Genomic DNA, 110,367 nt, shown 5'->3' with positions numbered 1-110,367 from the left:
GAAACCTGTGTCCATCTCTCTGTGCTTGGCTTCCGTCAGTTTCTCCTGTATCAGTATAAGAGGGGCTAGAATTGTTCAGTGCTTTATAGGTATGATCTGCGTGTGGTTGAGAAAGAGAACGGAAAGGTGGGGAGACTTCTTTCCTTAGCTGTTCAATTTTCGGTAAAGTAGTACGGTATATTGGACAATGTATAGATGAGGGGATTATAGACAAAAAGTCGAGGTTACGTATTGAGAAATTTTGTTTATTTAATAACCCTGTGTAACCTCATTAACCCGATGTGTAACCTCATTAATTGGCAAAAAAAAAAATTGTGTTTTTCTGTCCACACTGAATTTTGTTTCTATTAAATAATGTGTTGTCTAGGCATCCTGAAATGAAAAATACATTTAAATATTTAGAGGGCACACAAATGCTGGTGGCTGTAAACCGCTTGGTAGTTAAGTGGTTAATCTAAAATCATAGTACCCTGTGCAGGTAGGATTCCAGTTCTGTATAATTAAACAGAACAATGGTAAATATATAGATACGTAGCATGTTTTTATGTCCCATATTGATTTACAGGGCTCAAAAATTTCCATTTGTCACCAGCCATTGGCAAGTAAACATTTGTCCTGATGATTGGTATGCCATGAGCTTATCCACATTACACTCACACACTGAGATGGATACAAAGATTTTTATCTTAACATTCTTCTAGCAGTTCCACAGTTAATCAAGACACAGGACTCAGCAGAGAACTTTGACCTTTCCGGCCTGGCGTACATAAGAGAAAGGGAGGGATCACTGTTAATTAGCTTATTTTCTTTGGGCAGCATTTTTGAAGTCTCTAGTATGCAGGCATGCAGCGGGAATCCTCACACCCTGGTCAAGGCCTCCCTGTATAAACACATTTCACTGAAGAACAGAAAATGCTGAGACTTTTAAGCAGTGAGGAGCACGAATCGGCCAGAGGGGTAAAAGGTTTTAGTTCACTTACCGTCCTTGGATTCGTCCTGGGTGCATTTGGAGTCCTTCTCCTGGGATTCCTATTAGGTAAATTGGGTAAAATGTCATAAAGGGGGGAACTTTGTGAGGGTTAATTAACTAATTTGAGAATTTGGAAGAATCTAGCAGAACATTGCACATTTTAAGCTATAACTGTCAAGTTGGGGGAAAAAAAAAGTATCAAACCCCAACTAGTTGGCCTAAAACTCTTCTCAGTTCTCTGCAATTCTTGATTTACTGAATAATCCCTTAAAAAGGAAAGATAACACCGTCTTAGCATTGCACGTGTTTTTATTTATTTTGTTTATGAATGTGTTAATATAACTCCCAAGTGTCCCTATTTAGAAGGGACAGTCCCTATTTTGGTAACTATTTCCTCTTTCCTATTCTAATGCCCCTCTTTTCTAGGAGCTTCATATTGTTGGTATGTCCGAGCTTATAACAGAGCTCCACAGCAATAATACTTCCAGTAATATGGCTTTAACCCCTTAAGGACCAAACTTCTGGAATAAAAGGGAATCATGACATGTCACACATGTCATGTGTCCTTAGGGGTTAAACTACAATAAATGTGTTTAGAAATCAGTTTCTGTCAATAAGATACATTGTTCCTGTTCTAAATTACATTATAGTTGAATATATTGTTATTAGTAAGTCACCTAAAAGTTCACAGAACAGGCCACACCACTACTCACATCCCTAGAATAAAGTGTCCCTCTTTGTCCATTTATATTGCTAGTTATAGCTGTAAAAGATGATCACCTGGACTTTTAATTAGGTGAACGGAACTTTGATTTAACCATTTCAGTACCAGACTGTTATGATACATAGAGGTTTATTAATATCACTCTCACCGTAGTGTGTTGAAAACCAAACTGCTAAATTTAGGCAGCATTAGCAGATATAGAAGACAATTAGCTATGGTTAGGGCTTGGGCTTGGATATTGTAGCCTACATTTTGCTATTCACCTTTCAATTAACTCTAAATTGCATTTAGTAAATAAACAAGTTGCGAAGAATTGACGTGTTTATATAAAATAACAGTTAGGACAATAAAATGCAAGGTATCTATTGTTACTAATTGGCATGTGTTTACCCAGATAAGTTACAAGAAAGAGCTGTCATGGTCCTGGTACTCATGTGGACAGAGGGTGGTTGGGTGAACGTTTACCCCAGGAATGGCTTGTTAGTGTGTTACATGCGCAGCTTGCACAGACTCTGTCATTCTTGAGTTCCACAAAAGCTGTTTGCGAGGTCAAGTTTCAAGAAACAGCTGGCTCTGGGAGCCGATTCCCCCTTTCTTTATTCTCATTGTAGTGGTCTGTTGCTCGGATTTAAAGTTCAACTGTCTTTTAACACGAAGCTGAAGTATAGCTATTGATAGGGTCATTAAGGCAGTTTCGAGGGCCGACAGTTAACCCCTTAATGATTGAGGCTTCTCTGAGATTCAATATATTTGTTACTGAAGCATCTTTGGCAGCTTTCCTAATGTGTGCACCCCTATATCGTATGTATTGGTTTTGAAGGACAAAACAGAGGTTTCTTCAAAAATCCCATATGTATGCATATAACAAAATTGCATATTAGTAAAATATTGTTTTTATAAACGGAAAAAAATAAAGTTTTTTTTTTTCAACTAAAAATAACTCAAAGTCAATTTATTTTTTAGTCTTAAAGGATCACTATAGGGTCAGGAACACAAACATGTATTCCTGACCCTATAGTGTTAACACCATCATCTAGCACCCCTGGTCCACTCATGCCTCCATAAATATAGCAGCATCTTACTGTATTCAAGCCTGAAGCTGTAAATCTGCATGCTGTTAGACTCAGAAAAACAAGCAGTCTGCGGACATCATTAGAAGTGGTGGCCTGATCCAATCACAGTGCTTCCCCATAGGATTGGCTGAGACTGACAAAGAGGCAGATCAGGGGCAGAGCCAGCATGATTCAAACACAGCCCTGGCCAATCAGCATCTCCTCATAGAGATTAATTGAATCAATGAATCTCCATGAGGAAAGTTCAGTGTCTGCGTGCAGAGGGAGGAGAAACTGAATGTTTGGATGCATTTTAGGCAGCCATGACCCAGGAAGGATCTCTAACAGCCATCTGAGGATTGGCCAGTGAAGTTATCACTAGGCTGTAATGTAAACACTGCATTTTCTCTGAAAAGACAGTGTTTACAGACAAAACCCCTGAAGTTAATGATTCTGCTCACCAGAACAAATTCAATAAGCTGTAGTTGTTCTGATGACTATAGTGTCCCTTTAATTGCTATAATGTCTCATATGTCTAAGGTATTTAATCTTTTTGGAAGCTGAAAGATAATACTGCAAGCAGTGAATCATGATTTTAATGCTGAACCTTCTCAGCTGAGACTAATATGACCATCTGCTGAGACTATCCATTTAATAGCAGTCACATAACCTTCCAAAATTTCTAATCAAAAGGATATATTCGTAGAAAGCAGACCACCAGAGTATTGAAGTAATTTTGACACTTTTAATCATCTTCCATTCTATAACATTTCTCTGACAAATCTCCTAACTATAATTACATGTTTTGTGCTTTTCATGCACGTTTGTGAAAAAATTCACTAAACGTAAGAATTCGAAGTGACTTTCAAATCTTAAGCCGAAGAAGCCAAACAAGAAACCATAAATGTTTTTCAAATTCAGCTTTTTTCCTTTTGAAACTCCCTTTAAATTCACTTTGAATTCTCACTATAGTAAATAACCCTGTTTGTGTATCCGACTACTGTAAAAATCCCATATATGCATTTTGCGTCTGTCTTTGAGTACAGCATTACTTCATTTGTAGACCATGCCAGATTTTTGAGACGTAGGGTCAAATAACCGACTTGCCAGTTTTCAAATTCTACATTTTCACCAATTTATTTACTGGGCTCACATCCCTTTTGGGACAAAATAGAAGGCAAATATTGCAATTTACCTCCATGATGACATGACACTTGCAGGAGGTGTATATTATTTTATATATTGCATTTTGAGATCTTTCACTTGGTCACTCCATCACCAATTTCTGATTAATTAAGCTTTATCTTTCATTGTGAATTTCAGAATTTTCAGAGACCTTGTGGGTTCTACTAAGAACAGTTCCCCACTTGTATAGCTTCCATTATGACCACTGTCAACCTTTGACTCTTTTTATAGTCTTTTCCAACCCTAACCCTATTTAACCCTAACCCTAGCTAATTGTAACTGCAACCATCACTCACAATCAGTGGCGTACACACAGTCCATGGGGCCCCGGTGCGAAACTGATACGTGCCCCCCCCCCCCCCTTGCCTCCCTCCCCTCTCTCTCCCCTGATCCGTGCTCGCCCCCCCCCCCCGACACATACATACAGACACACTCACATACATACACACAGACAAACAAACACACATACATACAGAGAAACACACAAAAACACATCCAGACAGACAGACGTACATCTCCCCGACAGATGCATACAGATAGACAGACAGACACACACATACATACAGAGATACATACATGCAGACACACATACATACACGCACACATACAGATATACAGATACACAGACACACACACACACATACAGAGACACAGACACATACATATACACAATGTTTCCTGTGTCCTATCTTTTGTGACTTTCCCTGGGGTCCAGTGGGGGCCAAGCCTGATGGGAGTCAGATGGACCCCTTGAAAGAGGAGCACGGTGGTTTGCCGCGCGGGCCGGGGCCGCAAAACGTTGCAGCTTGTACCCGGTCGCAGGGGACCGATGAGCGGCCGGGCCCCCTGGAGTGACAGAGTGACCACTGCTCACAATGTTGAAATGTATGAGTCTTTAAAATCTTATTAAATCAATCTTTCACATCCCCTTATTGCTAGAATTACGGAATATAAAACATTAAGCTTTTACTTTTAACAGTAAAAAAAAAAACAACCAAAAGGAGATTAAAACTACCAAGAATACACAAAATGTGGTCATATATATATATATGTAGTAAATAAAGCCTTGTAATGAAGATACAATAAATGTAAATATTAAATTTGTAAAGGCAAAACTGCACATAGTGTAATAAACTATTACCCAATAAACAAATTTATTTTGCCGTTAGTGTGGTCAAGTGGCTTGTGGTATTTTCTGACAGCAACAAATTGTACTAACCACCTGTCAGTAACAACTACTTGCACTGTGAAGTTACCTCATTGACACCTCAATGAGAAATATGATAGTGGTTCAGGGAACCGAGCGAGCGCATCATCTATTAAATTATTTTAAAAAAATGTACTCAACATTGGCTACAGTGAACGTCTGTCGGTAACCTGGACTGTCTGCATTATTCACCCTGAACACAGTGACTCTTGATCTAAGATTAAACGGCATTTAACGTTCTTAGACAATATGCATTCTTTGAAACCTTTGACTCTACTTACAAATCAAACTTGGAAAAATAAATATTTAATGCCTCTTTAAAATGCACCAAAACACACTCTCGTAGAATGATGGTAAGAATATTTTATTTTCAAGGACTTTTACCTTGTGACTTGTGTGCTAAGAGACATAGCAAGATTGCTACTTAGCATGAATTCTATTTAGTTGTGGGAACAGATGTGACCTTTGGCAGGTTGTTTGTTTTCTTTGACATTAAATGCAGTCAATGATTTGCAAGCTTTTTAAAGGCCCAAGTCATTAATTTATTAAAAGTGGAAATGGTGTAAGATAGACCACAAAGCCAGCAATCCATGCTGAAATCAAATAAAAACCAGACGTGCACATTTTTGTAAATCTGAAAAAAACAAATATCTTATAAAGATACACAAGCAGGGCTGGATTTTCTCAGGAGACTCATATTGAACCCCAACATGATTAAGAGATGAATCTGTCAGGATCCTATCTTGACAACTAAGTTTATGTTTCATTTCTTCTGTTTTACTTTACTACAATACCAGCTCTCCACCACTAGTGGTCTCCCTAACCACAAACTCTGAACTTACCTTGATACATACTCACCTACCTGGACTAATTACTTTCCTACAATAGGCTACTCCCTCCTGACAACAGGGCCTTTACATTGAAGTTGTTGGCTTACCTGAAAGACTTCAGATCCTGGCTCCTGTAATAATACCGATGGACCTCTTTATTACCCTCCTATTAGAAACCTGATCTACATTATCTTCCTTCTGTTACCAACCAGCTCCAAACCAACCTGAAGTAATTAATGGTATATGTGTGAGAAGACATAGGAAAACATACACACTCCCCCCTTTGCACATACAGTCAAGATAAAAAGAAAGTCCCCCCCCCTTAAAACTGCCACAGCTTTGGATTTCAAAGAGGTGGTCACATTTGCTGGTGATTAATTAATCCAATGCATTTGATTAGCAGCACCTGTCTGCTACTTAGCCACTTCAATTCTATGGATGCAGTAAGGGTGTACTTAGTTTTTCACACATGGCTTCTCCATTCTGACGTTTTCTTTTTGTTAAGTAAATTAAGACACACTGTAATGTGTTATATTGTTTTTTACCTGAGGTTGTATGTACCTAATTTTATGACCTGCTAAGAAACAGGTGATAGTTATGTCCTGATATGTAAAACCATAGACTTCAAAAAGGGTGTACTATCTTTTTCCCATGACTGTATACGCACAGTATCCATTTTCCCTGTCAAATACCAGTACATACTGTTAGCTTGACATAAGGTCTTTCCTGCCAGCCGCCAGCCAATCTAGAATTTGCTTCCTGATATTAAGAACATGTCCTCACGATGCAGGGAGCTCACCGTGTTTCATTGCTGCCTTTCATTAACCCACAGAGAATATAGGAAAATGCTTCTACATCTAATAATATTATTTATGCATATGACACTGAAGGAATCTATCCTCACAAGAATTGACATCTTGTTGCACAAACGGGCAGGAACACTTGGCAATCATGATATTATTGGTGTCAGCATGTTAATCCAGCAATGTAGCAGCAATTAAAAGTCTCCCACCTCTTGTGGCTTCATATGGTACTTATCAAGAGATGCCATAATGCGGCCCCTGGATACACCGATGTATTGGAAATGCCAATGAATAGACATCAGAGATATGAACATGCCCTGGACTGACCTGTAATTTCTATTATTTTTTTTATTATTATTATTATTTTAAAGATTCAGAAGACATCATAGTCCAGTTCAGACAAGGCAAAGCCAGGGCAAACATTGCAAAGGAAGAGTTGAAATATAAACATTGTTTTGTTTTTCCTCTTCTCCATATACTCTATACATGATCCAACAGTGCTCTATATCAGCGTTTCCCAAACAAGTTCTCAAGACCCACCAACAGTTCAGGTTTTGTCAGTATCTTCTTTGGAAAAAAAAAAGAGAAATTCATAAATCCTGGATTTTATAACAAGACACAGAGGCTCATATTGCATATCCCTTTCTTTACTGTCCACCAATAGCAGCAAAAAATACAAAACAGTAAGAAAAAATGGTAAACATAGAGCTACACCCATATCAAGTCCCAGTATAATAGTCAGCACCTCCCATAATATTTCCTCTTTCTTTGCTGCTCCACAGTCAGTTAATTATCATCTTTTTGTCTCTGGAGATTTAGTCATTGTGATTTGTGTATTTCCAATTGTATGTTTAATATTTTTGGTTAATCATGGGTTTTATTTTGTAGAACTGTTATGGTACCTGTTTATAAATCGATTAGTTGTTCTGTTCTCAGGGTCCCAGACCAGTAAATGGGTTTTCCTTCTGTTAACCTCTTTGGGGGTGCTAGCCCATACCTTTTTTTATTTTTGCCTCCTTATTCTGTGGGTGGACCTGTCCTTTTGGGGTGTTTTTCCGCTATCTGTTTTTCTTTGCCTGCTGTCCCGGGCCCTGGACCTGTTTCGCGCCCTCTTTGCGGTATTTCGCGCCTCAGTTTGACTCTGTTCGTGTCGATTTGGGGTCAGGCGGTCAGACATTTGTATGCATACGTCTGCCAGTCTATTTTTCCCACTGTGTTCAGTTCGCGAACGTGTCTTTCGCAGGTTGGTTTGTGGCCCGAACGTTTGGTAGTTTGCTATGCCGTTTCGTGTTTTGTCTGCATAGATGCTTTCAGCACGTGAACACGCCTTGGTTCGGGAGACAAATTCAGCTGTTTGGGAGTTTTTTCCTTGCGAATTTGCATTTTTTTCACAGTGATCTCACAGATTTTCTCAGTTCTTCCCCTTCTGGTTTCTCCTGTGCCTGCCCCTTCCTTCCTCGTGTCTCTGGCTGCTGGTCTGGGCCCTGGTGAGCTCCCCTCTGCGCTAATTTGGGTGACTAACCCTCACTGACTGCTCTTTTATCCTCCTTACAGCATTATATTAACCCCTATATTCATTCCCCTGATATTAATGTGTGGGTCCAACTATATTTTGCTACATGCCTAAGCCTAAGGTGCCTGCATGCCCCCTTTCCCCGGGGTCTTGGTGCCCCTGTATCATTGGGTGATGCCACATCTATGGCTGGTTTCCCCTAGCTGTGGCATGGGACCTCGACCCCAGCAAGGTGGAGGCACAGTCCTTGGTGCTCCCGAAGTCTATGACGACACCATAATGGGCTCCATGTCCTCGTCCTTATCCCAAACTATTTCCCAGGCACTTCTGGCTCACACTTCAGGCATGGGATCTACAGAGTCCGCGACTCCTAGTCCGCATCCTGAGTGTCACGGCTTCCTTGCTGGGAGTCCAATATGCAGAGATATGCTCACCCTTGCAGTTAAACACAGGCCAAGGTGGTCAAGGAAGAACTCACCTGGCCTGTGAGTCTGGGTTGGGTACTCTTCTGCATCACGGAACATGGAAACATCCAACAGCACCTTTGACATTTTTCTGGCTGTGTTGCCGGAATAACAGGGTACAGCTGAATAGTACCTACTTGAAGAGGCTTAGGCCGAGTTGGGCGAATAGGGCAGTGGGAGATAAAGTGCCCTCCTTCTCCACAATAGAAACAGAGACAACACGCCCTCCTTCGGTCTCTTTCTCCAGATGGCAGTCTTGTTCTAGTGTGGACGAAGTCAATCTCCATAGGTTCCTCCATGTCCACTGGAGTTTCGCAGCTAGCTTGAGGATAGACAGGGTAACAAGATGGTTCACTTACGGTGGGTTCACGCTGCGACATAAGGGGGACTTGGTAGGAGTCTTTTTCTTTAGGTAACCACGATCTGCGGTTAGACGGAGCAGGTTTGGGAGTAGCTTTCCTGGAGGTAAAGCTCTGAGAGTCCATTGCGGTCATGAATGACTCCCAGCTGTCCAAGACAGTGCTTTTCTCCTGTAGCTTCCGGTATGCCCACTCCTTGATCCATCCGAAAAGTAAGTTGATGGCCGAACGGACCTTGACAAAGTCGCTGTTGTAGGTTTTAGGCTTAAGAGCAAAAAGAAGTTCACAATCCAGTCTGAATGCTGTGTAGGAGGAACGAGAACCATCAAATCTGTTAGGCATCACAACAAACGGCTCTGGAACTGGGCGTACTGTGCCTTTAAGAGATAAAACTTCTTGCTGCAGTTCCAGAACAGTCCGGGTCAGGCTGGACACTTGCTGAGCAAGGGAGGTGAGCATTTTTCTTATCTCTGTGGACTCCATAATGGTCAGTTCATTCTGTCACAGCTTACCTTGCTGGGAGTCCAATATGCAGAGATATGCTCACCCTTGCAGTTAAACACAGGCCAAGGTGGTCAAGGAAGAACTCACCTGGCCTGTGAGTCTGTGCACGGGGGCTGTGCAGGTTAATGCTCGAAGTCGCAGTACAGAAAAGGAATATCCAGGAGAATAGTCGTGGGTAAGCCAGTGGTCAGAGGATGCCAGAAATCAGGAGATACGAGTAGCGAGCCGAGGTCAGGGGATGCCAGAGGTCAGGGTACAAACGAATAGCAATCCAAGGTCAGGAGAACACTGGAACATGGAATAGCAATACTCTAACCAGAGTCAATGAACTGACACTGCCCTTAGGGAGAGGCAGTGTCTTATACCTGGCTAATTGGTGATCAGCCGCAGGTGTGCTAGGATGGTTGAAGCAGCCACAGAATAATGTCCAGCCCCCAGTGCTGGGAATAAGGCAAGATAGACTTCTGGCTATCTCTTGAGCTGATATGGTGGCTCAGAGGTGAGAGAGCAGGTCCAGGACTGCAGAGCACTTAGGTTCAAATCCCTCTTCGGGCACTAAAGGGGCGACCCCGTCTGGCAGTCTGGAGGTCACGGTGAGAACCTTGACACTGAGTTGGATCCCCCTGGGACCACTCCTAAAAAGGCTAATAAAAAATCTAGGCATGTTTCACCATCCGCCTCCAAAAACATTTATGATTGGCATACCTTAGGGCGCCCCTGATAGCGTGTGCAGATCACGCAAAAGAGCCGTTCCGCGTCAGGCAGAGCGGGAGCAGCGATGGAAATGTGTGAGAGAATGAGAGTGACAGAGTGACTCTGACTCAGAAATCAGGTCTAGCGAGGAGAATGGATTGGAGTCCAATAGTGACTCAGAGAATGATGCTGGGAATTTGGGTCCAGATCCCTTTACCTCCGCCACAGCTGAGATGACAAGAGGCAACCCTGGGGCTGCTTCTCCTGCTACTGCGGGGATTGCCCTCAAACAATCCTGATCCCCCAGATCGGTCATATTGAAAAAGGCCGGTTACAACTGACGAAACGCGTTGATGAAACTGGCGGGATTGCTTTTCTGAATTTGCGAAAACCAATGCAGTAGGACTGAATAGCCGATACTCCTGCAACAAGATCGGTCCGGGTGCACAGGACTGACCGACGGAGCAGCATACTATCTTCTATCGGCGAGTACACCGCATTGTACCAATGCTTGTATTGTGAAACTTATAAATAAGCTTTCACCATATTTTCTTGTAAGAGTTTTTATGTAGGGGGGTTTTTATGCTTGGGGAAATAAATTTGTTACTGTTTTACGCTATGTTAGAATCCTTTTCTTAAAGGTTGGATACAAGTAGCCCAGCAGACAAAAAGACACACAGTCAAAGAGGACCCTTTTTTTTCCCCTTTATCAACGTAAAACCTCACACAGCGTGGAAATATCTTTTAACTCAGACTGTTTTTTCTGGATATACCTCTACTCTGACACTTACAGCTTGGACATTGAATAAGTACTATTTATCATCAGACTATAGAGTATTTCAATCTCTGTCCCCATATCTGTAAATTAGGAGTTGGTTTGCTAAGCGCTGATACTATTGTTTTGTGTATTCTATCAAAGTTGGGCTGGAACCCACATAAGGGCCTTGATCCGGCACTCCGATCATGCCAAGAAAAGCACCTTGATATTTTTGGCCCCCTGGCCAAGCTTTTTGATCTGGCAGAGGACGCCAGGGCCAATAACAGGCAGGTCAACCCGAAGGAACTCTGCGGTTGGGTGCAAATAGACATTTGCATTGCTGGCAGTGTCAATGCTTCGCTCATGTCAGGATCGGGTCAGGGATCCAACACGCAGAGTACAAAGAGTAGCAGATACGTATACCGGACCTTAGAATGGCCGGACTTAACGTAATACTACGTATAGAATGGTCAGGGACAAGCCGAGGTCGAGGGAACGAGAAGACAGGTAAGCGAGAGACAAGCCGGGTCAAGGATAACAGAAAGACAGGTAAGTAATAACAAAGCCGGGTCAGAACCAAAAGACAAGAGAATACAAGAGCACTGTGTGACTAGGCTGACTAGAACCACGACAGGGCAATGAGTGAATGGGAGAAACAACGTTAAATACCCTGGATCAGTGAGTAGACCCGCCTCCGACGAGTCCTGACTGGCTTCCAGTCAATTGAGTGACAGGTCGGTCCGGACTGACGTCATGACGTCGAGCACTGTGCGTGACGTTATAAAAGGGGACGGATCCCTCGCGGCCGGCGTGTGAGTGACTAGGAGAGCCGCGAGGGATGGGAGAAGCAGCCCTGCCGGAAGGACAAACTACTAAGTCTCTACCTCTTTCGGAGGTAGAGACCTCAGGTACCCTGACAGTACCCCCCCTCTCAGATACGCCCACCGGGCGGAAGGAACCAGGGCGAGATGGAAAGCGGGAGTGAAACGCCCTGCGAAGGCGAGGAGCATGAACATCCTCTTGTGGTACCCAACTCCTCTCCTCAGGACCATAACCCTTCCAGTCAACCAAATATTGTACTCTCCCCCGGGAGATACGAGATTCAATAATGGAGTTAACCTCATACTCCTCCTGACCCTCCACCTGAACAGAGCGAGGAGGGGCGATCGTGGAGGAGAATCTGTTACAGACTAGAGGTTTCAGCAATGAAACGTGAAAGGAGTTCGGGATGCGTAAAGCAGCTGGGAGAGCTAGACGATACGCCACTGGGTTAATTCGAGTCAAGATCCTGTAGGGACCAATATAACGGGGGGCGAATTTCATGGAAGGAACTTTAAGCCGAATATTCCTAGTACTTAACCAAACTCTATCGCGTGGAACAAAATTCGGAGCCGCCCTTCTACGTTTATCAGCGTGTTTCTTAACCAACATAGAATTGTGTAGAAGAATTTGTCGAGTCTGATCCCACAACTTCCTCAAATTAGCAACATGGACATCAACCGACGGTACTCCTTGGGAAGGCGAAACCGAGGGAAGAATAGATGGATGAAAGCCATAGTTCATGAAGAAGGGGCTTGAATGAGTAGAGTCACAAACGAGATTGTTGTGCGCAAACTCCGCCCAAGGAATCAAACCGACCCAATCGTCCTGGTGTTCGGAAACAAAACAACGTAAATATTGCTCAATCTTTTGGTTGGTACGTTCGGCAGCTCCGTTAGAATGAGGATGATAGGCGGAAGAAAAATTCAATTTGATGCCTAATTGAGAACAGAATGATCTCCAGAAACGTGAAACAAATTGGGAGCCTCTATCAGAGGTGATTTCAGAAGGTATCCCATGCAGGCGAAAAATTTCTTTAGCAAATATCTCCGCCAATTCAGGAGAAGTCGGAAGTTTAGGTAAAGGTACGAAATGTGCCATCTTGGTAAACCTATCAACCACCGTGAGGATAACAGTGTGCCTTTTCGAAACAGGCAAATCCACAATAAAGTCCATCGCCACACAGGACCAAGGTTTCTCTGGAACTTCCAGAGGCTGTAGAAGGCCACAAGGAAGCGAATGCGGTAGTTTAGTCTTAGTACAGACCTCACAGGCTCCGATAAAATCCTTAATATCCCTCCGTAACGAAGGCCACCAGAAATCCTTAGAGATCAAGGAATATGTTTTGCGGACGCCTGGATGGCCAGCCACCTTACTCTCGTGAAGGCACTGTAAGAGCTCCAGTTGGAGTTCAGGAGGAACGAAATGTCTAGACGCAGGAGTCAGTCTAGGTGCCAGATGCTGCAAGCTCCTGATCTGATCAAGCAGCGGAGAGTGGATTTTGAGAGTAGTGTTAGCGATAATGTTACACTTGGGTACTATAGAGCAGTGTTCCCCAACCCCCGGGCCGCGGACCGGTACCGGTCCGTGGATCAAACGGTACCGGGCCGCCCAGGGGTGTGGGGTGTGCGAGCCTGCCGGCTAATGCAGGGCTGGCATTGCCCAAGTGCCAGCCCTGCAATGTGCCTGCGGACCGGAGGGGAGATCAGAGATCTCCCTCCCCGGTCTGCAGGCACTGTGCTGACAGCCGGCAGGGGAGTGAGAGAGGACCCGGGAGCTCTTACCTGCAGCTCCTCCGGGTCCTCCTCTCGCGAGATTTGGAGCGTTGCCGCGGTAACCACGGCAACGCTCCAAATCTCGCGAGAGTGAACTCTAGCCCTGTAACTGGGCTAGAGTTCACCTCACCACCACCGGACCACCAGGGAATCCCCACCGGACCACCAGGGACTAAGAAATGTCCCCCCTCCTCCCAGTAAAGGTAAGAAGGGAGGGGGGACATGAATATCTTAATTTTAATTAAATAAATTTTTAAAAAGCCTCCTTACCCCCCATACACACACTGCCCCATAAACACACTACACACACTGCCCCCACACACACACTACACACATTGCCCCATAAACACACTACACACACTGCCCCACAAACACTGCCCCATACACACTACAAACACTGCCCCATGCACACACTACACACTGCCCCATACACACACTACACACATTGCCCCACAAACACTGCCCCCATGCACACACTGCCCCACAAACACTGCCCCCATGCACACACTGCCCCACAAACACTGCCCCCATGCACACACTGCCCCACAAACACTGCCCCATACACACACTACACACACTGCCCCACAAACACTGTCCCCATACACACACTGCCCCACACACACACTACACACATTGCCCCATACACACACTACAAACACTGCCCCATACACAGACTGCACACACTGCCCCACAAACACTGCCCCATAAACACACTACACACATTGCCCCATACACACACTGCCCCATACACACACTGCCCCATACACACACTGCCCCATACACACACTACCCCATACACACACTGCCCCATACACACACTACCCCATACACACACTACCCCATACACACACTACACACACTGCCCCATACACACACTACACACACTGCCCCACAAACACTGCCCCCATACACACACTGCCCCACAAACATTGCCCCCATACACACACTGCACACACTGCCCCACAAACATTTCCCCCATACACACACAACACACACTGCCCCACAAACACTGCCCCCCACACACACACTGCAACTCTCACACACACTGCCACCCTCACATACACACTGCACCGCTCACACACACATACACACAATTTTGAGTCTATGTCTTTATGTGACTGTGTTTGTGATTTTCTGACTATGTATGTGTCTGCGTGTTTTTTTTTTAATATATGTGACTGTTTGGGTTTTTTTTGTCTTATTAAATCAAAACAAGCGGGCCACGGAAAAATTATCAAACGTTTACCGGTCCGCGGCGATAAAAAGGTTGGGGAGCACTGCTATAGAGGACAAAACCGGCTCAGATATGGCAGAAGGTTCATATTGGCGAGACAAGGCATCAGCTTTAGAATTCTTAGAACCAGGCCTATATGTGAGTATGTAGTTGAAGTGAGTGAGGAATATAGACCAACGAGCCTGTCTCGATGATAATCGTTTAGCCTCCCCAATATAGGATAAGTTTTTATGATCTGTCAAAATAGTAACAGGATGCAAAGTCCCCTCCAATAAATGTCTCCACTCCTTTAAGGCCATGATAACCGCTAGGAGTTCCCTGTCACCAATGTCATATCTGCTCTCAGTACCTGATAATTTTTTGGAAAAGTACCCACATGGATGTAATGGTTTATCCACACCCAACCTTTGGGACAGAACGGCACCTATACCTGTCTCAGAAGCGTCAACTTTGAGTAGGAAAGGCAGTGTAGTATCGGGGTGAACTAAAATTGGTGCGGAAGCAAAAAGCTCCTTGAGTGTCTTAAAAGCCAGAAGTGCTTCAGTAGACCAATTCTTAGTATCAGCCCCTTGTCTGGTCATATTGGTGATGGGAGCAATGATAGAGGAGTATCCCTTAACGAAACGTCTGTAGTAATTAGAGAAACCAATAAATCTCTGAATAGCCTTGAGACCCTTAGGTAAAGGCCAATCTAATATGGATTGGAGCTTCTCCGGATCCATTTCAAACCCCTCTCCAGAAATCACGTAACCAAGAAAGGTAGTTTGGGATTGGTCAAAGCTGCATTTCTCTAATTTGCAGTACAAGCCATGCTGAAGAAGTTTGTGTAAAACCCTTCTGACCTGTCCGTGGTGAGTCTCAATATCCCTGGAATGTATAAGTATATCATCGAGGTATACAATAACACAGTCATGTTGAAACTCCCTAAGAACTTCATTAATTAGATCCTGAAATACCGCCGGGGCATTACAGAGACCAAAAGGCATTACAGTATACTCATAGTGCCCATATCGAGTATTGAACGCAGTCTTCCACTCGTGTCCGTGGTGAATTCTCACCAAGTTATAAGCACCTCTAAGGTCTAACTTAGTGAAAATCTTAGAACCCTATAATCGATCAAAAAGCTCGGTGATCAAGGGAATCGGATAGGCATTTCTAATGGTTATCTTGTTCAGGCCTCGGTAGTCAATGCAGGGTCTTAAAGAACCATCCTTCTTTTTAACAAAAAAAAAATCCAGCCCCAGCAGGAGAGGAGGATCTCCTAATGAACCATTTGTCTATGTTTTTAACGAATATACTCCTCTAAGACTAAGTTCTCATTCGTAGACAAAGGGTATACATGACCCCTGGGAGGCATAGTACCAGAAAGTAAATTAATTTTGCAATCAAAAGGCCTATGTGGTGGTAAGGTATCAGCCTTTCCTTTGTCAAATACCGCCTTTAAATCTAGATACAAGGACGGTATCTGTATTTTAGTAGAGTCGGTAGAGTTATTAAGTGTGTTAACACTACAGAGAGGTGACACTTTCTTTAAACAACTCTCTCGACAATCCTGACCCCACGAAACTATTTCCCCTGATTTCCAATCTATAACGGGGTTATGTCTCTTAAGCCAGGAGTATCCCAGGACTATGGGAACAGAAGGAGATGAAATGAGTAGTAGAGATATCTCCTCCTTGTGTAGAATACCAGTAGTTAAGTTAAGAGGTGTGGTTTCCCGGAAAATCACAGGCTCAACTAAAGGTCTACCATCAATGGCTTCAACAGCCAAGGGTGTCTTCCTTAACTGGGATGGGATAGCGTGTTTGGTGAGAAAAACTTGATCGATAAAGCTCTCAGCAGCTCCGGAGTCTATCAATGCCATAGTCTCTAAGGTACCCCTCTCCCAAGTTAAAGAGACAGGTAATAGGAGTCTATGTTCTTTGTAGTTATGAGTAGAGGACAAAATCGAAACACCCAAGGTCTGTCCTCTAGAGAAACTTAGGTGCGAGCGTTTCCCGGACGACTGGGACAGTTCAAACGTAAATGACCTCTGACTCCACAATACATACACAGTCCCTCCCTTCTCCTGTACTGTCTCTCTTCCTCTGACAGGCGAGTAAGGCCTAACTGCATAGGTTCTGAAAACTGTGGAGTTTTGGTTTCAGGACTTTGAAATGATGGCGCTAGTCTAAAGGAAGATCTACCAGTTCTATCTCGAGTGTTCTGCCTCTCCCTTAGACGTTCGTCAATGCGAGAGATAAAGGAAATTAAGTCCTCCAAGTTCTCGGGAAGCTCTCTTGTCGCTACCTCGTCAAGTATTACATCGGATAATCCATTTAAAAATACGTCTATATAGGCCTGTTCATTCCACTTCACCTCTGCCGCCAAAGACCTGAACTCTAGTGCGTAATCCACAAGTGTTCGGTTGTCTTGTCTAAGGCGCAACAGTAATCTAGCTGCATTGACCTTCCTGCCAGGGGGGTCAAAAGTTCTTTTAAAAGCAGCTACAAAGGCATTATAGTTATAGACTAATGGATTATCATTCTCCCACAACGGATTAGCCCATCTCAGAGCCTTCTCAATGAGTAAGGTGATAATAAATCCCACTTTTGCCCTATCAGTAGGGTAGGAACAGGGCTGTAGCTCGAAATGGATACTGATCTGGTTCAAAAAGCCACGACACCGCTCAGGAGAACCAGCATAACGTACAGGTGGGGTAACTCGGGAAGAAGCACCTACAGTAGCTACCTCTAGCCCTGTACCCACAGGAGGAACAGACGTATTACGCATCTCCTCAGGTGGATTAATAGGACGTGATAGCAGCGCCTGTAGTGCTAGTGCCATCTGATCCATCCTATGCTCCATGGCGTCAAACCTAGGATCAGGAGAACCAAGCTGACAATTTGTACCTGCAGGATCCATGGCCCTGTCGTAATGTCAGGATCGGGTCAGGGATCCAACACGCAGAGTACAAAGAGTAGCAGATACGTATACCGGACCTTAGAATGGCCGGACTTAACGTAATACTACGTATAGAATGGTCAGGGACAAGCCGAGGTCGAGGGAACGAGAAGACAGGTAAGCGAGAGACAAGCCGGGTCAAGGATAACAGAAAGACAGGTAAGTAATAACAAAGCCGGGTCAGAACCAAAAGACAAGAGAATACAAGAGCACTGTGTGACTAGGCTGACTAGAACCACGACAGGGCAATGAGTGAATGGGAGAAACAACGTTAAATACCCTGGATCAGTGAGTAGACCCGCCTCCGACGAGTCCTGACTGGCTTCCAGTCAATTGAGTGACAGGTCGGTCCGGACTGACGTCATGACGTCGAGCACTGTGCGTGACGTTATAAAAGGGGACGGATCCCTCGCGGCCGGCGTGTGATTGACTAGGAGAGCCGCGAGGGATGGGAGAAGCAGCCCTGCCGGAAGGACAAACTACTAAGTCTCTACCTCTTTCGGAGGTAGAGACCTCAGGTACCCTGACAGCTCACTATGGAGTGACGAAAGGTCATCCTATTCAAAATAGAGCTGAAGCAGGCTGTCCTCGCCCTCACAGAGGATGGCAAGGATGCCCAGGGCCTCCTCTTCGGTGACTCCTTTATTAAGGACCTTGGCTGTTATTATGGGGCATTTACTGCCCTAGATAAAGCCCAATCCTCCATGAGGAAGATGTTCCAGGGGCCTTCTGCCCAGCCCCAGCTACTCTTATTCCCATGGTCAGGGGAGAGGCTCCTTCAACCAGTGTTCCAGCTATCAGGAAACAAAGACCCGATCCCCCTTCTTCCCATGCCACAGACGTCCATGGCTGTCAGGGGGATTCAGAGGGAATTCCGGGAACAGACGACCATACGGTAAGCTTACCTCTACCTCATGTTTCTTCTCCTGTTTGTATAGGGGGGAGACTCCATGGTCCTGGACATGGTGAAATGTTTTCACATAGCGTTAGTGGGGTCACATGCCCTCCCCTCGATCAATTTGTTTTTCCCTTCGGGATCACAGGTTGATCGACAGGGAATTGTTGGCCCTTAAGGCCAAGGAGGCTATAGAGTTGGCTCCACCCAACTCGTCAGGGGTCATCGGCAATATCTTCTCTGGTGGAGAAGAAAGGGGGCCAGATGCACCCGGTAATCAACTAACGTCCGCTCAATGCCAGAGTACGTTACTGACACTTCAAGATGGAGGGCTTTCACCTCCTCCGGGACCTCCTCCTGCACGAGGATTGACTAGCGAAACTAAACCTGAAGGACGTGTATCTGATGGTACCGGTGGCCAGGTCCTCAAGGGACCTCCTACGCTTCCAATGGAAGAATGGCATATGGTGCTTCTCCTGTCTTCCATTTGGTCTCTCTTTGGCTCCATGGTGCTTCACCAAGCTGCTACGGCCGGCGATGGCCTGGCTCCTCAGTCGGGGAGTACGCCTTATCTATTTGGATGATATTCTGATCATGGCTCAGGACCACTCAGTCCTCTTACATCTGCGATGGACGGTGGACTTGCTGACCCACCTTGGGTTCCTCATCAACCGAGAAAAGTCCTGTCTGACCCCGTCCAAAAACATGGAATTCTTGGGTTTCCTAACGAACTCAGAAGAGGACTCCTTGAGTCTACTGACTCCCAAGATCTGCACAATCTGCACAGAACTTCGCAGGGCTTTGACATCTCATGCTATGACATTTGGCAAGAATAAATCTGGCTGTTGGCATCGTCAATACAACCGGTAATCCCAGCCCCTCTCGACTACCGTGCTCTCCAACGATTGAAGATTGCACATCTTCGCGAGGGAGCCTCATATGCAGACTTAGTCACCTTGGACAAGGAGACGAAGGACGAGTTGCATTGGTGGATTCACAATCTTTATGCATGGAATGGCAGGGCCATATTCGGATCTCTACCGGAATTCACCATAGACTCGGATGTGAGATTCAACAGCTGGGGTGCCCACTGCGAGGGTATGTCCACAGGGGGATACTGGTCGGAGAGCGAATCCAGGATGCACATCAATTGGAAGTCTTAGCGGAATACTTTGCGATTCAGAATTTTGTGAAAGGGCCAACACCTGCATTCGCCTACGGATGGAAAACATATCAGTGGTTCGATATGTCAACCACATGGGCGGCACCCAGTTGACAGTACTGACCCACTTGGTGATGGACTTCTGGGAGTTTTCTCTGGCACGAAATTTGGTGATCCAGGCAGAATACCTCCCTGGCCTGCACAATACTCATGCGGACTTGAGTTCACGCTACCTCACGGACAGAAGCGGTTGGAGATTAGATGTGGAGGTGTTCTATACTATCTCATCCCTATGGGGTCCCTGTGCCATCGACCTGTTCTCATCACAACTTAACACCCAGCTGCCCCTTTTCTTCTGCTGGTGAGGTGACCAGATCCTGTCGCGGAAGCAGTTGACGCGTTCCTGCAAGACTGGCACGGTCCGCTCCTCTACGCTTTCCCTCCATTTTGCTTTGTTCCCCAGGGTCCTACTGCATGTTCGCCGCCAGGTTGCGGAACGGATCTTTATCACCATGTTCTGGGGGACGCAATCATGGTTCCCTCAACTTCTGGAAATGGAGGTGGATGTTCCCAGGTTATTGCCGAACCGTGCAAACTTTCTTCGGGATCCAGCGGACAATCACCATCGCTCATCATGGAAGGCGCATTGCTCCTGATGACTTGGCGGATTTCAAGGGACCCTGGCATATCGTAGGAGTTTCGGAAGTACTCGACGCCTCTTGGCGTGTGCATGGCTAGGGACATGGATCCTGTTCAAGCCCCTTTAGCAACTATCCTCCAATTCCTCACAGCTCTGTTTAAAGCTGGCAGGGCCTACAGGACTATTAATGTGTATAGGTCTGCCATCTCTTTGACCCATCAGGGTTTCGAGAGCTCTCTTGCGGAGCAACACCCCCTAATATGCCTGCTTCTACGGGGCTCCTGTCTTTTTCACTCGCCTAGACCATGGTACTCTTCTACATGGGACGTCTCCATGGTGTTATCGTTGTTTGAATCAGGGCCATAGAATGCGGATCTCTCTTTTGTTGTTCACACTGTTTTGTGTCCGGTAAGAGGGTATCAGATGGTCATGCCTTGGATTTTGACGCTTGTTACTTCATCCTGGACGGCGTGTGCTTTAATATATCCAGGCATACAAAGACTTTGGTGTAGAGACCTTCAATAAATTCGGCAAATGCAATAAAAATACAGATAATTGCTCACCTTCTGATGAGCCTTTGACTTGGCTCTCAGTATACACGTAGATATATCGATTCAGGGTGATATTAGCTCTTCTTGTCAGCAGTAAACAGAATTCCTCCGAACCAGCTTGCAGTAAAATTAAAACATTTATTTCAATAAAATATACATACATACAAATGATGCTGGTATAGGGAAATCCACCAAAACGCGTTTCGCTGATTCAATTCAGCTTTCTCAATTGGTAATTTGCTTCCTGCTGTGTGTAGTTTAAATATGTCCCGCATTCCCACTATTGGTGGGTCAAGCTGATTACTGGTCCAATCACACGCCGCTGTTACCCCGCCTGTCAGGTGGTGTCGACGGTGCGTAATCTGTCCCCCTTGTGATGTCATCGCGCACCATGCGTCGTGTGGATGACAGCACTTCTGGGACCTCAATCCTGTGTTCTTCCGAATCCGGAACTAGAAAAAACTTCCGGCGCTCACGAGTGGCGTCTCCTCATCAGCTGATCTTCAATATTGTAGGGGAGAGTCCTATGCCCTCTTGTGAATAGTGGCCATCTTGGTTTCTGGCAAAGTCCGTTTTCACCATATTGTGGACTTATACACAATAGCTCATATATGAGTATACAGACAAAGTGAGAATAAAAGTAAATAACATAAAAAAATGGGAGACAGAACAATACAAAATTATAAAAAATTATGATGATACTAATCCATTCTTAATAGTACCTAGAATCAAGTAGCTAATACATATAAAAATAGAGTATATGGATATAATAGTATCGGCCGACGACCTCGTGTTATGAATATCACACAAAGATGTAAAATATAAAATATAAATTAGACTCAATGATGTAAAATATGTTATAAACATCATTACAGTGGGGGTGTTATCCTATTGCCCACCCACTGTTCGATGTTAACAATTACGCAATATATATATTGCATATACATCGATAAAAATCCAAAAAACTCTAAAAATAATGATATATAAAATTATAAAAAATGGCATAACTCGAAGTTGTCATTCAATCCATATGGTTGCATGGTATCTAGATTAAAGATCCATTTCATCTCAGCCCTTCCTATAGTCTTAATTGGATCACCACCCCTCCAGTTTGTATTAACTTTTTGTATACCCAAAAACTCTATATGGCCGGGATCACAGTTATGATGATCTCTAAAGTGGAGGGACACACTATGCTTATCAAAACCTCTTTTTACATTCCGCACATGTTCCTGTATTCTAGTGTTCAGAGCCCTTGTGGTTCTGCCAACATATATTAAATTACAGGGACATCTAATCATATAAATAATCTTAGTGGAATGGCATGTAATCAATTCTTTTATTTTGAACTTCCTTGTGTCGTCTCTAGGATGTTGGAAGTCTCTTATAACACGTTTTTTACTATTTGTGTTTTTACACGCCGTACAGGAACCGCAACCATAAAATCCAGCTGCTTCATTAAAAAATTGTTTCATTTGTGGCTTAGGAGGAATGTGATTGTGAACCAAATTGCTCTTTAAACTCGGGATGCCCCTATATGTGATCATAGGTTTTTCTGGTAGTAGGGGGTAGAGGATGGGGTCATCTCTCAGGATTGACCAGTGTCTCCTAATTATTCGTCGCAACTGTTTATTATCACTATTAAAATCACAAATAAAATTAAAATTAAAATTTTGCATTTCTCTGTTCATGTTTTTCTCTTTGTATTGTATTAAATCCAATCTATTAGTCTGTTCCACCTCTATATAAGCTTTATCTAAAAGGGTCTGTTGGTAACCATTTTGTTTAAAATCATTAATTATTCTGAGTGATTGTTCCTGGAACGTGTTTTCATCCGTACAGTTACGTTTCACCCTTAAAAGTTGTGCCTTGGGGGCGTTGAGCAGCCAAGGGGAAAAGTGGCAACTTGTTTCCCCTATATAACTGTTGACATCAACTTTTTTGAAGAAGGTACAGGTTTTTAACATATTCTTTTCTACATATATTTTGAGGTCAAGAAATTCAACTGAACTCTTACTGTAATTACTGCTCAGCTTGATCCCCCAATCGTTGTTATTGAGATGTGATAAAAAAAGGTTCAAAGTCTGCTCACTCCCCTTCCAAATGAAAAAAAGATCGTCTATGTAACGGCGATAGGTCACGAGGCTCGCACCCCACTCATGGCCTTGGTAAACAAATTCTTGTTCCCATAGTGCCATGAATAAGTTGGCATAGCTGGGCGCGAACCTCGTGCCCATCGCCGTTCCACAGACCTGTAAATAAAACTGCTCACCAAACCAAAAATAATTATGCGTCGGTATGCACCGGATGCCCTCAATGATGAATTCAATCTGTGACTCCAATACTGTGATACTGACGCATAATTATTTTTGGTTTGGTGAGCAGTTTTATTTACAGGTCTGTGGAACGGCGATGGGCACGAGGTTCGCGCCCAGCTATGCCAACGTATTCATGGCACTATGGGAACAAGAATTTGTTTACCAAGACCATGAGTGGGGTGCGAGCCTCGTGACCTATCGCCGTTACATAGACGATATTTTTTTCATTTGGAAGGGGAGTGAGCAGACTTTGAACCTTTTTTTTTATCACATCTCAATAACAACGATTGGGGGATCAAGCTGAGCAGTAATTACAGTAAGAGTTCAGTTGAATTTCTTGACCTCAAAATATATGTAGAAAAGAATGTTAAAAACCTGTACCTTCTTCAAAAAAGTTGATGTCAACAGTTATATAGGGGAAACAAGTTGCCACTTTTCCCCTTGGCTGCTCAACGCCCCCAAGGCACAACTTTTAAGGGTGAAACGTAACTGTACGGATGAAAACACGTTCCAGGAACAATCACTCAGAATAATTAATGATTTTAAACAAAAGGGTTACCAACAGACCCTTTTAGATAAAGCTTATATAGAGGTGGAACAGACTAATAGATTGGATTTAATACAATACAAAGAGAAAAACATGAACAGAGAAATGCAAAATTTTAATTTTAATTTTATTTGTGATTTTAATAGTGATAATAAACAGTTGTGACGAATAATTAGGAGACACTGGTCAATCCTGAGAGATGACCCCATCCTCTACCCCCTACTACCAGAAAATCCTATGATCACATATAGGGGCATCCCGAGTTTAAAGAGCAATTTGGTTCACAATCACATTCCTCCTAAGCCACAAATGAAACAATTTTTTAATGAAGCAGCTGGATTTTATGGTTGCGGTTCCTGTACGGCGTGTAAAAACACAAATAGTAAAAAACGTGTTATAAGAGACTTCCAACATCCTAGAGACGACACAAGGAAGTTCAAAATAAAAGAATTGATTACATGCCATTCCACTAAGATTATTTATATGATTAGATGTCCCTGTAATTTAATATATGTTGGCAGAACCACAAGGGCTCTGAACACTAGAATACAGGAACATGTGCGGAATGTAAAAAGAGGTTTTGATAAGCATAGCGTGTCCCTCCACTTTAGAGATCATCATAACTGTGATCCCGGCCATATAGAGTTTTTGGGTATACAAAAAGTTAATACAAACTGGAGGGGTGGTGATCCAATTAAGACTATAGGAAGGGCTGAGATGAAATGGATCTTTAATCTAGATACCATGCAACCATATGGATTGAATGACGACTTCGAGTTATGCCATTTTTTATAATTTTATATATCATTATTTTTAGAGTTTTTTGGATTTTTATCGATGTATATGCAATATATATATTGCGTAATTGTTAACATCGAACAGTGGGTGGGCAATAGGATAACACCCCCACTGTAATGATGTTTATAACATATTTTACATCATTGAGTCTAATTTATATTTTATATTTTACATCTTTGTGTGATATTCATAACACGAGGTCGTCGGCCGATACTATTATATCCATATACTCTATTTTTATATGTATTAGCTACTTGATTCTAGGTACTATTAAGAATGGATTAGTATCATCATAATTTTTTATAATTTTGTATTGTTCTGTCTCCCATTTTTTTTATTTTATTTACTTTTATTCTCACTTTGTCTGTATACTCATATATGAGCTATTGTGTATAAGTCCACAATATGGTGAAAACGGACTTTGCCAGAAACCAAGATGGCCACTATTCACAAGAGGGCATAGGACTCTCCGCTACAATATTGAAGATCAGCTGATGAGGAGACGCCACTCGTGAGCGCCGGAAGTTTTTTCTAGTTCCGGATTCGGAAGAACACAGGATTGAGGTCCCAGAAGTGCTGTCATCCACACGACGCATGGTGCGCGATGACATCACAAGGGGGACAGATTACGCACCGTCGACACCACCTGACAGGCGGGGTAACAGCGGCGTGTGATTGGACCAGTAATCGGCTTGACCCACCAATAGTGGGAATGCGGGACATATTTAAACTACACACAGCAGGAAGCAAATTACCAATTGAGAAAGCTGAATTGAATCAGCGAAACGCGTTTTGGTGGATTTCCCTATACCAGCATCATTTGTATGTATGTATATTTTATTGAAATAAATGTTTTAATTTTACTGCAAGCTGGTTCGGAGGAATTCTGTTTACTGCTGACAAGAAGGGCTAATATCACCCTGAATCGATATATCTACGTGTATACTGAGAGCCAAGTCATAGGCTCATCAGAAGGTGAGCAATTATCTGTATTTTTATTGCATTTGCCGAATTTATTGAAGGTCTCTACACCAGGGTCGATTCTGCTTCCCTGTTTTCCGTATTCTTTTCGTTTCTGAGGTTATTATCCACGCAAGATAGGTGTGTGTCACCTCAAAGTACACGTCTGCCTTCAAGACCAGAGCCGATCACCCATAGGCTCTGAACCATGTGAGTGCGCTCCTATTAGAGACTTATAAAGTATATTTGCTATACAATATTACCCTATATTTGCACGTTTTGTATACCATTTAGGACTCTATCATTATTGCACACCTCTCCTCAACCCCGAGGGGTAAGTGTATGATTTAAGCGCTCCACCTCTGAGCACCATTTCACCACTGTGTGAGGGATTGGTGTTTGTTCTGTTGGTTGTTATTTTATATTAGGATAAAGGGATCCTATTTTGGTGGTAGCTGCTATCTGATTACACCTGTTTCTATATTATATAAAGTGCCTATTTCACAGATATACATATTTTTTCTATTTGTATATACAAAGACTTTGATTAAGTCAGTTTCTTATCCGGCTTTCCCTTCAGCGCCAACATTGTGCCCAGTGGCTTGTCTTCAAAAATACAAAGTTCGCACTGGACCGCATTGGTCACCTTCTACTCCTCATCTGTTTTTATCCTTTCATCCTCCTTTTACCGCAGGTGACGAGTACTACCATGGCCCGTTGAGTGAAATGGGTTTTACAACAGGCGGGTGTTGACACTTCGGTGTTTGGAGCCCATTCGGTGCGAGGTGCTGCGGCCTCGTGGGCTCGGTTAGAGGACCTGATGAGGACTGCAAACTGGACTCGGGAATCTACCTTCCATGATTTTTTTTTTTCAACCCGTGACTCATGTTTTTTCTGCGGTTGTCAGTCAGCTGTGAATTTGCAATATGAGCCTTCGTGTCTTGTTATAAAATTACATAATTTTTCTATTAAATGACGAAAAGTCATGATTTTATTAAAGACACGGAGGCGAGTATTGTCCCACCCTCGATATGCTTCTGCATTGAGTGTTATCTTTCCACCCTGGTATATTTAGTGGTTCAGGTTGGTATTACGGTAAGTGGGGATGTCGTTGCTTTGGGTTTATGGTTGCTAGATTTAAGATGTCGGGCTGTTCTTGGGTTCAGGAATGTTCTGATAGACGGGTCTGTCTGTACTTGCATGCACAAGTTGCTAATACTGAAATAACTGTGTGGCTCCTGTTCATTTATGTTTTCACAGCCTAAATTCTACTCATTTGCTGGATTCTGGCGGATTGTCGTGCAATGAGTTCCTGTACATTGGCGAGTTCTGGTTCTGTGATGGATTAGTCCCAGTTCGTTGAATGGTTCCTGATTGGATTCCGGGTGGATTTCAAGACAGTCGTTATTATGTGGTTGAACTGATTCATCGGTTCCTGTTTGATGTTTGTTGTTGTGTCGCATCTCTAAAGAAAGAGGAAATATGATGGGAGGTGCTATTATACTGGGACTTGATATGGGTGTGGCTTATCTCTATGTATACCATTTTTTTCCTACTGTTTTGTATTCTTTGCTGCTATTGGTGGACAGTAAATAAAGGGATATGCAATACTCGCCTCCGTGTCTTTAATACAATCATGACTTTTCTTCATGTAATAGCAAAATCATGTAATTATTGATGGGCCACGAGGACTGGTTTGGGAACCACTGCTCAATACGCCAACAACAATTTTTATTCAAACGGTTTAACAAATGATCTCTTACTAACATAACAAATAGTTCTGGTATAGACAGGAACACCACAGCACCGTCAGTATGTCAGTGTGTCATTAAGCATTCCGTAGATGCCCAAAATAAAGACCACCTAATCACAGCGTAAAACTCCAGTCATCCACAACATTAAAAATGAAAAAAAATCAGGTTTCACTATGTTATTGTGAGTGAAATTAATTGGCTAAGATCAGAATCGAGGACATAGTCTTAAATTAGAGGGGCAAAGGTTTAAAAATAATATCAGGAAGTATTACTTTACTGAGAGGGTAGTGGATGCACGGAATAGCCTTCCAGCTGAAGTGGTAGAGGTTAACACAGTAAAGGAGTTTAAGCATGCGTGGGATAGGCAGAAGGCTATCCTAGATATAAGTTAAGGCCAGAGAATAATTAAAGTATTTAGAAAATTGGGCAGACTAGATGGGCCGAATGGTTCTTATCTGCCGTCACATTCTATGTTTCTATGAAATAAAGGTTCTCTGACGTCCTTGACTTTACCTCGGCTGTTTTCCTCGGCGCGTACAGTCTCACTCCCAGCATCTTTGGTTATCCCCGCTTCCTACATCACCATCAAGCTCAACTATGTCATACTGACAAGTTTCACAGTTTACACAGTGTTCTCAGAGAGATGTTTGGTTATGATAGTTATTGGGGTCAAAGAAACACATAGAGGGTTTGCCTCCTTTTGGATCAACTACGGAAACAAGTGAATGAAAGTTTGAACTTGATGGGCTTGAGTCTCTTGTCAGCTTATACTGCTCTATTACTATGAGCAGGGCCGCCATCAAGGGGTGACAACCATGACGGTTGTCACGGGCCCGGCAGCCCTGGGGGGCCCGGACTGCTCTGGCAGTCCCGGGCCCCACTTTCCCTCCCTGCACACATAGCGAATATCGCTATCTATGTGCGCAGCCGCGGGCCCCCGGCTTCCCTGTTACTGCAGAGGGGGCCCAGCACACAGCTTCTCCTCCTCTTCTCGTCTCTGCTAATAACTCTCGCGAGACCCGGTTGTCATGGCAACGCTCCGCGGGTCTCGCGAGAGTTATTGGAGAAGAGAAGAGAAGAGGCAGTGTGCTGAGCCCCCTCTGCGATAACAGGGAACCCAGGGGGCCCCACCATGCCACCGGACCACCAGGGATGGAATCTCCCCCCTCCCTAGACACAGGTAAGCAGGGAGGGGGGAGAAACTATTTAATTAAATGTAATTTACAAAAAAAAAATGTTAAAATGCCCCCCCTCACCCTCACCCCAGATTGCACATTTACACACACACACTACATACACTGACAACACACACACTGCATACACTGACACAACACACACACACACACACTATATACACTGACACAACACACACACACACTACATACACTGACACAACACACACACACACTACATACACTGACACAACACACACACACTACATACACTGCACACACTGACACAACACACACACACACACTACATACACTGACACACTGCATACACTAACACAACACACACTCTGCATACACTGACACAACACACACTCTGCATACACTGACACAACACACTGCATACACTAACACAGCACACACACACTGCATACACTGACACAACACACACTGCATACACTAACACAACACACACTGCATACACTAACACAGCACACACACACTGCATACACTAACACAACACACACTCTGCATACACTAATACAATACACACACTCTGCATTCATTACACACTAACACACACTCTGCATTCACTAAACTATGCACACACTCTGGATTCACTATACTGACACACACGCTGCATTGACTGTACACACAGCATCCACTACACAAACATCCTGTATTCACAGTACACATACTACATCCACCACTAATTGAAATACTCTGCATTCACTATACACAGACATGGCGTCTAATACACACACTACATCCACTACAGACACTGCATCCACTAAACACATTTCATCTAGTACATACAAACACTACATCCACTACTCAAACACACTCTGCGTTCACTATACACACTGCATCCGCTACACAAACACACACTCTGCATTCACTGCACAAACAGTATCTAATACACACAAACACTACATCCATTACACACATTCTAATTCACTTCCACTATACACACCACATTCAGTCCCGCATCATTGGTAGGTAGGGCGTGGGCGGGCCTGGGAGGGAGGGGGCGGGGGGGGGGGGCCCGACCTTGTGCTTTGTCAGGGGCCCCAAAATTTCTGATGGCAGCCCTGACTATGAGTAGGGAAAAAAATCATTATATTCTCTTTTGTTTTCTGTATAACATTATTTGTGAAACGTATCAGGCCATCGGTCAGGAGCATAAAGTGTTACAAGTGTAACAGGACCTTATAATAGCATTTATAGAAAATGCACAAGAGCAAGAAGCATTGACACAGACAGAAAAAATAAGGATGTTTTTCTCTAACGACCTGTTCATTCACCGAAGCCAACCAACATCATATAAAGGGTAGGAAATATGTGAAAATTAAGTGTTTCTGTATGAAATAATATATTCACAAAAACCTTAACCATTGGAGCCAACCACAGTTTGCTTCACTGCCTTTAGAAATGCATCTGTTTACTTTACATACCCTTTAACCCCTTAAGGACACATTACATGTGTGACATGTCATGATTCCCTTTTATTCCAGAAGTTTGGTCCTTAAGGGGTTAAATACCATGTTAAAAAAAGAAAAAAAGAGTACCCTGGAGATGTCAATTAGCTTTTTGAAACATTCCACTTGAAAGTCAGAGTCGTGATGTGCATTTTAACCAGAGGATATTTGACCACTGAACATGTGTATCGAGCATCCTTCACTACCACTCTCAGTAACCAGGGTTTCTTAATCCATTTATTTAACCCATGTGCTTCTAAAAGTAAATGTCTGTCACCTGCAATCAAATTAGTACTTCATCACAGACCACTATTTACATGGAGTGTTAAAATAGTTCAAAAGGTTAAAACTTTTAACCCCTTGAAGTAGGTCTTAGATTAACAGTCCAGTTTATATAGATCCTTTGCCAAGGTGCCAGCTGCCAGAAGGCCTATGATGCTTTGCCAGCCTACAGATGGGTCTCCAATGCACTTAGTAAGGCAGTGTTATTAAAGTAAACAATTTATGGCAAGCAGTTGTCCAAGACCTAATGAATACATTATGCCTGTTTCCACTATTGGGGACACACTTTACAGTTCTTGCAGGACATCCAGCAGTTGCTTTAATTTTGACTATCAAAAGTTAATGAGATTTGTAGTTAAATAGCTGCATACAAAAATGTATGCTTTTGTGTCATTAACAGTACTTTAACTGTACACCGGGTTAATCACTAAACTCATAATTGCAGGGAGTTAAAATCTGAATGGTAAAAACAAATTGAGGCAATATCACCCCTTAAAAATCTCCAAACATTCTGCTTCAAATTGTAATCTGTTAAAACAAATTGGGAGTTCTGCTCAAATATGTCATTTGTTTCCAATTTTTTTATTTATCTTTTTTTATATATTTTTTTTTTAAATTGAAGCAAACTTTTCTTCCAAGAGAATGATCCACAAGATACTTCATTTGCCACAGCAGAGTATTCATACATGAGCACAAACAGACAAATAAACATTAATTTGAACATTCTTTCCCCGAGAGGTGGAGGCAGGTTCAAGGCACATTCTAAACTTAGTCTTTGTTAATGGTTAAGTCTTTTTTTTCACTTATATTTGCCTTAATTTAAAAATCTAAGAAAAACTCGAGTATTTCATTAATTTACATAAAATACACACACACACACACACTCTCTCTCTCTCTCCCTCTCTCTTGTAAGGAATTGATACAATGTTTGTTGCAAATAAACACATAGCACATAGGTCCACTAGTGTAGCCCCATTTATACCTATTGTCCTTACCCTGGGCCCTTACCCCTGAGTGGCGGGTGGGGGCCCTAAATTACAATAAGGGGTGACCTATTGTCCTTCCCCTCCCGGTCTCCACCCATGAAAATGGGGGGTCATATTTTCCTCCCTCCCCCGGCCCCCACCCATAAGCGGAATATGGAAAGGAGGCATCTTGAGAACACAGAGGAAAGGTGAGAATTGAGGGAAAGTTTCTCTGCCCACAGGAAATGGAGCACACTTTGCTCCTCCGCTGGTCATAGATGGTCAAGCATAGGAAACCTCCATAAGACAAAGTAGGCCCTAAGAAAGAAAAGCAAACTAGAGCAGATTGGAAGAAATTAATAACACATATGACAGAGGGAGAGAAGAGGAAGAGATAAAAGAAAGGTAAGGTCGGCATGACAGTGCCGCTTTAAGTGTTGGATTAGGCTGGGATAGTCATATTAAGAAAGTGTCTGTGTTCTACAAATATTTGGATTTCAGAAGATCTACTAAGCAGGCTGTACTAGTGGCCCTATTTGTTCTTCTCTGCCAAGTGTTGCATTTATCACTGAGTATACATAATTTGTAGTGGTATGCATTGTTAATACAATTTGTGCTGGCTAGGGATTTGTATTTGATTGGTTAGTTTGTTGTCTTGAAACCGATTTAGCAAATGATGTGATTTGTTCCTAGGTACCTAATGCATTATAGCCAAAAGTTCAGAAGAAGCTCCACATGGTCTTTTTTTAGTGCTGCAAATGCTGATTGTGAATACAACTGAATAATCAACAAAGTTTAAGATTGTTCAACATAAATTGACAGAATTTTAACTACTGGTATATACAATTTCCTGATTATGACTTTGTCATTTTAATTTTCTTTGCAAAGGATGGTTTCTGAAACCCAATGGAGGTGTGCCAACCCAGACCTACCAGAATATGAGGAAAGCATTCTGGGATGAAATGAGAGCAGAAAACATCAAACAGTATCTCCAGTGAGTTCCTCTAATTTAGAAATGTTTGTATTTCGTGAATGTACTTCTCTGTTAGGCTCAGATTCACTGAGTACATAATCACAAACTATGTAAACACTGGTATCATGTACAAATACAGGAAAACAAATAGTGATTGCATTCGGAAAGCTTATTAAATGGAGGTATTGATTTCATATTTTTGTATAAGCTTTTCTTTTTTTATTTAATATTTTTAGATAAACTGTTGAAATTATTAAATATTTTAGGAATTTTTTTATTTAAGTAATGTTTTGTAAATTTTTTTGTATATTTTTGTATATTGATATGTTTTAAATATGTTGTATTTTTGAAAAAAAAAAAATCCAAAACCTTATCCATAAACATTTAAATCAAGGCCTTACTTCCTAGCTCAGCTATTTTAGCATTAAGGTTGCACATCCCTTTTCAACCTTTACATTCCCAGTTCAGTGAATACCACCATAATGAGAAGACCCGTCTTGTGTAAAAAGTATAATTGTCAAAATCTATTTTCTGGGTCATCGAGGTTTCATATAGCTGTATGGTGACAAAAGTCATTAATCTGGTAACTTCAGGGCAGTTAAAATAAACAAAAACAAAACAATACTAATGTATTCCATTTGTAGAAGTGTAATGCATGCCAGTGGAGGGAGTATTTGCTCCAAATAGCATTTATCTGTTCGAGATAACTGCATACTCTACTTGAGGTTGTAGGTCTAAGCTCCATAGGACACAGGACCTTATTACTTAAAACAGCTAAACAGATCATTTCTAAATCATTAGAGGCACAAAGATTGCCCTCAATTTAATATTGTTGGATACGCTTTCCAAATGATTTAATATTTTTGGATAAACTTTTAAAATTATGTTTTCAATGTATTAAAATTTCAAAATATTTATCATATATGTTTTGATATTGTAATATGTTGAAAAAAATGTTAAAAGTGTATCCAAACATATTAAATAATTTGGAAAGCATATCTAACAAGATATACAGTTATCCTTGATAGAGCGCACTCTTAGGTATTTCTTCATGATACAAATTTCTTTATTGAAGTTAGTGATACAATATAAATCTTTCAACGTTTCTAGTAGTAGAACAAACATGATCCAGCACACTCATCCATTTGTTTCATATATATATATATATGTAAATCTATGTATTAAAGAAATGTAAATATTTAAATAAATTCTTTGTTCATAATATTAAATCATTATTAAATCATTTTTAAAGTTTATCCAAAAATATTACCTAATTTGGTTTATTAAACTGATTTATCTACAGAAGTCACTATTAAAGTCACTGGGAATGTCTGTGGATAAATTATTTGGAAAGCTTATAAAATGGGAGCCCATGTTTGTAGAACTGTGGGCAGTGAGTCCGCATCCTTGACTGTCTTTCTAATGCAAGCATGTGCAGGACAGCTACTATAATCATTGTTTTATAGCCATCGAAATGCGAGGGGCATCTTTTAGATGAGGGTTTAGTGGGAGATTCTGTTTCTGAGAGCTTGAAATTCGGTCTTCTTTAGAGTTTAAACACACATTCTGTCTACTGCAGCACTTTTTGCAAAATTAGCCAAAAAATTTCACATACAGAGAAACACATAGTGAAATGTATTTACTACAAGACAAACGTAAGCTGTGCTTAAAACACACTTTTAATAGACTCAGAAGATAATTGTCGACATTCGTGTTAGAGAAATCTCAGAATACATTTACATTGTCATAGTAATGACAACAAAAAAACTTTTTTTTATGCTGTAATTGAAATATGTTACCAATTAACATAGCATAAATATTTTGCATAAACGATTTATATACATTTATATAAGTTATGTTCTTTACTTTATTTTCAGCAATTTTTCAAGAGTCCCTCATCTCGCAGGAACAGAACAAAATTTTCTTCTCGCAAAACAAATTCAAGCCCAATGGAAGGAATATGGCTTGGATAAAGTAGAACTGGCTCATTACGATATTCTTTTATCATACCCAAATAAGACAAGTCCAAACTACATCTCAATTATTGATGATTCTGGCAATGAGGTAAATCTTAAACACCGAGCTATCTGCAGTCAGTTCTGCGTGTCTTCCCTTATCTATAAATGATTTATCTATTTTTTTTTTAATTTTGTCTCTTTGTAATAAAACTAAGGATTTTGTAGAATTTAAGTAAAGTACGTTTAATACTTACATTTACGAGCAGGAGAAACCATCACTTCTGTGGATATTACGTTACTGGATAAGATATTCAAAATAATTTATATCTTGTTAACCCATTATTTTGTGATGTTTTGTTTCTTTTTAATTGTATATAGGATGTCGCCATTGACATCACAATCCAGTTCATTCAAGGCACAGGCAGGGCACACATTGCACTGGAGGGGAATAAATTGTAACTTTGTTTATGTTTCGTCTGCTCTTTTCATGCTGATGTGTAGATGCAAAGAACATAATTTAAAACAAAAACTGTCAGGGAGCCACAACGGATTGCCAGTCAATAGAAGTTGACAGTGAATAGATGTAGTTGTGGTGACTTTGAGAAATGCACTGTAAAATTTAAGCTAAAAAGGCTAGTTTTTTATATTTCAATTTTGCAATTTGCAAGCTTTTATCATTTGGGCTCTTTCGTTATGATGACTCACTTGTTAGTGAATTAGTGAATGTAGTGTGAACTGACTTGCAAAGTGTTGAATAATTGGACTAATTAATTTCTGTAGATTCTCTAGTGACCAGAACATGATGGTTAGTGAATATAATCCATTGCTAAGAATAGCCATTGTGTTATCAATTTAGAATTATTAACATTTAACATCAATCATGTTTATTTAGTTTAGTCTTTTTATAATTCCATTTTTAATTAGAAATGTTTGACAAGTGTGTGTGTGTAACAAAATGCTATATTGAATAAAATAATGTAAAGGACAAAGCATGGATCCAGTTGTTAACTTCTCAAATCTCTTTTGTTGACCGTTTGTAAATGTGACTTTTGAAATAAATCATTACGCAGATAAAAATGTGCGTGATGTATTGTCTAATGCACATTGATGGATGCTTTCCACAACATTTTAATGGTCTTCAGAGGAAAAATTATATGGCACTGCAGTAAAACAAACATACAGTGCCATGCTTACTAATCAGTTTTATGTTGTGTGGAAATGGATACAATGTTCCAAATGATCTTGTGACTCTCCCATGATGTAAATCAAAATACAAATATATGGAAATAATCCATCTGTATCTGTATCTCCTGTAATGAATGTCTAACATCAAGGTTGGATTCTATAGGGAACTGGGAAGATGGATCATTTCTTATTACAGGTCTGAAACAGGTTGTATTGCATTTCTTGAGCTCTAGTCTAGTGAAACCAGGATGATGCTTAACCCCTTAAGGACAAATGACATGTGTGACATATCATGATTCCCTTTTATTCCAGAAGTTTGGTCCCTAAGGGGTTAAAAAGAAAGCTGGAATTAACAGCAGTTCAATGGTTATTGAATAGCCAAAGCTGAGCAAATCTGGTTATGACTACAGACTACAAGATTACGCTTTGCCTCAGGGTGCAATAGCCAGGCAACTCCAGGTGACTAGCAAGAGGACAGCATGCAGTGCTACCACTCACGCCGTTTACTTTATGTAGCTTGGCCGAGCAAACAAGCAGCATAAGAAGATATTCATCGTCTATGCAGTCTGACAAGTAGTAATCGCTGAGAGCACCAAACAGCTTCCTCTTAATCCAGGTAGAGGCAGTAGAAGTTCTTCTGTCACGGTCTGCTCGGCCACGCTACATGAAGGGAGATAAGAAGATGTACAAGGGGGGAAGAGAGCAGGGCACACAAAAGGGCCTGGGGAGGGGGACAATGACACAGAGATGAGTTGGGAAAAGGGACTTACCCACAGAGAGACAAGAGATAGGGGCAATGACACACAAAGGGGCTGGGAAAGGGGAAAATTACTCACAGAGGGGCTGAGAAGGGGAAATGACACACAGATGGGCTGGTAGGAGAACAATTATACACACTTAGGGAATGGGAGTGGACAATGACACACAGAGGGGTTGGAAAAGGGGACAATGGCACACAGAGACTGAGGGGAGAAAAAGATGCACAATGGGGCTGGGGAGATGTAAGACACACAAAGGGAATGAGGGAATTAAGACATAAAAAGTAGGAAAGTAAGAGACACACAAGGGAGGTGTAGGACAACAAGGGGAAAATTGGGGCTAAGATACACTAAAGGGGAATATAAGACATGAAAGGGGGTTAAGATACACAAAAAGGGATAAGACATTAAAAAAATAACATGCAAAACTCCAATCAATATATAACTGTCAGATTGATGGGTGGTGAAGATGATTTAGTTATTCAACAACAATGACACATTAGCCTTGAGGAATCAGTGCAGATCATCTGCATTGATGTATTACCATAATATTCTAATATCAAAACACCACATGCATGTTTGATGCTGCTGGCTAGTATTTTGTTGCTGAAGTAGGATAAAGTAATTCAATCTAATGGTGTGTTCAGAATCCCCAAACTAACCAGGGCCCCAAAGGATGAAACTAAGGATTTAGATGCCTTATAAGTTGGAGGAGTCATTTCTTACCTTCTATTCGGATTTATCAAGAGGTAAATGAAACCCTGAGGCTATTTATACAATTATTATCATCATCACTGAACATCCAATGGAGATAAGCAGGCACTCATCATATGAGAGGGAAACATCTTTCCAACAATGGACATTGCTAATATATTAACTTTACTTTCAGACCTTAACATATCTTCTCAGAATCTATTTAGAATCATGCTTTTGAAGATGAGAAATTGCTTTATTAATTTGTTTTCATGAGTTGAAAAATAACTTGTTTTATGCCTACAGCCAGGAACATAACTTCCAAATCCCCCTGGTAACATGATTATCAGGGCTGTTGTTTGTTTGGGTTGTTTTATGCATAATTATAACATATTTCCATTTTAGTTTATCCTTAATTTGCTATGTCATTTAGAATAGATTACAGGATATTGATTTCTATATAAGCTTAGACCCTTTTGTGTCAACATCTGTCATTCTTCCTTTAGATACCTCTATAACAAAATTGTCAAACTGTATAATCATAAAAATATGTTTTCATTGACTAACAAATGTAATGTTGATATCTAGTTTATTTCATATTTGATTTGTAGACTGACACCAAATCACCCCAATCAACTCTTTATCTATAATGAGAGCAAATTGCATATTATATTGGTGAAGACATAAAACATAGTCTTGGGATTACATGCATATTATGTCATCATTAGCAAAGATGGTGCACAATGGACCTGTGATGCTGCAGCTTCAAAGAAGTAATTGGAACAGGGATGATGGGACATTTTATTTAGCATGAAACCCGGAATGGGAACAGTGAGACAGTGAATACCCAACACACAAAATAGAAGACAGACCTCAAAATCTTAACTCCTATACTGTCTGCTTTACATGAAAATTGGGCACAAAACAGTAACTGAGACATTCTAAGTATTGGTCCTACACTCTCCCAGGTATCTCCTTCCAAATAAACTATAACCCTGAACTTCTGCAGAAATTGTCCATCAATATGCATTAACGACACACTAAGGAGATGTATCAAGACAAATAAATAGGGACCAACTATACGGAAACCAATAGAATGTCTCACATTCCACTGGACTCCGTTGTCACTGCTCCTCTCTTGGAACTCTCTATAGGTCTAAAAAGACTTTCATTTTAGACATATTAAATAGAATTTAGGAGCCCGAAAAGACTAATGTATGATTGATTATAAATTCCTGATTCTTTAAATCTCTCAGAAGTGTCGGCAAAATTTGTAGTCACTGGGAAGAGTAGGGGAAAAAAGTGAAAAGAAATGTCATGAGACAGATGCCGCATGTGCACAAAACATCAATTTTACATTAATATTTACTGATGTGCATGGTAACATTAATCCTTCTACATCTCTTGTGCTATGGGTGACATGAAAAATAACGTGTATCTCCAAAAATATATTTTTCCAAAACAGCACTATGACTTGCTGTCATTTCTTGCCAAGAGAAAATATTCTCACCAAATCTCATACAGACATAGCATGACAAAAATCCCTCTCACATGCTGAAATATGTTGAGTTAGCGGAAGTTCTAGCAAAAAGTGACAGTTGCCCACCGCCCCCAGGTAAGACATCAAACTGTTAGCAAACCGTTTAACTAATTACATTGGTGGGGTACCAGGGTGCTTTTGGCACCATAACTACTACTGAATCCTGTAGTGGTTATGACACATAGATTGTTCCTCTTGGGAATTTATGCAAAAATAGCTAGATGTTTGGTTTAGGTTGTTTTTTTGTTTTCGTTCTATTTTTTTGTTAAGTTTGCAATTCTCACAATACTGTAATTTGTAAATAACCTAAAATGGGTCTGTACCATCTGATGTTCCCTGTGCACTGGTAAAGCTAGAATAATCAGTTGTTCATGTTTCATTTTATAAAGGTTTTCAGGACAGCTTTAGCTGAACAAACACCGTCTGGATATGAAAATATATCAGATGTCGTCCCACCGTATAATGCATATTCAGCACAAGGCACTCCAGAGGTAATATTAATGATAATGTAAACAAGCAATTATTAGATAAATTACAGTTTGGGCTACAAATAAACTTTTATTAAATGGGCACTCTAAGCTACATTAACATTATGGATCATGGTAGTGACTATGGTGCTATGAGCCCCATCTACCAGTTTATTAGTCAATTTATTTTATAACAGTTTGCCAAAAAAAACATTGTCTATGCAGCCGGATGTATATGAGTTCTTAAGCATTATCCTTATTATCCTTCTAAACTCGATCAGCAATTGCCATCCCAGACAGATTTATACAGATAATGCAGTAGTATCATTTTAACATTATGCATGCAGCTGCCGAGACAACACTAAGTGAGTGCCATGGAAAACTCAATTTCTTGTCAAAATGCTACTTCATACCACATCCGCTTCAAAACACCTACCTGAATATGGCCTTGATTATTGAATATTGTTAGGCAAGCTTTCCCAATGATTTAATATTTTTGTATAGACTCTTATACTCTTACTCTATTTAATGTTATATAAAATATATAATATTTTAATATTGTAATATTTAGATTTTTTATATATTGAATTTTTTTTATATATATATTATATATTATGTTGTTTTGCAGGGGGAGCTATTGTACGTAAATTATGCCCGCACAGAAGATTTTCACTTCCTTGAACGCAATTTAAATATAAGTTGCCGTGGAAAAATTCTTATCGCACGATATGGGAAAATTTTCAGAGGCAACAAGGTACGTGCCATTCCTTCATAAGTAATTATGTTCTCAATCAAATCAAAAGGAACACTCAACACACCTATGTCAGATGCGCGTCATCTGTTTTTTATTTTACCAAAAAGTGCAGATTTCAATAGAAATTGCCACTTATTGATTACATTTGTTACACCCCCTCCGGCAGTCAAAAGACAACAGGTCCTGTTTCTTCATGGTTTTTGTGTCCAGAGTACCTGCCTTGCAAAGACTGTGATCTGCATTGCGAAGTTTGGAATTGGACAGCAACACAGTTGGGTTAAGGAAGAAGACGAGGTCATGCAAGGCTGCAGACAATAGGTTTGCAGCTTTTGCAAGCTGTTCTTAGTTCTTTCCCAATGATAAAATGTATAATAAAATGCTTGCATGTTTCAATTGGGGCTATATCTACTAAAAAGTGATTCATTTTTTTTTTTAATTGGACAGTGGAGTGTTTCTTTAAGGCCATAGTTCTAGAATAAAAACCCAGTGATTAACTTCACACAATTTCACCAGTTTATTTTGGTTTGGTGCTCTTCCAATTAATGGATATCCAATTAAAATTCCAATAGATATCTACTGGAACCTACTGCTACCCCATCTAAACACTCAAGGTTTCCAGTGAGAGTGAAGTCTATCCATCAAATTTAACTTTCAGTTTCTAATATCGGCTAGAATCTTAAATTGAGAACTGCAGTTGGACTTTCGGACCATACTGAATTATTAAATAGGCATTTTATTTTTTTAAGGTCAAGAACGCACAAAACGCAGGTGCTATGGGATTAATTCTGTATTCTGATCCAGCCGATTACTCTGCACCTGGTGTGGAGCCCTATCCAAATGGATGGAACCTTCCAGGTGATGGTGCCCAGAGAGGGAACATCCTTAACGTGAATGGTGCAGGAGATCCCTTAACACCAGGCTATCCTGCAAAGGGTGAGTCTGACATTAAAGAGTAAACCGAATGCTTTATTTATATTATAATGGGATTATGTGTTTTGCTGCAGAGAACTTTGTTCTGCGGCTGCTCTTTACATATTCATGCATGTGATTTAAGCATCATGTATAGAATGACACAGTGGCAATTTTGTACCTAATTTCCAAGTGGATTGTGTTATACTTTTCAGAATAGGCAGTATTATTAGTATTATGGCTGATAATGCTGCTTGGAGTAACCCTATAAATACTGAAAGAAACTGAAATACTTCAGTTATTTAAAGTTGCTCTGGTGCTTGGAGTCTGTAGGTGCAATGTTTCACCCTCAGCTTTGAGAGATGCATATTTGGCATCTGTTGTTAGCAAGAGGGAGAGAGAGGGCGTAGCAAAGAGTAGGGAGACAGAGAGCATGGACCCAACTCCCATCACTCACAGCATCCTTCACCAAAAAGGTATGGGCTTAAAATAAGTAATGTGATTTTTGTGTGTATATGTTATCTGTGTGAATGTGTTATCTCTCTGTGTGTGTACATGTTATCTGTGCATGTGTGTGTTATTTGTCTGTCTGTGTGTCAGTGTTTGTATCTGTATGAGTGTCATTATGTGTCTGTGTATCTGCATGTCCGTACCTGTGTATCTTTATGTGTGCCAGTGTGTATATCTGTAAGCTTGTCTGTGTATCTGCATGTATGTCTTTGTATTTGGATGTGTCAATGTGTGTATGTGTATCAATGTATATGTATATGTATATGAGTATACATCTCAGCATTCAAACTCCAACACTACACACAAATACACTCCTGCATTCAAATGTCAACACCACATACATACAGCCCTACATTCAAAACCAAACACTACACACAAATAAACTACTGCTTTCAAATAGAAACAGTACATAAAAACACACAACACTACACGCAAATACACCCCTAAATTCATGCACACATACTCCATACAAAAACATGCTTATCTTGACACATACAAACACTGCAAAGTACAAACCTGCAAGGATGGGAAAATGGCAGATCCCAAGCAGACAAAGCATCGTGGTAGTTGTATGACAGTTGAGATTCTCCCTTTATGTCCACCCTTGCAACGGGGGGCCCAAAATAAATCTTGCACCAGGGCCCTTTCTATTTTTTGTGTGTGTGTGTGTGTCTGTTAGTGTGAGTGTGTGTGTCTGTTAGTGTGTGTCTGTGTGTGTTTGCCTGTGAGTTTGTGTGTCTGCTAGTGTGTGTCTGCTAGTGAGTTAGTGTATGTGTGTGTCTGACTGTGTGTGTCTGTTAGTGTGAGTGTGTTTGCCTGTGAGTGTGTGTCAGTGAGCGTGTGTGTGTCTGCTAGTGTGTGTCTGTTAGTGAGTGTGTGTTTGTCTGTTAGTGAGTGTGTGTTTGTCTGTTAGTGTGTGTTTGTCTGTTAGCGTGTGTGTGTTTCTGTTAGCTAGTGTATGCGTATCTGTCAGTGAATGTGTGTGTGTATTTAGAAGGCGGGGTGGGGGGAAGGGTTGGGTGGGGGTGGCACCTGAGTTTTGTCCTGCCTAGGGCAGCACAAAACCAGGGTACACCACTGGTGGCGCCATCCCTGGCCTCCACCCGTGCGGCCTGCCTTGCTGGGAACCTGGCTAGGCAGCAGGTACGACCATTCGGGTAGGTATTTTGCAGTGTATGGCTGAGCATCACCGCTGGTAGTCATGGGTGTATACAACTCTGTGTCTGGTTGTGGGTATTAACCTTTCTATCTATGGTTGGTTGTTTCATGGGATAACCATCTTCCCCCTAGCACAGGTCTAACTTTAACTATATACACTATATATACACAACTTGGGATTATCGCAAAGCATGAATCCACAAGACCTGTGATTATCAGCGAAAATGTATATAGCTAGAGAGTTATATCGTGCCTTTTCACTGTGGAGAGGACATCTATGGGCTCTGGGGCATTTTTTTTTTACTTCCCTCCTCTCTCTCAATTTCCAGTCATGTCATGGGTTGTGGGTTGTGCTAGGTATTGTCTCCATTTCGCTTTGACATATGATATATGTTTCCCAGATCTAAGGTGCGTTCTTGCCATATGTTCATAATCTATGTTAACTGTTATTTGCTGTATAAAGGCACTCCATGATGGGGTATCTGCCTCCCTTCATGCTCTTGCTATTAGTGTGACGGCTGCTATCAGGATATGGAACACTAATATGGAGTCATCGTGCTTGAAATCTTTTAGTCCCATAAATAGAAGCCCAAGTTCGGGTTTAAGTGTAAAGTCCATTTGTACTAGGTCTGCGATCAGTTCCTCCACTTTATTCCAGTATGGTCGGAGGTGCATGCACATCCACCAAATGTGATGCATTGTACCCCTGGCTGTGCCGCATCTCCAACACCTGTCTTTTGTCCCGGGGTATATGCACCATGTACCATCTGTAGCCTATTTTCCTGATTTGTTCTACGTGTGTGGCGCATGCTGTCCTACCTCTATGGGCTGTAAAGGACTATCTCCATTGGCTTTTTGGCAATAATACAGTGGCCTGCCTGGCCTGTTGATGTGCGTATGGTGGGGTTGTGGTGCGGTTAAGTAGCGGGTTATAGCAGAGGGATATCGCCTTCTTTGGAGTGTCGTGGGTCAGACATTTTTTCAAAGTTATGATACCCAGTGGGTCGTTAATCTGGGTTTGGTCGTGTAATATCGATTTCATTTGTAGGAAAAGATTGCTCTTTGTGGTAGATTAAACCTAGTTACTAAATCTGGCAATTGTAACAATGTCCCCCTTGAGTACAATTGTTGAAAATGATTACATCCGCCCTTGCCCCACAAACGGTGGTCAAATGTTGGATATGCAACTGTACACTATAAATAGCGTTGTGGGTGATCAGAGTGCGCTAGAGCACATCAAGTGTCGAACCGATTTCCAGGTTTTAAGCAACTAGTCTGTGGTTTGTAGTATTGATTCCAACATCGGTCTTTGCTGCTTGAGTATCCAGAACAGATATTTCAGTTCTGTTCGTCGTGCCCAGTGAAACTATCTCCACACATTGCGGTGGTTGCTGCTCATCACGGGATGTCAGAATAGATGACAATATAGCCGCCCTGTAGTATAGTATAGTATAATGTTGGGTAATCCCAGCCCTCCCTCGTCAACTGTGCTTTGTAAGATTTTGGTCGCTACTCTAATTCTCTTTTTGGCCCAGATAAATTGTACTATCTGCCTCTGGACATTGTCTAGGAATTTCATAGATAATTTAATTTGTAAAGTTCAGAAGAGGTATAGGAGTTTTGGCAAAAGAAACATATTTTCACTGCCACAATTCTGCCTCTCCATGTCTAGTATTTGCCTTATCAGTTTCGTAGCGTGTTAGTCAGCTCCATTTTTTTTTTTGTAATTCTTTATTTGTATTCGACATGGGTGATGTATGTACGGTCATCCAAGGTTACAAACATGTTATGATACAGATCACAAATTATATACATAGGCAAAGAAAAAACGAGTTTGTGTCAAACAACTATTGGTCGCCCGTGCCTGTAGAGTCTACTGATCGAACGGTTCTAGCTATCGGTGGTTCCCCTGTTCGTTTGTTTGCCTTGTGGGCTGCTTCCCGCGATTTGCTCAGTGACCCTCTGTGGGGAGTCAGCTCCATTTTTAATGCTTCATAATGAGATTGTCTGTCTAAATTTTTTTTCATTTTTATTCACAGGAAGGTGATATGGTCATCCCTCCAATCTAAGGCAAAGGTTTCCTTTAGGGTTTTTAGGCTGTCCACTTTCATTCCTATCCCCATGGCCTGGGTTTTAGCACATTGAGTTTATAATATGAATTTTCTCCATAAACTGCAATTTCGTTTAGAAGATTTGGGGTTATGTTAGAGTTAGCAATACGCCATTGGCAAAAAGGTTGGCTTTATAATCTTTGCCTCCAATTCGGATTTGTTATGTGTAATGCGGTGTGCCAATGGTTCTAATGCCATTACGTACAACAGCGGTGACAGCGGACATCCTTGCCTCGTCCCGTTAGTTATCCCTCGTCCCAAAGTGTTTCCGAGATAAACCTGGCGTTCAGTACTGTGGCTGTCAGTGAGTTATATAGTGCCCGTACTGCTGAGAGAAACATACCCTGGACTCCGAATCTGCGCATGACCGTCCCCAGGAATTTCCAATGCTGGCGGTCAAATTCTTTCTCAGCGTCCAGTCCTCCACCTATCTTGAGCTGGTTAAGGCTATACATTATGTTTAGAACTTTGCGTGTGTTTTCTGGTACTTGTCTTCCAGCCACGAAGCCCACCTGATCAGTATGGATTATATGAGGCAGGAGGGCCCCTGGTCTGAGGGCCAGTATTTTTGCAAAGATTTTTGCATCATCGTTCAGCAGTGATATGGGTCTCAAAAGCTTCCTGCCCTCCCTCCCCTTATTTGTTTCATGTTTGTTTGTCTGTGTGTTTTATATGTCACAGCTTGGTTGCCCAGAGGGCATGTGTACACCCTGCGGGCGTGGTGGGTGCCCAGCATGCATAAATGGCCATTGTCAACCGGGGTTTGGACCAGCAGTCCGTGGAAAGTGGATGGGTAGGGCTATCCCTCCCCTAACCTCAGATACAGTTATGGATAACGGACGTGAGCTAATAAGCAGCTAGTGGTTAGCATTACCAAATGGAAGGACCAAGAAAAGTCCTTGTACTTGTGTATGGCAAGGTGGTACTCAGGGACATATCTATTTTCTGAGTAATTATGTATGTAGTGTTTATGTTAAGTTGAAGTTTTAATATTTATATATTTATAATAAAGCTGTGGCCTAGTTACTCCAAAGCAAGTCTGTTGTGGTTCATTTCGGGAACAAGTGGTGGGTTTATCAATGGTAAAGGTTTTATGTCTGTACACAGTTACCCTCTCACCCTTTGCACATGACTGAAGAAGATCGTTTTCCATAAAGGAATATGTTTTGATGATGTGAGCGCTTACCTGTTTATTGTTTATTAAAGACAAATGTAATGAGGGATATACATTTACTATGGAAAAGTTTGGTTCTATTTTTTTCTTTTCAATATATATATTGATGTACTCTACTTTTCTCAGTATATGTACATAAATACTCAGTGAAGACTTATTTTCTTCTTTTTTTTTCAGAATATGCCTATCGGTATAATGAAAGGGATGGAGCAGGACTCCCCAAAATCCCAGTACACCCAATAGGCGCTAATGATGCCGAAAAACTGCTGCAGTAAGTTGATATGCCTGTAACATGCTGAAGATATTGTGAAAACATAGATTACTGCTGTTGTATTTGCTAGAGTAGAGTAGTAAACCATAGAAGAGAGATATTGTAATAAACGACAAGAGGGGCATGATGATATGGTCAAGTTGTCAGGATACTCCTCTCTTGACATCGTCAGATTGATTCATTCCTCCCCGTGTATGGCTTTAACTATGATGTAATGTTCCCCTTTTTTCCTGTTACTTTTTGTGGATTGAGACACCTTTTTGATTTCCTGAGTAGGAATCCAGTATTTCAATTTCAATCACAGAGATATGGCTCTTTCATGTCCACATCATGGGATTATATAATGTGATCTCAAGGCTTCTCTAAAGCGAGAGGACTATATATATATATGTATATATGTATATATGTGTATATATATATATATATATATATATATAGTTAATTACTTCAACACCCTCATAACCACACTCTCCCGCGAACCCAAACTATTTTACACATTTAACTCTTCTTCACCCTGCTGTTCCTCCTCCACCTACTAACTTGACCGCCTCAGACTTTGCAACTCACTTCACTGACAAGATCTCTACAATCAGAGAAGAGATCTCTCATCTTTCTTCTTCCCCTTACAATATTTCCCCTAACTTCACTCCCTCTGCTGTTCTATGTTCATTCGCACCCGCTACATTGAAAGAGATTTCTGCTCTGCTTGCGGACTTCCCGGTCTAGGGGTCTCCTGATCCAAAAATGGATATACTGGGAGAGATGGTCTGAGAGTGACCATTCAGATGATCGAGGATACCTAATCTGTCTTGGGTCAAAAAGAGGCTGACCAAGTGTATCCAGAAAGGATTCAGCGTCCCCAGAAGGGTTCGAACCGGGTACCATATCTTTGGTTGTGAGGTCTCCAATAGTAGTTTGAAGGAGAGGTGCTCCTTTAAAAGATGTCTCAGGCCAGTCTTCCTCATCTTCCGAGGAGTGGCCAGCTTGCCATTCATCTAGGATGGCCAAGGGGTGTAAGTCGAAAGAGTCTTCCTCCTCTTCCGACAGAGTAGGCTGGACGGAGTGTTTCTCTTTAACGTCCACCTGTTTGGGGCGTTTCGCCGGTTCTTTCCCCTTGCGTTTGAGTGGTTCTGGCCCATTCCCTTTCCAATATCGTTTATTGGGTTTGGAAGGGTTTCTTTTTGTGGAATCGGAATCCTCCGCATCTTCATCAGAAAGTGGAGGTTCAGAAATCTTAGGATCCTTTGGCTCAATGGGCAGCACCCGAGCCAGGGCCTTTTTCTAGTGAAGCGGCCACCGCGGCATTTATAATTGCATGCAAGTTTTGATCTTGATTTGAAGCCTCCATAGCATCAGTGTTGGTACCTATGGGGCAGAATAGGCCAGCATTAGAATGTATTTTAAGGCTGTCTCCATATATCACAATATGTTATAATTCCACAATGCAAGCTGAAATTGGGGGTCACCCAGTATAAATAACCTCCGGGAATAATTATTCAAACCCGTATAGAGGTATGGTGGCACAGGCAAAGCGGGTCAATCATGGGCTGTATAACTTAACAGCAATCATACATTTTATTTAGGGATTTTTCCCTATACCCATCCACAGTGTAAACATGGGTTATATTAATCATAAGGCATTAATCATAAGACCTTAAATAAATACCAAAGTATTAAGACTCAAATCATTGGTTGAGTGATATTGGGGGTATACCCAATCAGACAGTATTATAATGATGTATTGTATATTCAATTGGAAAAAATACAGGTTGTATGCAGTATAAACAAATCCCCACCAGGGGGAGCTAGTCTGAATCAGATGTAATTGAGGTTTTGGTATTTTAAATCCCTTCTTGATGTAGAGGAATGGAGTAAGGGACACTTAAAACTGCAAGTTTAATATATTGACAACAAACCACTGAACAGATATACTTTGACTCTGTAACTTTAAATTATAAAGGTTAAAATTACTAAATAGAGGTTAAAATTACTGATAAGTGGTAAATAAAATATGGCCGCCGCACGGCCGGAGTAAATGGAGATCGCGGCTCCAAGAAAATGGCCACCGCGATCTCGCGCATGCGCACGAGCGAAAGGAGGAAGCCGTTTGGATCTCGCGGAGAAGCGTGAGATCCAAGCTGGCCGCCGTGCGCACAGAGAGCCGTTGGAGGCACTAAAAGCCGATCGTAAACCAGGCTAAAAGGAGGCAGAAAAGACCATAAAACTGATTGGTTACCCTGTTACTAAGTAAAAAAGTGCTGCTGTGAAGCTTAAGTAAAGAAAGTCTTAACCCCTTAAGGACACATGACGTGTGTGACACGTCATGATTCCCTTTTATTCCAGAAGTTTGGTCCTTAAGGGGTTAAGCAAATACGAAGCCTCCTGTCATGTTATAAAATATGTGAGCATGGACGGAAAATTTGTAAAACACATATATTTCACCCAGTGATGACTTTAAGAGGCATATAATAAACTTTTTTTTTTTTTTTTTTAATGTCTCATTTTTATTTTATTTTTTTGATTTTATGTTGATAACAACGGTCATATCATATGACCCTGAAGCATCAAACTGGGATACAGAAAGAAAAAACAGGGGAAAATGGGGAACATGCTTAACATTTAATACCGCCCCTATACAATAGTAATATCAACTTCTTACTATATTTTTATACCATTATCCGTTCTCCTTTATCCATACTTCCAAATGCAATGCACTCCCCCCCCCCCAAAAAAATAATAAAAAAATAAAAAATAAAAAAAAAATAAAAAAATATATATAAAATACAGCAAAAGATAAAGTAAGGTCTATTTGACATTATTTAGCAATAGTGCATATTGATCTCTTATTACCAGCCACTGATGCCATCTACGCTTATATAAATCTTCTCTTCCCTTTATTCGGCTTGCCATTTTCTCATATATGCTAAAGGAATCAAATCTACACAAAGCCTCTGCTATTGTTGGTGCTTGTCTATTTTTCCATTTGTAAGCTATTGAAATCTTTGTTGCTGTTAAACAATGGATAATCATAAATTTTTCTTCCCGAAGCTGTGTTGGAAATATATGAAGTAAAAAACACTCTGGACTGTATGGAATATTAACCTTCAAAGCTACCCTAAGAAATTTATCTATCTCCTCCCATAATTTACTAATACTAGGGCACAACCAGAAAATATGTAATAACGACCCCTCATGTTTTAAACATCTCCAACATAAATTGCTCGTCCCCTTGAAGATATTTGCTAATTTAGTTGGCACCCGGTACCATCGCATAATAATCTTACAATAGGCTTCCCAATGATTAAGACTACTGGAAACCCCTTTGGTTATCTTTAATGCCTGAAACCAACTTGATAACGAAAATGATTCATTCAAATCTCTTTCCCATTTTAGAGCATATTCCTGTTTCTTAGGTTCCCCTTGTGTCAGAAGAGTATTGTAACAAAAGGACAAGGCTTTAATATTAGGCAGTCTCCCTGTACACTTTAAAGCGAATGGTGTTAGTTGCTGAATTTTTTGGATCTTATTTACTTGCAAAATGTTCCTAATACGTAAGTATGTAAATAATTCCCTGGATGGTAGAGAATATTCTTTAACCAAGTCAGGAAATGATTTAATACCTGAATCGTTATATAGTAACCGTATATGACATACCCCTAACTTTGTCCAATCATCTAGCTGCAAGTCTGAGGTAAAAACAGAGAGAGTCTGCAAGGGTGCTGCAAATAATAAATCTTGTCCTAAAGAAAGTTTAGATATAGCCTCTCTCCATATACGCAAAAGAATTTTTGTGGATGGGAGCATGTCTACTGCCTTATTATGTACTTTAATCCCTGACCATAAAATGGAAGTTAGTGGGCCTTGTGTAAACTGAGAGCTTTCTAATGGTAGCCATAACGGCAAAGAGGCCCTATCTAGAGATGAGAGGCCTTGGGCAAGTATGGTAGCCTTATAATACATTCTAACATTTGGGACCCCTAAACCCCCTTTAGCAAATGGAAGCCAAAGTTGATCTTGTGCAATTCTTGGTGGTTTCCTTTTCCATATATGTGCATTGATCAATAACTGAAACTTCCGGAGTATAGTATTTGGGATCGTAATTGGCAGTGTGCGGAAAAGATAAAGAATATGTGGCAAAATCATCATTTTTATTGTTTGTATACGGCCCAGCCAAGATATTTCTTTATTCTCCCATGTTTTAAGTTGATAGTCCAGTTTATGTATAAGTGGAAGGTGGTTTTCTTTTATTATCAACTTATGTGTTGTAGGGAGTGTAACAGATCCCTACCAACCTCTGGTGGATGTGAAACAAACAAGGGAATTACAACTTACACATCCATTCGTTCCATTCCTCTGTTCGTCTGGTTCCGTGCGAATTTCACGTGTAATGCAGAGGTGGCCGCCATTTCGGGACTTTCCACGTGTTCGCGGCCATCTTGTGTGCGAACAGCGGTGTTTGCCTGTAACCGCATGGAACTGAAAACGGATACGCAAACAGGCGAACACCGCTGAATCCTCCAGACCTCCATAAGTTCGTACGGAAACTACCGAACGTCCCCTCGTTCGGTAGTTATATGCAATCATCTATGGGGATTCCAGCGAACCCCGCGATTCGCATGGATGGCCAGAGTATCATACCTTTTTACCGTGCGAACGGAGACCGACCGCAAGGCCAAAACTCATGGAACTAATTTCGGCTAGTTGGTCTGTGCGGTCGGTCAAAACTTTGGAACGTTGTATCTCCCGAACTGTACATCCGAATGGGGTGATTTTTGGATATATTGTCCCCCTGAAGGAGAGCTATCCAGCGCTACCGGATTTAAAGCTGTACCCCCTGTTTTTGGGGTACATCCAGAACTGGTGGAAAAATGTGGACATTTTAATTGGGTTATGTAGTTATCTGAGGGGAGGAGACGTGGGGGTGTTACCATCTGTATTATTGGTTGTTTTCATCCTCCCCCTGGGAGTGTTCTGTGTGTATCTATTTCTAATAAAAAGCAGGCTGGGTGTTCCAGTCCTCAGCTCATCTTGACCCTTCAAAACGTAGCCTCGTCTCGTTCTTGGAAGGGGATTATTTGGGAATATTATTCTGCTCCTGTTTACAGCTGAACCTGCTCCTCACTCTGGATATCGTGGATGGGATTACATCAGCCTACTTCTCCACAGCAGCTTGCAGGGAAAAAGGACACCTTCAACGGCAGAAACCCTCTCTCTATCTGGGTAGCCGTTACAGGGAGTTTAATGCCTAAGTAGGAAATAGATGTTTTCCGCCAATCAAACATATATGTCGCTTTTAATCGTTTTGTGACATCTATTGGGAGTCCTAAAACCAATGCCTGTGATTTTTTAGAGTTATTTTTGTAATATGATATTTGTCCAAATCTTTCCAACGTGGTGAGTAGCTGTGGGATTGATGATTCTGGATCTGATAAGAATAAAAGGACATCATCCGCAAATAAAGCAATTTTTTGTTCCCCTATTGGCGTAATTACACCTTTAATAGCTTCCTGAGATTTAATGTATCTTATTAAGGGCTCCATACAAAGAATAAAAATCAATGGTGAAAGTGGGCAGCCTTGCCTGGAACCATTTGTTATTTGGAATGAACTGGACAGAAAGCCAGAGTTATATATTTTGGCCGAAGGTTTAGAGTAAAGGGCCATTAAATTACTCAAAAAGGCTATAGGAAACCCCATACTTATCAGTACCTCTTGCATATAAGTCCAATTTAGTCGATCAGGAATTTTTTTTAATGTGAGTGCTTGGTATAAGTAAAGAGACATAACTAGATATTTTATAGTAGATTAGTAAATTTAAACTCTGTAGCCCCTTTCGTTCAGTTAACCGAATGAACAAGAGTACTTGTAAATAGAAAACTCACGCATTCGGTAAATGGAACGCACAAAAGGATTTAAATGAAAGACAATTGAATAATCAGCTGCAGACTGTAAAGTGTAAATTAACGAAAGGTTTCATGAAATAGCCGTTTGAACGTGTTCGGCTAAACGAACATATGGAAGAACAGACGAACGTAGGGTAAGTGTGCACGGACGGTACATAGAATAAATGAAAGTAAATGAAAGCATGTGTATTCCGCGTTCGGCTGTTAGCCGCACGAACGCGGAAGTACACGAACAGCGTAACAGCACGAATAGGTAAGTAATGAAGGGAGCCTATCCCCGCGTTTTTAGGCCCGAACGTGGGAAATAGCCAAACGCTATTTCCCACGTTATGCTTACGTGGACGTGCCGGTCTCATGACCGGAAGCCGGGTAGCGAGTAGGGAAGTCGGGTAGAAGCCGGTGGACGGGCACGGAAGACAGACGGAGGTAGGAGCTGCTGGCGATGGACTGTTTACTGGAGACTGACTTTGGCGGGAACAACGGACCGGAAGTGCTGGTTGCTATGGTGAAGACAAACAGCTTGCACAACAAAGGTAAGTAAGGGGCGTAGGGTTTATATAGGAGCAAAACTCCTCCCACAAATTCAGGCCAAATGGCCTTCCAACATATATACAATACACAAGATCCAGTGCACTCTCTCATCCACTAAGCAGCAACTTCAAAGCTCACAGATTTTATTAGTTTATTTTAAAAACACCTAATCTAGGCAAAAATAATCGAGGTTTAGTTACAGTATAGGATCATACATAGCATAAGCCTGCCACAACATCAATGTACCCAATATTTGGCAGGTCCTACTCTAGCAACGTAATGCCTGCTCTTATGAGACTAACCCACTTACCTGGGGGGAAAAAAATTCATCTAGGACTCTCTGCAGTAAAAAATTCATCTAGGACTCTCTGCCCTGGGATAAGGCACCTAGGATGGGTGCAAAACCAAGGAGTTGGCCTGGATTCCCAAATATATATACTGTATATATGAAAACAGGCGGCTGGGGTGCTGCTTGGGCCAATTCATACACTACGACATGTGTCTAGAGTTTTGTGGCGGTCGGTGTCCACACTTTGAGATGTACTCCAGCTAACCCAAGGAACACTAACAGTCTGGATTCCGATACTTCCTCTACTCCTATTCCTTGCACTTTTACTTCTTCAGTATCTCCTGCTCCCTTTCTATTCTTCCTTCCTGTGCCAGGACACCTGGGCATATAATAAATTACAAATTTCAGAAAAAAGGTGCACAACTTTTAGTTAATCATTAGATTGGGAAAAAAATCTCACATGCTATCTCTGCTCAAAAGTGGAACCGGTTACACTCTTGAAGAGAGACCAGGCAATCTCAGGATCTTAAAAATAGATCACACGTGTTTCAGCTATTTTAGAAACCAGCATAGTCGCTTCACTCCGCAATAAATGATTGCATGCTTCACTTACCATTTCCATTTGTTTTGTTTTATTTAGCATCACAATGAAATGCATAATGAATGTCAAAATATGCACAAAGGTTTTTTACTTAATTTTTCCTTTGACAGAAATTGCTATAAAACGTATTTGCCTTACAAAACCAATTGTGTAAATGTACTATCCGTTTTTACAATGCCATCCACTTTGTAAACAATTTTCATAATACTGGTTAACAGAGAAGCTATTGAAATTAGAGCGGTTTTAAAGAATTAAGGTGATGTTTTTCATATTCTCCTTTTATCAAAAGGGCTTAGAATCAAAGTGACAATTGTATATAAATTAAAAGCAGAACAAATCTTGGGGGGGAGGTGGGGGCAGGGAATAAGGCTCTTTTTGTTTTTTTAATAAACAAAACACAATTTAGTTTCGCATTTACAGCATTTGTAAAGAAATTATTATATTTGTCCTCTAAGCCTTTGTGAGAGGAGCAGAATCGCCCTTCCGACGCGTAGGTAGGCTAATTCTTGCACACCGTTCGAGTTCTCAATGGTCTATGGGGCGAGACATAGACAAGGAACAAAGAATGGAAGGCAGTCTAGCAAAGTAAATACTAAAACAAAAACGTTAGTAAATTTGATATGATTATAAAATCAGGTAATAATCCAAAAGGTACCAATTTAACTAAAAACATGCTAATTGAATGGATGTAAACCAATACTGTCATAAATACATGGTCTTTGGTGTAAAGCTAATGGCAGTAGTATAGAACTCCAGTCTTGCAGTTTTTATATAAAACAAATGGTACATATCCAAATAAGGACACATAGTGTCCTTCTGGTATCCGCATATACCAGAACCAGACATAGAAGTAGCCACCTTACCCGCCCCCCTCCAATTTTTTTATTTTTTATTTTACTCATTAACATTGCAATTTAATTGCAAAGTTCATTCATACCAGTATGTTATCACAATGACAATTGACTATAAAGTGCCTGTTCAATGCGTTCATCATTGATTTACATATGGACCGGATACATTAATATTTACTCTTCTTTATGTATAACATTTATGGTATTTTTTTTTTTCATTGTAAAAGTTATTTTGGTTGTTATCAAAATATCTCTTTAATAAAATATATTTGAAAAGAAGTAGCGGGATTAATGCTAGAAAATGCCAGCAGGGAGAGGCAATGCAGAAGGAGAGATATAGACCTTAAGAATCTGTCCCTCAGCATGCCTTCGAGGGCACCTATACTAGACTAAACATCCCAATTGTATTGCAATATGCTGGGTTCCGCAGTCCTGCAATCACTCCATGTGTTATAAAGAAAGCCATGTGGGCAAAGTGATCAGAACCGGCTGCAGCAACAGAGCCCTGATGATCGTATTGCCGGTCAGGCGGCTCTTCCAAAAGGGATATGAGGAAACTTCACTAGTGATGTTTAATTGGAATCCTTTTGCTGTGCTTTTTTTTTTTAATCCACTTTAAAATAACTGCATTGATTAATTTTCTTTTACTGTATATTTGCTCATTACTTACAGAAATATGGGTGGAGAACCTGCTCCGGACTCCTGGAAGGGTAACCTCAATGTGTCCTATAATATCGGCCCTGGGTATAAAGACAGCCAGTCGTCACAGTGAGTTCTGTCTGCCAAATTCCTGGATTATATCTGACATACTTATTTATAAAATGTGTTAACCGGAAAATACGTTAACATTTCACTTTTGTGGTGCACAATTAAGCTTAAGGAAAAAAAAGACTGTTCATTAAACAGTGAATTGTAATGAAATGAAACCCAAATGGCGAAATTTTGGCTAAAATAGAAGATGATTTTTCCCCCAAATCACATATTTTATCAAACGTTTACTATTCTGACTTCAATTCATTACTGCTGGTTTTTGACCATAAAAAAGTCTAATGATTGGGTGAAGTTTAAACCTGCAAGCAACAAGTCTATATGTATCTACTTCTTGATGAAAGCACCATTTATCTTTTCATTTAGGAAAATCAAAATGCACATCCAGACTTACAATGAAATAAGAAGAGTTTATAACGTGATTGGAACCATCAAAGGAGAAGTGGAGCCAGGTGACAAATGACTTTGCTAGTCATAACACTAATAGTGACAACTGTACCAGTTCCCATAATGCCTTGCTGAATATGCAAATAGTTTCAACATGAAAGCATAGTTGATATGGAGAATATTTTGAATTTGGCTATTTTGGCATAAAAAATTTAAACAATCGAAATTCACTTTCAATTTACTATGAATTCATATCCCAACAGTTTAAACTTTAGCATAACAATGTATGACATACATAATTGTAAAATGTAAATACACATAATGAAGGGAACACTAAGTGTTCAAAATAGAAAAAAACATTTTTTTTTAAAAAACTACCACAATAATGATCATTAGTAATCATTCCTTCATATTTTTTATTTGTGTAAGTGCCAAAAATTAGTGCCTACAAAAAAAATCAAACAGAAATAGGATGTTCAAAGAGCTCATTAGCACGCATTCTTAAATGGACCATTCTCCTGTCTCGTTTGCTGATTCCCATATGCTGGACCATACCCAAATCTAGTGCCTGCTCCTCCATCCTAAACTTCCACTGGATTCTTCTCTTCCATTCTTGTGTCCAACTTTTGCCCATTTCTTTATTGGTCAGACTATAAGATTTCTCACCTCCTGGTTTGCCTTCATAGATCATTCTCACAGCTACCTGGATTTGAGAATCTCCAATTCCTTGACCCCAGTGATATTATCTTCTGTATTTTATTTTATGTTTGTCCTATACAGAAACATGCTACCTGGGAGTCCTTCCCACTTGTAGGACTTTCTGGGCTTAGTAAAATAGACTCCAATATACCAAATACAGAGTCATAGCTCCTGACACTAAAGGCCAAATTAGAATAAATGAGATAAACGTATCAATGCAATGTTTTGTGGGCCCAGGACATACTTGAAAACGAGAGAAATCTCAATGTATCTTTCCTGGTAAAATATTTTATAAATAAACCTAATTGAATAGCATTTTCTCTATAGATGCCAATAGAAAACTGCCATTCAATTATACGAGATGAGCTTGTCTCATCTAATAGAATCATGAGAAGATAAATTGATTGCGATTATGCTCTCTTTACAGGGAGTGCAGAATTATTAGGCAAATGAGTATTTTGACCACATCATCCTCTTTATGCATGTTGTCTTACTCCAAGCTGTATAGGCTCGAAAGCCTACTACCAATTAAGCATATTAGGTAATGTGCATCTCTGTAATGAGAAGGGGTGTGGTCTAATGACATCAACACCCTATATCAGGTGTGCATAATTATTAGGCAACTTCCTTTCCTTTGGCAAAATGGGTCAAAAGAAGGACTTGACAGGCTCAGAAAAGTCAAAAATAGTGAGATATCTTGCAGAGGGATGCAGCACTCTTAAAATTGCAAAGCTTCTGAAGCGTGATCATTGAACAATCAAGCGTTTCATTCAAAATAGTCAACAGGGTCGCAAGAAGCGTGTGGAAAAACCAAGGCGCAAAATAACTGCCCATGAACTGAGAAAAGTCAAGCGTGCAGCTGCCAAGATGCCACTTGCCACCAGTTTGGCCATATTTCAGAGCTGCAACATCACTGGAGTGCCCAAAAGCACAAGGTGTGCAATACTCAGAGACATGCCCATGGTAAGAAAGGCTGAAAGACGACCACCACTGAACAAGACACACAAGCTGAAACGTCAAGACTGGGCCAAGAAATATCTCAAGACTGATTTTTCTAAGGTTTTATGGACTGATGAAATGAGAGTGAGTCTTGATGGGCCAGATGGATGGGCCCGTGGCTGGATTGGTAAAGGGCAGAGAGCTCCAGTCCGACTCAGACGCCAGCAAGGTGGAGGTGGAGTACTGGTTTGGGCTGGTATCATCAAAGATGAGCTTGTGGGGCCTTTTCGGGTTGAGGATGGAGTCAAGCTCAACTCCCAGTCCTACTGCCAGTTTCTGGAAGACACCTTCTTCAAGCAGTGGTACAGGAAGAAGTCTGCATCCTTCAAGAAAAACATGATTTTCATGCAGGACAATGCTCCATCACACGCGTCCAAGTACTCCACAGCGTGGCTGGCAAGAAAGGGTATAAAAGAAGAAAATCTAATGACATGGCCTCCTTGTTCACCTGTGGTCCATCATCAAATGTGAGATTTACAAGGAGGGAAAACAGTACACCTCTCTGAACAGTGTCTGGGAGGCTGTGGTTGCTTCTGCACGCAATGTTGATGGTGAACAGATCAAAACACTGACAGAATCCATGGATGGCATGTATGTACGTAGCGGGGAATGTGGTGCGACTAAGAGTAAGGAGACTACCCCAATTCTCCCCCCAATAATGACAAACAACGAATATTGGATGAAACAGGCCACAGCATTTATTAAACTTACAACTGTAGGACTCATCCGAACTTTATTCTTTTTCTTTAATTCAAATATAAATAAACATAAATATATACATATACATACCATAATTAACATATAAATTACACTTATTGCCCTACAGCCTCCAACTTAAATAACCGTCCTTGCCAACGAACTTAACCAGGTGCCTATGCACCAAAACTTTACCCACTGGTGTCTCGCCTCCCCCCTCGTCCAAACCAAAAATTCCCATCATCTTAAATGCTCTACCACCAGCCAGCTTTTTGCTCGGTGGGCACGTCCTATTTGGTAACTTAAAAGTTTACCTTACAGAGCAGGGGAGGTTGAGACCCACCATGTCCATTTCCTGACATTCCATCTGGTCCCCAACCCTGTTGGCAAGGACACGCTCCCCGCCACAAACCCCGCTGTTTTAAACCTAAAATCAGCGGGGAGCCCCACCAAAACCAACCAGGCCTGTTCCACCACTTCCTGCATGGCATGACGAAAAAAGGTCTAGCCCGACCTTCACCACCCAGAAACACAGTAGCTGCCACATGCGCGAAAACACCCTGTGGCAAACCAAAATCCCCTTACCTTCAAACACCTCGAAAGGCCCTCCAATTTTGCTTCATACGGCAGCGTACCATGCACTGATTATGGGCCCGCTGCCAAAAGATACGGGAAATGACCTTATTTTTTTTTTTTTTGTTTTTTTTTGTTTAACATATTATTTTTTACTGCTGTTGTTATAACATACGACAAGTCCTGCATAACACATCCAGAACTTATTATAATAATCTCTATAACCATAATCTCTCTTCTTTTCTGAAACCAAAACGTTAAACATAAATAACCATAACTTAACATATATAACTTAACACACAGGGTCATACAGTGAACCCAACACCACGCATCACGAAACAACTAAAACACACACCAATAACCTGTTAGGGGCAGACGCCAAACACCACCTTGGTATCGTCCAAGCTCAATTCCCGCCAGGTGGATAACCCGAACATTAGGGACAGGTGGGACAGCTGAACCTGCTCCGGGAGGAGCCGAACACATTTCACCAGGAAAAGGACATCCAGATATTATCTGTTTTCCAAGTGCACCCTGGGAATTGTTACTCGTACCCAAGGAAGCGGTACTTAATTATCTACCTCAAAGGAATGAATGGATGAGCCACCGCCGCTGAGAATTGAACCCGAACCCCCTCCAAGGATTGAACAAATTCCACAAAACCAGCATTACTTCACCGAGACATCTCACCATACCCCCTCCCGGTTCTTTGCACCATGTGCGTGACATACCCATCCTAAAAGCCTCCAAGGCAGCGCTAAACCGAAAGGAATGCCTCAAGATTCCTTGCCGACAATCCCCAGAACCATCAGACTTGAGCGAAAGACCCCAAAAATTGGGAAGGGGAAAGAAAAAATCCCATCCGCATAACCCAAAAGAGGGCCCATGCATACTGGGCGCAGCTCACAGTTCTCTACAAAGGAAAAGTGCAACAGCCGAACCGCCATACCCTTCCCGAAAAACATCCAACCTGGATTGTCAAATACTTATAGTGATATGACCCGCAGGGCGCCGAACGGTGGCAAACAATACCCCACCACCGCATGGCCTACTAGGAATCACCAATACCCCAACATGCACGGCCCCTAGGAGCATAACGTCCAGGTGGCCGTGGAAACTGATCCACGGACCCATTCCGTCATTCTGCCAGACTGAGCGACCATGAGTCCACCGGCAAGGCGTCCCCTCCAGATCCGCCTGTGAGGCAATTGCCCCTTAAGCAAGTGAACCACTGGAGGGAAGGAGGCTGTGAGCCGAGTAATGGCTTGAACAACCCCTAAATTGTCACATTGAAACACTACCCTTAGATCCTTAAAATGTGACCGCCAGACCTCCCCCACCACCAAAATGGGGAAACGCTCCAAAAAGGCCACATTCCTTGTGAGCCCAGAATGGCCCCAAACCCCACAGTGCCAGCCGCGTCCATAAATAGGTGGAGGTCGGCGTTAGAAACCTCGGGCCTTTGCCAGGAGGACCGGCCATTATATGCAGCTAAGAAGGTAAGGAGTCCCAAACCGACAAAATCTCCCGCAGCGGACGACTGAGTCGAATGAAATGGCGAAGCCTGGAGAACCCAGCTGTCGCCGCAGCCAGACGCCGGTTAAAGACCCGCCCCACGGGCATGATCCGACAGGCAAAATTCAGCTCACCCAGGTGCGACTGCAGGCAGTGCAGCTGAATCTCGTGCCGCCCCATGGCCAAGGCCCCCTCGCGCCGCCAGCCTTGAATCACATTCAAAGGCAAGCGGGAGTCCCCCGCCAAAGGGTCAATCTCAATGCCCAGAAAGCTGAGACAAGTGACCGGGCCAACCGTCTCGCTGTGTGCCAACGGGATCCCAAACTAATGGAACACCTCACCCAGAACCCGTCGCAGCAGCGCACAGGCTGTCGAATTGGCGGGACCCACACAAATGAAATCAGCCAGGTAGTGTAGCAAGGAGTCTATCCCAGTCTCCTCCCTCACCACCCAGTCCAAGAACATGCTGAAGCATGCAAAGTAACAACAGAATATGGAACTACCCACAGGGAGGCACATATCCATGTAATACATGCCTACAAAACACAGCCCAGAAGATGGTGACATTCCGGGTGCACCGACAGTAGACGGAAGGCCGAATCCACATCAGCCTTGGCCAACAAGGCACCAGGGACCATGGCCCTGAACATGTCAACTGCCACGTCAAAGGATGCATAAGATACCCGGCAGAGTTCCCAAGAGATGTCGTCAATTACCAAACCCCCCCCCCACCCGGGGGTACGATAAATGACGAATCAGACGGTATGTGTCCAAAACCCATGCTCAACCCATCCAGTAGGATGCCAGCCGCCCGACGATTCCTATAAACTGGTGAGCCAAGGGCATATCGCGCTCATGACCCCTGGCGCCATCGCCCTCTGACCCAAATTCCCTATCTAGCCAACTCTACCCCGCTTGAAGCAGCGGGATGGGCTCCCCCACAAGTGGAACATGCGTGCTGGAAATGGTAAGATGCCCCCCATTTGCAGTGACTGTCGTTGAATTTCAACAACAGCCCGGCCTCTGATTCGCGGCCGGTGAGGAGGAGGACCCTCCCCATCGCCCCCCTGAGAAAGGACGAGAACCCACCCTGCTGTGTGGCCGGGCAGGTCACAGTGGAGAGCAAGAGGCCAATGTCAATCTGTTCCCACGAAATTGAGGTGCGCACCGCCAACCGTTGACGGAACTGCTCGTTATATTTCCACCACCCCAGACCGCCATAGGTACGACAAGCGTTCCAAATGGTATCTAGGTAGCAGAATAATGCGGAGCACTTCTGCGGAGCCCTTTCCCCAATTACACTGGCCAGGATTGCAAACGCGCAAATCCAATTCGCGCAAGTTTTAGGGATCTGTCGGTACTGGTATGTCTCCTTGTCTTTTTTTTTGGGGGGGGGGATTCCTACCCGTCCTTTTCCATGAAAGGAGGAGCCTCCTCCATGGGAAGGAGGGAAAAATCTCAACAAAGTCTCCCCTCCAAAGTTTTCACGAATCTCCTGTTGAAGGTGCAAGCCCAAGGGCCCTGACCAATACATAGGCGGACTCACACGAAATGGCAGCAACACCTGGGGGGTCACCTAATGCTAGGGACCCCCCAGCAACAGCAGGCGCTGTGGCACCCGACGCCATAGCAGGGGTGCCAGCATGCCTGCCCACTCCGGGAGAGGGTAACCCCGTGACCCTAGAAACAATCAAAACCCCCTGTGGCTGCAGCGCCTGGGACCACACTAACTGAAGCTGACCATCTAATGGGGGGGGACCCTACCTGCTTGCGCACCCTGCTCCCTTTATTTATTTATTGATTTATTTTTTACATTCCTTTCATTTATTTATTTATTTATTTATTTTAAAAAACATTTTTTAATTATTTATTTATTTTTATTTTATTATTTTTTTTTTTATTTGGGGCCGATCAAGAAAACCCCTAAGCCCTGACAGAAACCCCCCAGCGAGGAACCCCTGGACTGAAAAGAAGAAACATTAGTGAACTCACCAGCCGATGCCCGAGGAACCTCCCGCGGCAAAGGAAAATGAAGATGATCCAGGCAGGACAGAGTTAACTTCATTTTCAGCACTGCTCAGCCTTGCAGCAGCACCAGGCGCCATCTGCTGGACGGTTCCAGGAACTGCAGCCAGATCCTGTGTGAAGAGCGTGGAGAGGAGCTCACACCCCGCAGAGGAGTGCAGCCGAGGTAAGTACCCAGAGGGGGACATAGGGACCAAGAATATGGAAAGAAGGAACAGGGGGAGACAGAGAGAGTCAGGAGAGGGCTTAGAGAGAGGAGGGACACCCAGCACAGCAGGAACAGGGGAGGAGGAGGGAGGGAGTCAGAGAGAGAGAGCACAGAGAGAGGAGAGGGACACAGACCAGCAGCAACAGGGAGGGGGGAGGAGGAGGAAACACCAAGGCAGGGGGGGACTCCAGAAGGAGAGAGGACAAGGGATGGCACCACAGGGAGGAGGAATTGTGGACAGAACCAGGGGGAGAAGAGGGGGACCCCCGGCCGACCCTCATCCCCAGAGGAGCCATCAGAGCCCTGGGAGGACCCCCCTCAACCCCCCAGCGGCAGCACAGCCGTGCCCCACGTGGCCCTGAGGGGCCCACTCACCACCACCGGCCTGGCTCTGGATCTGCCGTGCGCCGACCACGTGGGGGCTGGGAAGGCCTCCCAGACCACCCAGGATCCTCAGCAGGTCTTCTGGCCCCCCTGACCCGCTGTCCAAGGCCGGGGGGCGGCAGATGATGCAGGCCGCGTGTCAGATGGAGCAGATGGAGCTAACACGTGGCCTGGTAGTGCCTTGGGCCTGGGCTCCAGCTCCCATACTGGGTCCGAAGGGGGGGAATCATGGCTGTAGCCGCGTGGAAGGCCCCAGGAGAGGTCTGACCGCGGGGGGGGTGATCCCACACCGGCGGCCACAGGTTGGAGGGGAGCACATGGCTCCTGAAGGTGCCTGCCATCATCCAGGGCAGCAGCAGCTCTGAGGGCCGCAGGAGTGAATCCACAGCCATCCCTCAAGCAGGAAAAGCATGCAGGCCCAGGACAAACAGGAGCTGAGGGAGGGGAGATGTTTGCTGGCCAGAATCCCAAAAGGCACTGAGGTTAGATGATCCCTGCCCCACTATAAACCCATAACCACTCCCCTAAACACATATAGCCAATTACTAGCACCATCCCCACACTCATACATGTGCCCTTGTCCGTTTAGCTGTGCTGACTCCCCAGGGCCTGGCTTTTGAGTGTCCTTGCAAAGAAAGGTGGCTATATTGGTCACTGATTTGTTTTTGTTTTTGAATGTCAGAAATGTATATTTGTGAATGTTGAGATGTTATATTGGTTTCCCTGGTAAAAATAAATAATTGAAATGGGTATATATTTGTTTTTTGTTAAGTTGCCTAATAATTATGCACATTAATAGTCACCTGCACACACAAGATATCCCCCTAAAATAGCTATAACTAAAAACAAACTAAAAACTACTTCCAAAAATATTCAGCTTTGATATTAATGAGTTTTTGGGGTTCATTGAGAACATGGTTGTTGTTCAATAATAAAATGAATCCTCAAAAATACAACTTGCCTAATAATTCTGCACTCCCTGTAAACTGTTCTAGAACACTTTACTTTCTCTGCTACCAATTCACAAGTGTCGCAATGTACTTACTGGATTCTAGGAATCATTGACTTCCAGAATTAAAAGAAGTGTATAAATATATGTAAAAAAAGTTATACAAAGATTAGCATTTATTAAAATAACTAATCTACTGTGGTTCTCAGACAGGTATGTCATTCTTGGTGGTCACAGGGATTCCTGGGTTTTTGGAGCTATTGATCCTCAAAGTGGAGCATCGGTAGTAAATGAAATTGTGAGGAGTGCTGGAAAATTAAAAACACAAGGTAAATAAAATCTAGAAATATACATTGTCTTCTTCCCTTTAAAGGGACACTCCAATCTATATGACCCCTACATAGATCATGGTGCAAGTTTCTACTGTCACTTTCTTCTTTTACTTAGAAAAACATAAATTTTCAAAATGTTCCTAATTTAAAGAAACTCCACAGGGGCCTTTTTTTTTTTTTTTTTTTAAATAAATCATTATTTAGTAACCCCCAATTAAAACATACATGCATTTATTAAGGCAAGTACGCATTGGGGTATATTTTATAAAATGGGATACTCCTTATCCATAGAACATTTCAGCAAGCTGCTTGTACTGCAAGTGCTTTGTGGCTGTGGAGTGGTCCTTTAATTACATTAGAGATTATGACTCCCTCTGCCTATCCAAATACAAGTCGAGAGTGCACTCCATTTAGATCTGCAACTCCATTCGTAATTCCATGGAGATATGAGTAAGAAGCGGTTCTAGTTATTCTTTATGTTGAATGGAACTGCTGCAGTTTCTTTATGGAGTACACCATGCTTGTATAACAAATCCAGTTTGGGGGAAGGGAATATATAAAAGTATATGTATGCAGGAACTTTAAAAGTATATATATTTTTTGTTTATATTTGTATTTTTTGCATTCTATAAGAGGTCAGCTTGCGGTTGGAATGCCCATTTTTTTTTTTTTTAAATCAAGAAGCCTCTATGAATGTATACTGCTTGTCTTCTTAGAAAATATGCCTTTGGGGTAAATAAAAATAAATTGTCTTATGATGCTTGAGATAAGCAAATGACTATACTGGTCAATAGCATAAAATTTGAGGTTATTAACAGTTAAATCAAGTGGCCGATGTATTTAACAAATTGTGATGTTTCATTTAGTTACATAGTTGTCTAGGTTGAAAAAAAATACTGAAGTCTAAAAAGTTCAACCATGAAGCCTATTCGTTTAAGCTGTTGACCCAAAAAAGGCAAAAAATCGAATTGCAGCCACTTGAAGTGGAACATGGTGTTTAGTTGTTGCGATTATTTCCCATTTATTCATTAACATTAACAGTATGACCATGATAAAACTTCTCTGAAGGATTTGGATAAATTGGAGGACTGGGCAGGCATGTGGCAGATGAGCTGCAATGCAGATAAATGCAAAGTCGTGCATTTTGCAATAAGGAACGTACAAGCAACTTGTACATTAAATATGGCCGAGGTATGGATAACATTAAATGAAAAGGACCTGGGAACAATTATAGATCCCAAACTAGACAACAGTATGCAATGTCGGTCTACTGTTGCAAAAGGTAGTAATGTGCTTTAGTCTACAAAAAGGGTTTTGATTCAAGAGATCAAAATATAGTTTTGCGTCTGTATAAATCAATGGTAAAACTCCACCTTAAATATGTGATGCAAGTTTGGGCACCAGTTGTAAAGAAGGATATTGCAGTAGAAAAGTGCAGAGGTGGGCTACAAAATTAATAAGGAGGATGGAAAACAGTTATGAAGAACGGTAAGAAAAACTGCATTGGTATTCTTTGGAACAAAGGCACCTTAGAGTGGATATAATTGCAGGTCACAAAAATATATACAGGGGGGGCGTGGCTTGCAGCCGACTGGAATGGCCGCACACTAAACAGGCTCCGAGCAAAACGGGCAGAGATCGGAACCAAACGGAGGAATACAACTGAGATGGGGAACAATAGGAGGCAGCAAACCCCTCACCAACAACAGGGGAAACCGCCAGCGGGTAAACCGGGCTCGGTTACCCGTCTGTTTAAAGAATACGCCGACCGCGTGGGAGACACAGGGGAATCCAACATGGCGCCGGCGGCAACCCACACAGACTCCGAGCCACCAAGCCCTGCTCAGTCTGAAATCTCATCTGCGGATATAGACATCAAGGACATCCTGAAAAGCCTGCCATCCAGACTAGACCTAGCACAAATGCTAGGAAAACTAGAGAATACCTTCCAACTCAAAATGGAGGGCCTGAGCTCAGAAATCAAACAGGTAGGCAGAAGGGTGCAGGACCTGGAAGATGACAGGGGCTCATGTCAGACACAAATACAGGATCTCACCCAGGCACTTACCATCCAAGAAAGACATCTGACCATGCTACAGAGGTCCCTAGATGATATAGATAATAGGGGCAGGAGGAAAATTTACGCATTAGGGGGATGCCTGAGACAGAAAAAGACAATTTAAAGGTACAGCTACCCACCTTATTCAACCTAATTCTAAACCGCTCCCCAGACGCCCCAGTGATACTAGATAGGGCACATAGATCCCTACGACCCAAAAATAGCACGGGCGAGACACCACGTGACGTGATATGCCGCATTCACAACTATACCCTAAAGGAGGATATCCTAAAGGCACTAAGGGACACGTCCTCACCGCTATTGTACCAGGGACACGAAATCCAGATATACCCCGACTTATCCTGGCATACCCTCCAGGCAAGAAGAGCGCTACGACCGATCACGGACCAATTAAGAGCACGTAACATACGCTACAGATGGGGATTCCCCTTCGCCTTGATTGTAGGCTTGAAAGGGTCGACTTACACGATCGCCACATACCAGGACGTCATCCCTTTCACCGAAGCCCTGAACCTGACAAAAGTCAGCATAGCAAACTGGTATGCCCCGGACCCGGCGGTCACGCTTGACGCACAACCATACGGCCACAATTGGCATACACCATCAAAGAGGCAAAGAATGGGACAGAATGGCCTTCCACAGAGGGACGACAGACGAACCAGAAGACCCAGGGATGAATAAGCAACGCATCTGTGAAACTCCCAGATGGACTACAAGCAACTCACAGGACACAAATAGATGGGACTAATCGAGAATATCACAACGTACAGCACTCACGCCAAGACCTCACGACTACACCCAGAGGGACAGTCCTAAAATTGTTGATCTAAGCCAAGGGACACGCAATTCCCCATAGCAAGCAACAAATACAGAACGGGACGTTAGAGCCGAAAAAAACTTGAAAATGGGACTCAGAGACTGAACACAACAAAAACATAAAAAAAAACAAAAAAAAAAAAAAACATAAAAAACATTGCTGAAAGATAAATTGAGTGAGGCTCCTGCACAGGTCGTATGATTTTTATAATTTATATACTGTCTCCTTGCATAAGTCAAAGATATTTAGGCTGTAGCACCATACTGGGTCTAATGCACAAGATTAAGTAAGACCATACTTATTTGAGCAGTATGACTCAGATGTTACACGCGACCTATACACTCTGAACCAAAACCACGAGACATTCAGCTGTTCTAGGTCGACCCTCAAAGACGATACTCAGACACACAAAACAGAGACACTACTAAACTAGACCCTAAAGAGACGCTAGGCCCACACAAAGACGAGAACACAAATAACTACGCAAGACAACCACCTACAATCGTACAGCTCACAGTCCATCTGGGATTGCACAACAAACACACAGATAACCACACGCTCCCCACTCCCCACTACACCCACGCTATCCCACGCAAATATCCTCCTCCAAACAGACAAACGGAATAAGCGACCTCGCCCGCAAGCTCCACCCGACCAGCTACTAACACTACTACAAAAATAGAAATTAACAGAAACCTTACACAACACGAAACCATCTCACCGATAGACGACAACCATTCAATATTTAAACTATACACTAACGCAGACGCACCACCCTTGACACGAAACACGGTGTCATCCAACATAGCCCACTGCAGATACAGGGTCATCTCAGGGGCAGACACCAGTGAATTCCACCCACAGGAGAGTGCCACCCTTCCGAAGTAAGAAGCACCGCTCTCCTAGATACTCACTTGTATCATACCATTGTAAATAGTTGACCGACAACCCACAGGAACACCAGAAGGGAACTACAGACGGTCTCTGGTTTCATATGTGATTACTGTTTTAAATCATATTGTTTTAACTACTGTTTTATATTTATTGTTTAACAAACTTAATAACTGTACAGCTGTGTACTGTAGGTGTCTGTGCGAACTTGCTGAACATAAGGCTAAACACACAGAACACACACTCTAATTAAATCAGTCTACACTACAAGCCCACACAAACGTCATAAGGATTACGCAACAAGTCCTACAGCAAAACAATGACAACCATAAAAATACTTACACACAACACTAAGGGCCTCAACACACCCGAGAAAAGACACAAAGCACTGGCAGACTACCACAGGCAAAAAGCAGACATCATTTATATACAAGAAACACACTTCCGTAAAGACTCAGCCCCCACTCTCAGATCGAAACCCTACACCAATGGTTACTTCAGTAACTATAGTGGCTCAAAATCAAGGGGAGTTGCGATCCTACTCTCCTCACGACTACCCTTCACGTACAAAGTACATTTCTCAGATGAGGGAGGCAGATACATTTTCCTAAAAGGACGAATAGGAAATACTACCACAACCCTAGCTAATGTGTACCTCCCAAACAGGAAACAAGCCCCCACTCTACGCAAAATACTTCACAAGTTAGAAACATTCTCAGAGGGTCTACTAATATTGGGTGGGGACCTTAATGTCTCACTAGATGGGATACTGGATACCACCTCTCAAGCCCGATCCTATCAGACTTCAACGAGAAACCAAGTGCAAAAACTCCTAGACACACACCAACTATATGACACCTGGCGGGTACTCCACCCTAATAGCAGAAACTACTCATTTTACTCACACTCATCAAAAACATACTCAAGAATAGATATGCTCTTTACCCCACATAGATTCCTGAACCTTATCAAGACTTGCGAATATGCCCCTATAACATGGTCGGACCACGCCCCACTGTCCATGTCGATGACAATACCCACCCTACACCCCACTAGGGCTCAATGGAAACTAAACGACAACCTACTTAACGATCAAGTAATACGGACTCAAATAGATGAACATTTGGTTCATTACTTTGAAACAAACACTAGAGCGGAAACACCACACCCCATCGTATGGGAAGCACACAAAAGTACTATTAGAGGAACAATTATACAAATAGCATCCAGACACAAAAAACAACGTGAGACACAAGTGACACAACTAACAAAAGACATCAGAGAACTAGAAGAAGCTCACGCCCGAAACGACACACTACCCCTATACAAAAGACTTTTAGAGAAACGAACAGAACTCAACACAATCCTGAACGCCCGCACAAAATACGCAATAGCAAAGACACGTAGCCTCTACTATGCACAAGGAGGGAAAAGTGGGCGTTTATTAGCCAATGCACTCAAAAAACAGAGAGAAAACACTTTCATACCGTGCATAAGGGATAAAAAGGGGAACATCTCCCACCTTGTAACAGACATAGCCAAAGCATTTCAGGAATACTATCATTCCCTATACAACCTAAGACAAACACCCCCATCGACCCGGGACATTCAGAGCTTCCTCGAGAACAGAATACATACTACACTACCGACCAATTTGAGCGAAACTCTAGAATACCCAATCACAACGGAAGAATGCCGAAACACGATTAAAAACCTCCCGATAGGGAAAAGCCCAGGCCCTGACGGGTTTACAACGAAATATTATAAAACATACGCCACCACCCTCATCCCACATTTTACAAAATCTTTTAATTCCCTTCTTCAAGGCACCTCACTTCCCCCTCAAGCGTTAAATGCTACAATCACACTTATCCCGAAACCAGGCAAAGACTTATCCCAATGCGGTAGTTATAGACCGATCTCCTTGATAAATGTAGATCTCAAACTCTTTACTAAAATCCTGGCCAACAGGCTCCGCCCCCTACTACCGGGAATAATAAATGCAGATCAATCAGGCTTCGTACCCGGTAGGGAAGCAAAAAATAATACCACGAAAATCATAAACTTAATACACCAAGCCGCGCGCTCGGAAGAATCCAGTCTACTCTTGTCCATAGATGCGGAAAAAGCATTTGACAGAGTGGATTGGGCCCTAATGCTACACACGCTCGAATACTTGGGCTTTGGCCCTAACTGGCAAAAATGGATTAAAGCAATCTATTCAAATCCCACAGCCAACATTAGAGTTAATGGACAGTTATCAGATAGCGTGCCAATCTCCAATGGCACTAGGCAGGGGTGCCCCCTCTCCCCTCTCCTCTTTGTTATTGTCTTAGAGCCATTCCTCCAAGGTATACGGGATAACATCAACATTAGAGGCATTAATGCGGGTCAACAAGACCATAAAATAGCCGCATTTGCGGACGATATGCTCTTCTCAATCTCACACCCGCTAGAATCACTACCACACCTGATGGAAGAAATGAATAAATACAGTTACATTTCTAACTTCAAGGCAAATCTCACTAAATGTGAAATCCTTCCAATAAACGTACATGCAAACACCGCAACAGTACTGAAACGTGAATATCAATTTGAGTGGGCCCCACATAGTATAAAATATCTAGGAATACACATCACCAGAGATACAGCACGCCTATTTGACAGCAACTTCCCAAACCTACAAAAAGCAATCCAATCAGATCTTATAGCCTGGAATAAGCCACAATTTGGGTGGTTCTGCAGGCTAAACATTCTAAAAATGAATGTCCTGCCCAGGACCCTGTACATGCTTCAGGTACTCCCCATAACGATACCAAAGGCATGGTTCAGCACAATACGCAAATTATTCACGATCTTCATCTGGTCGCACAAAAGCCCTCGTTTAGCGCATACACTACTCACACGCCCAAAAGATGAGGGGGGCCTAGGCCTATCCGATATAGGCAGATACTATAAAGCGGTCCACCTGACCAGACTCTATGATTGGTCAAGCACTAACACTATGAAACAATGGGTAACCATCGAAGGCACTTTCTTCCGAGCACCCATATACACAATTCCATGGCACAAAACAGGACAACCTCTACTGATACAGGGCCCGCATCCCACGATTACACCCACCTTGCGCATTTGGGAGACCCTCAAGCCAAACGAACTTATCTCACCTTATCCGTCCCCACTCTACCCGATCTCACATAACCCACTCTTCCAACCAGGGGCAGATGGTAAGGCTCTAAAACCCTTTTGCACGAGCACATACCTCTCGTTGCAAGACATTCTAGAGGAATCTGGGGAACAGCAGATCAAACCAATACAGGACCTAATCGAATCCCCAACTGTGATACAAAAGTTCCATTACAACCAACTAAAGCACTTCGTACACTCAGGACCACTAACACAGAGACAGAGCAGGTCACAAACGGCATTTGAACACCATTGCTCCAGTCAGGATATCAAAAAGAAACACATCACACTAATGTACACTATTATCCAAGCAACAACTACCCACAATCTACCAACGTTTACCACCACTTGGGAAAGGGAACTACAGATAGAGATACCCAAAAACAAATGGAAACAGATTTTCAGACAAATACACAAAACTTCTAGAAATACGATAGCACAGGAAAGTAACTACAAACGGATAGCCAGGTGGCACTATACACCGTCAAAACTTCACCATCTTTTTCCCACAACTGTAGACAGATGTTGGAGATGCCAGCAAACCAAAAGCACAACCGCGCACATATGGTGGACCTGTCCTGAGATCCGCAAATACTGGACGCGTATCTCAGGGGCACTGTACAAGATCTTCAGGATGAACATCCCCCTACATCCAGACACATACATCTTTCTCCTACCACCTCTAGAAATGCATAAACACGAGAAAACACTTTTGATACATCTCATCACAGCAGCCAACCAACTCATCCCGGCCCTCTGGAAACAACCACAGACACCCACTACACGGGAATGGTTACAAAAGGTAGAAACTATTAGAAATCTGGAAGAAACATGCTACTCATTAACACACCAATACCAGGAATACACACATATATGGGACCCATGGATTCAGTACCTACGAAAACACTCCATCTGATAACTGAACCACGAAGTTCAGGCCGTTCGCAGACAACACCTTACAAATGTTTGACCATAGTATATATAAGACGCTGAAATGTACAGTACACAAATGAAAATATTTGATACCCTGTCATGTTGACTGAATGAACCACTATGCCTAAGAATTGTTATTGTACCATTTACAAAACTGAAATAATAAAAAAAAAAATATATATACAGGGTCGGTACATACTGTTATGACCTAACCTGTTCATTAGCAGGCATATACAACGGAAAAGAAGTCACCCATTGAGACTGGAAGAAAAGCGTTTTCACTTATAGCAGAGTAAATGGTTCTTTACCATAAGAACAATAAAGATGTGGAATTCTCTGCCTAAAGAGGCATTTTTAAAAAAAAAAATCAATAGGATATTTATATAAACAAGTTGTTGATCCAAGAGGAAATCTGATTGCCATTATGGATTGAAGAAGTTTTTTATTTCCTTTTTGTGGCATAATTGGAAATGGCTACAATTTTTTTTTTTTTTTTTTTGCTTTATCTTGGATCAACAGCATAAAAGAACGGACTTCAGAGTTTAACTTGATGGGCTTTAGTCTATTTTTAACCTAGACAGCAACTCATCAATAATAGTTATACCAAATTCTTAAGCTAAATACAATTGTGTTTTTTTACATGACTGATACACTTAAAAGTTCACGTGGTCACCAATATATATACTACGCTGTGATTTTATATATTACATTTTCTAGCTCAATTAATACACTATACCAGAAAAAAATATAGATAATAGTTACTGGATTTAAATATGGATTTGTGTTTGACAGGTTGGAGACCTAGAAGGACCATCATATTTGCGAGTTGGGATGCTGAAGAATTTGGACTGCTGGGATCTACAGAATGGGCTGAGGTAATGCATAGGACTGTGGAAAATATACGGGCTGAACGAGTATTTATGATGACATGACAGAATTTAAATAAGGAGAACCTGATCAGATTTCAACAGGATACATTCTAGATTTAAGCAGGTCTTTTGATCAGAAGCTTCAGTAGAACTAATGATCATTTTGGAAATTCACATTGGACTCTAGAGTGAGGACATATTTGAAAGTTACTAGAAAATCCAAGACAAACAAGGAAAACCTTTCGCATTGGAGGTTGTTCGTGGTTACCTACTGGGCATGGGTAAAAAATATTCACTACAACGTTTTTAACAGTTAGTATATATTGCTCTTATCATACAGACTATTACTGTGGAAGAAGGTAAAATGTTTATAGTAACACTAAAGTATATAATTTAAACACTATTTTTTATGCATATTTAAAAGATATTGGTAATTTTTTTTTTGTGAATTTTGCGTTTTACATTTTTAAAGTTTCTTTGTAATTTTGGCTGGGTAATGCAATGGTAAAAGTATTCCATCAACCAAATGTTTTGCTTTCTTTTCCACATCAGGTCAAAATACATTTTATTGGCGAATGCATTCTATATAAAAATGCATGGCAAAATTATTTCAAAATAGCAATTTTTTTTTTTTTACAAAACTTTTTTTTAATTTTAGCTACAGTCTAGAAATATCACAGACTATCGTCTTGATGTATATTTTTGGATACATTGTATTTAATATTTAGGGATAAACTATTAACATAATGTAATATTTAATAATATGAAAATATTATAAATATATTTTTGAACAGTATTAGAGGATATTTTATATTTATTAAAATAAAACTTAGCAGATCATAAGTTATTGGGTTTTTTTTTCTATAATTTTGCAGTGCAGGTAATAACAGACAAGCTTGTGATATCACAACAGCATCGACAAGCGCTCGGTATCATACATGTTGGTACATAGGCATGACACGTAAATACATTACACTATTTCAAAGCAAAATAAAGTGATTTTAAACAAAATATTTTAGACAGGTCTAGCATTAGCTCTAAAACAAAATTAAATAAACTGCAGGTTATGCACATGCAGGCGTTGAATACTAGAGTAAATGTGAATTAGCAGAAGGCCTAAACCTGCACAGATAGATCAGAGGTAGATTAAAGCATTGTAACAACCTACGTAGGTTAGATTATGCAAGGTTAGATAACAAGGCTTGTATAAAACCAAATCATCTATAATCATGAACAACTATACAACAGGTAGCCCTTAGTGGTTATAGCAAAGGCCCGATGCAGGCGCCAGAGATCAGGGGTAAATCAAAAAACTAGTGGTCACATGCATTTTGAACAAAACAAAATAAAATAAAACCAGCTTCAAGTTATTTCCAAGATACTTTAGGGTAAAGTTAGACCCAGAAGCAGTTCCTGCCCTTCACCCCAGCCAGTTTTAGGGACATGATGAGTGAATCCGAGGTGAGGGCAGAGAGGAAACCTGTGCAGGGTATCGTCACGCTGTAAGGCAGCCACCATGTTCCACACTCTGAACTTGAATGAGGATGTGGAGCTTTGGGCGCCCTCCATGATGAGATACTCGCTGCCGCAGCCTGACCATGCCACGGGTGCTTGGACAGACCACCTCTCCGCTGTTGCAAACCAGTAGGTCTTATACCCTGCCTGCCTTGTGTCCGATGGGGCCCAGTTAGGTCCGCCCTAGGTGCTGTCTTGGCATAATTAGGCTGATGAGGGGTGGGCTGCTTTGGTACTGTCTCAACTCTGATGCCATCCGCCCGCCTCTTTTGCAGTCACAACCAGAACGCGGATTAAAGCGTGCCAGCAGTCTGCTACAGTTGTGTGTGAGATCAGCGTGGTGTACAGGAGCTGTCTTAGTGATAGCAGTCGCCATCTTAGGTAAGTTGAATTGCATTAGTTTCTCGTGCCTGTTGCCATACACCATGGCCTGTTTAGATCCAGGCTTGGAGTAGCGCTGTGTTGGACCAGGATAATCCCCACCGATCCAAAGGGGGGGGAGGATCTGCGAAACCATGCAGGACTTTGAAGCTGAAAGACCGGCCTAGTCTCCTGCCACGCATCACTGCTAGGCCGCTAGATGGACCTGCCACTACGAGTGCCTCTGAAGAGTTCACTATGCATCAACTCTGCTCCCACCAAGAGCACTATGGAGAGGGTAAGTAAGGTACCTGGTAAACTTGGGTGAGTCGCAATATTGCTCAGAGCTTCTGGTGGATGCAACTACTCAACACTGTGGTTAAGCTCCGCCCCATACATTTTTTTTTTCATTTTTATACCACGATCACTTTGCTTAATAAAAAAAAAATGCTTTTATTTATAAGAGAGGGAGAAAAAGAGAGAGAAAGAAAGCTAGTGATTTCAGCATCTGGGTGATTGTTACTTATCCAGTAAAGATTGTTTGCTAACAAAAAAAATCAAGCATATTTTTGCAAAGTTTAGGAATATAAATTGATAGAATTTTAGCATGTAATCTGTTTTCACAGGAAAATGTAAAAATACTACAGGAACGGGCAGTCGCTTACATCAATGCAGACTCATCCGTGGAAGGTATGAAGAACTTATATTGAATACAATGTTATGCATTTGGGAATCTATATTCTTAACACAGACTGTTGTTAATGGAGCAATATAACCAGTACAGTTTATTGTGTCTACGTTGCCTAGAATGCCCATAGTTTAATGTTAATTTGTTAAAGAATTGTTTCTTAACAAATAGTAGATACTCTCAGAGCCTGGAGACCGCCTATCCTCTCCTGCACTGATCATATGGAATTAAAATCTTCAAAATTATCAGTGTCAGTTTTGTCCAACCTGGTGATTGGTTGAGAATGGAGGCAGGTCAGCTTAGTAGTTTCAGCCAATCAATGCCATCCAAGCTGAACAAAACCGACACTGAAAAAGTGCTAATACTTAATTAGTAATCAAGCCAAGGAATTGTGGTCTGCAGTCTCCAGGGACAGATTCTTTTATTTCCATATCAGTAAATTTAAATCTGATTTACATATAATTTACATATTAAAATATCAGTCCATTCCAGTATCCCCTTCTCCCAGCTTACCATTTCCCCCTCACGTTTTTTCTCTCTCTCCCACCTCTCTTTTACCCGTGGAAAAAAAAGGGGTTAAACAATGATATTATATTTTTGTTTCTTTGCTTAAATCCATGCACGTTTTTACATCACAACGAGCGGCTTTAGTTATAAAACAGGACTCAATATTTTTTTCACTATCTGTTCCTTTTTCTTTTTTTTATTAGGAAACTACACATTGAGAGTTGATTGCACACCTTTAATGTACCAGCTGGTCTACCGCTTGACAAAAGAGGTATCTGTTTACCTTCTCCATTCCACCCAAGTGTCCCTATTTAGGAAGAAAAGTCCCTATTTTGGGTCCAAATCTACCCGTCCCTTTTTTATCCTAATCTAATATCTTGGGAGCTTTTATGGAGCTCCATATTGTTGGTATATAACAGAGCTGCACAGTAATGTATCTTTAAACTATAATTGATTTGTTTAGAAATCTGCCTGTGTAAACAAAACATTATTCTTGTTTCAAATTACATTTTACGTGCATAATAGCGCATTATTAGTGAGTCTCCTAAATGTTTTTACAAGCAGCAAAAATAATCAAATCCACCTATATCCGGTATGTTATGCAAAAGCAGAAATTTATTTTGGAGACATAAGAAAACTTGGAGACAATATATAATAATATTTTGAGTTCACATTAAGGCTTTGATTTAATATTTTGCATACATTAATCAAAAAATATCAATTTATCGAGAAATATATTACAATATTTTTTATAAAAGTAAATCAATTTTAAAGGTTCATCCAAAACTATTAAATCGTTTGAAATTCTTATCCAATAGTATTAAATAAAGGCCTAAGCATTGTGAATTTTGGAGCAACTTTCTATTTTCTTGTTTGTTTATTTTCTATATGTAACTACAGTATAAAATTATTCTGTCGCACGAATAATGATGTAACATGAATATTTCTTGATCTAGATTGAGAGTCCAGACACAGGATTTGAAGGCAAATCTCTCTATGAAAGCTGGCACCAAAAAGATAATTGGACAGAATACAAAGATTCACCGAGGTGATTGATCAGTGGAAACTTTCACTTGGCTCTGAACGTTCATGCTGCTAATTGCAAATGCCAGGTTTGAAGTCTAAATGTAGGCTAGTACATATAGTCTGTTACAAAACCGCCCTGTCCCAAGACACCTACAAACCAGATTTTAGCGTCCAAGAAAGTCAGTGGTTCATCCACTAAACGGTAAATTGTGTTTAACGGAAAAGCAAACCGGAAACAATCTTCAGACACTCACGGAATTATTGGATCAGAAAAGGCAAAGCAAAGTTTCGACCTACTAAGAGGTCTTTATCAAGGTTTTTAGATAATAAAGCTTGATAAAGAACTCTTAGTAGGTCGAAAAGTTGTTTTGCCTTTTTGATCCCAAAAATCTGCCTGTGGCTTTAATTCCGTGAGTGTCTGAAGATTTTTTCCTGTTTTATTATACGTGTTTTGGATTTGCTGGTCCTGCTTCGGTGCACCCGGTTTTAAATGGACTTCAACGCAGTTTTTTTTTTTTAACTGAAAAGCAAAGACAATGTGGCCAAAAAATAAATAAAACTACTAACTGAACTGAAGATTTCTTCACAACTCTGTATTTTCGTATTATTTCGAATTTACTCGAACTCCCTGTTTAGTTTAAACCCCATATATGTGCTAAAAAAGTAATGCAATATGGATAAATGAATGCATGGGGCAGCAGACTTTAATATTAACAATTAGAATAGTAACACAAATAATATCAAAGTAAATAAAATATGTATTTAGTTTTGTATTCTGTTGTCTTGTTTGGGTACCAAGGTAATCAATGTCCATAGGTAGGCAGATTTCTCATCCACTAGTCCGTGATGCCCAGACTTACCCTGCCAGTGGCATCTTTAGCCACAGGCACTGTTGGGTAACAAGAAACGTACTAGAACATTGGGACATCTGGGACTCTGCAAGAAGTCCAGGATTAAATCACATGTTACAGTTTTTCAGTGCCCCTTCCAAAGAGCTCAGGTCTACTTTACCTTTCACAACCATTCTAAACCTATAGATTTATACCTGCAGACTACATAGTAACTGTATTTCCACAATAACACTACAGTCGGAAAACAGAACTGCAAACGGTGAAAGGTTTTCTCCGTTATTGTATTTAGACAGATTGCCTGGTTTAAATAATTGATTGCCTTTCAAAAGAGAATTTACTCACTAAACAGTGAATAGAATATTGAATTGCTTAAGCAAAGATAACCCAGCTGGATTTATTTTGGCCTACATAATGCATGTGATTTTTAAATTGTAAGCTCATTGGGCAGGGCTCACTTCGCCTACATGGCAAATATATTTTGTTAGAATTAATTTATTATCCTGTTTAACTATTGTACTGCACTGCAGAATATGTTAGCACTATCTAAATAATTGGAATTGAAATTCACTACAAATCACTGTTTTGTAAATAATTCTAGAATTTGCAACCCAGGGAGGTGATGTCATGCCATGAATGCCATTGAGACAGGCTTTCTTACAATAATTATTTTGATTGTTTTCTGGGGGAAGATCGCAAAGGTTTTGTAACTTTGAATATATCTTGTTTGTGATGAAGACAAAGTTCCACTTAGATTTTTAAAAAAAAAAAACGTATCTCCTGCAAAGATGCTATAAGTAATATAGCTTATAGCCTTTTTATCTGTTATATGTTTTCGTCAACTTCTCTCACGTGTTAAAAAAAAAAAACACGTTTTCTTTTAACTCTAATTCTTGTTTATTCTAATCCCTTTTCTCTTGATAAGAATAAACAAGTTGGGCTCGGGAAACGATTTTGAAGTGTTTTTCCAGCGGATTGGCATCGCTTCTGGCAGAGCGCGCTACACTAAAAATAGGGTATGTGTTTATTGAAGCACCTGGTAAGTGGGAAGAATGGATCATCTATAACCGTTCTAGTGACTCATAGAGCAGTTTTATCAAGTGGCGTGTTAAATAGCTGTTATTGTAAGAAAACGTCACCCTGAAGATTTAAAAACTGTAATTGTCTTTTGAGAGAAGGTGTCATTTGGCACAGTTTCGTAAAAGGAAAGTGAAAAGATAGGATTGGTTATTTAATCTCATTGCACAAACACTATACTTATTATTGCAGTTTTAAAAAAATAAAAAATAATAAAAAAAAATGATTCAAAACCAACAACCTCTTGCCTCTATCCTAACACATACTCCTACATGCCAATTCAAAAATAACTTATTTTTTTTAATATTACTTCTAAGAGCTTGTTTCCAACCAATAGCAGCAGTGATGTTGTCATTATTAACAACAGAGAGTCGTTAGGGGCAGTTTCTAATTACCAACTGGGTTTCAATCTTGTTGCTATTTTCTACCAGCTGACTGCCAATAGCCCCTGATCTCAAAGATACCGACCATTCGCTAGTAAAACACAGAAACACACACACTGTGTTGGTTGTCACCATAGCAACCACGCCTTGCTGGTAAAAAATGCCTCACTCTGCACATGCGCATTTTACCCTGTGATTGGCCTTAGCAGGCGATGATGGCAGTGTATATAGCGTATTAAACCCGCCCCCCCCGCCCCCACCCCATCTGCCAAGGAATATAGGAATATGTTTGTTTTTTCTTGATTTTTTTCCACACATTAAGGAGGGTGCACCACATCAGCAGGGGTTACTCTAACCAAAATCAGCTTTTTAAAAACAGTTTTTTTTTAATTTATTCAGTAGTTCTATAATAGTTTTATTAAAATGACAGCAATTTCTGTTATTTCCCCATAAAGAGTGAAGAAAGTTGTCTCTTTTCAACATTTCATATAAAATTATGAATTAATAGGAATTTAAAGCAAATTTCAAAATGTAGGCCAAATGTAAATTTAACTTTTGAGTTACTGACAATTCGTGGTTTAATAAATAACCCCCACTCTATCCCTTTGATGGCTCGGCATAATTTAGAATCTCCGGCCACAATCTACTTTTAAACACTTGGGTGTCTGAAGGAATGTTCAAGTTATACAGGTATTCCATGTTCTGATTAAGGAATGTTTGGAAGGCAGGTACGTAACAAGAATTCAGACAGCCTCAGTGGTGTATCCCCATGTGTCTCTGAAGATGCGACTAATGGGAGAAGTTATCCCCAAAGTTTTTTTCCTAAAGTAGGTTAATGGGTGTGTGCTGCCTGCAGCAATTTTCTATGGTGAGCTATTGACATTTCTCCTCCTGCAGATTCACTCACAGGCTTAGACATGTTTTTTAATTTTTTTTTATCATTTTTTTTTATTTTATATTTTGTTTAAGTGTTTGCAGTTATAATTCACTGGATTCCACCTGCTATTTCACTAGCATAGTGCTATCTTCAGGGCCGGATTAACATAGGGGCTGATGGAGCTGCAGTTCCAGGCCTATGGAATAGGCCTATTTAAAAAAATATATATTTTTTTTTTTACACACTTTTTGGTTTTGCCACCTGACTGGTATTTTATCAGCACAGCCGGTATTTGAGGCTGCCTGGCTGTGCCGGTATTGCAGTAATACCGGCAATACAAATGCAGATATTTTTCTCAGTATAAACGGAAATTAATCTGCAATACCAGCACCAGCCAGGGGTCACTGTGTGTGGAGAGAGGCAGGGATAGGAAGTTACCGCATATCCCTCCCTGCCTCTCTCTGCTCACTGATCTGCGGGGGAGCAGCTACACATCACAGAGAGTTCAGACAGCAGCTCCCAGTCTGCAAAGACAGACTACAGCTCAGGGAAGTGAAGGATGGGGTGGGGGGAAGGCAGCAGGGGAATATGGGGACACTGAGACACTAGGGGACACATGGGGACAATAAGACACCAGGGGACACTGAGACACTTGGGAACACTGTGAGACATGGGGATGCTGAGGCATGGGGACGCTGGGGGACATAGGGAAATTGGGAGACACATTGGGACATGGAGACACTAGGGACACAGTATCTCCATGTCTCCCAGTGTCCCCATGTCTCTAGTGTCTCAGTGTTACCACGGCTCCCAGTGTTCCCTTGTCTCCCAGTTCTTTGTCCCCGTGTCTCCCAGTTTCCTAGTGTCTCAGTATCCCCATGTCTCCCAGCCAATGTCTCTAGTGTCTCGGTGTCCCCACGGCTCCCAGTGTCCCCTAGTCTCCCAGTGTCTGTGTCCCCATGTCTCTGTGTCCCTAGTGTCTCAGTGTTCCCATGTCTCCCAATGTCCCCAAATATCTGTCTCCAGGTGTCCACATGTCTCTCAGCCAGTGTCCCTAGTGTCTCAGTGTCTCCATGTCTCCCAGTGTCCCCATGTCTATGTCCACAAGTGCCCCATGTCTCCCAGCCAGTGTCCCTAGTGTCTCAGTTTTCCCATGTCTCCCAGTGTCCCCTAGTCACCCAGTCTATGTGTCCCCATGTCTCCCAGTCTCTGTGTTTCCATGTCTCTGTGTCCCTTGTGTCTGTGTCCCCATGTCTCACAGTGTCCCCTAGTATCGTAGTGAAATGGGAAACACTGAGACATGGGGAGAAATGAGGACACTGAGACACTAGGGGACTGGGCGACATGGGGACACTGACACTGTGATACATAGGGACACTGATGCCAGGCTTGCCTTCCAATTTTTTGCCCCCTTTGTTCGCCCCTTTTGGCAGTTGTGGTCACATGATTCGCGTCAGTGGCTCACACTTTTACCCCGCCCATTGACTTCCTGCTTCACTGGACACTGCTGTTAGGGGGTATGGATTTACTTGAAAGATGAAAGCATAAATTAGAGAGAGATTAGCATAGAGTATGTGTTTTCGTATAGCTGCATCCTTTGAGTTTCCCTCCAACACCATCTCCATAAGATACATGACGCTTGGGACTGTTTTAGTGTTTTTGGTCGATAAGATTCTGTAATTAGGCCCATCATAATTGTCAGCACCAGGCCCACTGGGCTCTTAATCTGGCCCTGGCTATTTTAGGATTTACAATATGGAAACATATCTGTTATCTGAGCTCAGTTACTGTCAGTAACCAGCCTGCGAGCGGTGATAGTAAATATCAGAAATCTCTAAACAGACTTCCGAATGCATCTGATGTTGTGTGTGTACTCGTGCCACGTGATTATTCATTATTATTATTATTATTATGATATTTATAGAGCACCGTCAAATTCCGCAGCACTTTACAATGGGTGGACGAACAGACATGTAGTTGTAACCAGACAAGTTGGACACACAGGAACAGAAGGGTTGAGGGCCCTGCTCAATGAGCTTACATGCTAAAGGGAGTGGGGTAAAATGACACAAAAAGGTAAGGATAGTATTAGACTAGTGACAGTTGCAGAAGAGGAATCAATTGGGAGCTACATTGAAAGGTTACCGTATGTTAATGATTGCCAATATTAGTATTTGCTAGATTTTAGAGTCCTGAAGAAGACTTATTAGTAGGCTGGTAAAGTCACTGTTGCATTTGGACATTATCTGCTGATCTTTGTTTAACCCCTTAACACCGGAGGGCGTACAATTACATCCTTTTTAAAGCTGCTCTAAACGCGGCCGGGCGTAATTGTACGCCCTCCATTTTTTTTTTTACTTACTCGGTCGCCGGCGATCCCACGATCCCAAAAATAATTACAAAATATATAGATGTGTGTTATTTCGTTCTAACTGTATTGTGATATTAATATATATATTTATATCAAAATACACGTAGAACGAAATAATATATATATCTATATACATAAATATATACGTATATATCACTATATATATACACCTATATATAAATAAAAATATTTTTTAAAATATTATATATATATATATATATATACACATATGTGTATATATACATATATTAATTCTACACATATATTTTTATGTAATATTTTTACATAATTAGGTATCCTAATTAATTACAACTAGCGGGACCTGCCTGACAACCCATGCCGAAAGTATAGGGAATTTAATTTGTTAGCACTATATTTAACCCTATAACTTTATATTTTACGCTGTAACTTTTGAAAACACCATAAAACCTGTACATGGGGGGTACTGTTTTACTCGGGAGACTTCGCTGAACACAAATATTAGTGTTTCAAAACAGTAAAATGTATTACAACGATGATATCGCCAGTAAAAGTGACGTTTTTTGCATTTTTCATGCACAAACAGCACTTAAACGGACGATATTATTGCTGCAATACTTTTTACTGTTTTGAAACACATATATATTTGTGTTCAGCGAAGTCTCCCGAGTACAACAGTACCCCTCATGTACAGGTTTTATGGTGTTTTCAAAAGTTACAGCGTCAAACATAAGGCTTGTGTTTCATTTTTTTCACATTAAAATTCGCCAGGTTGCTTACATTGCCTTTGTGACCCTATGGTAGCCCAAGAATGAAAATTACCCCTATGATGGCATACAATTTGCAATAGTAGACAACCCAATGTATTGCAAATGGGGTATGTCCAGTCTTTTGTAGTAGCCACTTAGTCACAAACACTGGTCAAAATTGGCGTTTTTTGCATTTTTCACACACAAACAAATACTAACGCTAACTTTGGCCAGTGTTTGTGACCAAATGGCTACTAAAAAAGACTGGACATACCCCATTTGCAATACCTTGGGTCGTCTACTATTGCAAATGGTATGCCATTATGGGTGTAAATTTAATTCCTGGGCTACTATACAGTCTCAAAGGCAACGTAACTAATCTGGCGAATTTCAATTTCAAATGTAACGTGCTATATTTGACCCTGTAACTTCCCAAAACACCATAAAACCTGTACATAGGGGGTACTGTTTTACATGTGAGACTTTGCTGAATACAAATATGTGTATTTTATTGCAGTAAAAGCAAACAGTATTATGACATTGACAGTTAAAATGTCATGTAGAACTAAAAAAAATAACAAAATGTCTTATTTTCATATTAAATTATGTTTCATAGCTAAATATTTGATATTAAATGAAAGCCCTGTTTCACCTGCATAAAATTATATATAATAAGGGGGGTTTAATATGAAAGAGGTGAATTACGGTTGGACGTAATTGTTTTGTTCACAACTTTTACATTTGGCTCAGTCCTTAAGGGGTTAATGATGGTAATTATTAAATTGCAATTGTTTTTTCTTTATTTTCTAGAAAGAAGGAAGATACAGCGGGTACCCGGTTTATCACAGTGTTTATGAGATATCTGAAATTGTTGATACATTTTATGACCCTCTATATAAAAATCATCTTGCTGTGGCAAAGTTACGGGGAGGCCTAGTATTTGAACTTGCAGATTCCTTAGTTCTTCCTCTTGACGGCCAAGACTATGCTGACCAGCTACTGAACTATGCTACCGTTATATACAACTTGGCAAAGAAACACCCGGAAAAAATGGCGGCATATAATATATCATTTGGTATGTAGCATATAATCCAAATTACCATTTATACTAGAGAGTATAGAGCAGGGAGGTGTGACTAGGGCTGTATAAAGAAAGCGATTTAACTCCCAAATTGCAGAGAATTAAGCAGTGAGACTGCAGGGGCATGATCTAAATACCAAAACTGCTTCATTACGCTAAAGTTGTTTTGATGCCTATGGTATCTGTTTAACAGTCTTCTTGTCTGCCAATAATTCAGTTACTAATAGTGAGATGATGTAGCATTGAAACAGTGACTTCTACGCTACCAAGTCTCAGCTGGTCAGTAAAACTTGCCAACAACTTTAGAAACAAGCCGTAAATTGGTAATTGAGATGTTAAAGCTGTTAAGGTGGATGCATGTGTGAGTTTTCTGGCTAATTGTGACCAGCAACCATTTAATGTTTGATAGCAATAGAACTGAAATTAAGTCTGAATTATTAAAATATGGATACATTATGAACAAGAATATAACTAGGCTAAATATAAAAAAAAACACATACAGTGTCACATTATAAACTACCCTCAACGCAGTGATATAGATTATTTTAAGCAAACAAATATGTTTGAATGCAGCTACCCAGCACCTAAAAGAGGTAAACAGGCAAAAGAAGACCCCCAGGAAAACTTCCACAGGTCCACCCCCCTTTTTCCCTGCAGCCACAGCCACGTGGCTCCTAAAAGGGGTAAACAGGCAACAGAGGACCCCCAGGCAAACACCCACAGGTCCACCCCCCTTTAACCCAAAAGGGGAAAACAGACAAACACTCCACCCGGGCACTTAAGCTAAAGACAGACCAATATAAACACACCCAGGCAACAGGCAAAATGCAGGTAAACAAGTGGGTACACATCAAAGACATATTACCTGTCTTTGATGTCCTCCCGGTAGCAGTCACAGACACTGGGACGGGTCAATCAAAGGGGCTGGAACATACCGGCTAGGCTCTGCAGTAGTCTCTACCGTGTACTGGGAGGTGATCAGTCTCCTTTCCTTCCCCCAGGATTCCTCCGTCCAGCGTCTTCATAGGACGGCTTACCGGCCAAAGGCCATAACCCGGTGCCCCACGTTGGATGCGCCAAATTGATATAGATTATTTTAAGCAAACAAATATGTTTGAATGTCTATCTGTTCCTTTCCAAATCTGAGATGATTAAATTGCGTATACGCAGAAGTAAATTCACACTGACACACGGAGTTCAGGTTAAAAGAACTTCGAGAAAATTTAATGGCATCTGATTAAAAAGCGGGCTCGCAGACCCTTATAAGAGCAATATTACATCATCATTGAATATCAAGATAACAACAAATAAACATCATTAATTGGGTTAAGTGGCTATGTCAATATCCACCCATCAATATTATTAATTGGCTCAAGTACTAAGTGGCTGGCTAAGTGTCCTCCCACCGAGAGGTGGCGTCATCTTGGACACGGGTGTGGACACGATGGTTCAGGCGCCATCTTGCTTAGCACGAGGCTTTACTCGATGGGAGGGGGGCTTTAGGCACAATTTTGAGTAGTAGTGATGTTATATTCGAGGTCAGGTTCAAGGCTTTTTAGTGAATGGACATTTCATTAGAGCAGTTTCTCATGATCTAACTATGGTATACTTTGTTTCATGGAATCATGGAACTTGATAATTCCGGTGTTAGTCATATCCTTCTAGAAAATACATACAATACATTCTCTTTCTAATATTCTAAATGCTGTTAGGAAAATCTGTCATATTATGAAGACAATGGAGTTAATGAGAATTTTTAATAAAGGTTTTAGTAATTCTATAACAGCAGGATGGTATTTAAACCTTCTATCACTTTTATTACAGATCCTTTGTTTTCAGCTGTTCAAAATTTTACAGAAATTGTTAAATCGTTTAACTTAAAAGTCCAACAACTTGACCTCACCAAGTAAGTAAACTTTCCCTTTTTCAAATTCTGAATGAGAAAATTAGAAAATATTGCAAAATCCTAAACACTTTATTTTTATTATGTATGCCATATAATGATTGAGGTATGCATTCATTCGTTTATTTGTGCAATCCTTGTTTGATATGTTTTAATATATAAATGCGTCAATGACTGTATTATAAAATATATACAAAGAAAAAAATAGGGGATGATCTGCTAAAGCAATGATAACATAGCGTATAACTGTGTATATGAGTAAACCACAAGTGTTTGAATTCACAGATGGCCACTCACACATTCAATGAAGTAAGAAAGCCTTTAGCATAAATTCCTTTTCAGGATTCAATTTAATTCTTCCATCTGTATTCAATTCCCCATGAATTGGCTGTGATGTATGTGCTTAAGAGAAAAGATGCAATAAAGTTGTAGTGCACATTCAAGAGTATAGTAAAAATTTATTGAATAACTTACATCAAAGTATAAAACAATGGGTGTAGTCTCTCTGTCACCACCAGGGGTCCTACGCGTTTCGTCCGTATCTAGGACTTCCTCAGAGACTTCAGTGACAGGATACAAGTGAACAATAAAACTCCCTTCCCTCCCCAACCCTTTATACCTCCCCCAATGCCCACACAACAAGTTATTCTGAACAGGTGTTCTGTTTTTCGGTCCGGTTTCTGTGACGTCATCCAGCGCCGGTTTTTTTTTTTGTATATATTTTGTTGAAGACAAGAGGAAGTCATTGGGGATACTATTTGAAGTTCTACCCTGTTCAGGGAGGTTCCTTTCTGCTTACATCTTATTGAGCACTTATTGCACTGTGGTTTGTGTACACATAAACTGTATTATAAAATAGACTGAAAATACTTCCTATGGGAACCAACCAGAAATGGTCAACTTACATAAAGAAACTTGGAGTCACGGGACATCAAACTGTGTTACTATTAGGCACAGTGAGCATTGAACACCAAAGAATATTATACAATTATTAAAGGGAATGGGAACCATATAATCAGTTAGATTGCCAATAGTTGTAGTTTGGAGAGTGAGAGTGACTATTGGCCAGTGATAGTTAAACCGGTGGCATGTTATAAAAAGTATGGCGGCAACAATAAGAGGAGTTACACAGAGCGGGTCCGGGAAAGAAATTCTTCATATAAGTGTTAAATAAAACTTATATGAAGAAATATGTCCTCAGTGAAATAGTAGTGAAAATGGATGGAATTGTGAAGGAGCACATACTATGTTTATCAAGGAGTGGATGGGTAGGTTGTAAGGAGAGAAAGTGGGGATAAAAATATAGGCGTATAATGATTGAGGGTTATGGAAGGCAATAGATATTGACATTCTAATTTCAGTGGACCCTCAGTACTTTGGAAAACTGCTGCCCATGGCTGGATGTAGGCTTTCAGGCATTCTGTTGATATCTTGTTGAGAATGGGCCCTCTAATTTATAAGCATATGTAGCGGTTACCCCGTGTAGCAGAGGGGTTTCAATCAATCCTTTTACCAATCAGTGAGGAGGATTCTCAGCATCCCGTCGTATTCCAAGTGAAGAAGCTCTTACAAGAGCTAGTGTGAATAGCTGTATAGCGGTTACCCCCAATAAGAGACAGGACTCTAGATTGAGGGTGAAGTAGAACTGATGTTTAATGGCAGGTACTCTGCTTTTATGCAGTGCGCCCCTGCAAGGGAGATGCCCACAGGCAATTAGGCATTCACTTACCAGATAATGGTTACATCCCACATATTCCCTCCCCTCTGCTTGGGAGATAATTGAGTTTCTTACTGTATCTCCTCAATTATCTCCAAGCTAAAACTTTTACATTTTTATACATTTTTATAACTTTATGATTTTGTATCACACAGGAATATATCTTATATTTTTATGAACCACACAACTTGGGGACAAACATATTAAAAATTCGTACAAATCGATTCAGTGGTTCCAGAGATATTGAAAAAGTCTCTTTGGACCGACCGCACGCCTGTTTGCATGCCCAAAACAGTTCCACAGATTCAGGCTGTGTGGTCGGTCTATTTCTGCCTTGAAAATTGACAAAGTCCCATCCAAAGGTGGCGTTCGAATAGTCGAACGCACTTCGACTTCTGTTGAAGTGTCGAAGTAGAACGGGGTTAAACTTCTGCGGTGGTTGTTAGTCGAGTGGCAGTCTATTTCCCATGAAAAGATGACAAAGTCCCATTCGGACTTAGTCTCCAGCAGCGGTGTCAAAGGGTATGGGAAGGTACAGGTCAGCGGTGTTCGTTCAAATGTGTGGCCGATTTCCGTTCCAGGGATTTGGCGGCGCACAACGCTGACCGCGTTCGACTGCATTAAAATGGCCGCCGCGTGTTCAATGGTCTAATGGCGGCCACTTCGACTACTTCGGCTGTATCCGAAGTGCCATATAAAACATACCCATTCTTTGCACAACACAATTAAAGGGACAGAAACAGTTTTTGTCTTTAAGTGCAAGGCAAGGTGGATGACGGCAATAAAGCAAAGGGTAGAGGTTCCCAGGTAACATGGTAGGTGGCTGATACAATCTGTTACAGCATATAGTCATTATTTGCATCCTGCCATGACAACTGGGCAGGACATCATGCCTGCAAATAGTCAGCTGCATCGTTTAGAGTACAGTAACTTGATTCTGAGTGCAGGCATGTCTGTATAAGCAGTTCAGAATGCCTCCAATGGAGCTCAGTCGCACTTCATTTGAATTAGGCCTAGACAACAGCAACAGCGACATTTTGACTTTGTACTAATTTTTTTGTAAACCAGTAAGTGATTTGCTGCATATTCAGTGTGGTACATCCAACCATAACCCTCATACATACATTAAAATGATTCCTCCATGAATGGCACTGAAATTAACTCATTTTAGTTACAGGTTTATTTCCCTTCCTCAAATCCAATGATATTTGTCAAGAGTTTTAATCCAATTCATGTTATATGATTTTTCTAATTGGCATTTAATCAAACAACTAACAATATTCTAAAAAGCCATGTTGGAAGCCCATGAGAAGAGGTCAATCGACATATCTGTTTTACGCAATGTCCCGATCAGTAGAGCAAGAAAGTCAAAAGGGAGTTTAGGAAACAAAAACAAAAAAATCAATCCATACATAAAAATTAACGAACAGGAAAAGTCCTTCTCTTTAGTAATTATAAATATTTCAAGTATGCCAGGATTTGTGTTATGATGGAAAATATTACACAACAAGGTCATTTACTGAAGTGTGAATTGTTGAGAATTCATATAACCAAGTCTAGTTTTTTTCCCCCAAAGCAAATGGGTTACAAAACACATAAGGCAGTAATTAAACCAAAACAAATGCAGATAACAAATGTGATAACATAACTATATTTATTAGAGGTTACTTAATGCATTCTCTACCTCCAATATTATTAAACGATTCAATAAACACCATCTACTTTTTTAAGGCTCAGGATAAAAACAACGTATTTTCCCGTAAATAGGAGTAAGAGGTTACTGGGATATTCATTATTTTATCACACCCTTGAGTTACTCTCTTATATTCATGAAACAAGCATGTCTTAGGTGTGATATGTGTATGATTATCTCTCTACATTTACATATTTCGTTTATTATAATATTGTCACTTCTGGTATACGATGCCTAGGAATAAAAAAAAAAAAGTTGTTTTTCTGAAACACATTAAATGAACTATATTCAAGGGATATTTAGTTCCATTTCCACTTGCTTTACCTTTCATCATTATGCTAGTATTATTATATTGTGTTGACACCTTTAATAGTCATTTCCAAGTGATCTAGAACATAAACAGGAAAATAACTCCCTTCGTACATGGCAAGTTAACTGTAATAGCTCAAACAACTTGGGTTACAACATCAAGATATTTGGCAAGTCCATGGCTTTACTACTATGGTTGTTAATACATTTGTTTTGACTTTCTATAATAAAAATATGATACTGTCTGTAATTAAAATGAGTGCATATTATATTCTTTGTATTTTTTCCTTCTTTAGCCCGCTGGCTGTAAGGGCTGTTAATGACCAGTTAATGTTTTTGGAACGAGCATTTATTGATCCTCTCGGACTACCAAACAGACAGTTTTATAGGTAAGGAAAGTATAACACTGTTGTTATGGTGTCCGTGGTTTTTCTTCTGGATTGTGTTCTCTGTCAGTCAGTGGCCATTTAAATTGCAATGGGATGCCTATACAGCCAACCTTGGAGAGACAATTTTGGACACCCTCTTGTAAAATGAGATTTTTTTTTTAGCTATTTATTAGCTGAATCACTATACTCTTAATTAAATTAATGAATCGATTGAAATTCGCTTGATAAAGGAGAAGTGCAAATATAAATTACTGTTGCCTGTGTAGCCAATCAATCAATATTTGTGAGTATAAATACACCCCTATGCTGCTTCACTTTTTCAAGAAACCATTGTGGTCTGTACCAATATCCGGTATGAAACACTAAGAGTGTTTTCCCTGGTCCCCCTGGCACTGCTCAATAACTCATTGAGAGAGTACCAGCACCACAAGGACCTACAGAAGTGGTCTGTACCTGATATTATAATAGATGTTGGAGTTCCCCCCACCGGACCACTGGGGAGCCAGCTCAACTTTCACTGGATTACCAGGGAAAAGTAAGCAAAAGGGGGGAACATACATACAACACTCAACCATACTCAGCCACTCGTACACACACAATTCAGCCACCACACACACAACAATCAACCAGCACACAATACAGCCCCTACACACACAACTTTCAGCCTCATTCAAACACAACACTTATCCACTGCGCACAACCTTAATCTGGCTCTCGGCTCTCACTATACCCATAGCCTGGCAAATGCAGGGAACAGCCACATTTTTGTCAAATTTTTCAAAAAGGATTTGGAATAAAAGACTCATGTGCACAATAACCATTACAATGCAGTGTAGTTATAGCTATGATGTCCCTTTAAATACAAGGGTTTTGTTGTTTATTTATAAATCATATATATTTTGTACATTACTGTTTATTTCAAGGATTTGTTTCTGGGTTTTATAGGCACATCATTTTTGCTCCGAGTAGTCACAACAAGTATGCGGGCGAATCTTTCCCTGGGATTTACGATGCTTTATTTGACATTGAAAACAAGCAAGATGAACTCACGGCTTGGGAAGAAGTACGGAAACAAATCTCCATAGCAGCTTTTACTGTGCAGTCTGCGGGAGAAACCCTGATGGAAATCACATAAAAACACATTAAAGACATTAAATTCTGTCACTGGCATAAGATAATGGGATCTACAGGAGATTCATAAAATAACTTAAACAACTTGGAATTATTAAATAGCCATGTTAGACTTTATAGCAATTCTTATAAAAAAATAAATAAAAAAAATAGTGGACACATTTTATTTACTAAATTACTGTATGTTGCAAATTCAAGATTTTAAATTTTTTATATTTAACGACTAGTTCGATCACGGCTGACTTGTTCATGATATTCAAAAACTTTGCGTCGGGACCATCTGCCCAACATACTGTATATAAGGAAAGTTAATGCCATTAGACTGAAGTATTTGGCCCCTATAGAAAATGAGCTGCCATTGGATGCATAAATGCCCGAGTCACCCAAATTATGCTGACCATCTGTTTTTACCAGTGTAATGGAATTACTCTACTTTTTTTTTTTTTTAATTGATATGAGTAAATGTGACTTAAAGAAATAAAAAAATTAAAAAAAAAACACCACAATGATTTATTCCAGTCAAAAAGTGGTTGGATTCATGATACATGTGTCCTAAATGGAGCAATTTATTAGTGTAGGTGCCAATGTAATGAACATTGTATAAAATCTTTTTTTTTTTTTTTCTGGTTTATTAGTAAGTAAACAGATATCCCACCTGTTTCAAAGCATAGCATTATTGTGAATTACTTTAATGTATCACACATAATACAATATTGATCAATCTATCCACTTTGTAAAGAGGTCTGAAAAAAATATTGTTCTCGGTTTCTTATTATGGTTGCACTGTTTTATGGAGGAACGCCAACATTAAAAACAACCGTTACGTGTTAATGTCACATTTCTGACTATTAGGGGAGTGAAGCATATGGGGGGGCAGATATAGCCTATAGATTAGGGGAGTGAAGCATATGGGGGGGCAGAGATAGCCTATAGATTAGGGAAGTGAAGCATATGGGGGGCAGAGATAGCCTATAGATTAGGGGAGTGAAGCATATGGGGGGCAGAGATAGCCTATAGATTAGGGGAGTGAAGCATATGGGGGGCAGAGAGCCTACAGATTAGGGGAGTGAAGCATATGAGGGGGGGAGGCAGAGGTAGCCTACAGATTAGGGGAGTGAAGCATATGAGGGGGGGAGGCAGAGGTAGCCTACAGATTAGGGGAGTGAAGCATATGAGGGGGGGAGGCAGAGGTAGCCTACAGATTAGGGGAGTGAAGCATATGAGGGGGGGAGGCAGAGGTAGCCTACAGATTAGGGGAGTGAAGCATATGAGGGGGGGAGGCAGAGGTAGCCTACAGATTAGGGGAGTGAAGCATATGAGGGGGGGAGGCAGAGGTAGCCTACAGATTAGGGGAGTGAAGCATATGAGGGGGGAAGGCAGAGGTAGCCTACAGATTAGGGGAGTGAAGCATATGAGGGGGGGGAGGCAGAGGTAGCCTACAGATTAGGGGAGTAAAGCATATGAGGGGGGGAGGCAGAGGTAGCCTACAGATTAGGGGAGTGAAGCATATGAGGGGGGGAGGCAGAGGTAGCCTACAGATTAGGGGAGTGAAGCATATGAGGGGGGGAGGCAGAGGTAGCCTACAGATTAGGGGAGTGAAGCATATGAGGGGGGAGGCAGAGGTAGCCTACAAATCAGGGAAGTGAAGCATATGAGGGGGGGAGGCAGAGGTAGCCTACAAATCAGGGAAGTAAGGGATGGGGGAGGTAAAGTAAGAGAAGGAGCAGAAAAGAGAAGGAATAGAAATGAGGAGAAAGGGACAGCAAGGACCACAACAGGTAAAGGAGGAGAAGGAGCACAAAGGAACACAAATGAGTAGGAAGAGGCAGCGAGGAGCAGGAAGGGTCTGCAAGGAGCACGAAGGGTCAGCAAGGAGCTGAAAATAGCAGCAAAGAGCAGGAAGGGACCGAAGGAGCACAAAGGTGAAGTAGGCGAAGGAACAGAAATGAGCAGGAAGGGTCTGCAAGGAAAAGGAAGGGTCTGCAAAGAGCAGAAAGGGACAGAAGGAGCAGAAAGAATCAGAAGGAGCACAAAGATAAAGTAGGAGAAGAAGCAGAAAAGGGTAGCAATGAGCAGAAAGGGACAGCAAGGAGCACAAAGGTAAAGTAGGAGAAGGAGCAGAAAGGGTCTGCAAGGAGCAGAAAGATCAGAGAGAGACATGAGCAGAAGGGGGAGCACAATAAGCAGAAAGGTAAAGGAGCAGAAGGAGCCAATGAGGAGAGAAGACAGTGTCAGAAGAAAAAAAGACTGTGTCAAATGAAGGAAAAGAAAACAAAATTGGAGCAGGAAGGACAAGTGAAGTGAACCCTCCACTTTATTCTGGACACCACATCATAAGGCTTTGGTACCTGGGCCTGGCAGGGAAACCTTGGACCTTCTCATCTCCCAAGGTAAAAAATATCAGTGTTAATGTGTTCACTTTTATTTACTGAGTGTCAGGAAGCACAGAGGGCTGCTGGGGAGGGGTGTCGCTGATTGGCTAGAGCGGTCAGCTAGCACTCTAAGCCAATCAGTAGCTCCCCATTCATAAAAAAGTAAAACATTTTTATGAACCGGGATCTAGCGATTGGCTTAGAGCATCAACTAGCCAATCTGTAGCACCCATACCTGACCTCAATCTGCACTTCCTGACACTCTGTTTCAGAAGCCGAATACCACTGAGCGACCTGGAAATCTGGAGCTGGAGGAAGCCTTTGGGGTTAAACCATTTAGAGCGGGGGCTTCAGGGGCTTCCTGGCATCATAGCATTTTCATTTACATGAAGTTGTTATGGTGACCAGAATGTTTCTTTAATTTGCTTAAAGGAACACTATAGTGTCAGGAATACAAACGTATTCCTGACACAATAGTTGTGAAAATGCTATTCACCCTGGCTTTATGGGATAATGACTGCTCCTCCCCTTCATGACACTGACAAAAAGGGACTGTAACGGACCGTTTCAGCATAAAAGGGGAAAAATCCGTTTAGGCGATAATCCCCTTTCCTAGAGACAGGCACAGCTACTGCAGAACACCAAACTCCCGATCTGGATACAAGATAACACTCCGAACTGGAACAGCTGAACAAGAAAAGCATACAATCCGCTTACACTCCTGGCAGTCAGCTTACAATCCAATTCCCCCAAGAACGAGACGACACTTCATTTTGAGGGTTAAGCAGGAACTCTAGACTGGGACACCCAGTCTGGCTTTTATTTCCAACTCACACATACAGGCCACACCCAGGGGGAGGCATAAAAGAACCAATGACATAGATGTTACCTCCCACACATCCCCTCCCCTTAGTGTGACACATAATCCCATTATGCATACAGAGTAAAATATACTTTTACACAACTTTCATAACTTTAAAACCATACATCACATTCACATAAAAATACATATCCACAATCAATCCATTCAGGGGAGCAACATATTAAAAAATGGCATGAATCCGACCAGGGGTTTAAAAGTTACTAAAAGTATCTTTTGGGCCCTGGCTTGCAGCATGGCACAATCTGGCTCAAACAGAAGTAAAACATCCCCCACAATGCATCCCGGCTTCCTCCCTTCTGCCCTGGAGATAATTGGAGAAGTAATCCAATTATCTAGGACTAGAGTCAGACTCCATTAACCACATGGTTGCAAAAAGACAGTAAAAGACATAAAATTACATACTGATACATTTAACACATAAAACACACATTTCTACATATCCCCAGTTTAACTGAACACATAAATACCTACATAATATTTAGCAGGGTTAAAGTACCATGTTCTACAGTCTTAAAGGTACAGTATCACAAAAGTCCCAATAAGTTCACGGAGGACCCTTAAAGGCCCAGTAGCAGTAATATAAATCATTACATGCCCACATATAGTTTTTATAGAGCAATATGTCCAGGGGCCGTAGTCGCAGGGCAGGAGGCTAGCAACCAGGCTTCTCCAGTTCACAGTGGCGAAGTTGGTTTCGCCACAATTCTCCCCTTTACCAATTAGACTAACAGGGTATCTGACCTCCTGCCGGTCAGTGCCCTGGTTAGTCCAGCAACCCACCCGCAAAGCAGAAAAAACAGTACAGCCCACCCACAATAAATGGCCACCACACCTGGGTAGAGGAGAATCTTGTCCATGTCCAGGTGTCTCACCACGGCTGTGGGTGGGACCGGTAGGCTGCCTTGGTGGGTTGCTGAGTGGGCAGAGACCAGCGGTACTCTGTCCTGGTGCCAGCACTACCACCGGAGTAGTCTGGTTGGAGCCTGGTTGCTGGAGAAGGACTGTCTCCCCCTGGGATACACAGCTCTGTCGTGGGGGGGTAGGACCGACCGTCCCTACCCCTGGTGCTGGAAGTGCAGAGACTACGGTCCCATCTGCACAGATGTGGGGCTTAACATCTCCCCTTGGTGGGTTAGGCTGCCGCTGGAGAGAGGGTGTAACAAGCTCCTCTCTCTGGATGGTAAACTGCCGCTGGGGAGAGGGGTTAGCAGGTTCCTCTCCCTGGCACTCTCTCTGCTGGTGGAAAGGGGAACCAGCTGTCTCCCCTTTCATTCTCTTGTCCGGCTGCTGGGGTGCGAGACTGACTGTCCCTGCTCCCTGCAGGACACACTGCCGCTGGGGAGGAAGGACTGCACCTTTGGCTCCCTGGGACACACACGGCTGCTGGGGAGGATGGACGACACCATCAGCTCCCTGGGGCACACACTGCCGCTGGGGAGGGAGGACGCTGCTCTCCTCTCCCTTCACTTCACACTGCCTTCTTGGCATATCACTTTGCTGCTGGGGGGCAGGAACAACAACCTCTGCCCCCTGTAACTCAGCCTGCCGCTGGGGAGGAAGGACTGCACCTTCGTCTCCCTTGGACACACACGGCTGCTGGGGAGGATGGACGACACCATCAGCTCCCTGGGGCACACATTGCCGCTGGGGAGGGAGGACGCTGCTCTCCTCTCCCTTCACTTCACACTGCCTTCTTGGCATATCACTTTGCTGCTGGGGGGCAGGAACAACAACCTCTGCCCCCTGTAACTCAGCCTGCCGCTGGGGAGGAAGGACTGCACCTTCGGCTCCCTTGGACACACACGGCTGCTGGGGAGGATGGACGACACCATCAGCTCCCTGGGGCACACATTGCCGCTGGGGAGGGAGGACGCTGCTCTCCTCTCCCTTCACTTCACACTGCCTTCTTGGCATATCACTTTGCTGCTGGGAGGCAGGAACAACAACCTCTGCCCCCTGTAACTCAGCCTGCCGCTGGGGAGGAAGGACTGCACCTTCGGCTCCCTTGGACACACACGGCTGCTGGGGAGGATGGACGACACCATCAGCTCCCTGGGGCACACATTGCCGCTGGGGAGGGAGGACGCTGCTCTCCTCTCCCTTCACTTCACACTGCCTTCTTGGCATATCACTTTGCTGCTGGGGGGCAGGAACAACAACCTCTGCCCCCTGTAACTCAGCCTGCCGCTGGGGAGGAAGGACTGCACCTTCGGCTCCCTTGGACGCACACGGCTGCTGGGGAGGATGGACGACACCATCAGCTCCCTGGGGCACACATTGCCGCTGGGGAGGGAGGTCTGCAAACCCCCTGGCCCGCTCTGATTCCCACGGCAAGTACTCTCGCACTGCTTTCTTCACACGCTGTATTAGATCCTCTGAGAGGTTGGGTCCGCATAAAGCCAGTACCGCGGTGACCTCTCTGTCATACGCCTCTTGAGTGTAGCTGGGTGCCATGCTTGCTCTGCTGCAGTTGGTTCCTTGTAGGTAGGGGCGCTGTACGGGTACTGGCGTTGCCCTCACTTTGTAATCCAGGAATGGTGTTGTCTGTAGCTGTCCCTCTGGTTGTAGGAACGATCCCGCCGCTTGCCACCAATTGTAACGGACCGTTTCAGGGACCAAGCATGGATGTCATTACAATTATGCCCCCCCCCCCCCCCCCCTGGAAAAATTCCTGCGGACGCCCATGTTAGCTACATAATTAACACAGAAGATACAATGAATAGGTTCTAACCAGTGTGAAAACTGCTCTGCCGTAGCCTATATAGAGTAGATGGGCCAAAAGAGTAAATTGTATCTATTGTTGCAGCAAACCAGTGTCAACTCTTCAGTTGCCCCAGATTACTTTATTTTAATAATTTGATGGCTTGGAATTGCAGCTTTAAGCCAAGCTATAAAGCCATATGGGTAGGAGAACCAGGTCGGTTACTTTCCAGCTCTCATACCCAAGCATACTGTAATGTCACGTGCACATGCGCAATGACATCACAGTCCGTCATAGAAAACCATTACATGCAATGATTCTCCATGGCAGAATTATAGGCACATCATGGTGAGCTGCGCATGCACTTGGGGTTCACAATACTTCATTGGATTGGACCATCATTCTGAAGGCCCATATACTCTCACAAACATTGAGACAAACTAAAGCACACACAGATACAAACGGTTTATTTACCAGAATTGCAAAAATAAGCTAAGACAATCCAGCAGTATTCAGAAGCCAAATTTAGCAAAACAGCTTGCAAAAGGACAACGGATTTTAGCCTGTACGGATAGCTGTAAATGTTGTAATTAAGAAACAAAGGCTATACTTTAGTAACAAGTTTGTAGCTGCTGAATTCACAGTTTACTCAAATAAAAGCCATTATTAAATAAAAAGGTCCGACACCTGGCAACAATTAACATTTATGGATTCTTCAGGCAATCAGGGCACAGCACAGACATCAAATTGTTAAAAAAATAATAATAATATTAATAAAGAAAACATAAAATAAGGCAATTTGCAACATGAGGGCTAAAGAGTTACTCCAATTACCATGACCACTTGTTTGAAGTGGTCATGGTGGTAGGGGTCTGGATGTGCAGTGTTTCAGCTTAAAACACTGCACAGCAATACATATTTGTATTTATGTACTGGGGGCAAGTTGCAACCCCTGCACACGTGACATAGGCAGCCTGGGACTCTGATAGAGGCATTTTGAATCTTGAGCCTGGATAGGGCACTCCGTGTAATCTGTTGTTATGTCAAAAGACCCTGAATTGGCTACTTCCGCATGTGAAATTGTAATGCACTGCAAAAATAAAGAAATATGCCATCATTTGGTTTATACTCATTGTTCTTATTTGTTTGCCTTAGTCACTTAAGGACTAAGTTAATTGTCCAAGTTCTTAACCAAGAGTTGGGGTGAAATTTCTGACTGACACCCTAAAAAGAAGACTGGAGGAGGGTACTAAGCACGGCTGGCCATCTACCTTCTGGGGCATGTGCAACATCTTGGACTGATACCCCCAGTAGCCACCTGCCATACTTATTAACTATAATTAAATGTTAAAAGTTAAATACAAATTAGGAACTAATAAAAACACTTACAGACATACTAAGAAACTATAAACATTCACAAACACACTCATTTTCTCATACCTCCCTACTATGGCCAGGAACGGCAATGTTTATATTCCAGGGTTACAGTGACAGTCACTAGAGGCACTTCCGCCTCAATAGCCAACTTAAACTTGGCTATTCAATAAGATGGTCTCAAGAGTGATGATCTCAGTCAGAGAGGCAGGACTGGCTGAGGAGAGAGCTCCTTGACAAGGGAGAAAAGGTAAGTAAACTACTTTTTTTCTTTCACAAGTTGGGGGGGGGGGGGGGAAGTACCCCAACTAGTGAGCAGGTCACTATAGCTTTAGGCAGTGTGACCGTGCCTGGAAGTTTCGCCTGTCAGGGGGGCCCAGGTGAGATGGAAATTGCAACTAGGGCAGCAGAAGGCTGCTTACTTTACTTAGTTTGCTTGCATGCTGCTGCCCTGCAAAGAGTCCAGAGCTGGCTCCACTCCTCCAGCCAGTTACCTGTAGGTATATGTGATGCTCTGCACCCCTTCAGGTAACCCCCTATGATATCCTCTCCCTTGCAGCTCCGGCGCTCAATGTTGAATCAGAGCTCAGGCTAAGCGTCCCATCAGCTATGTTCTGACTCAGTAACTAAGCACTGAAGCCTCAGAGCACTATAGATATCAGAGGGTTAACATAAGGAGTGCAACGCATCACATATCACCAGGGACCACATAACAGCAACTTCAGCACTGGACCACCAGGACAGGTGGTGTTGTGGGGTCCAGTTGTGAAAGGGATGAAAGCAGGGCCACAGGCAAGCTCATATGGGCTGAGAAAGAGGGTAAGTATTTCAATGTGTGTCAGTGGACCAGTGACTGTGTTTGTGTATCTGTGCATGTGTGTCAGTATAAGGATCTGTGCTTGCGTGTCATATTTGTCAGTGTATGCAGCTGTGCATGTGTTTGAGGATCTGTGGGTGAATCTGTGCATGTATGTCATTATGTGTCAATGCAACCGTGTACGTGTATGTATGTATGTATGTATGTATGTATGTATGTATATGTGTGTGTCTATGGCAGTGTATTTGTGTTTCAGTGTATGGCAATGTGCTGTATGTATTTATGACATACATTTGCAAGCAATCACCAATAATATACACAGACCCTACATTAAAATGTCAACAATACACACAAACACAACACTGCATTTACAAGCTAAAATTACAGACAAACACACCACTGCATGTAAACACCAACACTACACACACACACACACACACACACACACACACACAAACACCTGATCTAAATGTCAACACTACACACAAACAGACTCCTGCATTCAAACATGGGCATTATACACAAACATTCACAAAAATATACTTCATACAAAGATATGCCTTCATTACAAATACTGCATACAAATAAAACTCCTGCAAGGATAGGTAAATAGTATATCAACAGATGGCAAAGCATTATGGGATTTGAATGGCAGCAGAGTTTCTATCTGCAATGGAAGCCTCCATTACCCTTGCAACTGGAGGGGGCTAAGTGCCAACCTCCTTGCCACCAACTATGGGCCTTGGCCTAGAAATGGGCTAAGTTTTTGGGGAGGTGGGTATAGGGGGACAGTTTGGACTATTTCTTTCCAGTGGCATGGGTTTGCCATTTTCAGGATTACTGTTTGATCCAGCACATAGAACTGTATAGCACGGATGACAAATAAGTAACGTATTACTGGTCCTTAGAATGGCCGGATTTAACGTACAAAGAATAGTCAAAAATACAGCCGAGGTCAGGGTGATACCGGAGAAACTGACGGAAGCCAAGCACAGAGATATGGACACAGGTTTCTTCAGGAAGGAAGAGATTCTTTATTCGGTTCACCGATCGGGACTCAGAGGGACTAATGTCACCAAAATACAGCAAGTTCTGAGCCCCGGACAATGGTGCAGGCTCCTTATATAGGCACATAACTCCTCCCATATTAAGCTCCACCCGCACATTCTCTTGACCAATCAATACAAATAAGAATTAACTTCCTGCTTGACCGCATGGCTTGTCCAGCACAATGGAGGAGGGGAATACTACATCCTGTATTCTTGCACATGCTCCGTACACTACTGATCGTATCTTGCCTCGTGCAACCAACTGATCGATACGTCAGCATATGCACGTACACATGCCACGTGGTAATCTCGGCCTACTAAATTTATTTTTACCGAGATTCCACCACATTCCCCCCTTTGATGCCTCTTGATATTTCACAATTACTTGAGGCATCACTTAACCTTGGTTTGCATACACCGCAAGTTACCATGAACCAGACCAGACTTGTCTATGATGTGAATCCCTCAACACTCATCTTCCTGCATTGGTTCTCCCTGATCTAGAGCCTTATATTTATAAATTGCCATTATCTGTGCTGAAGCCTTCCTCTCTGCTATATTTTCTATCAGGCTTTGCACAGACCTAACTACTAAGGGGATAAGACATGGCAGGAGTAGACACAACATTAAAATCATTAGGACTCCGCCTACCAATGCCTTAAGCCCTCCAAACTGCTCATACCAGCTACCAAAGCAACTACTTGGATTATACCCTTTCCATACCTGAGTAGGCACATGCGCTAGTTTAACCATATGGCTAGTAAGCTCAGCTATTGCTTGCCCTTCGTCATCTATTTGAAGACAGCAATTGCTCAGGTTAAACTTCCCACATACACCTCCCTCTACTGCCAATAGGTAATCCAAGGCTAATCTATTTTGGTACACTGCTGTCCTCATCCTGGTATTATGCTTCGCTAGAAGATTGAGCGCTTGTGAGGTCTCATTAGTAATAATCTCAACCACCGCCTGTAATCTTATAATACGGTTGAGCATATAAATTGGGGTTCTATAACCAAAGGTACCATCCTCTGCCCACGTGGCTGGCCCATAGTAATCTATAATACGCTGGGGAGGCCATTCATCATCTTCCCAGGCGCCTATCTCTATGGGTCCCCTTTTCTTCCTATGATTCACATCATACACTTTAACACCTAAAGTCTCACCTGTTTCGATAGGTAACAAGAAGAAGGATGGTTTGAGCATACCCAACACACATGCCCCTTCCCAGTCCTGTGGCAACTCCGAATAGGCTTTCTTACCACAGATCCAGTACAAATTTGCTGGGGCTCTCCAACTAGATGTGATGGATAAATCAAACCATACGTCCTTTAAATTGGCATATCTTGCAAATGGGTTAGATGGTTCTGAGACATTTGAAGCCGACCACCAAGTTGTATTCTTTGTATCATCATCATAAGCTTTTTGCCCTAGACAAGTTAACTCTCCTACAGAAGTATTATACATCATTCCTTTCCTCGCTATGCAAACATAACCTATGATGGAGGTCTTTAATCTCCACTCAGATTTACCTCTAACACTCATCTGATAATCGGCTTGTGAAGATATTAATTGGTCAACTGCCTCAGAACCGGACATTACCTCCTTTGCTTCCCAAGGCCATTGGTCTCCCATGTTAGTACCTCCACACACATAGCAGTTGGTAACATTAAGACTACCGGCAATACTTTCAGCTAAATCAATGAACAGGTTTTTAGCATTATGGGGGATCTTATTATCTATACTCATTTCTTCATAGAAGGAATGGTATACCTGATGAGTCTGGGAGGTTACCGTATCAGTCTCTATCCCTATAAACAATACTGTCCCAGGGTCTAAACCCGTCCCATATATTTGAAACCCAAATAAATTACCATATTTATCTAAGAACTTGTCGGGGTTATTTATAAGAATATGGACTGGATTGCAATCCATAGACTTACAGTATGGATTGGTAGGCAACTTAGTCACAATCATGTCCTTGTCTGCTGTCTGTCCCCAAGTTGCCCACCCCACACAAGACCAATATGGGCAAAAGTTATAATCTCTATTTGGGCATCTAGGACTCACATACTTATTTTTACTGCTGGGACAAATATATTTATCGTTAGACCCATACGTTCTCTCCCATCTAAGATCCCCACATACATTCCACGGCTTTCTACCACTTGATATCGCCTTACACGCATCAAATAGCAGAACACCCGAAGAATGTACGGATTCTAATACCGTTTTGTTAATTAGGGTCCCCTGAGGATCTCCATTCCTGAGAGTCAACCAAATTGTACGGGGTTGATACTCTGGACTGAAGCACTTAGGTTCTCCTACTCCTAAATGGCACACACTATATTCTATATTTAAGTATCTACATCTTGATACATCTCCTTTACACTCGTATTGCGAATGCCAAATTAGGGTCTGGGAAATATGGTTACCTGTTCTTGTAGTCTTAATGCATACCTCACAGCTAGGAGTGTCGGTACCTCTACCTTCCTGAATATAAAAATACACATATAAAAACATTATCAGAAACACATCTTTCGTCGTCATCCTCAGTCTTCGTCCGTGCGATGGCACCTCAGCTTCCAGGATGTAAGGGCTGCAGGGAATGGAGTTCTGCTCGTCTTCACAGGGGTCGAGACCTTCGAGACTTTTCCTGGCTTTTAAACTACACGTTGGTGAGCGGACAGGCTTTATTATGGCCTTCTCATTCACTTACCAATCTCTGAAACAATAAAATTTGTAATCCACAAGGTTCCTCGTCACTCCGACTGAGTCGTGCGCTTTAACCGGATCTTGCAGGGATTCTCTGGATCTACTGTAGCTTGCCAAGAATCGACCGCTGCTGGTTTAACCATGGAGTGATGTATCCACGGAGTCACTTCGGCCACTTTTATCGCTGTAGGGGTAGACAAAAGAACAATATAAGGACCTCTCCACTTGGGCCCTAACGGTACATTATTCCACTCTTTAATCCACACTTGGTCTCCTGGGTGGTAACTATGAACTGGGGGATAAATATTCACAGGTAATCTATCTTGTACCCATTTCTGTACCTCCTCCATAGTTTTACCCAACTCTACAACCTGCTGCCAGGTAATTCCTTCTCCCAACTGACTCAAATCCCCCCTTAAGTTACCAAGTACGGGAGGTGGTCGCCCATACATGATTTCAAAAGGAGAGAGGCCCATCCTTCTGGTAGGTGTACTGCGGATTCGCAATAGAGCTATGGGCAAAAGAACGTTCCACTTAAGTTGGGTTTCCTGACACATTTTAGCCAACTGGTTCTTAATAGTTCTATTCATTCTCTCTACCTTACCAGAACTCTGAGGTCTATATGCCGTATGAAGCCTCTACTTTATACCAAGCATGAGTCAGTTGTTGTAGGCACTGATGAACAAAAGCTGGACCATTGTCCGATCCTATAGAGCAGGGTAGTCCATATCGGGGTATTATTTCTCGTAACAGGAACCTCACAACTTCTCCTGCTTTCTCTGTACGAGTAGGACATGCTTCTACCCAGACTGAATAGGTGCACACAACTACTAGTAGGTAGCGATGTCCACCAGATTTAGGCATTACTGTAAAGTCTATTTGTAGATCGGACATGGGGAGTCCCCCCATATACTGAACTCCTGGTGGCTTTACTGGTCCTTGCCTTGCATTATTTTTAGCACACGTCACACATCTTCGTACAATGGCCTGAGTCAAGTTGGACAATCTTGGTATGTAGAAATGTTTTCTGAGAGATTCTTCTGTGCTGTCTCTCCCAGAATGTGTCCCGTTGTGATAGTTTTGGACAATTTCTACCGCTAGTGATGCTGGAATAACTATTCTCCCATCTTCTAACTGATACCATTTGTTCTCCAAATACTTTCCAGGTTCAGTCTTTAACCACTCCTCTTCTTGAGCTGTATAAACTGGAGTCCATTGAGACAGTGGAGTTGGTATAAGAGCAGCTATATGCTCCACATATTCCTGTCTTTCTGATTCAGCGGCACGCTTAGCTGCATTATCTGCCATCCGATTTCCTTTGGTTACATCACCATCTCCTCTCAGATGCGCTCGACAATGTATAATTCCAACTTCCTTCGGCTCCCACACTGCTTCCAATAGTTGTAGGATTTCAGCTGCGTACTTGATTTATTTGCCTTCTGAATTCAATAGTCCTCTTTCTTTATACAAAGCTCCGTGGGCATGAGTGGTTAAAAACGCATACTTGGAGTCCGTGTAGATGTTCACTCTTAAACCTTCAGCCAGTTGTAACGCTCGTGTCAGTGCTATCAATTCTGCTTTTTGTGCTGATGTTCCTTTTGCCAGTGGCCGAGCTTCTATCACCTTGTCTATTGTTGTTACTGCATATCCTGCATAGCGGATCCCTTCTTTCACATAACTACTGCCGTCAGTGTAATATTGAACATCGGGGTTCTGGATGGGAAAATCACGAAGATCTGGTCTACTTGAGAATACTTCATCCATCACTTCCAAACAATCATGTTGACTTTCAGTAGGTTGTGGCAAAAGGGTAGCTGGATTTAAGGTATTTACAGTCTCTAAATGCACTCTTGGGTTTTCACACAACATTGCTTGATACTTGGTCATACGGCTGTTACTAAACCAATGATTTCCTTTGTAATCCAACAACATCTGTACTGCATGTGGAACTCGTACATAAAGTTCTTGACCCAGAGTGAGTTTATCGGCTTCAGCTACCAGCAGGGCGGCTGCAGCTACGGCTCTTAGACAAGGTGGAAGTCTGCTGGCCACTGCATCCAATTGCTTAGACATGTAGGCAACAGGTCTTTGCCATGATCCCAAGTACTGTGTCAATACTCCCACAGCCATTCTTCTTTGCTCATGTACATACAGGTAGAATGGTCGTGTGTGATCAGGTAGACCTAATGCTGGGGCACTCATCAAAGCCTTCTTCACATCTTCAAATGCCGTTTGTTGTTCTTGAGTCCATAAGAAGGGGTCGTGCTCTGTACCTTTGATAGCTGCATACAGAGGTTTTGCCAGTATCGCGTAGCTGGGAATCCATATCCTACAGAAGCCTGCTGCCCCCAAGAATTCTCGCACTTGTCTTCTATTCTTGGGTATCGGTATTTGGCACACAGCTTCTTTTCTCTCTGGCCCCATAATTCTTTGACCTTCAGAGATATGGAATCACAGATATTTGACAGTTGGAAAACACAACTGAGCCTTCTTTCTATACACCTTGTATCCTGCCTTCCAGAGAATGTGGAGTAGATCGTGCGTTGCTTGCTGACATATTTCCTTTGTAACTGCTGCTATCAACAAGTCGTCTACATATTGTAATAGTACACACTCTCCTGGGATGGACTCGAAATCCAGTAGATCTTGACTTAGAGCTGAACCAAATAGGGTAGGTGAATTTTTAAACCCTTGAGGCAGTCTTGTCCAAGTCATCTGGCGTTTTGAGCCCGTCACAGCGTTTTCCCATTGGAAAGCGAAGATACATTGGCTTTCTGCGGCAATTCAGAGGCAAAAGAAGGCATCTTTGAGGTCTAAGACTGTAAAATAGGTTGCCCCGCCCGGAATTAAAGCAAGCAGGTTATACGGATTGGGTACAACTGGATGTATACTAACAACCGCATCATTGACTGCTCTCAAGTCCTGCACAGGTCAATACTCATCTGTACCGGGCTTTTGAACAGGCAGCAATGGGGTGTTCCAGGGGGAAGTACAGAATTTTAGGATACCATACCGTATGAACTTATCCAGATAAGATTGAATGTTCTTCTTAGCCTTCTGCGGGATGTGATATTGTCGTAGGCTTACTGGATAAACCCCAAGTTTTAGTTCGATTTTAATAGGTGGAATATTGCGGGCCAGTCCTGGTGGGTTGTTCTCTGCCCAAACTCCTGGTATGTTGAATAAGGATTCATCACTCCTAGGGTTTTGGCTAGTCAACGCTGTATAAAGTCGCCACTCTTCTTCCTTTGGTACGGATAATGTCATAATACCTGAAGGTCCATTAAACTTTAAGGATGTTGTTCCGTTTGATAGGAACGTAATCTGCGCTTGTAATTTGGAAAGCAAATCACGTCCCAACAATTGGACTGGACATTCAGGCATGTAAAGGAATTGATGTTTTACTACGTGGCCTCCCAATGTACAGAGTCGACTTTTAAGAACCGGTTTTGCAGCACTTCTTCCAGTTGCTCCTATTACGGTAATAGTTCTTCCAGATGGAGGAGCAACTAGGTTAGTCACCACCGAATGTTCAGCACCAGTGTCGATCATGAACGCACTCCTTTTTCCCCCTATTGATACATCGACCATAGGCTCCGCTCGACCAAGGGGGATGGAGCCCGGTCGGTATCAATAGTCCTCCATGACTGTGTCAGCCAATCCTACGAAGTCCCTACCTTCTCTATCGCGGGACCTTTGCGCTGCTGGATAGTACCTATCCTCTCTTACACTTCCTCTATTTCCATTACTTGCTCTATTACCATTACTCCCTCCGGGGCCTCCTCTACCTCTCGCTCTGCCTCTAAAGTTTCCATAACCTGCCCTGGGTGGGTCTCTCTCATACTGCTCTCTTTGCGGACACTCGCTTCTCCAATGCCCTTCTTCTCTGCAGTACGCGCACTGATTCCTACTCAGGGGCTCCCTATTCCACCTACTATCGCCTCTATCTGGGCCCCGTCTATCTACGCCTGCGATCGCTACCGCTAGCATATCAGCCTTTTTACGCATCTTGCGCTCTTCCTCTTTCTTACTTTCTGACTCCCTATTCATGTACACCTTATTTGCTACCTCCATTAGTTGGGTGATGGACATTCCTGCAAACCCTTCTAACTTCTGTAGCTTGCGCTTAATATCTCCGTAAGCTTGGCTGACAAAGGCAGAGTTTACCATTCGGGAATTATCAGCGTCTTCCGGATTAAAGGGGGTATACAAGCGGTATGCCTCCAATAATCGGTCATAAAAGACACTGGGCGCTTCATCACTTTTCTGAATCACCTCAACTGTCTTCGACATATTAATGGCTTTCTTCCCTCCGGCTTTCATGCCAGCAATTATAGCGTCTCTATAGGCTTTTAGTTGACGCATGTCTGCGCCATTAACGTTCCATTCGGGATCGGTATTAGGATAATGCGTTGCGGCCCATGCTGCTGGATTGGCTTGATTTAAAGTACGAGCTTCTTCCTCTAGCGCTTTAATGGCCGCTTGGTTAATCCTAGTCCTTTCCTCATTATTGAACAATGTCCTTAATAACTGCTGGCAATCAGCCCATGTCGGATTATGTGTCTGAACTATCGAGGTGAACAGATCAGTCATAACTTGTGGTTTCTCAGTGTACAAGGAATTGTGGGTCTTCCAATTCAAGAGATCGGTAGTCGTGAACGGGACATATACGAAGACTGGGTCAGCATATACCATTTGACCTGCGGCATCGAGATAGGCTGACCCAGGATTCAAACGAAGAGGCATCTGATAATGTTTGGGTTGTTGGGTACCGGTCAGTTGTCTGGTTAGTATAGGGCTACGTGGAGGGGCGTCGGTTAGAGGTTCCGGTCGGGGGGTAGTAAGACATGAGGACGTAGAAGCTTGATTTTGGGGAAGGTCGGTAAATAGAATATTCCGAGCTAGAAGAAGCTTGACCGGAAACTTGAAGTTGCGCCAAATCAGGATAATAGGATCTAACGGGGGTTGGTTCCGGAAGGGGAGGTTTAGTACGGCGGGGGGTGGATTCTGAACTGGAGGAGGAAGCGGAAGCGGATGGGGACAATGGGGGAAGGGGTGTAGAACTTCCTGTACTTGTATCACTTCCTTCTACAGGGAAGTAAGGGGGCGGCATAGGGATCTCGGACTCAGGGGGCGTGTCCAAAATGGGCCTAACCGTTGTCCTAGTGGACAAACAAGTTCTGGCCACCATGAGGCGACATTGCTCCTCGTGGCATATCCGAATCCATCTTGGCGAGTCGTTTACGGCCTGTCTCCAACAATCAATATATGGAAACTGTCCGTAAAGTTCAGGCCTACCTGATACAGCCACGTGTACACGCTGTACCAGAGTTGGATCCAAACTGCCACGTGGCGGCCATGCCGCGACCAAAGTAGGCCACTCCCTAGTGCACAAAGTGACCAAACGTACAGGAGACATTTTAACCCCAAAATCACATGTTGTAAATCCCTTTTTAAAATTCTTTACCATACAACCTAAGGGATCCAAAATCGTCGACTCCGACGCGCCCATACTTATCAATGGAGCGTCGTTGACAACGAATACTATGCACACGTTCTATTCAACAGTCACACCCGTTTCTTCCGGCAACAGCACCACGTGGTACAGTTACCAAGTGAAACGTACACAATAACACAATAAACACTTAGGGAATTCCCGTACACGCACAGCTGTTACACCAGTCACTAAATAATCAATATTATGCCCTTTGGCGAAACTATACAGTCACCCACGCTATAATTCTCTATATATGAATTACCCGTCTATAACACACCCCAGTAACATCGTCTTTTACAAACAGCGGTTACAGTACGGTTAGCATAGGTCAAAGCACAATTTAAGGTCACAATACAATTATTAGTGGTTATGGTGTTAAACATGCAATAAACGACAATGATTAGTACTTATATACAATGTCAGTAAATATACAGGGTTATGGTACCGTGCACTATAATACAGCAACACACTATTAACACTCTCGCTAGACGGCTGAGCTTGCGCTATCTAACAAGATATACACTTTACTAACAATCTTTAACACATATACAATCCCAACTAAACTATTGGCCAGTACCTTGATGGACTACCTAAAACTATCTACATCCGTTTTGGTTAGCCACACTGCCCAAGCACCACATATAGCGAACTAGAGGGCGGAATTTACAACAGAACCCTTTTAGTCTTTCTACTCTATCAATAGTCTAGTGGGTTCCAAATTTACACGCCTTCCCACTTAGCCAAGATAGGTTGAGATCTAGCAAACGATAATGTACATCAGAGTCTGCTTAGTCTCCCGGTCCCTCCGACCTAGCGAACGAATTGTACACCCTAGAACGCTAGTCTAGACAAGACACCGGTGTCCGGCTAGGGCTATTTACACAGAACCCCGCCTGACTCCAAACCAAATCAAACGGTCTTACTAAAGAGCGTTCGATTGAGCGGTTCGCCTTCGCTCCTTCCCTCCGACAGAGGGGGCAGATTCCATACACAGATTTAAACCCCTTATGGGCCTACCGCACAATCGGTATACCCCTAGTGGGTCCGCCGTCTAAAACAGCGGTCGTCTTACCTCCTCGTTCCTGAACCTGAGTTCACATTTATCGACGGGGACACCCCAGCACTTCTTACGTAGAGGCCGATGATCTCCTGGACAACAGACCAGTGGCGCCGAGACGAAGGGAGGTCCACGCAGAAGTTCAGGGGTGCAGCCGTAGAGAACGTGGGCAAAGATAGACCGTCTCACGCCTCTGCCTCTCAGCTACCGTTGAACGATGAGCTTCCCGGCCAATGCACCAAATGATACCGGAGAAACTGACGGAAGCCAAGCACAGAGAGATGGACACAGGTTTCTTCAGGAAGGAAGAGATTCTTTATTCGGTTCACCGATCGGGACTCAGAGGGACTAATGTCACCAAAATACAGCAAGTTCTGAGCCCCGGACAATAGTGCAGGCTCCTTATATAGGCACATAACTCCTCCCATATTAAGCTCCACCCGCACATTCTCTTGACCAATCAATACAAATAAGAATTAACTTCCTGCTTGACCGCATGGCTTGTCCCGCACAATGGAGGAGGGGAATACTACATCCTGTATTCTTGCACATGCTCCGTACACTACTGATCGTATCTTGCCTCGTGCAACCAACTGATCGATACGTCAGCATATGCACGTACACATGCCACGTGGTAATCTCGGCCTACTAAATTTATTTTTACCGAGATTCCACCACAAGGGAACACAGAAAGGGACACAGCAATGAGGAAAGCCAGGAGTCAGGATACCAGAATATAGAGAAGTCAATAAACAAAGCCAAAGTAAAAAACCAGGTAGAAAACTATAAACAGGAACTCGCTCTCGGACAACCACAAGGGAAACCACGACAGGGCACTGAGCAGGATGAGAACTGGGCCTAAATACCCCTCCTCTAGATCTGATAGGCTGTAACCGGCCTTTGACCTCAAAGTCAGTTACCAGGTTTCATTTGCATAATTGCTGCTCAGCATTAACCCTTCTGTGGATTAGGTTGCTGCTCGGCACAACTTTTCCTGTGTGGACA

At 42.1% G+C, this 110,367-nt stretch overlaps 1 protein-coding gene across 1 annotated transcript; it reads left to right on the top strand.

The window, feature by feature from the left end:
* Window positions 1-857: 857 nt before the first annotated feature.
* LOC134572033 (putative N-acetylated-alpha-linked acidic dipeptidase) lies at window positions 858-91,711 on the top strand. The gene is made up of 19 exons (XM_063430820.1): window positions 858-1,036; window positions 32,240-32,345; window positions 34,202-34,388; window positions 38,848-38,949; window positions 39,554-39,679; window positions 40,426-40,612; window positions 45,719-45,812; window positions 54,659-54,754; window positions 55,121-55,206; window positions 63,399-63,518; window positions 72,221-72,303; window positions 74,799-74,862; window positions 75,571-75,638; window positions 76,324-76,415; window positions 78,167-78,257; window positions 83,488-83,752; window positions 85,583-85,664; window positions 89,677-89,769; window positions 90,715-91,711. Exons 1-19 carry the CDS (start codon window positions 913-915, stop codon window positions 90,902-90,904), a joined length of 2,256 nt encoding a protein of 751 aa, XP_063286890.1. The 5' UTR covers window positions 858-912; the 3' UTR covers window positions 90,905-91,711.
* Window positions 91,712-110,367: the final 18,656 nt, after the last annotated feature.

The sequence above is a fragment of the Pelobates fuscus genome, chromosome 1 (genome assembly GCF_036172605.1).
Source record: "Pelobates fuscus isolate aPelFus1 chromosome 1, aPelFus1.pri, whole genome shotgun sequence".
Classification (NCBI taxonomy): Eukaryota; Metazoa; Chordata; class Amphibia; order Anura; family Pelobatidae; genus Pelobates; species Pelobates fuscus.
The sequence above is the reverse complement of the archived record's forward strand: the minus strand, read 5'-3'. Positions and strand labels throughout refer to the sequence as shown.

Excerpts from the sequence above, each read along its gene's own strand:
- LOC134572033 (XM_063430820.1), top strand. The coding sequence starts at position 913 with ATGCTGAGACTTTTAAGCAGTGAGGAGCACGAATCGGCCAGAGGGGTA. Across the intron at positions 54,755-55,120 it reads AAAGACAGCCAGTCGTCACA|GAAAATCAAAATGCACATCC; the intron begins GTGAGTTCTGTC and ends CTTTTCATTTAG. Across the intron at positions 55,207-63,398 it reads CAAAGGAGAAGTGGAGCCAG|ACAGGTATGTCATTCTTGGT; the intron begins GTGACAAATGAC and ends TGTGGTTCTCAG.